This window comes from Chiloscyllium plagiosum, unplaced genomic scaffold (assembly GCF_037043375.1).
Source record: "Chiloscyllium plagiosum isolate Xiang-an unplaced genomic scaffold, Cpla_swu_hap1 HiC_scaffold_1, whole genome shotgun sequence".
Taxonomy (NCBI): Eukaryota; Metazoa; Chordata; class Chondrichthyes; order Orectolobiformes; family Hemiscylliidae; genus Chiloscyllium; species Chiloscyllium plagiosum.
In genome coordinates this window covers 42,618,987-42,763,165 of record NW_028270139.1, presented here as the reverse complement: position 1 = coordinate 42,763,165, position 144,179 = coordinate 42,618,987, and the positions used below count along the sequence as shown (strand labels likewise).

General features: G+C 40.4%; 1 protein-coding gene across 1 annotated transcript; it reads left to right on the top strand.

Moving 5' to 3' along the window:
* Nucleotides 1-30,362: 30,362 nt before the first annotated feature.
* wdr1 (WD repeat domain 1) lies at nucleotides 30,363-83,535 on the top strand. Its single transcript, XM_087986479.1, has 15 exons — nucleotides 30,363-30,576; nucleotides 36,383-36,504; nucleotides 36,589-36,679; nucleotides 40,869-41,016; nucleotides 44,762-44,942; nucleotides 49,980-50,057; nucleotides 52,887-52,967; nucleotides 53,416-53,649; nucleotides 64,812-64,899; nucleotides 66,993-67,149; nucleotides 72,384-72,471; nucleotides 73,161-73,271; nucleotides 74,731-74,907; nucleotides 78,609-78,753; nucleotides 82,885-83,535. Exons 1-15 carry the CDS (start codon nucleotides 30,561-30,563, stop codon nucleotides 82,992-82,994), a joined length of 1,827 nt encoding a protein of 608 aa, XP_087842605.1. The 5' UTR covers nucleotides 30,363-30,560; the 3' UTR covers nucleotides 82,995-83,535.
* The last annotated feature ends 60,644 nt before the right edge of the window (nucleotides 83,536-144,179 follow it).

Here is a 144,179-nt window from a genome sequence, read left to right as displayed (position 1 = left end):
CTAGTGACTAAATTGGGAGGGCTGCCTTACAGCCTAGTCAAGCAACAGCATGACATGGTTATATTAGTGGAATGAGACCTTACAGGCAATGTCTCAGTTGCTACCATTTTCATCCTTGGGTATGTCCTGTCCCACCAACAGAACAGACACAGCAGAGGTGGTGACATGGTTTTATATATTTGGAAGAGAATCCCAATGTGGACTCCATACTCCATGAAATCTCACAACATCAACTCAAACGTGGGCAAGGAAACCACCTGCTGACTACTGAGTACCAGCCCTATTCCCAGGCTGATGAATTAGCACTTCTCCGTATTGGGATACTCTCAAAGGAAGGACTGATGCGGGATGTGTTTTGGGTGAATGACTTCAATGTCCAACACCTCCGGGAACTTCACTACTGATCAAGGAGTTAAGACCTAGAAGGTGGTTTCATTTTTTTGAGACTTTGTAATGATTGGTACAACTGAATGGCTTGCTTGGCCAGTTCAGAGGGCTATTCAGAGTTAACCATGTTGCTGTGGGTCTGGAATCACATGTAGGCCAGATCAGGTGAGGATAGCAGATTTCCTTCTCTGAAGGACATTAGTAAACCAAATGGGTTTTTCTGACAATGGACATCTGTAGATTCTTATTTCCAATTTTTTTTTAATTATTGAATTTAAACTCCACCATTTAACATGGGGGGTTTTGAACCTGGGTCTCCATATTAGTAGAGTATCAGGATTAATAGTCTAGCGATAATATCACTAGGCTATCATTTCCCTTTAAAGGGATTTGGTCTGGTATCAAAGATGATATTTCCATTTGTAAGGGAGAAGCTAGGGGTGAATATAATTTTTTTAAATCAATTATTCCAATAGGGAATTCTAAACACTCCAAAATGTAGCCAGATTGGGAAACTCAGTGTCACAAAAAATAATGCAGATAAATAGTACAGATGTATTTATGCTGAACCTAGGTAAGCACATGAGGGAGAAAGGAATAGAAGAATATGTTGGTAAGGTAAGGTGAAAAAGATGAGGAGAAAGTGAGGACTGCAGATCCTGGTGATCAGAGTGAGAGTGTGGTGCTGGAAAAACACAGCAGGTTAGGCAGCATTGGAGGAGCAGGAGAACCGATGTTTCGGGCATAAACCCTTCATCAGAAATGAGGGCCTTCCTGATGAAGGGCTTATGCCCGAAACGTCAATTCTCCTGCTCCTTGGATGCTGCCTGACCTGCTGTGCTTTTCCAGCACCACTCTGTCAACTAAGATGAAAAAGATGTCGGGGTGTTCATGTGAAGCATAAAAATAATATTTTTAATCAACCAGTGCAGATATGCTATGACACACATTCTTGGCAGGAAAGATTTAAATTCAAATGTTCTACTCTATGAATGGGATTCTTAGCACTGCCCTTACAAGACACCCACATGCAGCTTGACCTCACCATCTTCAACTGCTTCATCAATTACTTTTCCCCCGCTCATAGAATCCCTACAGTGTGGAAACAGGCCCTTCAGCCCAACGTCCACACCGAGCCTCTGAAGAGGAACCCACCTACACCCCTTTCCCGAACCTATCACTCTACATTTACCCCTGACTAATGCACCTGACCTACACATCCCTGAACACTATGCGCAATTAAGCATGGCTAATTCACCTAACCTGCACATCTTTGGACTGTGGGAGGAAACCAGACCACCCGGAGGAAGCCCATGCAGACACGGGCAGAATGTGCAAACTCCACACAGACAGTCGCTCGAGACTAGAATCGAACCCGAGTCCCTCGTGCTGTGAGGCAGCAGTGCTAAACAATGAGCCACTGTCATGGGGTTAGAATTGGGATTTTCACTGATGACTGGGTGGTGTTCAGCATCACTGGCACGTTTGGCTAAAAATACTTGTTCATTTGAACTACTTCAGTTAAGGATGGACTGCTTCATTTTCCTTGATGGAGAATTTAAATATTTTCATTCCAAGTTTATCCCAGAGGAAAACAAAGCTGTCAAATACAAAATAAATTATTCAGTCAGCTGTCAAAATCAGAACACCCTTATGTTTTATCCATTCTGAAAGAACTGTCTGTGTTTTGAGTTTAGCGTTTTTTATGCAAGAGCAGATATGTTCTTCTGTCATTGTTAACAATGTCAGATAACATAAGCTGAGCTGTTGTTTGTATTAATCATCATCATTTATGATAATTTGAGTTTCAGATAAATCATAGTTTGAAAAGCAAAATTGAAATGGAAGTAATGAATATTGGAATCTTACGTAAAAATGACAGCACTAAAATCGATTTGAAATATAGTTCGAATCCGAAAGGTTAACCAAGAGGTTGTCATTGCAAGAATGCCTGTAACCATTATGATGTTTTTGTAATCCACTTCAACAACAATCTTTTATGCATTTATTAAGAAAATCTATTTATTTTCACATACATCCACCTCAAATTAAAGCAATGTCACACATATAGTCTCTCTCGCAGGCACATGCACAAAGACTGAATATGGGTAAAAGTAGTGCACTTTCACAAATTGCAGTTAATTCAGTCTCTAGTTTTAGAATCATAGAATCCATGTAGTTTGGAATCAGGCCTTTTGGCCCATTGACTTTACACCAACCTTCCAAAGGGCACCCCATCCAGACTTACCCCCTATACCCTGCATTTCACATGGCTAATTCACCTAGCCTGCATGTTCCTGGACACCACGGGCAATTTAGAATGGCCAATTCACCCAACGTACACATAGAAATCATAGAAACCCTACAGTGTGGAAACAGGCCCTTCAGCCCAACAAGTCCACACCGACCCTCTGAAGAGTATCCCACCTATCCTATTACTCTACATTTGCCCTGACTAATGCACCTAACCTTCACATCCTGGAACATTATGGGCAATTTAACATGGCCAATTCACCCAACCTGCACTTCTTGATCTTTGGATTGTGGGAGAAACCAGAGCATCTGGAGGAAACCCAAGCAGACATGGGGAGAATGTGCAAACTCCAAACAGACAGTCGCCCGAGGCTGGAATCAAACCTGGGTCTCTGGCACTGTGAGGCAGCAGTGCTAATCACTGAGCCATTGTGCCACCCATTGACATAGAAGATATTCAAAACTAGCAATGCCTTCCAATTAGATTTACAAGTTATATTACAGTGCAGCTATAAAGAAACATAATATGAAACAAAGAACCGCAGAGATTGAAGGTCTGAAACAAAAACAGAAATTGCTGGAGAAACTCAGCAAGTCTGGTAGGACATATGGAAAGAACGTAGAGTTAACATTTCAAGTCTGGTGACTTTCCATCAGAACTGTTAGCAGCAGGGAACAAACATGTATTTATGCTGAAGCTGAAATTGGAGGATGTGTATGTGCGTACATGAGCATCTGTATGCCCAGATAGGTGGAGACAAAATCCAGAGAGAGAAAGATATGAAAGAGATAGGTAAAAAACAATCTTTGGACTGTGGAGGAAACCAGAGCACCTGGAGGAAACTCATGCAGAGCAAACTCCATACAGATAGTCACTCAAGGATGGAATCGTACCTCATTCCCTGGCACTGTGAAGCAGCAGAGCTAACCACTGAGCCACCATTTTCCATATGACAGCTCCATAAAAAGGATTATTAAATGAATTTGATGCTTTGAAATTGAAGTAAGAGTCTTAAAAAGTGAAGGGTTCTCATTGTGTTATGAAGTTTCCTGTAAATCATTATCTAGGAATAAGGAATTTAAAAAATCCGGCATAGTGTTTTTGTGTTGGCTTATCCTTGAGCAATGATATATGAATTCCACACATGGCTGTGAGGTACTCTCAACTATGTCCATGTTTATTTTAGTATTTCCTAGTGACTTGCTGCTGTCTATATTCCAAAAGCAAAAGTCACATTATTTGGGGAAGCCATCTTAACAGCTTGCTCATGCCTAATTTTTAAAAACGGGTGGCTGAGAATTCACAATATACGATGGCAATGACAAAGTGTTATGGTTAAGATTGTAGTTAAATAATATTGTTCTATTTGACCACTATATCTTGATTTTTTGCTATTTTTATGATTTTGAATACATCTTCATTTTGTGTACATTTTGATTGTGCAGATAGAGAGAAATTGTACCCATGGTGGGAGAGTTGAGAATGAGACAACACAGAATTAAACTGATTGGCGGAGGAAAGAAAAGCAACATGAGGAAAACTAACATTTTTATGCAGCAAGTGATTATGATCTGGAATACACTGCCTGAAAGGATGGTGGACACAAATGAAATTTCATAACGAGCTGGACAAACAGCTCAAGGAGAAGGATTTTCAGGGTGACTTATCACTCTGTGCAACTTGAATTCAGTGCTGGGAGAGTGATGAATTGATGGATTTAAGTGAGGAGGAGAAGGACCTTTCTTTTAACTTTTTCATCTTGTAGAAATTGGTTATTACTTTTACCTTTAAGTATTCCATTTATAGGCACAAGAGAGCAAGTTCTCATTGACATTTTCAGGAAAGAAAGAGGTTATTTGACCTATCGTATCTACGCCACCCAACAAAGGTCTGACCACACTATTCCTGTTTCCAGCTCTGGCTGATAGCTCTGGAGGCTGTGGCAATACAAGAGAATACCTAACAGTTGTTTGGATATTATGAGATTTTCTGACACACCCTCTTGTTCAGATAGTGAGTTACAGAATCCCAAAAGGTTTGGAATGTAAAACATTCTCCTCAACCCCCTTCTTAGCCTTATACCTCTTATCCTAAATCTGTCTCTGATAAATCCACATCTTATTAAAAGCTGATATATTCTGCTCTTCAGAATTCTAATAATTTCTTCACCTTGGAGATAAAATTGACTGACCTGTATTTCTAAGTCTATTTTTACCCTTTCTTTTAATAATAAGACAATGTTAGCAGTCCTTCAATCCTTTGACACCTTGTGTATGGCCAGAGAAGATTGCCAAAGTCCCGAATATTGCTTCCTTTGCCTTCCTCAGCAGCCTGGAAAACATTTCATCTGGCTATCGGACATATCCATTTTTAAGGCTAAATCTTCTCATATCTCCTTTCTCTCGATTAATTTCTTATGATATTTCATAATCCTCCGTGTGATGTCTATACCCGAACTTTCAATTATGAAGACCGACACAAAGTATTCAGTGAGGACTCTGGCCACATATTGCGTGTCTACACACAAATTACCTCCAGGGTGAGCAATTCTACTTGCTCATTTTTAATGTCCAGTTAATAATAAATATTTTACAGCTGCACAGGATAGATGAAAGGAGAGTGATAGAATGACAGTGACTTCTTGTGGTCTCGTGGGTATGGCCCTCTTTCTGAGCTAGGAGGCCCAAGTTCATTCTTGATGAAGGGCTCCTGCCCAAAACGTTGATTTTCCTGCTCCTCGGATGCTGCCTGACCTGCTGTGTTTTTCCAGCAGCACGCTAATTTTGGCCCAAGTTCAAGTCCCACTTGTGCCAGAGGTGTGAAATAACATCTCTGAACAGTTCGATCAGAAAAGTATCTGGGAAAAACTGTAGAATTGAGGATTTGCTATTTTATGGAACAATCGGATATTTCTGCGGCCCCACATAGGAACAGGAGTAGACCACTCAGCCTCTCAAGCCTGTTCCACCATTCAATGAGCTTGTGGCCTAACTAATACCTGCCTTTGAGATCCTCAAGTCTCTTTGGACATTTTCTGTGTTTAACTTAATACGTCTAGAAAGTAAACTGATCTAGCCTTTTTCGGTCCAAAATGGATAGCCTCGCACTTGCTTATATTGAACTCCATTTTCTACAGTTTTACCCATTCACTTAATCTATCAAAATCCCTTTTGTGCTATTATCTACAGTGCCATGTAACATTATTGCCAAATATTGCCAAATTTGGACCTATAACTTTTTATGTCACTATCCAATTCAAAAATAAGTGAAAAATTGAGGCCCTAACACAGATTCTTGTGGGACCCCACTGGTCACATCCTGCCAACTTGAGTACCTATCCGTTTTCCCTGCCATTCAACCAGTTTTCCAACCATTTTGATAATTTATCTTCAAATCTGTGGGCTTCTACTTTAGTTAACATTCTCTAATGTGGGACGTTATCAAATGCCTTCTGAAATCCATAAAACAACATCAAGAGACATTCCTCTATCCTGTAACTTATTCACCTCTACAAAAAAATTCCATGAAGTTTGTCAAGCATGACCTACCTGTCATGAATTCATTCTAGATCTTCCTAATTAACTGAAAATTTTCAAAGTGCCCAGTTACCCCATCCTTGATTATAGACTTCAATAATGTCCTCACCATAAACGTTAGGCTAACTGGTCTGTAATTCTCAGGTTTTCCTTTTTCAGCCTTCTTAAAAAAGGCTCGTGACTTGAGCAATTTTCCAAGCCAGAGGAGTGACTCCTGTATCTAAGAAACACTGAAAAATGTGACTCCAGGATTATGTTGTTTCCTTGGCACCAGGGTCAAAGATATCACATCGCTGGAAATTCTTCTGTGAGAGGGTGATCCATTAGAAATGACGGTCTTTGTTGGTATTAATGACCTAAATAGGAAGTGGGGATATGATCCTGCAATCAGAATTTACAGAGAGAGAAAGTTAGCAAACAGCACCTCTAATGTAGTAATCTTAGATTATAACCATTGCCCCCTACACATAATAAAGGAATAGAGGCTAAAACAGATGAACTTGTATCTGGAAAGGTAGAATAGGTGGACGTTGCAATTAGCTCTGTGGTTGATGGCAGTTACACAAGCAGAATGGGTTGCATCTGAACAGAGCCAAGTCTAAGTACCTTGCAGGCAGTTTCCGAATGCAGTTGGAGAGGATATATTCTTAAATTTATAGTGGTGTGAGAGCCAGGAGAGAACATCAGAAAAAAATACCAGAGTGCATAAAATACTGAGAGACACAAATAGCACTAAAATGTAAAAAAGTAACTTAATAAATAGGATTGGAATAAGGAAGTCATTAAAGCAATGTAAACCAGGGTGATAGTGCGTGTATGTGTATGCTTTGAGGCACAGAAGTCCACAGCACAGAAAAAGGCCCTTCAACTCATTGAGTCTGTGCCAATCAAAAACAAGCACTTAACTATTCCAATCGCATTTCTGGCACTTGGCCCTTAGCATTGTAGCCTTTGCATTGCAAGAGCATATCTAAACACTTCTGAAATGTTATGAGAGTTTCTGCCTCAACCACCCTTAGAGGCAAAGAGTTGTGGATTCCACCATTACTCATGCAGTATAGTCAATAACATTGATGACTTACACACATTCACCAGGATAGTGGTGGTGGCATAGCAGTAATATCACTGAATCAGAATCCCAGTCTAAAGTTCTTAGGGCCATGGGTACAAATCCCACTATAACAGATAGTGAAATTTGATTTCAATTTTTAAAAAATGGAATTAAAAGTCAGTCTAATGGTGGGCATGTAATTATTGCTATTTTTAAAAGAAAAGCTATTTACTTCACTAATAACCTACAGGGAGGGAAATATGCCATCTTTTCTTGATTTGATCTCTACATGACTCCAGACACATAGCAATGAGGTTGACTCTTAAATGACTCTGCAAGTCACTCAAATCAGCAACAAATCAGATGGACAACAAACATGGCCCTTGCCAGAGATGCCCACATCATGTTTGAAAATAAAGAAAATTTAAATAAAGGTTATATTCTCTCAAAAGGAACAGGTAGAGCAAACAAATCTAGTGCTTCTTGAATCAAAAAAGAAATAGGAATTAAGACAAAGAAGGAAAAGTGCTCATGAAGTTGTAAAATGGAAAATATCGTTAAGAACCAGGCTGAGCATTGAGAATTGAGAAATGAAGAAACAATTAAGAAGCAAACAATTATGAAAAGAGACTGACACCTAACATAATTGGAAACCCTCAAGTCTCTCTTTGGCTGCATAATTAGTAAGAGACTGATTAAAGCAGATGGCCAGTCACTCAGAATGGTCAGAGGCAGGATCCTCTCCACATTCGGGGTAACTAACTGTGTATCAGGCAGCCAAACGCCTTTCTGAACTCTTTCTGTTCTATTGGCGCTGCTTTCCTTCTGGAATGAATGAAAAGCAAGTATTAATGGAAATGAAAGTGGATGGTACAGCATCTACTTTTGATACAGTTGGAACATGCCCCAGGCAAGTGATTAAGCAGTGCAGAGGACATGCATGATTAGTGATGTTGGAGATTGGGGTGGGTGAGAGCAAGTGAGGGAAGACATTACAGGCAATAGAAATTGGTGGAGCATGAGCCTTGGTTGGAAGTGAGTACAGCATCACAGATAAAGTGAGTGTGAGATCGCACAGTGAAATTTTCAATGCTCTCACTGGTGGAGTGGAGATGGAGACCTCCTTCCTACAGTAATATACTTGCCTCTTGATAGCTGAAACTGTACTGACCCACATGACAACCCTGGGACCAGGCTGACATGTTGTGACCTCCACTATTGGTTTTGGTGAAGAGGGCATTCTGTCTCTCCGCCATCCTACCAGCAGGACTCCAGGTCCCTGAATGCAAAATATCATTTAAATTTCCCCATGTCTGAGACGTATGTCAAGAACTGTGCAGGGCAATTCAGGACTGACAAAACCTGTCTGGGTGCACAACGAGCTTTTAAAGATGGTATGTGCATGTAAGGGATGCCAGTTTTTCAAAGGATATCAAATGAGTGATGTGCTGTTCCAGGAACTGTACATGGTAAGGTGAGGTTAGAATTGGGCATGAGAGATGCCAAAGAGGTGGAGTAGGTAGTTAATGCAGCATGTTTGTTCAGATATGATGGTAAATCCCGTTTGGTCTCAGAGCAAGTATTCTCCAAAAACAATTCAACCTCATATTGCCTCAAAAAAAACATAACATTCAGCCTATAGATACAACAAAAACAGCTTTCACTTAGGCAAATTATTGAGAATGCAAATAACATTCTATAATATGATACTGCAGTTTACAATATTTAATTACTTTGATGTCGTATCAGTGTCATCACACACACCATGTTCTTTCGAGATTTTTTGCTTACAATAACTTTCATTAGAAGACATAAACAAGTGATCAAACACTTATCTCAAAATAAGCCCCAATTTTTCAAGGAATTGGCTTAAAGGTCGGAGACAGAGGGTTGTTTTTCAGACTGGAGGCCTGTGACCAGTTGTGTACCAAGAATGGTGCTGGATCCATTGCCTTTCATCTGTTATACTCGGATTGAACTCGGATTTCACCAGTTTCCTCATTTCCCCTCCCCCCACCTTGTCTCAGTCAAATCCATCGAACTCAGCACCGCCTTCCTAACCTGCAATCTTCTTCCTGACCTCTCCGCCCCCACCCCAGTCTGACCTATCACCCTCACCTTGACCTCTTTCCATCTATCGCATTTCCGACGCCCCTCCCCCAAGTCCCTCCTCCCTACCTTTTATCTTAGCCTGCTGGACAAACTTTCCTCATTCCTGAAGAAGGGCTTATGCCCGAAACGTCGATTCTCCTGTTCCCTGGATGCTGCCTGACCTGCTGCGCTTTTCCAGCAACACATTTTCAGCTTTCATCAGTTATATAAATGATTTGGACAGGAATAAAGGAAATGTGGTTAATAAGTTTGAAGATGACGCCAAGGTTGGTGGTGATATAGTGGACAGTGCAGAAGGATATCTCAGAGTACAACAGGACCTTGATCAAATGGGCTAAGGAGTGGCAGATGGAGTTTCATATACATAAATATGAGGTGTTGCATTTTGGTAAGGCAAACCAGGACAAGACTTGTAATGGTAGTGCTCTGGGGAGTGTTGCTCAACAAAAACACCTTGGGGTGCAGGTTCATAGTTCCTTGAGATTGGAGTTGCAGATAGACACGGTAGTGAAGAAAGTTTTTGGCGCGCTTGCCTTTATTGGTCAGTGCACTGAGTAAAGAGTTAGGACATCATGTTGCAGCTGTTTAGAACATTCATGACACCACTTTCAGAATAGTGCATTCAATTCTGGTCTCCCTGCTATTGAAAGGATGGTAAGATATTTGAAAGAGTTCAGAAAAGATTTACCAGGATGTTGCCAAGATTGGAGGTTTGAGCTATAGGGAGAGGCTGAATAGCTGGAGCTTTTTTCCCCTGGAGTGTCGGAGGCTGAGAGGTGACCTTATAGAGGATTATAAAATCATGTGAGGTCTGGATTGGGTAAAAAGACAAGTTCTTTTTCTTAGGGTGGGAGTTCATAACTAGAGGCTATTGGTTTAAGGTGAAAGGGAAAATATTTAAAAGGGATCTGAGGAGCAACTGTTTCACGCAGAGGGCGGTGTGTGTATGGACTGAGCTGTCAGAGGAAGTGGTGGAGGCTGGTACAATTGCAGCATTTAAAAGGCATCTGGATTGGTACATGATTCGGAAGGGTATAGAGGGATATGGGCCAAATGCTGGCAAATGGGACTCAAGCATGGTCAGTGTGGATGTTTGGACTGGAGGGTCTGTTTCCAGGTTGCATAACGCCATGACTCTATGATGTTGCTGCTACACTAGGTCTACCGCATTTGATGAAGGAACCAACAAAACGGATAAACATACTCGATCTAATTCTCATCAATCTGCTTACCACAGGTGCATCTATCCATAATAGTATATGATGGACTGATCTTTGCACAATCCTTGTGGGAAAGAAGTCTCATCTTCACATAGGATACCCTGCATCATGTTGAGTGGCTCTGCCACCATGCTAAATGGGATAGATTTCTAACAGATCTAGGTACTCAAGTGTTGGCATCTGTGAGGCATTATGGGCCATAAGCAGAAGCAGAATTATAACCAAACACATTCTGCAACTTCATGGCCCAGCACATCCCCCAGTCGACCTTTACTATCAAGCCAGTGTATCAATACTGCTTTCAATAAAAAGAGTGCAAGAGGGCATGCTAGGGGCAGCACCAACCACACCTAAAAAATGAGATGTGAACCCAATGAAGCTAAAACACAGACCTATTTGCATGCCAAATAGCATTAGCAGCAAATGATAGACAAAACAAAGCAATTCCACAATCAACAAATCAGGTCTAAGCTTTGCAGTCCTGTCACATCCAGTCATGAATAATGATGGGCCATTATTGCACGAGGAAGAGGATACACAAATATCATGTCCTCAAATATAGATAAAGTGAAAACATGTGAAACAATTTTCAGCCAGATCAAGATGATAGACAGGTTCAATCTTCACCTCTAATGGAGATCGACAGCATCATGTATGACAGTCTTCAGCAAATTCCACACACTCTACTTGATACCAACAAATATTTAAAGGCATTGGATACTGCAAAAGCTGTGAGCCCTGACAATATTCCAGCAATTGTACTGAAGGCTTGTGCTCCAAAACGTTTTGAACCCCAAACCAAGCTTTTTGGGTATAGCTACAACACTGGCATTTACCAACAATGTGGAAAGTTGCCCAGGTAATACTGAACACAAAAAGCAGAAGAAATACAAGTTGGTCAATCACAATCCCATCAGTCTACTCTTGATGATCATGAAAGTGATGATAGAGGTCATCAACAGTGTTACCATGCAGCACTTGCTTAGCACTAACCTGTTGATACTCAGTTTGGGTTCAAACATGGCTGCAAAGTTCCTGACCACATTACAACTTTACTTCAAACACACACAAAAGAGCTGAACTACAGACGTGATTTGAAAGGCTGTATTTGATCATGGAATAATACAATACAGAAAAAGCTGTTTGGCTCATCGCATTTGTACCACAAAAGCTACCTTAAATCTAATTAATCCCAGTTTTCAGCACTAGGTCCATAGCTTTGAACGTTATGAAATTTCATGTGCTTATCCAAGTACTTTTCAAAGGTTATGAGGTTTCCTACCTCAACTACCCACCCATGCAATACATTCCAGTCCCACACCGCTGTCAAGTGAAAAGATCTTTCTTTTAATCCCATTTAAATGTTTTACCTTAAAATTGTGCCACCTTCTTATTGACCCTTCAACTAAGGTTGACAGGAACCTGAGCAAAAGTAATGTTAATCAAGGGGAAATCTTGTTACTAGTTGGTTACCATAATGGAAGATGGTTGTGGTTGTTGCAGTTCACTCATCTCCACTCCAAGACATTTCTGCAGGGGTTCCTCAGGGTAATGAGTTAGGCCCAACATCTTAGGCTACTTCATAAATAACCTTCCCTCCACCATTACGTCAGAAGTGTGCATTGAACAAAGTACAACATCTTTTGTGATTCCTCATATATTGTAACAGTCCATGTTACAATGTAGCAAGACGTGGTCAATATCCAGGTTTGGACTGACAATTGGTAAGTAGCATTTGTAAGTAGCAATGGGCATCTCTAACAATAGAGGATCTAACCATCACCCCTTGACATTCAATGCCATAGCCAATACTGAATCCGCACTATCAAAAACCTCACGACGCTTGACATCATTTAGGAAGAAGCAACCCACTTCATTGGCAACCAAACTCATCCTCCCAATAAACACTCAGTAGCAACAAGATGCGCTCCAGAAATTCACTAAGGTCTGTAGACAGCACCATCAAAACCCACAACAACCACTGAGCCCTAAAAGGGCAGTGGATAGATAGGAACACCCCTTTCTGCAGGATTCTGTCCAAGACACTCACCATCTTAACTTGAAAGTACGTCACTGTTCCTTCACTTCTCGCAGGGTAAAAATCCTAGAACTTCCTCCCCACTGGCATTTGGTATGAGTGTACCTACACCAAATGGGCTGCAACAATTTAAGAAGACAGCTTGCACTACCTTCTCAAGGGCATTTAGAAGTGGGCAATAAATGATGGCCCAATCATTAAAGCCCATATCCCCTGAATGAATGTAAAAAGACAGTGACTAAGTGTTTATTTTTTGCATTAAATTGGAAAGTAGGGACTTGACAATGGAATAACAATTTGCTCTACTGAACCACCCTTCCTGGTATGTACCACTCATGAGATGAGTTTAATTGTATGACCTTCCCATGACCCATGTGGAACTGATAAAATCAGTAGTTTAGGTTGTTTTATGTGGTGAAATCACAGGCCTGCAGTTTTTCAAGGTTGTACACTGTTGTTTAAAAAGTACAGCTATTAGGTGCTGTGAGCTTTATAAAATAGCTTTCACACTCAAAAGGTTAATTAGTCATGTCAGAGCACTAGCCCTGCAATGGTTAGTGGCATTTTGGCATTTTGACTGAGCTGGACAAACAACAACTTGCATTTATGAAGCACCTTTGATGTAGAGAAGTATCCTGAGGCACTTTACCAGAGCACAGCAAAAAAAAGACACTAAAGCACATAAGCAGATGTAAGGATATGTAGTGAAGAGCACCTTAGACAAAGGAAGAATATTCACCTTAAAGGAAGAGTAAGAAGGGTAAGATTTTAAGAAAGGCAAAATTTGAGAGCTGAGGGCATAGACAACTGAAAGAAATAACCCATGATGGATAAAACTATGGTGCACAGTAGTCCAAAATTAGAGGTCTCATAAACTTTTTTTTAATTTCAAAAATATACTTTATTCATAAAATAATTTGATGGTCTGTACAGTTGTTCATACCATATATACGTAAACATTTGCATACAGAGATCAGATTTTATCATTCATATATACAGGTCTGTGTGTTTATCAATCATATATCCATATATTTAACTGAGGCTTCAGCGGAGCCCAAATGACTACGTGGGCCCCCTGTTCTTCTTAGACAGGCAGATGTTACACGGTGGTCTTTCCCCACCACGCCTTGGCGGCAGCTGCGCCAAGCTTCAGCGCGTCCCTCAACACGTAGTCCTGGACCTTGGAATGTGCCAGTCTACAACACTCAGTTGGGGTCAACTCCTTCAGCTGGAAGATCAACAGGTAGAGGGTCTGATAATTTTTTTTTTATTTCAAAAATATACTTTATTCATAAAATAATTTGATGGTCTGTACAGTTGGTCATGCCATACATATGTAAACATGTACATACAGAGATCAGAATTTATCATTTTTATACAGGTCTGTACATTTTTCAATCATATGCCCATATAATTAGCTGAGGTGCCAGCAGAGCCCAAATGACTGCATGGGCCCCCTGTTCTTCTTTAGGCAGGCAGACTTTACACAGTGGTCTTTCCCCACCGCGCCTTGGCGGCAGCTGCGCCAAGCTTCAGCGCGTCCTTCAACATGTAATCCTGGACCTTGGAATGTGCCAGTCTGCAGCACTCAGTCGGGGTCAACTCCTTCAGCTGGAAGATTCGCAGGTTTTGGAACGCCCAGAGAGCGTCCTTCACCGAGTTGATGATCCTCCAGGCACAGTTGATGTTCGTCTTGGTGTCCGTCCCGGGGAACAGGCCGTAGAGCACGGAGTCCCGCGTCACAGCGCTGCTCGGGACGAACCTCGAAAAACACCACTGCATTCCTCTCCAGACTTCCTCTGCATAGGCACATTCCAGAAGGAGGTGTGTGACAGTCTCGTTCCCCCCCACAGCCACTTCGAGGGCAGCGTGCGGTGCGGCTGAGAGTCCAGGCGTGCATAAAGGATCTCACAGGCAGAGCCCTTCTCACCACCAGCCAAGCCATGTCTTGGTGCTTGTTGGAAAGTTCTGGCAATGAGGCATTCTGCCAAATGGCTTTGACAGTCTGCTCAGGGAACCGCTCGATAGGATCCGCCCTCTCCTTTTCCCGAAGGGTCTCAAGGACACTACGTGCTGACCACTTCCTGATGGACTTGTGGTCAAAGGTGTTTTTCTTCATAAACTTCTCCACAAAGGACAGTTGATACGGAACGGTCCAACTACTCGGAGCGTTCCGCAGCAGCGAGGCCAGGCCCATCCTTCGCAACACCGGGGACAGGTAGAACCTCAGTACGTAGTGACACTTGGTGTTTGCATACCGGGGATCCACGCACAGCTTGATGCAGCCACACACAAAGGTGGCCATCAGGGTGAGGGTGGCATTGGGTGTATTTTTTCCTCCATTGCCCAGATCAGGTAGAGGGTCTCATAAATTCATCTAAGGCATAAAGCACATCCTGCAGAATAGGTAAAGCTTTGTAAATTATTCTTGGCGGGTCATTCGGTTGGAACAACCTCTCAAATGTTGGAATTTCTTGGTATTTATATAGGAAGACAGAACAGCAATTTTGGGAGAATCAATCTGAGAGGAATGGATGATACAACGGAGCTATGCATTTGTCATTAGTGTGTGGGCACCCTAGATTCATCACAAATATGGAATGTTAATCTTTATGAATTTAGTAAAGAAGGACATTATTGGTTGATTCACTTTTTCCTGTTTTGCATTGCCTCCCAACAAGGTAAAGGTGGAAAACTAAAAGCATAATATTCCCATTTACATTATTGATTTTGTTGAATGAGATTCATAATGTCCATTCCAACATGGCTTGGAATGACATTTCTCACACAATCATCTCCTCTCACATAGTTAGAGCTGAAAATGTTTTGCTGGAAAAGCGCAGCAGGTCAGGCAGCATCCAAGGAGCAGGAGAATCGATGTTTCGGGCATGAGCCCTTCCTGAAGAAGGGCTCATTCCCGAAACGTCGATTCTCCTGCTCCTTGGATGCAGCCTGACCTGCTGCGCTTTTCCAGCAACACATTTTCAGCTCTGACTCCAGCATCTGCAGTTTTCACTTTCTCCTTTCACCTAGTTATACAACCTAGTCTTCTGGGGGTCTTTCTTGGAGAATCACACAGTTGGAGAAGTACTCACCACTGCCAGGACCTTCCAGCTTTCACATCTCTGGCGTCATTTTCAAAGCCCAGATGCAGAACCCTTCAGATGCTGTAAACCAAGAACAGGCTCTTGCACTGTGGTACTTGACTATTTTTACTGAACATGTTGCCCAGAGGAAAGTTTACTCCCTACTTTGTGAACAGAGTAATGGAGAGGAGTACTGTTCTTATGGGAGCCAAACCCCTCTGAAAGATATGCTTCCAGGGGCAGCCAGCCTGGACACAGTTTGCCAACCATGTTATTGAGTCCCAGATTAAAAGGAATACCTGCAGTGCCACAAGAACATCAATGATCTTCTGCACTCAGTGTTTTTTTTGCTATCTCACACCAACAGGGCCACCACTCAAATTCTGCCACAGCACACACATCCCATCAATCTCTACAAATCTCACTATTGCATAGATCATGCCCATTCAAAGGCTCTCACCTATTTCATCCTCTCAAACTTCTAAACCTTCCTGTCCTCTGCACTTCCTATCACTCACTGAGGCCACTTCACCACATCTCCTATTCATGCATCACCACTGCTCTTCCGTCCACTTCCATCATACTCAATCCAACCCTTTGTCTTACTGCAAGAAAAATTGGCCCATCCATTAAACTGATGACTCCAATGCACCTCAAATGACTTACCAGTAATCCCTGGAATGGTTCCTCTTCACCTGAAGGAGCAGTATCCAATCTCCAGACTACAAGGACATGCACACCTGGGCTCTAGTAGGATCCTTGGACTAGATTAACATAAGCCCCAGAGCTGTGGCATCACTCTCTGACTGACTTTAGTCCTCCAGTGCCCTACTACGGATTATTCCCCTTTGACTTTCACACATAACCATTTGCTTGAATTTCATGCAGTGTGTATTACTCAAACTGTCAGTACATGTTGCAGGTCTGATGATGTAGCACAGTAACTTACGGCGATATGTCCACTCTCTAACATACTGATATATTGACTATTCAGTGCTTCCCAAGCTGCCTGCCTCTCTCTCTGTGCTCAAATATAATGCAAGTCATAGAAGCTTGCAGCTTATAACTCATCAGGAATGACCTTGCGAGCCAAGAAACCAAAGCGAGCCACGGGGGAAGCCTGTAAATCAATGCTGAAGTCTGTGCCTGTGCACGAAGAAAGCAATTTGAAATGTGGTGTTCACTGCTTACCTCCAGGTAAGTAGTAAGCACAAAGAAGGCCATAAAATAAGAGCCATAAAACACATCTTGTGCAGATGCATGAGGTGCATAGTGCCTCTGTGTGCAAAGCAGCCTAGCAGAAGCAAGTTCTGAATAATTGAAGTAATATTTAAGTTGGTCCAAGAGCAGGAATAATGATGTGGTGAGGCTGGTGGTTTGACAGTGCTGATGTGCATGGAAGAATAGTTTATGAGGATGATGGCCTGGAGCATGCAGGGTAGTTATTTTGAAGAAGCAGTTGTAAAGTGGCCAGGACATGCTTTGATGAGCTGCACACACCCAATACCCATTCTGATCTTCATGCCAGAAATTTGTGCCTTCTCGTTTCTCAGTGAATGCCAAAATTGTAAGTGCCATGTAAATATGAAGAGTTGAGTTTAAATATGATGCAAATGTCCATGGAAATAAAATTGTCGCTATTAAATGGCAAGATTGTTAATTTGTCTTTTATGACTAGAGGGGAAAATCAGGAAAACACTTTGACAATTGGGTGTTTTAGTTTTCCCAAATTTTCCGACCTTTCTCGCAATTACTCCCAACACACCAGCAAGGGAAAGTTCCATCCTAGCGTTAGGATAAATGGAGGTTTTTACTGGTAAAACATATGGTGACTGGTATTCAACTGGTAGTAAGCCTTGACACATTATTATACAAAAAAAAACTTTTAGGCCAGGGGCCTTCTTTGACTACTACTGATCAAAGGCTAGAAATCCCGCAGCAATAACTCATATCTGGCCTCACTAAGTCTGTCCACCAACTACAAAGCACAATTTTGAAGTATGATAGAATTCTTCCCACTTGCCTAGATACTCTAACAACAAACAAAAAGCTTAACACCATCCAGGAAAAAGCAGTCCACTTGATTGTCACCAAAACCACATTCACTCTCTCCACTACCAAAGCTCAATCACAATGGTTACAGCATCTACAAGAAGCACAGCAAAATTCAACCATGGTTCCTTAGACAGCACCTTCCAAACCCATGACCACTACCACTTAGTAAGACCAGGGCAAAATATACATGGGAACTTCATAATGCTCAATTTCCCCGTCAAGCCACTCACTGTGCTTACTTGAAAAAATATTGCTATTCATTGAGTTTGGTAGGAATCTATCCTGGAATTCCCTGCCTAACAGTATTGTTTGTGTACCTACACTAAATGAACTGCAGCAGTTGAAGAAACCACTACCTTCTCAAGTGCAGTTAGGAATGGGCAATAAATGCTGGCCCAACTAAGTGAAGCTCACTGGGGCCATGTGGCCAATGGCCTAAACAACTAGGTCCAATTTCTGTAAGCAAGGCCTGATAGAATACAAAAGGCTAAGATTACCATAGGTCAAAAGCAAACAAGGATCAGCAAGACCTATATTGCACATTGAACTGTAGGAGAGCCATTTGAGCCAAAACTCATTAAGAGTTACTAAGCCAGAAAAATAGGGAGACATTATGGCTTTATATTCCCCAGTTTCAGCCAGACCTTTAGAATAATGGAGTAATTACATCTTGGAAAAGGGATGGCTACACGTAGGATGACCTGGCCTAACCTCATTGGGGGCTGTGACCCCTCGGCTGTGACCCCATTGGTTGAAATCAGAGAATATTCCAGATGGACTCAGATAAGAGGAGAAACCTGGCTGCCATTCCCTGAGTGAAGATTCAGTTGGCGAAGATTATTGAGACCCGCCTTCGTACCAAGAAGACCCTGAGTGCACCCATCTATGGAATTGAAACCAACAGCCCAACACTTGCATTGTGTTACACTTTCAATATCATTAGAAGTATGCCACTTTTCTTCAGAGGGAGGAATCAGCTTAAGGCTTCAAGTGGAAGTTTAAGGGTACTCATTTTTAGTTGACTGATGCATTTGATGAAGACTGGGGCAGGGGGGGACAAAGAGTTATAAAGGAGCTTCAGGGACAACTTTTAAATAGCCAGGATTAGACAACTAAAGAGGCTGCAGCCAAAGCTAGAGATAGTGTATGATCAGCAAACAATGTGCAGTAGGAGAATATCAGAAAAAGCAGCACTGAGTAAACAGTAAAGGAAGTGATAGTTTGCTGGTCTTTTATACAAAAGAAACAATCCTGGGAAGGGACCAAAAGGCAGGGAGAGCTGAGGCCTAGAGGAAACAATTATGTCGGTTCATTGGTGAATTCTACACATTTTTTCTTCACTAATGTAGGGCAGTACTTCAAATGAGAATGGTGAAAATCTAAATATTGTATTAAATTTAATTTTAACTAATTAAAATACACAATATAACGACAAATATGAGTGATGACAGAACAATTGATGTATTGATCGGTGGACTGTGTTCATTCGATACTTGCTCTTTTTGAATATACCATATATCTGATTTTCCACTGTGCTGCAGTGTGTGGTGGCTCGTTGAAATAATGTTCTAATACAGCTTCGTTTGTGAGTGTTGGGATGATTGCTTCCCAAGAAAGACAATAAGCAAAATTAATGTCATTTACAAAATACCTTGCAAGAGTTGTAACAAACAGGACAGGCAGAAAACTAGCCACCAGGATACATGAACATCAACTAGCCACAAAAAGACATGACCAACTCTCACTATTATCCTTACATACAGATGAGGAAGGACACCACTTCAACTGGAACAACTCATCCATCCTAGGTCAAGCCAAACAGAGACACACACGAGAATTGCTAGAAGCATGACATTCCAACCGGAACTCTATCAAAATATAGACTTGGATCCCATTTACTGCCCCCCTCAGAAAAAGAACAGGAAATGGCACCACTGTGGGAAATGGCATCAACACAGGAAATGACATCACCAACCCAAAGGAAACCTAAACAAATACAAATCAGGCCATGCCACCTATACTTCATATGGAGGCTTACTGATTATGTTACCGCGTATGGGGACGAAACATCTGAAAATGAATTTTCCAGTTCAGCGAGCAAACCTATATCAAGAACTTCAACCTGAGCTACAAATCTTCTCAAAACTCGCAATCATTTGTATATTGACAAAAAAAAAAATAGATTCAGCACCAATCCTTACGGCACACTGCTGGTCACAGGCCTCCACTTTGAAAAGCAAGCCTCCACCACCAACCTCTGTCTTCTGCCTTTGGGCCATTTCTGTATTCAAATAACTAGTTCTCTCTGTATTTCATGTGATCTAACCTTGCTAACCAGTCTACCATGAGGAACCTTGTCGAACACCTTACTGAAGTCCATATGGATCATGTCCATTGCTCTGCCCTCATCAATCCTCTTTATTACTTCTTCAAAAAACTCAATCAAGTTCATGAGACACGATTTCCCACGCACAAAGCCCTTTTGACTATCCCTAATCAGTCTCTGCCTTTCTAAATACATTTAAATCCTGTCCCTCAGGATTCCCGTCAACAACTTGCCCACCACCGATATCAGGCTCACCAGTCTATAGTTTCCTGGCTTTCTCTTGCCACCTTTCTTAAACAGTGGCACCACATTAGCCAACCTCCAGTCTGCTGGCACTTCACCTGTGGCTATCAATGATCCAAATATCTCAGCAAGGAACCCAGTAATCACTTCCCTAGCTTCCCAAAGAGTTCTGGGGTACATTGGATCAGGTCCCAGGGACTTAACTCACCTTGATTCATTTTAAGACTTCCTTCTCTGTAACATGGATATTTTTCAAGAGATCAATATTTATTTCCCCACGTTCTATATCGTCCATATCCTTCTCCACAGTAAACACTAATGCAAAAATACTCATTTAGTATCTCCCCATCTCTTGCAGTTCCACACATAGGCAGTTTTGCTGATCTTTAAGGGGCCTAATCTCTCCCTAGTTACCTTTTTGTCCTTCACGTATTTGTAGAATTCCTTTGGATTCTCCTTAACTGGATGTGTCAAAGCTATCTCATGTCCTTTCTTTGCCCTCCTGATTTCCCTCTTAAGTATAAATCTTCGCTGTCACTGCTACAAAGTTACAATGTTTTATCCAAAGTCAGTTAAAATTCCAGTGGCTGGTTAAATTGGTTTCTCCAACCCTGGTGAGTGATCATCAGAATTGCATCTCTTCCTGCTCTTTAGTAAAAATGAGACATTTTTGTTTAAGTTACTAAAATGAAAGAAGGATCAGGGTATCTGTAAAGAATGTGTGATTTTCAGTTTAATGAAGTTGAACCTTGAAATTAAGATACCCAAAGACCAATATTTTCAATTGTTTTGACTGCTATTTTAGCTCAGTCTTTAATGCAATTATTAAAATAACAGAATAGAAAATTGCATGCCAGCTTCTAACAAAGAAATGGTGGAGGAACTGAACAGGTACTTTGCATCAGTCTTCACGGTGGAACACAGTAGCATACCAGAACTTTAAAACAATCAAGAGAAAGAAGTGAGTGTAGTGGTCATTACTAGAGAAGGTGTGAGGGAAGCTGACAGGTCTGAAGATGGATAAATTAACCCAGACCAAATGGACTGCACCCCAAAATTCTGAAGGATATTGCTGAAGAGATTGTGGAGGCATTGCTGATGATCTTTCAGGAATCACTGGAGTCAGAGAGGGACCCAGACGACTGGAAGTTGGCCACTGTAACATCTCTGTTTAAGAGAGGGAGGCAGAAGACAGGAAGTTATAGGCTAGTTTGTCTGACCTCGGCTCTTACGTTACTTAGCAGCCTCCTGTGTGGCACCTTGTCAAAGGCCTTCTAGAAATCTATATAGATCACATCCACTGGCTATCTTCTTTGTCTAACTTACTTATTACCTCCTCAAAGAATTCTAACAGATTTGTCAGGCATGATTTCCCCTTGTCGAAGCCGTACTGACTCGATTCTACTTTACCATGTACTTTCAAGTACTCTGTAATCTCATCCTTAAAAATGGAGTCTCAAACTTTAACAATGACCAAGGAACTTCCTCAGGAAGTTCAGTCCACATGCAAACTACCCTCTATGTAAAAAAATGCCTATGTTTTCTTTAAATCTCTCTCTTCTCACCATAAAAATGCACCCCCAGCCTCCAAATTTCCCATCTTAGGAAAAAGACAACCACCATCAGCTCTTTATATACCCCTCGTTATTTTATAAACTTCTTTCAGGTCACGTCTCAACCTCCTACACTCCTGTGAAAAAAGTCCCAGCCTATCTTTATAACTCAAACCTTCCTTACCCAGCAACGTTCCTGGTAAATCTCTTCTACATCTTCTCCAGCTTGATAATATCCTTCCTATAACTGGGTGATCAGAACTGGACACAGTATTCCAGAAGAGGCCTCACCGATATCTTGTGCAACCTCAACATAATGTCCCAACTCCTATACTTGTGTTCTTATATTACTAGCTAGCCTACCCTCATTATTAATCTTCTCCCCTCCTGTGGCTGTCGTCTGCTGGTTTTTAAAGTCTTCCTACTCCTCTGGCTTCCCACTAATCTTCACCTCATTGTATGCTTTTTCTTTTGCTTTTCTGCTGTCCCTAGTTCCTTTGTCAGCCATTCTGACGATTTCCTCGTCCCTCTCTTAGTATGTTTCTCTTTCCTTGGATGAATTTCTTCTGTGCCTCCCAATTATCCCAGAAACTCCTGCCATTGCTCGGCTCCACTTCCAATCCTCAGGTCTTTTTTGGCTAATTTGTATGCCTCTTCCTTGGATCTAAAACTTTTTAAAATTTCCATTGTTAGTTATGGTCAGGCCACCGTTCCCATTTTATTTTTATGCCAGACAGAAATAAACAATTGATGCAGTTTTTTTACGAACTATTTAACTGTTTGCCACCGTCTGTCCACAGTCATCCCTTTAAATAATCTTCCCAGTTTATCAGAACCAGTTCACACCTCACACCATCATAATTTCTTTTATTTAGATTCAGCATCCTCATTTCAGAATCCAACATAATACTCTCCATCTTAATTCAACATATCATGGCAAAAGTGAGGACTGCAGATGCTGGAAATTAGAGTTGACAGTGTGGTGCTGGAAAAGCACAGCAGTTCAAACAGCATTCAAGGAACAGGAGAATCGACGTTTCAGGCAAAAGCCCTTCATCAGGAGTGAGGCTGTCAGCTGAGGGAATGGTGAGATAATTGGGATGGGGTGGGGCTGTGGGAAGGTAGCTGAAAGTGAAAGAGGTGGATGGAGGTGGGGGGTGATGGTGATAGGTCAGAGGGGAGGGTGGAGTGGATAGGTGGGAAGGAATATGGACAGGTAGGACAGGTCATGAGGATGGTGCCAAGTAGGAAGGTTGGATCTGGGATAAGGTGGGGGGAGGGAGGGAAAATGAGGAAACTGGTGAAATCCACATTGATGCAATGGGGTTAGAGGGTTCCGAGGTGGAAGTTGAGGTGTTCTTCCTCCAGGCGTCGGGTGGTTAGGGAGCGGCGATGGAGGAGACCCAGGACGTGCATGACCTTGGCAGAGTGGGAAGGGGAGTTGAAGTGTTTGGCCACGGAGGCGATGGGGGTGGTTGGTGCGTGTGTCCCGGAGATCTTCTCTGAAACACTCTGCAAGTAGGCGTCCTGTCTCCCCAATGTAGAGGAGACTGCATCGGGAGCAACGGATACAGTAAATGACATGTGCAAGTGCAGGTGAAACTTTGATGGATGTGGAAGGCTCCTTTGGGGCCTTGGACAGAGGTGAGGGGGAAGGTGTGGGTGCAGGTTTTGCAATTTCTGCAGTGGCAGGGGAAGGTGTCAGAGGGGGAAGGTGGGTTGATGGAGGGGGTGTCAACCTGACGAGGGATTCGCGGAGGGAACAGTCTTTAAGGAAAGCGGATAGGGTCGGGAGGGAAATATACCTCTGTGGTGGGGTCCGTTTGTAGGTGGCAGAAATGGCGGATAATGAAGTGATGTATACAGAGGTTCATGGGATGCAAAGTGAGAACTGGGGGGTGGTTCTGTCCTTGTTGCATTTGGAGGAGTGGGGTTCAAGGGCGGAGGTGCGGGAAGTGGATGAGATGCGCTGGAGGGTATCATCAACCACGTGGGAAGGGAAGTTGTGGTCCTTAAAGAAGGAGATCATCTGGTGTGTTCTGTGGTGGAACTGATCCTCCTGAGAGCAGATGTAGCAGAGGTGGAGGAATTGGGAATAAGGGATAGCATTTTTACAGGAGGCAGGGTGGGGGGAGGTGTAGTCCAGGTAACTGTGGGATGTCGATGGTTTGTAGAAGATGTCAATATTGAGTCGGTCACCGTTGATGACTATACCTCCTCCTGCTGATACAAACAGGCTGTTATGATGCTTGCCATGGGTATCATGCTGCTTGTTTTTCAAAGTATGTTTTTCAAAACTTTTTTTGTTAAAATAGCTGTTTCTCATTTCAGTACCCACATTTTAGAAACAAATAGACATAGTCCTTACAACCTGATCTAAAAGCAAATTAGCTTAGGAGAAAGAAGTTCAGAGTTAAATTTGTGGCTTAAAGATTGATGTGAGAGAAATGGGTTTCAATACATGCATCAGACCCAATGGAGTCAGTTTCACCTAAATTGTACTGGGACCAGTTTGTAGGATAAACAAAAACTTAGGGCTGTATAGAGTACTTTAAACTAAATACTGGATTCAGGTGAGGGAAAATTTAGAAAATTAAAGAGAAAGGACAAGACAAGGACAAGCACACTAGGCAATGATCATCAGAATGTGACAGAATACAGACATAGAAGGATACTAGCCAATAGAAGGACAAAACTGGTCCACAGGTTCAAGTTCTAAATTGGGGCAAAGTGAATTTTGATGGAAGTAGAGCTTGCAGAGGTTGATTGGAGTAGCTTGTTTGCAGGCAAAGGGACGTCCAGCAAGTGGGAAGCCTTTAGAAGTGTGATAGCAAGTGTTCAAGGTCTATAAAGACAAGGTTGACAGGAATAGGGAATCCTGGATGACAAGAAATATTGAGGCTGTGACCAGAAAAAAGGAGGCATGACTCAGGTACATGCAGCTAGGATCAAGGGAATCCCTGCAGGTAAATAGGGGAAATAGGAGTTTATTGAAAAAGGAAATCAGGAGGGCAAAAAGGGGCCACAAGATAGCCTTGGCTGAGAAGGTTAGGGTGAATCCAAAGCGGTTACTTATGTAAAGGAAAAAGAATAACCAGAGAGAGAATAGGACCCCTCAAGGACCAAAGTGGACATGTATGGCATAGATCGACAGGAGATAGATGACATCTTCAATGAATACTTCTCCTCTGTGTTTACTTGGAGAAAGACATGAAGGCTTGGGAACTTGGGGGAGTTAGTGATCATATCTTGGGGACAGTCTAAATCAAGGAGGAGCTGTTGGATGTATTAGAATGTATGAAGGTGGACAAATCTCCTGGTCCTGACCAGATATATCCAAGAACACTGCAAGAGGTTAGAGAAGAAATTGCGAGGGCCCTGGCTGACATTTTTACGTCATTGTTAGTCATGGGCGAGGTTCATTCAAGAAGGACTGCAAAGAAAAATCTGGACTATAGACTACTAAGCTCAACATCTGTGATAGTTTCTTGAGAAGATTCTGAGATAAGAAAAACGTGCATTTTGAATTCAGGGCTTGATTAGGAATAGTCAGCATGGCGTTGTGAGTTCAAAATTTGCCTCACAAATTTGTTAGAATTCATTGGTAAAGTGACCAGGAAGGTTGATGAGGGCAGAGCGGTAGACACAGTCTATATGGATTTCAGTAAGGGCTTTGATAAGGTTCCACATGGTAGGCTGCTCTGGAAGTTTGGGGCAGCTGGCAAATTGGATATACAATTGACTTGATGGGAGGGAGCAGAGGGTAATAATGGAAGGGTGCTTGTCAGACTGTAAGCCTGTAACTAGTGGAGTGCCTCAGGGGTCGGTGCTTGGCCCATTGCTGTATGTTATCTGTATCAATGATTTGGATGAGAATGTACAAGATTACAAATTTGCAGATGGCACTAGAATTGATGGTATTATAAATTGAGGAAGATTATCAGAAATTGCAGCAGGACCTTGATCAGCTGCGGAATTGGGCCGAGAAATGACAAATAGAATTAAATATAGGTAAGTGTGAAGTCTTGTATTTTTGAAAGTCAAATCAAGGCGAGAGTTTCATGGTGAACGGTAGGGCTTTAAGGAATGTAGTGGATTAGAGGGACCTTGGAGTTCAGGTGCATGGTTCTTTGAAAGTGGAGTCACAGGTAGACAGGGCATTGAGTATAGAAGTTGTGAAGTTGTGTTGCAGTTGAACAGGACATTGGTGAGGCTGCACATGAAGTATTGTGTTCAATTTTGGTCACCTTGCTATGGGAAGGATGTTATTAAACTAGAAAGAGTGTATATGAAATTTACACGGAAGTTGCCTGACTCAACAGTCTGAGCTATAGGCAGAGGTTGGACAAGCTAGGACTTCTTTTATTTAGCATATCGGAGACTGAGGGGGGAATCTTATAGAAGTATATAAGGTCATGAGCGGCTTGGATAGAGTTGACAAATCGAGGACTAGAGTTTAAGGTTAGAGGAGAAAGAAGAAAAGGAAACCTGAAGGGCAACTGTTTTACACAGAGGGTGGTACGCATGTGGAATGAGCTGCCAACAGAAGTGGTTGAGGCAGGTACATTAACGACATTTAAAGGCATTTGGACAAATAAATGGTTAGGAAAAGTTTAGAAGGATATGGGCCAAGATGAAGGGAAATGGAGTTATCATGGATGGACATTTTGGACAGGTTTGGGCCATAGGGCCTGTCTCTGTGCTGTAGGACTCTGTGACTATTTGACTCTATGAGTCAGAGTATGGAGAAAAACAAAACTATAGGATCTTTATCTGAGCTCAAAGCATATATAACAAGTTAGAAATAAATGGGTATGATATGATTGCCATTAGAAAGACTTGGTTGTCGGCAGACCAAGGTTGCATATTGAATATTCAAAAGTATTTGACATTTCAAAAGGATAGAAACAAAGAAGAAATGTGGGGTAGCTCTGGTAATAATGGATGGGTTCAGCATAGAAGTGAGAAATGATCTTGACTGAAAAAGTTAATATGTAAAATCACTGGATAGAGATAAAAAGTAGCATGGAAAATAAGCTGCTGACAGATTTTGGTTTAATGTAGAACAGATAAAAAATCATGAAATTATGGGACTTTTAATGAAGGCATTGGAACAATATGAGTGATTTTAATCTTAGGTGAATCATATTGGCAAATATAGTTAGGGGTGGCATGGTGGCTCACCAGGATCCCAGGTTCAATTCCAGCCTCAGGAACTGTCTGTGTGGAGTTTGCATATTCTCCCTGTGTCTAAGCAGGTTTCCTCTGGATGCGCTGGCTTCCTTCCACAATCCAAAGATGTGCAGGTTAGGTGAATTGGCCATGCTAAATTGCCCATAGGGTTAGGTGCATTAGTCAGAGGGAAATGGTTTTGGGTGGCTTACTCTTCGGAGAGCTGAAGGCTTGTTTCCATGCTATATGGAATCTAATTTAGTCCTGAATTCACAATGAGTAATCAGATCAGTTTCTTAGAACAATGTGTTCTGAAACCAACCAGGGAAGAGGCTATTTCAGGCCTGATGTGTAATGGAATAGGATTGATCAATTATCTGAACTATACAGGATCCTTCATTCAAGAGTGGCATAATGAGAGATTTTCACATTTATTTTAAAGATGTAAAACTTGGGTGTGCAATTTGTCTCTTAAACTTAGAAGACAAAGTTGACAATATATTGACAACACCACCATTAAGTATCATGTATAGTGTCAATCATCTCATTAAAGGTGTGATATACTTACATGGGAAACAGTTTAGACATATTTCCTTCTATTGATTCCTGGCTGGGATGCTGGTCAAGTGGTCTGCTCTGTCTAGATACTGTGGAATTTCTTGAGAGTTGTTTGAGATACCTTCTTTCTGGATCATCAAGAATATTCTATCATTATTGTACACAATGGATAGATTAATGGCAGATATAAAGTGAGGTATTCACCAGAGAATTCCCAGTTTCTGACCTGCTCTTGTGGCCAAAATATTTATACAACAGATCCAATTCAATTTCCAGTCAATAGCAATCTCAAGAAGTAGGTGTGGGGGTTCCAGCAATAGTGCTGCTGAATGTCAAGGGGTGTTGATTAGATGCTCTTTTGTTGTAGGTGATCATTGAATGGCAGTTGTGAGGCATGAATATTACTTGCTATTTATTATATTTTTGGAGGATAAAAGATGCATGTCTGACCAGGAACTAGGGGCCACAATTTGAGAATAAAGTCTCTTTCATTTAAGACAAAAAAGGAAAAACACCTTCTTTCATATTTCTAAATTCTCTGTGGCAGAGAGCAGTGGAGACTGGATCATTGAAGACTGAGTTGGTCAGATTTTTTTTAAACTATGAGAGTCAAGGGATGTGGAGGCAGGCAAGAATTAAGGCCGCCATCAGATCAACTGTGATCTTATTAAATAGTAAAGCAAAATTGAGGGGCTTATTATTTTCATTCATCCCTAGGATTGGAGGATGGAAACCATTGACAGTTTCAGTCAAAACTACATTAATCTGAAGTTGAGTCTGGTGAGCGCAAGAGGAGAAAAGGTCGGTTTCATAAAACAGGTGAACTTGGAGTCGCATAGGAGATGAAAGATAAGGCACAGTGATGAGGGATAAAAACAGAAAATGCTGGAGATACTCAAGCTTGTCTAGCTGCATCTGTGGAGAGAAACAGAGTTTTAAGTTCAAATATGACTCGTCTTCACAGTGATGAGGGATTGGAGGAGTGTCTTCATAAAAGGAAATGCTGCCAGTTGAATTGAGGTGAAAGGTAAAAGTTGAGGCAGCATGATACCATATAGTGAGGCAAGGAAATCTATAAATGTTGTCCCTGATGTTGGGATAAATAGAGAAGGATTTTGTGAACAGAAGTATTTATTTGTGACAAGGGGAGTATTGTAATACTTGGATATTGACCAACGAAAAGTGGTAGTGAATAACTAGACCAAATGTTTACCAGATCTATACAAGTCTCTGCTCCTGGGAGTTATGTGAGATAGGAGTTGTACTGAGGAACAAAAGGGGTTGAAGACTATTTGGCAAGGTTGATGGCAAAAACAGGACAGCAGGAACTGATGAAAATCACAGGAAATCATAAAGAAATTAGCAATACTTTTGGGGTCAGGAGGTCTATGAATACTTGTCCCATCCTTGCCCACATTCCCAACACACACACTCTGCCTAGTCTCAGTATACCACGTTTGGCTTAAGTCAATGGAGTAGAAGCTGCTACCCAACTGACTGTGAGCTCTTGCCATTGGTCCACTTGCCTCATCTCTCCCTCTCTACCCCAGATCTGAATTGAACCTCAGGAAAAGATAACAACAAAAGAAAATTCTTGGCATCCTGGCACCTTTAATGGTCTGAGACTCTCAAATGCATTCACTCAAATACTCCAGCTCATCCACATCTACTTCCAGTCTGTGGAGCAGGAATTGTAGTCGCTTATCTGCAGCTGAACCCCTGATCCCTATTTTTGTAACCTCCAGATTCAAATGGTTTAATACTTTCCTGTCATATCTTTCCCTTCAAAAACCTCTACTGACTGTATCCTAATTTACACCAAATCCCATTTATTCAACGCCTAAAAATCGCCATGGATTTCAATCCAAAGTGCTGGATTTTCAGCGTTTACGTTAAATCGCTTTTTGAGCTTTACTCCTTCCTCTTCTACAGTCTTCCGCGCCATTAGCCCCCGTGAACGCTTCACTTCGGTGTAAACTCCAACTCTCTTTGCCCCTCCTTGCGCGGCCGTGCCTCCAATGATCACCCCTCAAACTCAGGAACGGGCCACGTCACCCTCAACACCCCTCTCGCCTTTAACACATTATAAAATAACCCTAAAACTCGGAGACTGCTGGAGAAACTCAGCAGCGTCTGCGGAGAGAGAAACTGAGTGAATGTTTCGAGTCCTGTTTGTGGCTCTTATGTTACAGATTTCCAACATCCGCAGTATTTTTTTTTGGGTTTTACATCCGCTCAAAGAAAAACAAACCTAAAACCTTTCACGAAGCAATTCTGGCCCGAGGTGGCCTGGGTGTGGAGGAGTGGCACTAAACTACTCCTCCTGACTCGAGTCCAAGTTCTGAAGGAGGTCCGCACTTTGCAGAGAAATTCTATTCCATAAAAGGCAAATTGAAGAAACTCTCGGGAGCGGGCTTTGGTATCGTGGGTGGAGAGACAGAGAGAGCACGATTCCTTCCGCATTCTCCCTGAGACCTGCTTTGGGGTGGGGAATGCTGCAGAAAGGGCGCTGCACCCTTTGCAAACCCCATACCCCCCACCGTGCCTGGCCGTGCACGAGCTGCCCGCTTCCCCGCACGCCCCCAATCCCCCCCACCCAGGCGCGCGTGCTGCCGCTGCTCCCGGGGGCGTGGGAAAGCGCGGCCGCGGCTGCAGTGCGCGCTGGCGTCAGGCGATGGAGGAGGCGCTGGTTTGTGCTCGGGCTCAGAGCGGCGGCCGCTTGAGCGGCTTTGACTATATTTGGTCAAAGTGAGGGAGGGAGCGAGCGTGCGCCTGTTTCCGGGTTGCTGTGCCTCCACCCTGTCTGTGAATCCTGCAGGCAGGCAAGCTACAGATAGAGCCGGAGCTGTGTCCGGACCAGGTTTATATATCTTTGGGGAGGGGAGTTTGGTTGAGTGCCCCTGTGTACACCAGCGCCAGGTCTGTCTATCTATCCGTCCGTCTGTGTGCGTGCAGCTCAGCGAGCGGAGATGCCTTACGAACTGGGTAAGTGTTTTTGCAGGGCGGGTACGGACCGGCCCCAGGGCTTCCTCTTCCTCCCTGTAACAGTGGCTCTGCTACTCAGAGCCTTGAGGTGGCAGTGAGCGGGGCATTTGGGGCTGACCTCAGCCCGTGTCTCAGGGCTGGGCCTGGGGTTCCCATGGGAGAGAAGTAAACGTGAAGATGGAGCCTCGCTCATTCCCTTTCTCGCCCCACGCCCTCCCTCCCTCTGCCCTTCCTCCCTCCCTCTGCCCTTCCTCTTTTTTTTTGTAGAATTTACCTATCTCCTAGATATGTTCAAACTTGATAGTATGTTTCAGTCGCCTGTAGGGTTTCTGCTAATTCTAGAGGAACTAAACGGAAAGGGCGGATCTTTTCGATTGGTCAGCAAATTCAATAAACTGGGATTAGGGAGTTAACAAGTGTCTTTCTCTCTTCCAATTATACATATGTATTGAATCTGTTTGGCAACCTGAAATATATTCGAAAGGCGCATCTCCCGAGAATAGTTGCGTATTTAAGTGAGATATTCAACAGATAATTTGAGATCGCTTCTCATCTGATCGTTTTGCGGATTAAAGTTCATGCAATGGAGCCTGCTACCTTTTTATTATAGACGTGCCTTGCTGAGAAATGTGTTTTTTTTAGTAGAAGTGCACTTGTCCAGTAAAATGTTTCGTCAATCAAATTCAGAAACCATTCATTTTGAGTAAAACTATCCCAGAAAATGTTTCGAACTGTTGAATCATGTTTCCTTTTGCTTATAGTGTTAATTTGTACTCATTCCTTCTGTTATTTCTATTTGTGTTTACTGTTCGACTACAAATTAGCATTTCGAATCGTATAGATAACTTGTCACATGCACTAACATGCCCTTTTGCAATTTTAGTCAGGAATGGGAATATTACAGACAGGACTTGCCTTAATTAGATGCCTGTCTAGATATTGTAAATACTTGTCTCAAAGTAAAAAGCAATGTAATGCCTACTTTTTTGGCACACATGGCATCAGTAATAATTTTACTTTGATAATTGATCCATTAATTGTAAAGTTACATTAAACTTTAATCACATCAACCAATTTAATCACTTCAACCTATTCCACAATTGAGTGAAATTGTGAACAAAACAGAAACTGCTGGAAAAGCTTATCATGTTTGGCAGCTTTTGTGAGGAGAAATTAGAGTTAATATTTCAGATCTGGTGACCCTTTCTGAGAACCAGCTGAAAAAGGGTCACTGGGCCCAAAACGTTCACTCTGATTTCTCTTCACAGATGCTTCCAGACCTGCTGAGCTTTTCCAGCAGCTTCTGCTTTCGATTTACAGCGTCTGCAGTCCTTTTTGATTTTTGAGTGAAATTGTGATTTGTTTCTTTCCTCACTCTTGAACTTGTAACTTGACATTCCCAATGCCACCATCACAGTCTGTAGATTCAAGAAGGCAGCCACCAACTCTAACTGGAGAAAGGGAAGCATGTGTTGTCTTAAGAGTAATCCACTTGTTTTTTTTTTTAATGTTAATTTAGTTGACAGCAAACTATTTATGTGGATGTTCTACAACTTCAATTCAACTGCATTGCAACTGTAACTGGTTAGGACATGCTTTTTTTTTCTAATCACATCAAAATGGACTGCATTTACTATGTGTTACTGTCTTCCAAACCGGAATGTTTTATTCTCCGGTATACTGTTGAATATTTGTTCTATAAGTAAATTTTATTGTTAATGTTTGTGCACGTTTAAAGTTGTTTGCTTTTAAAAATAAGAAATTTTAATGTGTATCTGTGTTCACCACTAGCCAAAACCTAGCCAATATAAGAAATGTTCTTTCTAATTTTGTATCCTTTAACTATTAGTATATCTGTGTAATTTAGACATTTAATAGTCTCTGATTTTTCAAGTTTAAATCCCTACTGAAATAAGTTTGATCATTCAATTCTCACATTTCCTTATACTTTGCTTTCAAATTCAGTAACTAGTCTACAAGTGTATGAATGGAAACTAATCTGTAATATCCCAACAGGAACACAGTCTCAGCTTAAAGCTCATTGGATGCATAAGATCCTGGAGATTCATTTTTAAAAGATATTTTAAGAACAATTTCTGAAAAGGGGATCTAACTAACAATAATACTGCATTTGTGCTCAAATGCTACAAACCATCCACATTATGTAACTGCTACAGTTACAGTGCTATCCTTGCAGTACACAAATCATATTTGCTCTCAATACTTTACAAATGATTGGAACTGTGGGCTGACAAATCCATGGCTCCAGATGGTTTTTGTTTTGGGTCTTGTAAAAAGTAGCCAGTGAGATAGTTGATTATTGGTATTAATTTTCCAAAATTTCCAAGATTCATTGATGGTTACCTGAAGTTGGAAAGTAGCAAATGTGACACCTTTATTCAAAAAGGAGGGGGACAGAAAGCAGGAATCTACAGGCTGGTTAGTTTAACTTCTGTTATGGTGAATATAAACTCTAATAAAGAGTTTATAGCAGTGCTGTTGGAAAAGTAGGCAGAGTAATAATGTTCAACCAATTCATTGCAGATGTTTGAGGTAACCACTTGTTCTGTGGACAAAACAGAACTACTGGATATGTTGAACGTAGGTTTCCAGAATGATGTGACACCTTGTCAAATGCAAAGGTTCTTGTGGGAAGTAAAAGTTAATGGTATATATGATAGATATGCTGGCAAATGGAAAACAGAAGGCATAATTGGGTCATTTCTAAATAGCAAGATGTAACGATTTCTGTGCTACAGGGATCAGTGATGAGGCTTAAGCTTTTTGTAATTTGTAGAAATGATTTGGATGAAAGGATTGGAGGTATGGTTCCTGAATTTGCTGATGACACAATGTGTTTCAGTAGGAAGAATGAAAAAGAAAAATTATCTAATGGAGAGATTCCAAAGCTCTGATGGAAAATGATCTGGGTGACCTCATGCATGTATTGCAGAGGATTGATATGCTGGTACAGTGAGTAGTTAGGAAAGCTAATAGAATTTTATTGTTGCCATTAGAAATTGATACAGATATATGGAGGCTGTGTTTCAGGTACATGGTAATAGGCCACATCATGAGCATTGTGTACATTATTGATGGAAGTATGTAATTGCATTAGAAACAGTTAAGAGGTACATGGAAAGGTGAGTCAGGCTAGGCTTGTCTCTCCTGGAACTTTAGAGTAAGAGATGACTCAGTTGAAAGGTCTTGAGACTTGTCAGGGTGCATGTGCAAAGGAGCTTTCCCTGTGTGGACGAATCTAGAAAAATCTTTTGAAAAACAAGGGTTGTCTTTTCTCTTGTTAAAACTTTGGAACACTGCTTCCACTGCCTTTTTGAGGGAGAGTCTTTAAATATTTTGAAAGCAGAGGTAGATTTATGATAAGGGGATGAAAATTTATTGGGTGAGTAGGAATCAGATCCACCATGATCTCACTACATGACGTGGGCACAAGAATTGACAGTATGGGTTCAATTTCCACGCTAGCTGAGGTTACCATGAAGCGCTCTCCTTCTCAGCTTCTCCCTTTGCTTGAGTGTTATAACCATCATCAGTTTTCACTGAGAGCAGCCCCAAGAGCTAGTAGGACTATGGCAACTTTATCTTTAGTCATTTTGCATTATTCTGCTTTTAATGGGATAATAACCAAACTTCCATCACGTGTTTTGAAAATTGCAAACTTCCCTTCAACAATAAAGCCAATTTTGGAAGTATGTACACATTTAACCATCAGAGGCCTTTCCACTTTACGTGGATTGATGTTGCAAATATGTTACGTGAATATTTTCGGTTTTACTTCTTAAAAAGACTTGAGTGTATGGTATCCTATATGATTTAAGAATGTCCCAAAGTGCTTTATAACCAATTACATGAATTTGAAGTAAATTCACTAATATAGTAAGTGAGGCCACTAATTTGAACACAGGACCTCAAATATAGTGACAGATACATAGAAAATAGGAGCAAGAGTAGGCCATTTGACCCTTGGAGCCTGCTCTGGTATTCAATATGATTATGGCTGATCATCCAATTCCGTGCACTGTTGCTGCTTTTACCCCATACCATTTGATCCTTATGGTCCTAAGAACTATATCTAGCTCCTTCTTCAAAGGGTGGAAGAAATGATCACATCGTCTGCATTTAGCATGATGCTATGTGATCTTTAACATTCATCTAAAAAGGCAGGTGGCACCTCAGTTCAACATCTCTGAAAGATATTAACTTTGACACTGTAGCATACTCTTCTAGGCTGAAATGTCTGTAGCTTAAATGCTCAGGTTTTTGGAACAGACCCTGATCCCACAAACTTTTCAGTGAAGAAATGCAAGTACTATCACTGAACCACAGCTGATCAGCCACTAGAGGAAAATGAGGTTGCGTAACTTGAACACTCAAGTTCAAAGTGGAATTGGGAGGCATGGCTTGTATATAGATAGTGACTTATATCAGTTACAGTGCTTGGTGCACAATGCATGAATTTTTCATGAAGCCAGAGAGCGGTTATTATCTAGAATTTCTTAAATTGCTGTTAGATTAGTTACCTTTTTTTGTGATGTTGGCTGGAAGGTGAAAATTGCCAGACATCAGGCAAACAGCCACCTTCAAGTAGATTTTTAAGAAGTACATGGGACTTTTTGTCTGGAGGATGCTACCTGTGACCACATACCCATATGGTTATTTAATGTATGGTAATGAGATCAAGCCCAAATGTTTGGAGACTGAGAAGATTGTCATATCAGCCACACTGATGCAGGTCAACAGTTTTTCCAGAAATTAATGCTGTTCTCGTATAATAAGGCTGAACACACAGGATAAAATACTTCCCTGTTTATATAGGTGAATAGGTTGATGACTTATGATTTTTCTTCTCACCCAAACTTAGTCATAAAGATGTACAGCATGGAAACAGATCCTTCAGTCCAACACGTCCGTGCCAACCACATATCCTAAATTAATCATCCCATTTGCCTGCAGTTGGCCCATATCCCTCTTAAACCCTTCCTACTCATGTACCCAAACGATGCCTTTTAAATGTTGTAATTGTACCAGCTCATTCCATACATGCACCACCCTCTGCATGAAAACGTTGCTCCCTAGGTCCCTTTTATATCTTTTCTCCCTCTAGTTCTGGACTTCCCCCAACCCAGAGGAAAAAACCTTGTCTATTTACCCTGTCCATGCCCCTCATGATTTTATAAACCTCTATAAGGTCACCCCTCAGCCTCCCTATAGCTCAAACCTTCCAACTCTGGCAACATCCTTGTAAATCTTTCCCAAACCCTACCAAGTTTTACAATATCCTTTCTATAGGAGGGAAACCAGAATTGCACACAGTATTTCAAAAGCAGCCTAACCAGTATCCTGTACAACAGCAATATGACCTCCCAACTGCGATACTCAATGCTCTGTCCAATTAAGGAAAGTATACTTAACGCCACCTTCACTATCCTAACTACGTGTAACTCTACTTTCAAGGAACTATGAACCTGCATTCCAAGGTCTCTTTGTTCAGCAGCACTCCCCAAGACCTTACCATTAGGTGTATAAGACCTGGCCTGATTTACCTTACCAAAATGCAGCACCTCACGTTTATCTAATTCTAACAAGCATTTTCTTTTTTTCAGTTTGAAGACTGTAACATCTTGGGGAATAAATGGAGAACATTATTTCCCAATATTTCCGTCTGCCAAATGTTTTATATTAAAATTGAGATTCTAATCTTAGCATTTCAGGTACAGTAAAGGACAGTCTTGCATGAATTTTAAAGTATTGCATCTGTCTCAGTCCTTTTCTTCTTTCTCAACAGCCAAAGTGTTTGCTTGTCTTCCTCAAATGGAAAGAGGTGTTTCAAAGGTCCTTGGAGGTGATCCGAAAGGAATCAACTTTCTTTATACCAACAACAAAAGCGTCGTCATAAGGAACATTGATGTAATCGTTTTTTGCTTGTTTAATTTTCAGATATTTGCATATCTTTAAAAATTCAATGTCTTAAATGTTTTTGTCTTGTTTCAGCATCCAGAAATTGCTGATATTTACACTGAGCATGCTCATCAAGTTCAGGTTGCCCAGTATGCACCTAGTGGGTATTACATTGCCTCAGGAGGTATGTCAGTTGGACTACATTCAAAACTGTGATTGCATTAACCATTGTGTGCTGCATGCAAGGATTTCTTTCAGGCATGGTATTTGGAAAGTTTACCATTTCTGTAGACGTTCAGTCCATTTGTAGAAATTATGGCATTTTTAATGTTGAAGCTAGCCACAGTGATTCTTTGAGCAAAAAGAACATTTCATAATTAACCAAAATAATTTTGAGATACAATTAACATCCCATTTTTCCTTGATTCCGCATGATAGATATCTGTTAACCATTGTTTGAAATAGGTTGGTATGTTTGTAGTTACTGTCTCACTCTTTCTTTTGTGTGGAGTAATGTATTGCAGAGAAACAAAGGTCTGACAACATTTATATAATAATTGTATAATTTATTTTTTGAATAAATTGTTGGTAGCATAGAGGTTTTGTTTTCTGAAGTGAATTTTTGTAATTTGGAAATGAAATTGCTATGGTATATGGCAGAGTTCTGTTGTAGCGCTGTAGTACTGAGTCATAGAGTCACACAGCACGGAAACAGACCCTTTGGTCCAACCAGTCCATGCCAAACGTAATCGCAAACTAAACTAGTCCTACCTTCATGCTCCGGGCCCATGTCCCTGTAAACGTTTCCTATTAGTGTATCTATCCAAATGTCTTGCATGTAAGTGTACCCTCATCCACCACTTCCTGAGGAAGTTCATTCCACACATGAACCACCCTCAGTTTTTAAAAAAACTTACCTCCAGTCTTTTTAAATCTCTCCTCTCACCTTAAAAATGTGCCTCTTTAGTTTTGAAATTTTCCCAATGGAGGCAAAAGTAATTACCATTAACTCTATCTATACCTTATTATTTTGTAAACTTCTATCAAGTTGCCTCTCCATCTCCAACACTTCTGGGAAAATGTTCCAGCCTATCCAGCCTTTATAGCTCAAATCTTCCATGCCTGGTAATCCTCATAAATATCTTCTGAACTCTCTTCAGCTTGATCATATCCTTCCTATAACTGGGTGACCAGACTGGACACAGTATTCCAGAAGCGGCCTCAACAATGTCCTGTACAAGCTCAAAGTGACTTCCCAACTTCTATACTCAAAAAGATTGAGCAATGAAGGCAAGCGTGCCAAATGCCTTTTTAACCACCCTCTGTATATATGATGCAAACTTCAAAGATTTATGTACCTGCACCCTAGGTTCCTGTTCTACAACACTGCCCAAGTTTTCTTTATTTTATCCCTCTTTAGTTTCTGTGTGACTCCTCAGTCATCTACGCTTCATGTATCGCATTGATGAGCAATAGTACTGTATTGGGTCAATATTAAAAAATGGCTCTTCAGCTCAGTGGGAATAGTGCAAAATGATCTTGAAATCAACTCTTTTCCCCTCAAGCATTAAAATCCAAGTAAAATCTTGAATTATTTTACGTCTTTATAAAATGCATGTCCATACTTGCTGTGTCAATTTTTTTAAAAAGTCATTAAATCACTAAGTAACTAGCAGAATTGCTGTTGTGCTTTGCTTGTGAATGGTGTGCTAGTCAAGCAGGCTACTTTCTCCCGACTGGGATTTGAGTGAGTTAGAACTGCACTCATCGAGACAAGTGGAGAGAATTCCACCAAACTATTGACTTGTAAGTTGTGGATTAGCTTTGGGGAGATGGGAGGTATGTTACTTGCCACACAATCCCCACACTCCCCCCTGCATCTGTACCTGTCATATTTAAAAGATAATAGTGGATTCAATGATGGTGGTGTCAATGGATACCAGGGGGAGATGGTTTGATGGTCATTACCTGACACTTGCGTGGAGCAAATGTTATTTGCCCTGGGATCTAATGTCACTGTAATAGTAATTCAAAGACTTGTTAATGCTCTGACATGGGTTCAAATCTCACCATGGCAGCTGGTGGAATTTAAATTCAATTAGTAAATCTAGCAATATGAGCTAGTCTCATTAATAATTAATGTGGAAATTACCATTGTTGTAAAAACCAAACTGGTTTATTAATGTTCTTTTCGAGAAAAATCTGCCAGTCTTGTCTGCTCAGACCTATATGTGACTCTAGACCAATATGGTTGACTCTTAGCTACACCCCAGCAAGCTCATTCAGTTTATGGGCCATCGGGAATGAACACCAAATGCCTTTCTGGAAATGCCCACTCCATAATAGGAAAGGATAAAAAAGAACGGTTTTGGGAGCTTGTATGCTTCAGTATCTGAGGACCACCAAATTGTAGTAAACACCGTGCAGTCAACTAATCCCTAATTCTAACCTTTATGGTGCAAAGTTCATTGAAAGAGATGGTTTGGCCTAGGACATTACCCTGAGGAATGCCTGCAGTAATGTCCTAAGACTGAGATTATTGGCCTTTAGTAACCACAGTCATTTTTTGTATCAGAGGCTATGACTTCAATGAATGTACCTTTTTCCTCCATATTCAATTTGGCTAGGACTTCTTAATGTCACATGAAGTGCTGATCAATTACTGGAATGTGGTCAGATCCCATGTCCTTTGCAGTAACAGAGCTTTCAGTTGTTTCCTGATGTTACATAAGAGTGAACTAAATTGGTTGAAGACTGGACATCTCGGGAGGAGGCCAAGATGGATCATCCATTCAGTACTTGTTGAAAATATTTACCAGTGCTTTGGCATTGTTTCTTGCTTACATGTTGGACTTTTTAATCATTGAGGATGAAGAGATTTTTGGAACATGTTAGTTCAATTAGTTTTAATTGTCTACCACTATTCGTGATATTGGGACTGATCAAGTGTCAGATAATGATTCTACTGTTTGGGATTCACTTAATCCTGTGAACTCTCAACACTTTCACCCTTTTTAGGTGATATTGGTGCTGGTCATGGTAATTCAATTAAATTTATTAATCATTCTGCCAGCGACTATGGTGGGATTTGAGCCCTTTGGTTACTTCTCCACACGTTAGCTCTATGTCTCCCCCAAGGTACAGATGACCATGATTTAAAAGAAGAGCAAAGTAAATGCCAGAGACACTATTGGAGCAATAGTTTTGGATGTAAAAGAAATCTTGAATTGGTTTAGCTTAGGAAGGAAATCCATGAGCTCTAGAAGCTCCAAAGATTATGTGACCATAAATAATGAAGGCATGAATCTAACATTGTTTCCCATGAGCATGTGTGGAGAGAAGCAGAGAGCCTTTTCATCAGAATTGATGAAAGAATTTATATTGGGGTCCCAACTATCACTTTTTATTAATGACATAAGAGAGAAAACCACCTATTCAAAATTTGTGAATTACTGCAATGCAAGTGGCTTTGTGACCTCTATTACAAGCCAGTATTAGTAGATTAAATGGGCAAAAGTGTGGCAAATTGATACCATTGTCAATAAATACCTCCTGTTAGATTGAAAATTAATAACGTTGGGTGCTTTCTAAATGTGAAAAAATAAAAATTGTTGCAAGACAATGGATGGCACGGTGGCTCAGTGGTTAGCACTGCTGTCTCACAGCGCCAGGGACCTGGGTTCAATTCCCACCTCTGGCAACTGTTTGTGGAGTTTGTACATTCTCCCCGTGCCTGCGTGGGTTTCCTCCCGGGTGCTCCGGTTTCCTCCCACAGTCTAAAGATGTGCAGGTTAGGTGAATTGGCCATGCTAAATTGCCCATAGTGTTAGGTGCAGGGGTAAATATAGGGGAATGGGTCTGGGTGGTTGCTCTTTGGAGGGTGTTGGTGTGGACTTGTTGGGCTGAAGGGCATGTTTCCACACTGTAGGAAATCTAATAACAATGATTCCCAAACCATTTTCTGATGTGACCGCATTTTCATGCCTCGGATTTTGAGAGATCTGACTAAGAATTTGGTGAGGGATTATTAAAGTTATTGAATGGAGGAAGGGTTTCTCCCTCTCTCTCTTTTTCGTCCACCACCTTCTGATTACTCCTTCCTTTCCTCCACCACCAGCTTCAGAGCTTCTGACCCCAAAAACTCATCATGTGAACCTACTCGCACTTGAAGAGCCTGTCCCTAGGGAATTTTGGGTCTAGATACATCATTAAAGTTATCATGATCAAGTACTGAAAAAGGAATGCTGGTATTTATAGCCATTAGAATAATAAAGCAAACTTATCCTTTAATTTTAAAAAAGTGCCTGGTCGTCTATGCTATGTTTGATTGCTGTATTTACACATCACTTAAAAAATTTTCTGTATTGTGACAGATGCTTCTGGAAAAATTCGAATTTGGGATACGACCCAAAAAGAACATCTACTGAAGTTTGAGTACCAACCCTTTGCAGGAGCAATCAAAGATATTTGTTGGTCAGGGGACAATCAAAAGATTGCTGCTGTTGGAAGAGGAAAGGAAATGTAAGTCCTCAAATTGTAAATGTTAGAACATGGCCTGTTGCATTCTTTAAGAATAGAAGGAAGAATTAGCGGTATCTCAAACATACCTAAAAATTTCCAACAGTGCTAGACTGGGTAATTGATAACCAAGGAGGCTGGAACCTGGAGTCACAGTCTAAGGAAATGTTGGCCATTTAGAACTGAGTTGAAAATAAATTTCTTTACTCAAAATGCTGAACCCATATAATTCTGTGCTACAGAAAGTGGCTGAGGTCAAAATGTTGAATGTTTTCAAGGACCCGTTGATACAGTCATTGTGGCTAAATGCATCAAAGGGTATAGGAAGAAAATGGGCACAAGATACTGAGTTGGGTGGTGAACAGTGATGATATTGAATCGCAGAGCAGATTCATTGGGCTGGCTGACCTATGTTTCTGTGTTACTATGTAGTCAAATGAATCAGTACTTTTGCTTAATATGTTTACTTTGTATGTGATAAATTAGTACTGTTCTTTCGATGGATAACAAATGACTTAACATGTTTTATGTACTTAAATAATCTGTATTTACTTCCTAATACATAAAAAAACCTACATTCCAAAAGAGTGTAATATCAGTTTTTGGAGAGAGAGAGAGACTGAACCGGAAACAAAGTTCTAACACTTCTTTTTAAAAGACAAAACCATTTCTCCAATTTCCAGTGCCTTTGCTCATCACCATACCCTGAATATCAATCTGAATATATTTGCATTTGCTGTCAATATTTCAGGTTTGCAGCATCTGCAATTTTTTTTTCCCCATTTTTAAGAATTCTTCCTATATATGGAAGCACTACATACAAAATTCGATTCGATGCTATCTTCCAGCATTGAAATTACAGTAGGATAGCATATTCCTATTACCAGTAAAACTACAGGTTTCAGTTTGCAGTTTAGGTTAGAGTTGAAGTTATTTATTTGTGATCACAAATTATTCTCAAAAGTTAGCATGGGCAAACATGTTCACATTTTACAGCCTGTACCCTGAAGAGCTACAATTTGTTTTCAAGTAATTAGTGGCTTGAGAATGTTTGAAATTAGCAAGCACATTGTGTTTCTTTGAGATTACTAATCAATATTGTTACTTTGATACTTATCTTAATGAGGTGCCACAGAATTTTACTGCTACCATTTAATTAAACAATGTATCATGGGCAGCAGTTAGCTGTGTAGCTGTAAATGGATCAAAATTTAGGAACATGTGCATATGGGACAAAAAAAGGAAGCGAATTCTGGATAGACCTATTACTTTGTCAAAAACATTGCATCTAAGCAACAAATTTAAACTAAACTCAACCTGATTAAATGGAAATCCTATCGCCCTACAAGAGTTGCATTCTATAATATTGAGTGGAGCTTTTACTATGTACCATAATAGGGCAATAAAGACAGCAGTTGAAACTTTATTGCTGGAACAGCACAGCAGGTCAGGCAGCATCCAGGGAACAGGAGATTCGACGTTTCGGGCACAGGCCCTTCTTCAGGAATCCCTGAAGAAGGGCCTGTGCCCGAAACGTCGAATCTCCTGTTCCCTGGATGCTGCCTGACCTGCTGTGCTGTTCCAGCAATAAAGTTTCAACTTTGATCTCCAGCATCTGCAGACCTCACTTTCTCCTCCAATAAAGACAGCAGAGTGTTTCTGTAAACAATTATGAAATATGGATGAAAATGCGTTCTGAAGTGTAAATTTAGTGGTGTTCTAGGTTTGGAAATGTAGTTCCCCTTTACCTTGGGGAAAAATAGTCACCAATTGATAGTTTTCGTTCTTTATACAGTGGTGCATTAAATAATTTTCTGAACCTGAGGTAATTGTCTTTTGAATGTTAAACTTGATGCAGTAGTTGAGAATAATGGTAATTACAGGGCACCCTAAACTTTGTTCTCAAATGTTTTAATGGGAAGTGCATTTCAGCCTTTCACCCAATTAAAAAGTAACCTTTTGATTTGCCACCACTTTTTCCATTAAATATTTAGATACAAAGATTACCCCCCTGGTTGAAAAATTGAATGTTTTGATGAGAGCTATTAATTTTTCCCCCATGTACGGGTGATTCCATTTTAATTCATGTTTCTTCGACATGAATTGCCTTTAACGTGAATGAAGAATTTAGACCGTTATTTGTAGAATGCAAACTTTCCTTACCTGTCAATGTTAAAGACATTGTATATATTTGTAATATGAGACAAATTAATAGATGTTAAATTTCTATATGATGATATGATTACAAATGACAATGGGATCAAATAATTTAAATGTAGAAATAATGGAAATGAAATAATGGAATTTTCATGCCTTGAAAATAAAGGATTGGATAAAGGCAGTGAGAAAGTATTTTAACTCCTAATCATAATTGGAGCCCAGAAAATTATTGAGTTTTGTTTATAAAGCCATAAAATGGTTACACACAAGCCATTTAGCTCAGCCTGCATTTTAGCTATTTGCAGAAGTAAATCTGCCGATTCCACTTCTCTATCCATGTCGTCCCCACAACCGTGCAGTTTTTTTTTGGTGGGGTGCCTATTCAGTTCTCTGTTGAAAACCATAACTGATACTACCTCCTTGCAGGTAGTATTGTTGAACAAAACATATGTTATGAAAGTAAGTAGGACTTTTATTACATTTAACATGGAGGATTTTAACTTTATAGGTCGGGCAAACAATGTTCAGAATCATGGAAGATACTTTCACAGAACATGTTCTCTCTCCAGTGTAGATTCGTAACTTTGAGGGGACTGTGAATAATATATTCACATTTGCTCATGATATAAAGTTGGCTGGGAAAGTAAATGGTGAAGACGTGACTTCACTTAGGCAGGCAGAGTGAATGGACAATAATGTGACAGATGGAATGCATTGTAACTGAATGTGAAGTTATCTGGATAAAAATGCAGGATATTGAAAGTCAGAAGTTCCTCTTTGTGACCTTGGACCTGAAACAGCAAGTTAATATGCAGGTGCTGTAAGCTATTAGGAAGCTGAATGTTTTATTAACTTTATAACAGAAGATTGAGTGTAGAAGTAAGTCTTTCCATAATCATGCAAAGAATCAGTGTGACAACCCCTGGAGTACAAGGCTGGTTTAATCTGGTCACATAAGGAATAATCTGCTTGCTTCAGAGTACAGTACCTGTTCCCACTGGACTTATTCTTGGGAAGAGGGAATTGTTCTATGGCAACATATTTAAATACACTAACTCTGTATTGCCTGAAGTTTAGAAAATGATAGATGAACTAATTGAAGCATACAATACAAATCCTGAAGGGGCTTGATAAGGTAGGTGCAGAGTTCCCTGCCTGGGAAATCCACAGGTGTGGGTTTACAGATTCAAGGAGCTAACTATTGTGAATTTTTTTTACTGCTCTCCAGAATGATGTGAATATTCAGTTGTTAATTATGTTTAAGATAGAGGTTGATAAATGTAGCTAACTTTGTAAAGTAGTACTTCAGAGATAGCACATTGTTATTGGTATGCAAGTGAAAATTGACTCTCCCATCTATGAATGATGCTATTGACAAGAATGTATGGGTGTCAAGCTGAATAAGAATAGAGTCTCGCAAATGCCAGAAGTGGCATTAGGGCAGAATAGGAGAAACCATTACAGAAGCTGTGCAGACTTTGTAGAAACAAAACGAATGAAAGCTAGCTGTGTCAGCACTATGGCAAAGTATTTCACATGTACTATTTCCACTCATTGTATAAAACTATTTATGTTTGAATCATTACAGATTTGGAGCGGTCTTCCAGTGGGACACAGGAACCTCTGTAGGATCAATTACTGGCCACAGTAAAGTTATAAACAGCATAGCTTTTAAGCCAAATCGACCGTTTCGTGTTGTGACTGGTAGTGATGATTACACCTGCGTGTTCTTTGAAGCACTTCCTGTAAAGTTCAAGTTTACAATAAACGTAAGCAACCTATTAAGCTTTCAGTGCTGTTGAGGAATGCTGTAATAAACAGACCAGTTTTGTGCTATGCAGTCAAGAGATATATTGCAAATAATGACTCTACTATTATATACACTTGCTAAATTTTAACCATTTCTAGTTATTTACTGGAATAATTTATATTCATGTTAATTTTCTTGCACCAAGGATTGGTGCTGGGTCCACTGCTTTTCATCATTTTACATAAATGGTTTGGATGTGAACATAAATATTGTTAGTAAGTTTGAAAAATTTACACCAAAATTGGAGTCGAGAGTGTGGTGCTGGAAAAGCGTAGCAGGTCAGGCAGCATCTGAGGAGCAGGAAAATTGACGTTTTAGGCAAAAGGCCTTCATCAGGAACGAGGCTGGAAGCCTCCGTGGAGAGAGAAATGGGGAGGGGGTGGGGCTGAGGGGAAGGTAAAAGCAAGGACTGCAGATGCTGGAAACCAGATTCTAGATTAGAGTGGTGCTGGAAAAGCACAGCAGTTCAGGCAGCATCCGAGGAGCAGGAAAATCGATGTTTCGGGCAAAAGTCCTTCATCAGGAATAGTGGGGAAGGTAGCTGAGTACGCAATAAGCGGATGGAAGTGGGAGCAAAGGTGAAAGGGGAGATTAGAGTGGAGAGAAGATGGGCGGGTAGGGCTGAGACAGGAAGTTTGGAAGTAGGATAAGGTTGAGGGGAGGGAAAATGAGGAAACTGGTGAAATCCACATTGATGCAGTGGGATTGGAGGGTCCCAAGGCGGAAGATGAGGTGTTCTTCCTCCAGGTGTTGGGTGGTAAAGGAGTGGCAATGGAGGAGGCTCAGAACCTGCATGTCCTCAGCGGAGTAGGAGGGGGAGTTGAAATGTTGGGCACAAGGTGGTGGGGTTGGTTGGCAGTATAGTGGGTAACGAAGAAGGTTACCTCAGCGTACAATGGGATCTTGATCGGATGGGCAAATGAGCTGAGGAACGGCAGATGGAGTTTAATTTAGATAAATGTGAGGTGTTGCCTTTTGGAAACGCAAATCGGGGCAGGACTTATACATTTAATGGTAAGATCCTAGGGAGTGTTGCTGAATAAAGAGACCTTTGAGTGTAGATTCATAGCTCCTTCAAAGTAGATTTGCAGGTAGATAGGATAGTGAAGAAGGCGTTTGGTATGCTTTCCCTTTATTGGTCAGAGTATTGAGTATAGGAGTTGGGAGGTCATGTTGCGGCGGTACAGGAGATTGGTTAGACCGCTTTTGGAAAATTGTGCAATCCTGGTCTCCCTCCTATTGGAATGATGTTGTGAAACTTGCAAGGGTTCAGAAAAGATTTACAACGTTGTTGCCAGGGTTGGAGGGTTTGAGCTATAGAGAGGCTGAACAGGTTGGGGCTGTTCCCCTGGAGCATCGGAGGCTGAAGGGTGACCTTACAGAGGTTTACAAAATCATGAGGGATGTGAATAGGGTAAATAAGTCTTTTCTCTGTGGTGGGAGAGTCCAGAACTAGAGAGAATAGGTTTTGGGTGAGAGGAAATATTAGAGACCTAAGGGGCAATTTTTTTCATGCAAAGGGTGGTATGTGTATGGTTGGAACTGTCAGAGGTGGTGGTGGTGGAGGGTGGTAGAATTACAACATTTAAAAGGCGTCTGGATGATTGAGAGGAATATGGGCTGGGTGCTGGCAAATGGGACTGGATTAATTTTAAATTATATCTGATCAGCATGGACCAGTTGGACCAAAGCATCTGTTTCCATGCTGTACATCTCAATGACCTTGTGTGATGAGTTGTCTAGAAAGTGCTTTGCTTGTTATATCCAGTGGTCATATATATTCAGTGCATCAAGTACATTGGAATCAGAAAAAATAAGATCAGAGAGCCGAGTTCAAAGGTCAATGTGCAAAAAACAGGGCTTCTACTCTTGGGGGACAGGCGTTGGTATTTGGGAATTATGGAGCTGTGATGTTGGGTGGTATTTGACTTGAACTGTCTGGGACAGTGTCTTGGTGAATTGTTTAACTAGGGTTTTAAAGAGGTCTTTGAACTAATAACTTAGTGAGAGGTGACGTCTTCAATGGAGGGGAGGGTTTGAAAGTTATAAGAGTAACAACTGCGCAATGAAAACAAGGAGATGAAGCATGACGGCCACTACTAAATTGGATCAAGGTAGGAGAAATGGTGGCAAGTCGATTAAAAGACTTTCTCAAAATGCATGCATTTTTAAAAAAAAGTTCATCTATTTTTGCAATTAGCCTGTTCAGCAATCTTATTACACGCCCCTCGAGCAGGTGGGAGTTGAACCTGGATTTCTCGGTTCAAGGGTAGGGGCATTTCCTCTGCACCACAAGAGGGCCCTGTAGAGCACTTGTACTGAGATGGATGATTGAACAGCACAAATGGGAATCATTGGGTACAATAGAATTGTTGCTATAAAAAATGGTTACAAAGGTGACTAACATTGGGATCTGCATATTCAAGAGTATTTGATTGAGGATGATCAGCCATGATCGTAATGAATGGTGGTGCAGGCTCGAAGGGAAGAATGGCTGCCTCCAGCACCTATTGTCTATTGAAATTTTAAAGGGATAGGCATAAAGAAAAGGGAGTAGCATTGTTAAAGCATAAGTTCAATACAACAGTGCAAAATCACTTAATTAGATGATGAAGTTGCTGATCAATTTGGGTGGGGGTAAGAAGTCACTGTAGGTAATATATAGGCTTCCAATCAACAGGTTCACATAGGACAGTATCTACATGAAGAAATAATAGTTTGTAAGAAAGGTCCTACAATAACTGTGGTGAATCTACCATCTAGAGTACACCTATCAATTTCTATTGGAAAACTCCAAATTATAATTATCTATTCAAGAAAGGAATAAGGCAAAAAGCAGGAAACTTTAGGCCAAAATTCACTATTGAAGAAATAGCAGCAAGGCATCTGGAAGACCAGATATAATCAAGCAGAGCCAACCTAACTTTATGAAAATTTGACACAACTTTGGAGGAGTTAATAGGCAGAGTGAATTAATGGTAACTTGCAGGTGCAAGTGTATTTGGATTTCCAAATTGGAAATGATAATCTGTTTTCTAATAGGACATTATACCAGACAAAAGTTTATGGTGGTGGGATTAATACATTAGTGTGGACAGAGCATTGGCTGACTATCCAAAATCAGTCAGGATAAGATAGTCCATTTAAGTTTGCTAAATTGTAACTAGTGGAATGCCACATGGATCAGTGCTCGAGCCTCAACTATTTGCAGTTTATTATAGTTGCTTTATAAAGTGACTTCTAATATTACAGCCAAATTTAGTATAAAGGTCAGAAAGCAAGTTGTGAAGAGGGGACCGTGTACAGAGTTAGATTCAGTAGATTTTAATGTGGAAAAATTAGGTCCTGCTTTGGGACAAATAGAAAAGCAGAGGCTTTTTTTAAAAAACGTTGGGAGACCAAGTTATTTGGTACAATGGGATTTATGTACACTGTTCTTGTACACCAGTCTCAAAGTTAAGATGTGTGGAGGCAGTAAGGAATTGGAAGGCAAATGGCATGTTGCCTTTTCTTGCAAGGGAAGTGGTTGAAGTATAAAGTAGGAACGTCTTGCTACCTAATGTTCTGTATACTGTTTGATCTTTTATAATTCACTGTGGGACGTAAGAGTTCCCTGCTGACCAGCCTTTACTATTCATCCCTGGTTGCTCTTAAGGTCATGGTGAGCTGCCTTTTTGAACTGCTGCAGCCCACATGTTGTAGGTTTACTGTCAATGCCCTTGAGGAAATTCCAGAATTTTGACCCAGTGACAAAGAAGGAACGGTAATATTGGGGAAATTGCACATGTTCCTATGTATATGCTGCACTTGTCCTTTGGATCGCAGTGTTCTTGGCCTTGGAAAGTGCTGTCTGAGGAACTTTGGTGAATTTCTGCAGTGTGTCTTATAGATAGTAGCAGGAAGCATGGACTGAGCTTTGGTGGTAGAGGGAGTGGATGCTTGTGGATGTGGTACAGACCAAGTATGCTGTTTGTCCTAAATGGTGACAAGCTGCTTGTTGTTCAAGCTGCACCCATCCAAGCAAGTGGGGAATATTCCATAACACTTTTTTGATTTGTAGCTGGTAGACAGGCTTGAGGGAATCAGGAAGTGAGTTTACTCGCTACAGTATTCCTAGTCTCTAACTGACTCTTGTAGCCACTTTGTGACGAATCTAGTTGTGCTTCTGGTCAGTGGTAACCTGTGGGATGTTGCTAGTGGAAGATTCAATGATGGTAACACCATTGAATGTCAAGGGACAGTGTAAGATTGTCTCTTATTAGAGGTAATCATTGCCTGTCATTTCTTTGTAGATCCATGTGCCACTTATCAGCCAAAGTTTGGATATTGCATTTGAACATGGGCAGCTTCTTATTTGAGGAGTATTGGACATTAGTTAGAGAAGGCTCACTTTTCTGCTACCTGAGATGATGGGATCATCTCATGGGGTAATGTTGTGCAGATTGGGCCTTGGTGGTTAAAGAATGAGCTGATTTTACTGAAACCTGTAAGATTCTGAACTGGTTTGAGAGGTGGATGCTATAAGTGGATTTTTTTTTCTCACTCTATGAAATCCAGAGCTGGAAGACACTGTTTCAATACAAGGGGTCACCGTGTAGTCATGTTTCTGTAATGGCAGTTAGATCACCTATGTTGTTACAAATATTATGTGCATTCAGCAGAGTGCTTTAACTTTGACATCATTCTGCCTTTGAAGCATCTTTGATGCTTGGCTTTGTTTCTCCTGTCTTCTCATCTCTTTAGCATCTTTTCAAGTTCCTGCTAATAAATTTGATACCTTCCAATTTGGATTACCCCTCACATTCACGTAAGGAATATATTGCAAATTTAATTGAGTGGCAAAATCTTGAATTATTTACAAAGTGCCTTGCTATGGTCCATTTTAAAGTTTCGCACCTTTTATGCTTGTATCACTCCTAAAATCTCACCTAGAAAAGAAATATCTTTTATTTGTACATATATATTTGCTAAACGTGTTTCTCTGATTCTCCCTTAGAACCATACAAAGTTTGTTAACTGCTTACGGTATTCGCCTGATGGAAGCAAGTTTGCATCAGCTGGTGCAGATGGGCAGGTAAGATTAGGCATAAATTATTCTGAAGTACAGTGTTTCATTTCTGAGTTTGTATGTGTTAACTGCTTACATTGCTTCAGGGTGGAAACTTCAGCACTATGAGCTCCGTCTCAACATTTGTTGAGGTCACTTCTGCTTTTGCTTTTGAGAATGTGTACGCTGGAAGAAGAGTTTTTATTCTCTATTGACTTATATTTAAAAAAAACAATGAAAACATACAGACCTAGCTAGTACTTGTACAAGGCACAGTGTTTTATCTGTTCACAACCACAATTTGCTTCAGTGGCATTTTCCAAAAGATGACAAGTTGATCTTATTACAGTTCAGTAATTGGATATTGCTCTTTGGTTGAATGAAATCTGGGAAATAGTTGCAATGATTGTTAATTATTTATCCAAGTTTGTGTCTTTAGAGAAATGACTTGTCATTCCTCTGTGTGGTATGACCTAATTAGGACAGTAACATGCATTCAAGTAGGCAGGTTCTGCCACTTAACAAATTTTTGTCTACAAGAGGCATAGTTAAATCACCGGTACTGAGTAAAGTATCTACAAGCATCACCACGCAGATATGAGTACAATGTGGATGTTATAAATCAGTCATTGTTCAGTTCTTCATTGTAATTAACATAATTCCTTTCTTTGCCAATATTATACCTCTGTAGCTTGCTCTTCATGAAGTAGACATATCTTGCTTTGCTATCATTAATTTATGGTTAAGATTGTAATTGAAAATGCTTCCATAATGTACCTTTTGAAAATGCTGCACACTTCAATCTCAAACCTTGCAACATTTGGCAGTATTTTGAACCGCAACAGTTGATCTTGGTGGGCAACAAAATTACATCTTTGACATTTATCATTGTTTAAGATGGTAAGGCAGCAAAATACTGAATCAACTGCAGGGACGACATAAAACATTTAGGCTCCAATTTGAATGCATTTTAATTTTCTAACAATTTTAAACAGTCTGCACTTGCAAAGTGCTGCTCACATCCTGTGGATATGGAAAATGTATTTCCTAGGCCTTATTTAAGGATACAATGGGTAAATGTCAAATTTTGGGCCCAAATAAGTAGTAGTGAGAGTTGTGATTTCAAGAGTTCTTGTTTTCATTTAGCTTTTAAGATGGAACTTTTAAAGCTATTTTAAAAAAGGAAAATCCAGGTATGGACTAACTGGCTTCATCTTTGCAAAAAGATTGTTTTAAAGGAAGGATAATTGAATTATCCTTTAGAAGGATTTGGAAGTTCATTTCCAGATATTTTGTCACCCTACGAGGTAACATCTTCAGTGGGCCTCAGGCGAAGCACTGCTGAAAATTCCTGCTTTCTATTTATATGTATGGGTTTCTTTGGGTTGGTGATGTCATTTCCTGTTCCTTTTCTCAGGGTGTGGTAGATGGGGTCTAACTCGATGTGTTGTTTGATGGAGTTCCAGTTAGAATGCCACGCTTCTAGGAATTCTTGTGCGTGTCTTTGTTTGGCTTGTCCTAGGATGGATGTGTTGTCCCAGTCAAAGTCATGTCCATCCTCATCCATATATGAGGATACTAGTGAGAGAGGATCATGTCTTTTTGTGGCTAGTTGGTGTTCATGAATCCTGGTGGCTAGTTTTCTGCCTGTTTGTCCAATGTAATGTTTGTTACAGTCCTTGCACGGTATTTTGTAAATGACATTAGTTTTGCTTGTTGCCTGTATAGGGTCTTTCAGGTTCGTTAGCTGCTGTTTTACTGTGTTGGTGGGCCTTTGGGCTAGCTACCATGATGCCAAGGGGTCTGAGTAGTCTGGCAGTCATTTCCGAGATATCTTTGATGTAGGGGAGGAGTGGCTGGGGTTTCTGGACGTGTTTTGCCTGCTTGTTCGGGTTTGTTGCTGAGAAATCGACGGATTGTGTTCATTGGATACCCGTTCTTTTTGAATACACTATATAGGTGAGTTTCCTCTGCTCTGCGTAGTTCCTCTGTACAGCAGTGTGTGGTGGCTCATTGAAATAATGTTCTGATGCTGCTTTGTTTGTGGATGTTGGGGTGATTGCTTCTGTAGTTCTCCAATTGGTAAGAGTATTATTGATAGTCTTGAAGGTTACCTCTAATTTGTTTCATTTAATGATGACAAAGATGTCATCCACGTAGCGGACCCTAAAGTTTGGGTTGGATGGTTGGCAGAGCTGGTTGTTCAAGTCTGTTCATTACTGCCTCTGCTAAGAACCTTGATTTCAGAGATCCCATGGGTGTTCTATTTGTTTGTCTGTAGGTTTTGTTGTTGAAGAAGTGTGTGTGGTAAGGCATAGGTCCACTAGCTTGATTGATGTAAACAGGGCTGTTACATCAAAAGAGACCATTATTTCATCCTCTTCTTAGTGTCTTTGATCTTCTGGAATTCTTGGATGGAGTGGCGTGAGTTGTCTTCTAAGTGTCTTTGGTGTAGTTCCTTGGCCAATCTGTAAGTGGATGTTCCAGCTAGTGAGACTGGGGGGAGGGGGGGGCTCCTGGTTTGTGAATTTTGAGTAAACTATGGAAGAGTGGTGTGTTGGATCTGTCTGGTTTCTCTTATTTCTCCAGATTTCTGAAGCTTTTTGAGTAGGGCTGTGATTCCTCAACCTGAGCTACAAATCTTCTCAAAACTCACTAGGATTTGGAAGGCATTTTAAAAAAAACATTGTTTCCTACGTTATTGTAATTAGTGGTATTTAGTTTGCACATTTTTAAAGATATTTCAGCATACAAATATATTCTGTAGTTTCTTGCAAAGTTGAATACTTAATTTTAACTTTTTCTTAATTATTTTGGTGTCCCATTTGAAGTAATGTGTATACTTTTTCATAATAGATTTTTATCTATAATGGGAAGGATGGAAATCAGATATGTGCTCTTGGAGGCTCCAGTGCCCATAATGGAGGTGTATATGCCGTAAGTTTGTTTTAGGGTCCATCAGTTATGATAAGTTTGCTTGTCGTGTTTGATTAATTGATCATAATTGAGTTTGCAGCTATTCTCCTTCATTTGTTAAACTAATGTTTGTTGTTTTGTATAGCTTTTAACTATATCTTAACATTTAAACAGACATCAAATGTGAAGTGAAAGCTTCAGATTTGTATTATATTTCCCTAATTCCGTGGCTAATGCATTTAAAATTTTTAAAAATTTCTTGCATTTTTTCCAACTTTGTTTTGTTTTGAAAAATTAGCATGTTGAAGCCAGTGATACTGTGACAAAGTTCAATTCAGTATGCAGTTTGAAACTCTTGTGCATGTTGACTTGTTTGTAATTTTAGCAACTCTTAAAAGATGGCAGTAACTTAAACTTTTTAATTGTTTTGAACTACCATATTTTAACTTTTGTCACTTACCTTTGACAGGTTAGTTGGAATGCTGATAGTACGCACCTAATTTCTGCTTCTGGAGATAAGACTGTTAAACTATGGGATGTTGAAGCCAACAGTGCAGTGACAACGTTTACTATGGGAAGTGATGTAATGGATCAACAATTGGGCTGCTTGTGGCAGAATAATCATCTGCTGAGCGTTTCACTTTCTGGCTACATTAACTATCTGGATAAAGCAAATCCCAGCAAGCCGCTACGTATCATCAAGGTATTGAACTTGCTAGTCATAGGTTGGCTCCCAGTTCTGTTTCTAAAGTACTGAGTGAATTCTGACATGATAATGTCTTAGATCAGGGATGTTCACTTTTAATGGTAATCCTTCATTGTGACCATTCACTTGGTGGAATCATTCATAAATGATAGAGTATCTGTTAATTTCATGTCAAAAAGCCCTATAGCATGAAAAGCTGTTCTATTACATAGTCATACAGCATGGAAACAGACTCTTCGGTCCACCAGTCCATGTTGAATATAATCCCAAACTAAGTTAGCCCCAGCTGCTTGCTCCTGCCTATATCCCTCCAAACCTTTCATGTGCTTACGGAAGTATCTTTTAAGCACTGTAACTGTGCCCATATCCACCACTTCCACAGGGAATTCATTCCACAGATGAATCCCCCTTGGTGTAAAAAAAAAAATTGCCCCTTATGTCTTTATTAAATCTCTCATTTGCATTTATCTATAACTGCAGGTGAGGTGCCTGACAACTGGAGGGTGGCTAATGTTATGCCTTTGTTTAAGAAATGGTTGTAAGTAGAAACCGGGGAATTATAGATCTGAGAGTCTGACTTCGGTTGTGGGTAAGTTGTTAGAGATAGCTTAAAAAAGTAGAATTTATAAATATTTAGAGGCACAAATTGAGAGGGAAAGTCAGTGTGGTTTTGTTCGAGGTGTCTCAAACTTGATTTTTTTTGAGGAAGTTACCAAAAAGACTGAGGGCAGAGCAGTAGGCATTGTTTACATGGACTTTAGTAAAGCTTTTGACAAGGTTCTGTGTTTTAGAATAATTAATAAAGTTAGAACACATGGGATTCAAGATGAGCTTGCCAACTGGGTGAAAAATTGCCTTAATGGCAGGAGACAGAGTGGTGGGAGAAGGTTGCTTTTCAGACTGGAGGCCCATCATCAGAGGTGTTCCACAGAATCAGTTCTGGGTCCTCTTGTTTGTCATTTGGAGGGGAGGCAGAGGAGATTCACTAGGTTGATTCCAGAGTTCAGAGGATTGACTTTTGAGGAGAGACTGAGTAGACTGGGATTACAGCATTATCCAGCATTCGATTATCCGGCAAGATCACAAAGTCCCGATGCTCGGCTGAACTGTTATCCGGCATTCAATAATCCAACATTTGATTAACCGAACAAAATACTCCCCACCCGTGTCCTTTGGATAATCGAGGTTCCTCTATATGTTCATTGAAATTTAGAAGAATGAGGGGGAAATCCTATAGAAACATATAAAGTTAGGAAGGGAATAGATAAGAGAGAAGCTGGGAGGTTGTTTCCACTGGCGGGTGAAACTAGAACAAGAGGGCATAACCTCAAAATTAGAGGGAGCAGATTTAGGACGGTATTGAGGAGGAATTTCTTCAACCAAAGGTTTCGAAATCTATGAAATTTCCTTCCCAGTAAAGTATTTGAGGCTACCTCGTTGAATGTTTTTAAAGCTCAGATAATGTTTTGAATAGTAGAGCTCTTGGGAGAGGGTGAGTAAGTGGAGCTGAGGCCTGGAAAACTTTTACCATGATTTTATTGAAGGCAGAGTGGGCTTGAAGGGCCAGATGGCTTGCTCCTGCTCCTGGTTGTAATGTTCTTATTGTTATAAATAATTTGGATGAGAACAGAGAGACATGGTTAGTAAGTCTGCGGATGACAGTAAAGGCAAAGTAGAATGAGGAAGGTTTTCTAAGATTACAGAAGGATCATAAACAATTAATGGTAGGACTTGGGATAGTGTTGCAGAATTGAGGGACCTAGGGGTTCAGATACATACTTTTTGTGTCACATATGGACAGGGTGATTCACAAGGCATTTAGTATGCTTGCCTTCATTGCTCATTCCTTGGGAATTCATGTTGAGGTTGTATAGGACATTGAGGCCACTTCTGGAGTGTCCAGTTCTGGTTGCCCTATTAGAGGAAGGATGTTATTAATCTGGAGAGGGTAGACAGGAGATTTATCGGGATGATACCAGGTATATAAACAAAGGCTTGATAGGCTGGGATGTTTTTCACTGGAGCGTAGGAGGTTGAGGGGTGACCTTTTATAGATGTTGATAAAATCATGAGGGCTATAGATGGGGTTAATGGTAGATGTATTTTCCCTGGGATGGGAGGTTTCAAGATGAGCATATTTTGAGGTGAATGAAAAGAGAACGTGTTAAGTAATTATTTTTGGTATCATAAGTGAAACTTTTCTGTTTGATACCAATGTTTTGCTTTATTCTGGATTAAAATTGCATACGTTTTAATGGTATAGTCACCCAGAACTAGACAGGAAGAAAGTAATTCTACCGTGAGTCTTGATTAAACATGCTATGTGGAGTTTGCACATTCTCCCTGTGTCTGCATGGGTTTCCTCTGGGTGCTCCGGTTTCCTCCCACAGTCCAAAGATGTGTTGGTTAGGTGAATTGGCCATGCTAAATTGCCCATAGTGTTAAGGGATGTGTGGGTTAGATGCATCAGTCAGGGGTAAATGTAGACGAATGGGTTTGGTGTGGACTTGTTGGGCCGAAGGACCTGATTCCACACTAGGGATTCTAATCGTTCTAATCAGTGTTGTTTCAGATTACATCATGCTCCACTCGGTGCCCATGTGGGCACGAAATCTACTGTTATAACACTGAAATACAATAATACTTAAAAAATTAAAGTGCCACCAAAAGCAAAGTAATTGAATTATTAGTCCTATGCCAGAGCATTATATTAGTTGCAACACTTGTCACAGCATGTTGTAAGTCATTGTTACACTGACTCTCTAGCAACAATCCAAACTCCTTAAGATATCACTGAACTGAGAGGTAATTTATTTAACCAATCTTTCACAGATAACTTATCTTCTGCGTGTAGGAAAGGTTAGGTTAATGTCCATTGATTTTTCCTTTGCGGATTCCCAAAAAACACATCCCACAGTACTTCTATTAGTTTCTACATTTCCACTGGTCAGCAATAATTAGCTGATTTCAGGTCTCTTTTGCCTATAGGAAACTTGAGAAACCTTGAAAAGGTTCAGAAAAGATTCAAAAGGGTTGAAGGGTTTGAGCTATAGAGAGAGGTTGAATAAATTTGGGCTGTTTTCCTGGAGCGACAGAGGCTGTGAGCGGTGACCTTTATGGAAGTTTATAAAATCTTAAGGGGCGTGGGATAAAGTAAATAGGCAAGGTATTTTCCCTGAGTTGGGGGAGTTCCGAACTTGAGGGCGGGGAAAGATTTAAAAGGGACCTCATGGGCAACCTATTCATGCAGAGGATTGTGCATGTTTGAAATGAGCTGCCAGAGGAAGTGGTGTAGGCTAGTATAATTACAACACTTAAGGCAATTGGATGGGTATAAGAATCGGAAGGATTTTGAGGGATATGGGCTGAGTGTTGGCAAATGGGACTAGGTCAGAGGTGGGGAACCTTTTCATGTTGGAAGGCCGCATTATGTTAGTTGTAATCTAATAAGGCCGCATCCAAGAAACTTCAATTATATGCTCTTCAGTCTGTGAGGATTATTTTGTTGAATTTTCTTTTACTCTCTGATATTTTAAATACATTCATTTTTAAGATTAAAATAAAAATAATAAAGGATGGAAAAAACATTAATAAAAAATAAAAGATTTGTTCTGCAAAATTTGGATTCATTCAAAAGGCCGTATACAATGGCCTAGAAGGCCACATGCGTGAAGTGAATGAGTTGGACCAAACAGTCTGTTTCCAGGCTGTCCATCTATGATTCTGAGCAGCATACCAATTATTTTTATTATGTAGACTATTTTAGTTTTTTATATTGGACATGCCTTTGTTTGCCGTTTCCATTCTGCTGAGTTACTTATTAGACAATGGTAAAGAGCTCGCCAAGAACTTGCCAAGATCTCTTTGGCTGAACTTCCTAAATCCACAAGCCTTTCCACCTTCAACAAAGTCAACAGTTTCCAAAACAGCCTAATGGTTTTACACATAGCAGAAGAATTAGAGGATATAAGCTGTGCCCCCTGCTGCCACCCCCACTTTACTAAACTGAATGGTCCAGGCTTTTGTTTAATGTCTGATCTGATTGTGGCTTTAACTTTACTCTCTTTCTTGTCAATAAGAAATCTATTGTGGCCTTGAATAAATGTCGACACTCGATCTCCATTTTTATGGGGAAGAGAATTACACAACCTAATAGAACATAGAACATAGAACAATACAGCACAGAACAGGCCCTTCGGCCCACGATGTTGTGCCGAACTTCTGACCTAGATTAAGTACCCATCCATGTACCTATCCAAATGCCGCTTAAAGGTCGCCAATGATTCCGACTCTACCACTCCCACGGGCAGCGCATTCCATGCCCCCACCACTCTCTGGGTAAAGAACCCACCCCTGACATCTCCCCTATACCTTCCACCCTTCACCTTAAATTTATGTCCCCTTGTAACACTCTGTTGTACCCAGGGAAAAAGTTTCTGACTGTCTACTCTATCTATTCCTCTGATCATCTTATAAACCTCTATCAAGTCACCCCTCATCCTTCGCCGTTCCAATGAGAAAAGGCCGAGAACTCTCAACCTATCCTCGTACGACTTCCTCTCCATTCCAGGCAACATCCTGGTAAATCTTCTCTGCACCCTCTCCAAAGCTTCCACATCTTTCCTAAAGTGAGGCGACCAGAACTGCACACAGTACTCCAACTGTGGCCTAACCAAAGTCCTGTACAGCTGCAACATCACTTCACGACTCTTGAATTCAATCCCTCTGCTAATGAACGATAATACTCCATAGGCCTTCTTACAAACTCTATCCACCTGAGTGGCAACCTTCAAAGATCTATGTACATAGACCCCAAGATCCCTCTGTTCCTCCACCTGACTAAGAACCCTACCATTAACCCTGTATTCCGCATTCTTATTTGTTCTTCCAAAATGGACAACCTCACACTTGGCAGGGTTGAACTCCATCTGCCACTCCTCAGCCCAGCTCTGCATCATATCTAAGTCCCTCTGCAGCCGACAACAGCCCTCCTCACTGTCCACAACTCCACCTATCTTCGTATCATCTGCAAATTTACTGACCCACCCTTTGACTCCCTCATCTAAGTCATTAATAAAAATTACAAACAGCAGAGGACCCAGAACTGATGCCTGCGGAACTCCACTTGTAACTGGGCTCCAGGCTGAATATTTACCATCTACCACCACTCTCTGCCTTTGACCAGTTAGCCAGTTTTCTATCCAATTGGCCAAATTTCCCTCTATCCCATGCCTCCTGACTTTCCGCATAAGCCTACCATGGGGAACCTTATCAAATGCCTTACTAAAATCCATGTACACTACATCCACTGCTCTATCCTCATCCACATGCTTGGTCACCTCCTCGAAGAATTCAATAAGACTTGTAAGGCAAGACCTACCCTTCACAAATCCGTGCTGGCTGTCCCTAATCAAGCAGTGTCTTTCCAGATACTCATAAATCCTATCCCTCAGTACCCTTTCCATTACTTTGCCTACCACAGAAGTAAGACTAACAGGCCTGTAATTCCCGGGGTTATCCCTATTCCCTTTTTGAACAGGGGCACAACATTCGCTACTCTCCAGTCCCCTGGTACCACCCCCGTTGCCAGTGAAGACGAGAAGATCATTGCCAACGGTACTGCAATTTCCTCTCTTGCTTCCCACATAATCCTAGGATATATCCCGTCAGGCCCGGGGGACTTGTCTATCCTCAAGTTGTTCAAAATGTCCAACACATCTTCCTTCCTAACAGGTATCTCTTCTAGCTTACCAGTCCATTTCACACTCTGCTCTTCTACAATACGGTCCCTCTCGTTCGTAAATACTGAAGAGAAGTACTTGTTCACGACCTCTCCTATCTCTTCCGACTCAATACACAGTCTCCCACTACTGTCCTTGATCGGACCTACCCTCGTTCTCGTCATTCTCAGGTTTCTCACATACGCATAAAATGCCTTGGGGTTATCCTTGATCCTATCCGCCAACGATTTTTCATGCCCTCTCTTAGCTCTCCTAATCCCTTTCTTCAGGTCCCTTCTGGCTATCCTGTATCCCTCCACTGCTCTGTCTGAATCCTGTTTCCTCAACCTTATGTAAGCCTCCTTCTTCCTCTTTACCAGACATTCAACCTCTCTCGTCAACCAGACACACTCCTCCCCTTGGAAAGGGAGGAAAGAAATTTCAGACTCTGATTTTAATACTCTACCTTCTGATTATAGGTTTTTGCAGAAGGAACGTACATCCTGTCAGCACCTACTCTAAAATCCCTGTACATTCAACAAAGTCAACACTTATTCTTCCAAACTAATGGGTATAGAGCCATCTTGCTCAACCTTTTCCTTGTCAGATATTCTCCACAGGAAATATCTGAATGACCTTTTGTCTGAACGCACTATATCCTTCTGTAAGGAAACCACAACATTACAGTGTACTTGGGTGCTGTCAAAAGCAGCTGTTGCAATACTTCCACAATCCTATTTCCTCTTGTATTAAATTCCACCATTCTATTTAACTTCCAAGTCAATTCCTGGAACTCTTGGCAGATGGTGATGTAATGATAATGTGACTGGACTAGTAACCAGAACTCAAGAATAATGTTCTGGGGGCATGAATTTGAATCCCACCATGGCAGAAGGTGAAACTTGAATTCACTAAAATCTAGCATATTGACAGCCATGTCCTTCCTTGGTCTGGTCTGCGACTGACTCCAGGTCCACGGCAATGTAGTTAACTCATAGCTCTCTGAAATTGCCAGCAAGCCACTCAATTCAAGGGCACTTAGGGATTAGCAATAAACGTTGGCCTTACCAGCAGTGCCCAGATCCTATGAATAAATTTAAAGAAAACCAAATTCTAACTCTATGATTCATGTAGGATACCCAATCTATCTACTGTATCTTCCCATTCAAAAAATATATTGCTTTATGCTCTGCCTGCCAAAGTGGTCAAGCTTACATTAGTCCATATGTGTTACTTCAACTGTGCTTACTCACTCAATATATATAAAACCTTTTTGAAGACTTTTTTTCTGCACACCATAATTTGCTTTCATACCCATCTTTGTCATCAGAAATTTAGTGAAGACTTTCAGTACCCCCCCCTCCTAAATCATTTGCATAAATTGTAAATAGAAGAGGCACTGCTGCTGGCCTTACTAAGCTGGAAACTACCCAATTATTGTACGCTCTGCTTTTAAGTATGGATAAAGATTTAGTTAGTTAAATGTTGCCCCTTACACCATAAGCTCTTGTGTATTGGGCTAATCGATGTTTACTGGAAATTGTGACATTTCCAGGTTTTCCGTTTTCCTTCTTCCACCTTGTTAATTCCTCAAGGGCACTTATTAACTAAAAACTCATGTTTCCAAAGGCATGTTGTCACTCACTGATCACATTGATTTCCTACATATCTTCCACACCCCTTTACTCAACTATAGATTTTAACATTTTCCCTATGGCAGATATTAGGTTATCTGACTCACTTAATTGAAAAGCACAGGTGTAACAATGCTATTCCATCTGCTGAGACCTTTCCAGATTTTGGCAGGTTATGGAAGATTCCAACCAATTGAGGTACCAACTTTGTCGCCATTTCTTTTAAAACCCTAGGATGCAATCAATCAGGTCCATAGGACCTATCAGCATTTTGTTCTAAAAATTTTTCTAGTACCTTTTTTCTCTGATTTATATTAAGCTCCTCTATCCCTTTAATCTTTTTGATTTTCAGCTGATATTGGCATGTCTTTTTGTGTATTATGCAGTGAGGACAGACACAATGGCTGTTGAACAGTTCTGCGTTTTCCTTGTTTCCCATTATTAATTCCTCCCAGCTCCCCCTCTCCAGGAACAATGCTCAATTTAATTGCTCTCTTCCTTTTCAAATAGCAGAAACTCATTCCTTTTCTTATATTTCTAGGTAAATGTTTTGTACTATTTTTCTCATTTTTTTTAAGCTATTCTTTGCTAATTTCTAAATTGACTTAACTGTAAATTGTAAAAATAACACTCATTAGTCTTTGCATTATATGCTTTTTATGATTTAATATATCTTCAACTTGACCATTAAACTTGCTATTTTTCTCCATTTTACTAAATGGAATATTCTTTGAAAACTAAGAAATAGCTCATTAAATGTCTTCTACTGCTTCTCTATTGTCCTACATTTTAAAGATATTTTCTCGGTTCAGTTAAGCCAGGTCTGTCTTCATGCCCTTGTAATTGGACTTAAGTTTAAATGATAGTCTTACATTCTCATCTCACCATCCAACTGGATGTGAAATTCATAATTTTATGATGCCCATTGCCTAGACGTGTTTTCATGCAGGGGTCACTTAGTCCTGCTTCATTGCAAATGGCCATGTTTTTCATAACTTGCTGACTGGTTGACAGAAAAATACACTCCTTTAAGATATTTTCCTACATTTAATCGGTGAACCCACATACTTTGACTCCCAATCTGATTTGTGTAGTATGAAGATCAAAATCATCTATGGTTATTGCAGTATTTTTCTTGGAAGCTCGCATGTTCCTTCCTGTTCACTCTGTCTAGAGTGCAGTGTGTTTATAAACTATTCCCACAAGTCAGTTCCCATCTTTTTTTTCAGTATTTTTTTTCAGTACCCAAATTAAGTCTAAAATCATCTCCCATTCTTGAATTAGAGTTATCTCAGTATCTAGCTTGCTGTCCTTCTGAAATGCCAAATACTTATGAACATTTAGGTCTAGCCTTGATCAACTTGCAAACTTGAGTCACAAATATTTCCGTTTTGTTTTGTATTCTGCTCACATTGAGATACTGAACTCCTAATTTAATTTGTTTTAACCATTGTTGCATCTCTAGCCATAACAGCTAGAGCAGGTTTTGTTGTGTCCTCTTGATTTAAAGTTTGATTTTCGTTATCCATATTGTTAATCTGCTCTGTTGCTTTTTTTTTGTCCACACCTGTAACTGGCTAGTTTTTTGACTTAAAAAATTGAGTTATAAATGAATCTGTAGAGCTGTACTTTGAAAGCTGATTATGGGAATAACCTTTAGTCTGCCAGAGCAAACAGAGTGTATGAAATGGTTGAAAGGAAGTTTGAGGAATGGAAAAATATTAATAAAATTAACTGAACTGCTCAGTTCCAAAGAGGACTGATATCAAACTTGAAATGTTAACTGTTTTTCTCTGCATGGATGCTGGCAAACTTGAGTTTCTCCAGAAACTTGATTTTGTTTCAAATCTCCAGCATCCACAGCAATTTTGCTTTCAATTTAACTGCTCTTGTTTATTACAGGATTATGTTTTGCTGATGCAATCTGTTTTGAAAGATAACAGCATTTCTCTCAAAGCTTCAGCAACTTATATGCTCAACCCTTTTTGTATGCATGTGTATCTATCTTAAAAATAAAATTCAAAACTAAAACTAAAAAGCTTTGGAGACAGAAGTATTGCAAGATGCAGTTTTATGAAGTGACTATGCTACTGTAAATCAAGGTCTTAATTTGAGATTTTTCCTTTTACATTCCTATAATTCAGATTAACTTTTACGAAGAACCAAATTCTCTTGGGTTCCTGTAACTATTTTTACAAAGAGATTAACATGATTAGAATGCTCTTGAGCTATGAAGCTATGAATATTAAAAAAAGGTGTCCTTCACAGAGGACATTGCAGATTAAAATGCCATAATTTGTGCTGTGATCTGGTTTGTTGGCACTTTGTGTTCAAAAAGTTATTAGCAAAATACTGCCCTGATTTTCTGAAAATTGGTGTTTCTTTTCAATATATTTTGTATTATATTTGTCGTTGTAAAACTTTTTACAATGTAAACTTGTGAAATTTTTAGTTTGTTGGCGTTGCCTTTCAGGTACCATTCATCTTGTCAGAAATCCAATCGTGGCTGTCAGAGAGGGGCTATTATATGCAGATTGAGATACTGTTAGTTCCTGACAGAAAATAATCTGAAATTATCTTAATCCTGAGAGAGATGCTTATTTGTGTAACCTCTTGGACCCAGTAAGGTTAGTTATGAGTGCCGAATAAAAATTAGTCTTCATTTAACTCTAAGCCCAGAGGGAACTCTTTTCTTACATGATTACCAGTATGAACTTCGCTATGTTGGACTATAAATACCTCTTTGAATCTGAAGAGACCAGCTAATGGAAGGAAAGTAGCACATTTCATCTGTAGAATAATAGGATGTATATGACCTGCTCAAGAAGAGACATTTTTGAACTGAGCTGCCTGCACTTCTTTGTAACTGTCAGTTTATAAGCTCTTGTACACTTAATAGTTACAAGTGCCGAATATTGTGCTGAAAATCTGAAATAAAGTTTTGTAAATCCTTTCAGTAAAGTAGCATTTTGGAGAGAGAACTAAAGTTAATTTGTATTGATCATTTTTGTTAGGAACAGAAGTTGAAACTTTGTATGGGATTGTTAGTGGATATTTAAGTTAGTGCTTGTGGCTGCAATTTAAAGATTGTGACCAGAGTGGCACCATAGTCATTGCATTTGAAAGAAAATTATTGGTTTGAGTACTAAAGTGACTATTTCAGATGTATGAGTAGAATGGGTAATTTAGTTTGTTGGCTTGCCAGCATGTCAAAAAAAGGTTGTTTTTTTTTCTGAGCCTGTTTATGCTAATTGATAATGCTGTGAAGATGCTTGTGCAGAGTCAGAAATGCTGTTTCCACCAATAAAGAAATACTTGGAATCCCAAGAAGGCAGATTTTGGTGTATGTAATTTGCATCAACCATTTAATCTTTAAAGCCCGTTGCTCCTTTGAGTTATGAAAGGATTGCTTTATTTATTTAATCAGAATGCATTCTTAAAATTAAACAAATTTAGTGTGTGACCATATCACTGCAAATCTATTATTGCCATTCTACTTATTTCAACCTTCCAAAACAGTTATTTTGTCCCCTTGTGTAGATTTTTAAAAACACAATGTATATTTGAAATTTTACTGAATGCTGCAGAGAGATGTCATGTCCACCTGAATCCAGAGACTTCATACATCGGGTCTCAAGAGATTGCTAAATTGAAGTAGTAGATACATTCGTGTCAACATTGAACTTTATTGACTCAATTATATAGTTGGTTTTAGTCATGGAGGCAACTAATATGAGTTTTGTTAGATTAATGGATTTGTATTAAATAAATCCAAAAGTATTTTGATCACTGTTTTATTTTATAGGGGCACAGCAAGTCGATTCAGGCCTTGACTGTTCACACCAGTGATGAGAGGCGCTCTATCTACTCAGGCAGCCATGATGGCCATATCAATATCCTTTTTAACACGCTTAACGATGTTTGTCAGCTTGGTCAATGCTTTAGTTAGAGTTTGGTACTTCGGATAACTTAGAAGATATTAGACAAAATGATTCAGCTGCTTTATTTCTTCAGATTCTTCCATCTTTATATTTTTAAGAAACCTAATCTATGTTTATTGGTTAAGAGTTTGTATCTCAGTAATTGGGACAGCCTTGGGCTGGGACCTTGTCAAACTGTAGCATTTACCAGACCAGGGAGTTCACCTGTCAGGGTCCACACAGGAGTTTTAACCAAGTTTTAAATAGTACACCCACAACGTAAAATGAGATGAAAAGCAGACATTTTAATGAATATGGATTATCTCTTTACCTCTCATTACAACTCCAGGTATCCAAAAGTCTTTGGAAAATCAGAAGTATTGCTGTTCAAAACATGCTAGAGTGCCAGCTTTGTCACTGTTGTACTTTGATGCAAAAGCAAAGTACTACAGGTGTTGGAAATATTCTAATGTAGCAGCATACAAGTTAATGTTACAAAGGTTGGTGACCTTTAGTTGGAATTGTTGTTCATCAACCTTTCAGTTTCTTACTTCAGTCATTGCCTGGTTAGTGAAGTATTTCTCGTATTTTTTTTAATTAACACAATTTTTCTTGCCTTTAACACTAAAATATAGCAGTTTGTGGGCCATTAGACATTGGAACTATTTGAAGAAACTGAGGTTTTTGAAAGGAGCCAGATTTAAGAAGGAAAATGCCTCTTTGCCTGCTGTCATCCCATTTAGTCTTTAATTTCTGATTTGGTATCTTATTATATTTTGACAATCTAGTAACACTTATTTTTGTTCCCTTCTATGCCAAAGCACAAAGTTTATGGCCCCACATAAGTGTAATTAAAATACTAGCCTTCCTAAAGTTATAGACATGGTAATATGAATTTAATTGATTTTATGCATACTTTTTTTTGGGAAAGATTTGATTTATTTTTATTTCATCAGTCTCCGAATCGAGTTAGCTTTAGCTCAATGTGCCATTTTAAAATTTATTACAATCTTCAAAAAATGATCCTCATTGCTTTATCTTTTGGTTGTCTTTAATTGTTACTGTTTTCATGAGTAGCTTTTCAATTTTCTGTAAGGTAACACAATTTATTATAAAGATATTATTTTAATGGTTTCAAGTGTTCATTATTCTGTCATGCATACCCATGCTGGTCATTCTTTCAATATATAATTATACAAGACGCGAACCAACAATCTTAACAATAGGACTCTGTCATCTGAAAAGTTGAACGATGCAGATACTAGAAATTTTAAACCAAAACACCCAGTGCTGGAATTACTTAATGTCAGTGACTTCATGTTAACTTTTTCTCTTTCTTTCTCTTGCTCTATCTTTCTTTTCAAAGATACTGACTGAACTGAGTAATTTTAGCTTTTTTTGCTCTTTTATCCTTGTAGTCAGGACTGAACATATTTCACAAGTTTTCTTTTTCCTTTCTGAAGGGAGATTTTAAAAATGTTCTTGAACTAGTGACACGCCATGTTGTTAAAAACAATGCTTTGCCCTGACTAAGGTCTAGAAAAGACAAGGCTTTAGTGGCTAAGGGCTTGATAAGCAAGTTCCCCTTCACTGCCAGACCTTATTCATAGGCATTGGTTAGGTGACTATATTTTTATTCTTTTCTGCATGACTAGACAGTAGGATGTCTGTACTTCGGATTCCTTCACTGATAAGTGCTTTGTTAGTTGGCCAATCAATAATGGCATCTATTTCTTCCATCCTCATCCCATCTGAATCTTGAATATGTTTTCAAGGCCTGCAACATATGGCTTTTTATCAAACACTTTTAAAATGCAGCACTTGAATACTGCTTATGACCAAATCCCTTTACTTGTTAAAGATAATCAAATGTAAAGTAGTTGTTTGTGTTCCATTGAATACATATTGTTTGTAAAAACAAAAATTCATACATTCAGCAATACTTGGACCCAATCCAGAGACACTACGCTTAAATAGTACCGCTCCATTCAGTTGTGTCACATGCAAGTTTTGAATGTATTTGGCAAAATTTCTGTTTTGCATTTCCTTGACTAATAAGATTTCACCTGTTTGGAATGCTACAGCTGGAGAGAATGATACTTTCGCAGGGACAGGACATACAAACCAAGTGTCATGTATAGTGGCCAATGACTCAAATGAGATTGTCACTTGTAGTATGGATGATACTGTGCGCTTCACATGTTTGTGCTCAAAAGAATACAAGTAAGACTCTGTTTGCATTGCACATGTTTTAATGTTGTCTTCTATATTTCCTTAAATTTTAATGGGTGATCTCCTTTTATAACTCAAGAACGCCCATTAACAATGCTTGCAGTTGGTTAACACCCCTAACATAGACTTTGGGATTGGCAAATCATCTTTCAGTCAAATAAGCTGTCATATCGTATGAACAGTCTGATGCAGGTAAGGGAGGAGAATGGAGTTGTACCAAAGGAGTGGGAGATTGTGATTGGAGCCAATATAATAACTTTAACCTTTCTCATACTTAGTAAAAGGAGGCTTGGGATTTAGCTAACACAGTAGATTGAATCAAGCAGTCAGACCTCCCTGCCAGTGCAGGAGTCAGCGTGGTAAATGTAGAAACTGGCCTCATTGGTATGCATAATGTCATGAATAGCACGTAAAAGGGAGGCAGTTATGGGTGAATATTTTGGATCTAGGGTCAACAGGTCACAGATGAGGGGAGGCCACAGGTGGAAATTTCTAAAAGGGTTCACTAAGCTGGATAAAAGATGAGCTCTTGGAGGTGAGTAACGTAGGTCACTATTTCAAAGTCTACAGAGGACTTCAGGAATGATAATGCACCTTTAGTTACTCAAAGTATGTGTTACTTAACATTTTCCTGTTAAGTGTGAGAGCAACTCATAGTATTTGAACCTGTTTTTTAAAACCCATACAACTGCCCTTGGAATCCCAAAACAGCATTCCTAACCAGAGATAAGGCAAATTACGTGAGGCAAATCAAGCCAAATGTTGTGTGGTGAGATTGTTAGTAAAATGCTTTTAATACATCTGCTTGGACATGTTTTGGTGATGCTTTATTACATAATGATATTATTGAAGCAGGTGGGACATGGGTCTTCCAGCACAAAAGTAAATGAGCTTATTTATATGCCTGAAGAATGCCACATAGTGAAGTATTAAATCAATCAACAATCAACATAAATTTGACACAAATGTGCAATTTTGGAATATATTGGAAAGCTAGTCGAAAGTGAGGACTGCAGATGCTGGAGGTCAGAGTCTAGATTAGAGTGGTGCTAGAAAAGCACAACAGGTCAGGCAGCATCCGAGGAGTAGGAAAATCGACATTTCAGGCAAAAGCCCTTCATCAGGAATTGGAAAGCTGCTGGCTTCCAGTTGTATCACCGTTCTGGGCGTAACTCTACTATGGCCAGTCTGGGCTGCCTTGTCACCTGCAAAGATTAGTGTCAGAGCAAAAGGTGATGCCATCATCTTGAGTGGACAGCAATTTCTTGCATGTTGCTGCCATCACACTCTGGAGTATACCTCTGTGATTGAAATAGTGAAAGAAGAAGGAAGAATGGAAATTGGAGAGCTCCTTTCAATCAGGGATTTAAGTAACTCCACTAAATGCAATATCACAATTCCCTATTAGTCTTCACTATCATCTTGATTTTGCTCCTCTGATCAACCAGGTTGTACTGTTTGGCTATTTGAAAGACAAAAGGGTAGGGTTGTGGTCTGGACGTGATAAGTGCTTTGACCATGACGAGCTTGTAAATCAGAAGCATACATTGGATAGTGGTGAAGTATGGATAGAGAGAGAGGATAAAGTATGATGATGCCGTTATGTTTCGCTTTAACCACTTTGCTGGTCAAGGCCTCACTAAATAATTTTTCTGACATTATCTGCTATTGCTGTCTTCATGGGAGTTACAATGTTAATTTGTTAACATCTACCTCCAATTCTGTGGCACCTATTCCTCAAAGAGGAAAATGTTATTTTGTTCTGTTAAATTATTTTTAATAATGTCTATTGCTATAATAATTCCACTCCCTCAATCATTATTTCTTTAGATGTTCTTTTGCTTGTTTGTTGCACTGGGGAATTCAAGGCCTTATTCCTGATGAAGGACTTTTGCCTGAAACGTCAATTTTCCTTCTCCTTAGATGCTGTCTGACCTGCGCTTTTCCAGCATCACTATAACCTTAACTCTAATCTCCAGCCATCTGCAGTGCCCACTTCTGCCTAATTCAAGGAGAAGTACAACACAGGAACAAACTTCTGTTCCCTCCCTATTCATGTAACCATCCAGATGCCTGTTAAATGTCATCAGCATGTCTACTTCCACCAACTCTTCTAGCAGTGTGTTCCTGGCTCCTGTCGCTCTCTGCTTGAAAATCTTCCCTCGCACATCTCCCTTAAACTTTCCCCCTTGTAATCTCTCCTCAAGTGCCACAATGCATCCTCCAAGGATGTTAGAACCTAAGCTCTTCTAGGGGAAATCAATCACAGTTACTTAAATATAAGTGGAGACTTGTGTGCCAGTCCGTAAGACATAGCTTATCAAATTGTGGCCTGTATGCCACTTTTGCTTGTACTTCATAATTGTTGGCTTTCTTGTTGTTCCAAAATCAGTAACCGAATACCTCCCCTTTTTCCCTTCATCTATCACGTTGACTGAGGCCTTAAATTCTCCTTTCAGATGCAATAGCAATTTACTTGCATGCTTTTCGATTTAACATACTGCAATCACTGCTCTGTGTGGTCTGTTACATTGGAGAGACCAAAAACAAACAGGCTGGGTGACTCTGAGAATGCTACTATTTGACCATATGATTCCATAATGCAGTCAGCTATAATTTTAGTTCTCTGCCATTCTCCTTCTCTGACATTTGTCTTTCCAATGAAACTCAATTCATGATTCAGGAACAACACTTTTCCACTGCGCAGTTTGCAGTCTTCTGAATTGACCATGGAGACTATCTTGGTAATTTCACTTTTTTTCTTTTTTCCTTTCGCACAGCTATCCTGACATTTTTGCATCCACCGGGCACTTTTTTAAAAAGTCCCTTCGTTTGTCTAATATCACTCTTTTTAGCCCATTTTTGCATAAAAATCTTATTTCTATTTCATCTCTACTACTCCATGTCCTAGCACAGATTTTGTTTTGTTCGTTTCACACACGTGCACCCCTTTTTACTTACTGAAATTGATTACATTTCTTAGATTTTCCAGATCTGATGAAATGTCATCGACCTAAAACTTGAATTCTTCCTTTGTCCATAAATGTTGCCAGTTTTGCTGAGCATTTGTTTGTATTTTGGCTTTATATTATGCTAACCATTCAGGACTTATAGCTGATGCGTCTAGGAAATCAGTAGCATAGTCAGTATTGAATGAATACTGAAATTGTTGAAAAGGAGCACAAAGCATAAAGCGAAATGCTGACTGCATTACAATCAATGGGCATTGTTCATTGCTTATCATGATCCTTGTGCTAATGTTTTTCCTGTTTTTTTGTTTGGAGAAGTTATTGAATTTTGTCCCCAAGGATTTAACTTGTGGCATTATTCCCAAGCTTACAGGGATCAGAATATAGGAGCGAATTGGTTATGTCAAACTTAAATAGATTAGATTACATTACAGTGTGGAAACAGGCTCTTCGGCCCAACAAGTCCACACCGCCCCGCCGAAGCGCAACCCACCCATACCCCTACATTTACCCCTTACCTAATATTAAGGGCAATTTAGCATGGCCAATTCACCTAACCTGCACATCTTTGGACTGAGAGGGGAAACCGGAGCACCCGGAGGAAGCACACGCAGACACTGGGAGAATGTGCAAACTCCACACAGTCAGTCACCTGAGGCGGGAATTGAACCCGGGTCTCTGGCACTGTGAGGCAGCAGTGCTAATCACTGTGCCACCGTGCCGCCCATAAAACACTAGTTTGGCCTCAATTTGTATTTTCCATTTATCATGGAGTAAAGAAATGAAGACATTATGAAGAGAATGAGAATGATCCCAATGATGAGATTTTTCAGTCACATAGATAAGAGAAGTAGAGATTTTCTCTTGTTGCAGAGAAGCTTGAGAGGAGATTTGATTGATGTTTCAAAATGATGAATATTCTGGACACAGAAAATTGGGGAAAAAGCTTTTCTCATTAGTAGAAGGATAGAATACCAGGAAACAGATTTTCAGATGATTGGAAAAAGGAACAGTGGAGATATAGATGAAACCGCAGCAGGCCCTAAAATCTGGAATGTGTCACCTGATATTGTGATGGTGGAAGAATCAAGGCATTCAAGAAAAAAATGAATTACCTCAAAGAATACTCTAGTTTTGGGATAGAGTGGGAATGGTACTTGAGTAGGTGATAGTATAATTGTTGGGCTGTTAAACCAGATACCTAGGTAAAGTTCTGGGAACCTAGGTTCAAATCCTGCCATGGCAAATGGAAGAATTTGAATTCAACACAAATCTGGAATTACCAGTCTGATGGTGACCATGAATCCATTACTAATTGCTAGAAAAGCCCATTTGATTTATTAATTTCCTTTTAGGGAAGGAAACCGCCATTTTTATCTCATCTGGACTACTTGTGACTCCAGACCTATAGTAATGTGGTTGAATCTTAACTACCCACTGAATAGACAATAAATGCTAGCCCAACCAGTGATGCTGTCATCATGTGAATTACTCATTGAGAGCTGAACAGTTGCAATAGTCCAAATTGTCGCCTCCCTGCGCTGTAATGGTTCTGTGATTTTTATGTCTAATGTTAAGTTTTATGGACTAGGCCAGACCACTGGAAACACTCTTGAGCAAGCAGCCCAGACCATAACTTTGCAGTTTATCTCAGTAAATGTACAGTGAAAATTACCCGGAGTAAATTAGCGAGGCTGACTACTGGGTTTTAAAACAGACAAAAATGTATTCACAAAATTACACAAAGAACAGAATAAAGAACCCTTACAGAACTCAGTCTATCCAAACTTGACTTAATTATGCTGTTCTGAATATATACAACAATCCCAATAAGCAAACCCCCTTAAAACATAGTTTAAAAGAAAGGAACAGATGCTTACAGGTTGAAGTTAGAAGGGCAGAAAGAGTTTAGCAAACTGTTTCCCCACAGCTCACTGTTGAACTCCTAAGTAGTTCTGGACTGAACTGAACTGCCAGGGAGCTGACCACTCCCCTTTCATTGTACAGGTCACTTCTACAACATGACCACTTTGGCCTGAAATCTCATAGTTTACATATAAACAAAAAGGCCTCTCAAAAATCCTTTTCATCTGTGTACCAAACTAGTCTAATCAGAGCCCGACCCTTCATTAAAAAATCAAAGACACATATCCTTGAGAAAAGGAACAACTTTTAGAAAAAACCTTTGTGACAACAGTATTTTTCTATATGTTCTAGAAACATAATATTCGTACTGAATATCTTTTGTTTTTGTAGACCTGAAAATGCAGTGAAGATGGATAATCAACCTAAGAATGTAGCAGTTGGTCCTGGTGGCTACGTGGTGGTTATTTGCATTGAGCAGGTAATTTTTTTTTTTTAAATTACCTACAATGGATATTATGTGACTTCACACCTGATATGTGTAATGGCATATTTTTTAAAGATTGATCAGATTTGCTTTAAGTGCTTGGAATGTATAGCATCTCATTGTGCTTAAGTGGGAACTTTCATTTTTATTTCTAAGTATAAGACTGAAATTTTCAGCTTTTTTTTTTAAAGCTAAGTACACAATTATAATAGCATAAAACAGTAGGTGGAATGCAACTATGTTTTTGGCTACTGCACGATAAGATATAAAAAGTTGCACTAGTCCTCCCGGACCATAGGTCTGTGCTCTCATTAAACAGATATCTGGTGATTTAACCTGAGGGTCACAATCACCTCCAGTGATTGGAGAGATTGAGAAAGAGGGACATTCATGGTAACCTCAGCATGTAGGAATTGAACAAACCCTTTTGGCCTCACTCTGCATAATAAACCAGCCATCAAAGTTTACCAACTGTCCCAGACCCACCCCACCCCAATCAGATAAAATATGCAATGTATCAAACTTTATTCTGTCTCCAGTTCAATGAGAAAAAGTGTATTTACCAGCTAATAGTTTCTATCATATTAAATTATGTTCAAACAGTTACTTTCTGATTCTGATAATTGTCCAGCTGTGAGCAACAGCTTCTACAAGAAGGTTACTAACTATGCTCTTGCATACAGATTGTACTGCTAAAGGACAAGAAGAAGGTTTTTACGATTGAGAACCTTGATTACGAACCAGAATGTGTAGCAATTCATCCTGGAGGAGTTACTGTGGCAGTGGGAGGAAATGTAAGATGTCTTTTTATTTTTAAAATGTTTAAGTGTACCATATTCAGAAAATATTTAATTTAGAATTGGAGTGATATACGTTTAGTACTGTTATTGATCAATCCAAACTCCCACAGAACATGTTAAGAAGATGGCCTAGAACCTTTTTAAGTTATCTTATAGGTAAACGTAAGGCATTCCAGATTCAATTTGGTCAAATCGCTCATCTTTAAGCAAAACGCTTTGTTTGTACACTACAGTTAGGATACAGATAAAAAGAAAATAAGTGGCTTAACTGTAACTATCAAAATAATGTACAACTAAGTTTAGTTAGTACGACTAACTAAACAAACTAAGTTAAAAATCACACAACACCAGGTTATAGTCCAACAGGTTTAATTGGAAGCACACTAGCTTTCGGAGCGACGCTCCTTCATCAGGTAATAGTGGGCTCAATCATAACACAGAATTTATAGCAAAAATTTACAGAGTGTTGTAACATCACACTGTAATTTACATCGCACTGTAAATTTTTGCTATAAATTCTGTTACGATCAAGCCCTCCACTATCACCTGATGAAGGAGCGTCACTCTGAAAGCTAGTGTGCTTCCAATTAAACCTGTTGGACTACAACCTGGTGTTGTGACTTTTAACTTTGTACACCCCAGTCCAACACCGGCATCTCCAAATCATGACTACCAACTAACATTTCTAATATAATAATATCCCATAAACACACCCTTGGCAAAGGCAAATTCAGCAAAATGGGTTGTCTCTCATGCAATTCTAGCAGCAGGCACAGGATGCCAGCTTTTAGCTGTAACAGAAGGAATAAGAGCTTCCACACCTAACTTCAAGACCCCAGCTACTGTGACAAGCTAAAACTAAAAATTCTGGCTCTGAGAGCTTGATCGCACCCATTCAGGCTGCTTCAATTGTTCCAACATTTAAAAAGTAAAAGGTCTCACTGGCTGTTTATTGGCTTTAGATAGACCGCCCTACATCTCTCTCTCTCTCAACCTTTCTCTGTTTAAAAAAAACTGGCAAAATACACATTTTAAAGGCATAGTATCATCGCAGTACAGGTTCACCAGTTGCATCACCTGATGAAATTTAATATTGAAGTTTGCATTTTAATTTTCTGGGAAAGTTAACGTTTATTAAAATATTAAGCTTATGGTTGTGAAGTAATTTAATTTGCTGCAATTTGCTTGCATGATCGAATTGATCTTTCAAAACTATCAGCAAAATTGAAGCTAATCCTTAACTTGAAATTTAATTGAACAGCCACACATAAAATGATTTTCACTTATTTGTAAGTGTGCATCTGTTTCTGAAAGTACATTATACAAAATGTAGTGAAATTTTCACAAGGTACAGGTTTGACATTTGGAAGTGCTACATGGTATTATTGCTGCTAAATATCAAAGTTTGTTTTTCTCAATTTTAACTTTGATTCATGTTTACCTTTATCATTAGGATTCCAAAGTGCATCTGTATTCTATTCAAGGTGCCACACTGCAAAAACACTCTGTTTTGTCTCCAAACCATTTGGGACCTGTGTCTGTTCTGTCTTATTCACCTGATGGTGGGAACCTTGCTGTTTCGTCTACAAATAAAGTCACAACAATATTTACAGTTGCAGATGACTACAAGGTAATCTTATTTCCTGTAATATGGTTAAAGGAGACTCTTCCCTTTTCAGTTATAATGTGTGAACAGGATTTTGCTTAACCCTTAGACTCAATTAAGTTCTGAATCTGATTGACTAGTTTTCTATGTGCAATCCAAAATTAGTTTAACATTTTTTCCTAGCTCCAGAATGGTCTACCTTAACCTTTTTTTAGTATTTTTAAGATTACATTTTAAATGCTCATCCTCAACCAGACTGTTTGAGAAACCTTCGTACCCTGTTTGACCTCCAACTGAATTCCAAACTTTCTGTTTAACTCCAGGCCTGACACATTACTCACCTCTTTGCATAATGTAACAGCACTACCACTGAAATTCCATTCTCTCATTGGTGACTTGTTGATTTTTCCATTTTTCTCATTTTTGCAAAATATTCAATCTGCAAACTCAATTGTGCATTTCTCACTGTCTGTCTTCTATCTGTTCCATATTCTCATAACAGCATTCCTACATCTCTCCCCCTTCTTCCCATTGTCCACCCCCACCCCCAAACCCGATACATCCAGTTCTGTGAAGACATCTCTTTATGATGTTTTTAATTGTGTAGTGAAATAGAAAAAGATTAAAAACAAGGATTGTGGAAGGTTTGCTGCACTTTGGAGAAAGTGAGGTATTGAAACCCATTGTAAGTTGTATTGTTTTGTTCAAGCAGTAGGGGAAGCTGTTTGTAGATGGGCCATCACCAGTGAATGTATGCAAAATGAGGTTTAGTTGGCAACAAGTAGCTGATTTGGTTTGGGCTATTGTGACTGATTTGATTGTGAATGCCAAAGGTCTTCAGTCTGATGCATATTTTTGATTTCTGAATGACTTGTGCAGATGAACAATAGTGAGATTCACTCAGACCTTTGGAATGGGATGTGGAGCCTCGTTTGCCCACCCCACCTCCCTTTCTCTCTGTGCCGCATCCCCACCCCTCACCCCGTGAAGATGTGACACAATCGGAGGCCAAAGATCACAAACTTGAACTTGGGGAAATGAACATATCGTTGAGTCTTGAGGACTGGTGGTATTAAACTGTTACTGGAGTGTGTTTTTACTCATCCATGCTGTTTTATGGTTTTTCAGAGGGGAATTAGATTTTTAACTAATTAAGTTTTATATTGACAGTTCATAGTTGTTATCTGTAATTAAATCTCTTTCTAATGAATACTGCTTTTGTTAAGTATAAAAGTTTGATCTGTGTTTCCAGTTAACATGGATCTACCCAACAGATAAATTGGGGACTTTACATTTTGGTGACATCTTTAAGATTAGTGGAACTTGATTTCCAGCCTACTAGCCCATTTATACCTCACTTTAAAATCATTTGTCGTTTAGCCCTAACTCTCTTTCCACCTTCAGCCTTAAATCCACACTTGTTCATTTTCTGACTCAGAGTCATAGAGATGTACAGCACGAAAACAGACCCTTTGGTCCAACTTGTCCATGACAACCAGATATCCCAACCTTATTTAGTCCCACCTGTCAGCGCCCAGCCCATATCCCTCCAAACCCTTCCTATTCATATACCCATCCAGATGATTTTTTAAATGTTGCAACTGTACCAGCTTCCACCACTTTCTCTGGCAGCTCATTCCATACAAGTGCCACCCTTTGCATGAAAATGTTGCCCCTTGGGTCCCTTATCTTTCCCCTCTCACTCTAAACCTAGTTCTGGACTCCACCCTCCCCAGGGAAGAGACTTTGTCTATTTATCCTATGTATGTCCCTCATGATTTTATAAACCTCTAAGATCATCCCTCATCCTCCAATGCCCCAGAGAAAACAGCCCTAGCCTATTCAGCCTCTCCCTATAGCTCAAATCCTCCAACCCTGGCAACATTCTTGTAAATCTTTTCTGAACCCTTTCAAGTTTCACAACCTCTTTCTAATAGGAAGGAGACTAGAATTGCACGCAATATTCCAAAAGTGGCCTCAACAATGCAACATGACCTCCCAATTCCTGTACTCTGACCAATAAAGGCAAGCATACCAAACACCGTCTTCACTATCCTATCTACCTGCAACTCCACTTTCAAGGAGCTATGAAACCTGCACTTTGTTCAGCAACACTCCCTAGGACCTTACTAATAAGTGTATAAGTCCTGTTAAGATTTGCTTTCCCAAAATGCAGCACCTCGCATTTATCTGAATTAAACTCCATCTGCCACTTCTCAGCCCATTGGGCCATCTGATCAAGATCCTGTTGTAATCGGAGGTAACCTCCTTCACTGTCCACTACACCTCCAGTTTTGGTGTCATCTGCAAACTTACTAACTATACCTTTTATGCTCACATCCAATCTTCCACATATTCTTTCATTCCTTTTTTTTTCCTGCCAGAGGTATTGGCTCCTTCATCCTTGCAATTTAGAATTTTCATCCTTCTTTCCACATGTTTAAAATCTTTCCAAAGCCAGTTATTTGATCACATGTTACTCATCTTAACACTCTCGCTTTGGCTTAATGTCCATTCCATTATCCATTTTTAACTTCTTTTTCTATCCTTCCTTTTTTTGTTCAGAACAGACCTTGCGACATAATTTCGACCTGTATTTTTAATATTGAAGAAATCTTGATGAAGTAATTCCCAAAGAATCTAAATTGTACTTTGTGGGCTTTCAGTAATATTCAATATGATTGTTCACATTTTTGATCAACTCATCTCATGATTTAAAGTAATGGAGGTTTTTTTTTCTCCCCAGCTGAAGTAAATCTTAAACCATAATTATTTAAGACCTTTGTAGCTCAACAGTACTTTATTATTTATTGTATGTCATGCTGTGGAATGTAGTGTTTGCTGAAATCCAGATTGGGCTTATTTTTAGAAAGAAAGATATTTCTAAGAATAAACAGATGGTCGCCAAGGGAATCTGTTTCTGCCATATCTATAACCTTAGGTTTCATCCATGTTGTTTTACCACAAGTTGTTCAATGCAGATGTAAAATTTTGTAAAATAATGCTAAAAAGAGAGGTGGGGGGAGGTAGTGAAGTCTGCTCAGCGGCCCCATTCCTTAAAAGCAGTTTTTCTGAAATGTGTGGTCTAGGTTAGGCTTAGTTGATACCTGCTGGGTAGCCTTGGCGAAGAAGAGTCAAATGAATAATTTGAGGGTCGATAGCAATGGCACAACCATATTGTGATGACCGTTTGCAAGACTAGGTTGAGGAATGAACGTGGAGCAAAACACTTTTCCCAAATTTGGTTTCTGTTTAAAATCTTGTAGGAATGTCTGATAATGGAGATCTTAAGTAACGAATGCAGTGACTGATGTAACACTGTATTGCTGAGATCAAAGCAAATTAGATCTGCTTTGAATTCTCGAAGTCTTTTAAAAATTACTTCCTGCAATTATGGGATTAGGTCAAAGGGACTTGGCTGTTCCCAAATTGAGACTATGCTGTAGGTTCAGACATTGTATTGGTTGATATTTTGCATCTCCAGTAGATAAATCTTTCTTCATAAAATACAAAATAGACCATTCACCCATCGAGTCTGCTGCAAGTCGAACTGATCATCTTCTTCATGCCATTTTCTTGTACTGCCTCTATATCCTTTCTATCTAGTAATCTATTAGAAAGAGTTTTTGTTGTTTTTAGTCATGTAAAAATATTCAAGATTTGTGTAGATGGGACTGTGTTGGAAGGAGATGAACTGTGTTTTAACAAAATTTGTGTTTTAATAGGAGACAGAGAGCTACTATGGGCATCACGCTAAAGTTCTCTGTTTAGCATGGTCTCCAGACAATCAACATTTTGCAACTGGTGGGATGGATGGATTAGTCTTCATCTGGACCCTGAAGGATATTCATAAAGTATTCAAACTACAAGGTATTTACAATTTGCTTTTAAGTGTGCCTTTTTAATGTCCATTCCATTATCCATTTTTAACTTCTTTTTCTATCCTTCCTTTGAATTGAGTTTCACTAGAGCATAATGGATTTTAGTGTCTTAGGTTGACCTGATAGAAGTTGAGGTACGGACAGATTGATAGTTGTCTTTTTCATGGAATGGGGGATTTCAAGACTGGCGACACTTTTTTTTTATGGTGAGAGATTTAAAAAAAAAGGCATGAGGCAAATGTTTTTAAGAATGTTCACATGTGAATTGAACGTCCTGAGGAAGTGGTGGATCTCGGTACAATTACAATGTTTAAAAGACATTTGGATAAGTACATGAATAGGAAAGGTTAGGAGAGCTATGGGTCAGGAGCAGGAAAGTAAAACTAGTTTAGTTTGGGATTATGCTCTGCATGGAGTAGTTGGACTGAAGGGTCTGTTTCCGTGCTGTCTGAGTCTAAGTGTTAATGCTTTTTGCATTTTTCCCACCTATTGCCTCTCATTGATCATACTAAGAAAGGATGTAACATTGGCTGCATTTGTAACAATGATTTTAGCTCCAACTTGAAGAAAGCCTTTGATACAATCCTCAGTGTTTGTTTCTGCTTCTCTCACCAACCATGATTCTGGCCTCTGAGCAAATGCATATTGATACTATAAGTGATCGTAGTGATGAACTGGGATGAGACTTCCAGAACTTACCATCCAAGATATTACGATGATCAACTAAGCAACAGCTGATCAGTCTTAGCTGTTCTCAAATGATTGTATTACCCTGATGACAAAGGAACTTATTTATGTAAAATATTTGAAATGGTTAACTGTTGACTAACTAAGCATTTAAGCTTAAGGTTGTTCTTTTTTAAGTAAAGTAGATATTCTGTGCTGTGCAGGATCAAATGTATTTTCCCACCACAAAGAACACCTGTAAAATATGAATTTTCACAGGAACTCTAGTTCATTGGCAGAAAAACAAGATTTTGAAGGAAATGTATATCCTCAATTTTTACAAAACAAGACTTTGCATTGTTGTGTACTTAGACTAACATTGGCAGATGCTGTAATACCCAAGGCTGGTGACAAACACTTCTGCTACTTCTACAGGTCACAACACCAACTAAAGCTTTCCCCAGTTAGTGACAGGCAATTTAAATGACTTAACTATATCAATGTTTAAATTTAAAAATATCCATTGACGACTTCAATAAACATAACAATTGGTTTATTATCAAAACAAAGTTTCACAAAAGATGCAATAATTGATTAACTTATATAGGTGGTAATATGGAAGCCTTAACATTATTTCTTCCTAAATAAGGAGAAAGTGAAGACTACAGATGCTGGAAATCAGAGTCAAAAGTGTGGTGCTGGAAAAGCCAGAAGTTCAGGCAGCATCCAAGGAGCAGAAGAGTTGACATTTCAAGCATAAGCTCTTCATCAACAATGTCTTCATTCCTGATGAAGTGCTTATACTCGAAACATCGACTCTCCTGCTTCTCGGATGCTGCCTGACCTGTGCTTTTCCAGCACCACACTTGTAACCCAGTGCATGCACACCCTTCAGGAAAAGAGAAAAAAATTGCTGGATGTAGGTTTGCTCGCTGAGCTGGAAGGTTCATTTCCAGACGTTTCGTCACCCTACTAAGTAACCTCTTCAGTGGGCCTCCGGGCTTTGCCAGGTGGTCCACTGAAGATGTTACCTTGTATGGTGTCAAAACGTCTGAAAATGAACCTTCCAGCTCAGAAAGCAAACCTACAGCCAGAACCTCAATCTGAGCTACAAATCTTCTCAAACCTCGCTTAAAAAAATTTTCTCCAGAGGTTCACGTTATTAAAAGTAAAAATTGGCCATTGTGCTTATTCTTGCTTTGTCCTAGCACAAGTTGGTAACTATGCACTGTTGTCTGAAGTCTTTGCAGACCCAGCTTGCTTAGGAAGTACAACATTGAAAAGTTATTTCAATGTACAGATTAATAGGAATAAATAAGTTTCACCCTGAACTCGACGAGAGTTCTCTCCAGAAAGATCATAGATTATCTGGGCTCCCTTTCCTAACCAACTGCTTGCTTCTCCCCAACAAATACAGATGTAAAAGTACTGCATTGTTCAAACAGACATCCTTCTGTGATCTACAACAGGCCAAATGGATGTTAGTAATTGCATTATTTCTAAAAAGCTTTGTTTATATTAAAATAAAAAAAGCAATGCCTTTCATCGACCACTTTTAAAAGAACTGTTCCTAGTATTCCCATAAAACGAGAAAGAAATCTATTTTTCCAAGCTCTACTTTTCTTCAGACCTCTAAGAAAAATTAAACATGAAGCATTTTTGTAACAGTGTTCATATGAAAAAGTTTGTTAAACTCAGAATAGTGGAGATTAAAAGAAAATCTTGATTAGAACTTACCATTTTAACTGAAAGCTAGACAGCAGGGCCCTAATTCAATTCCTGTCATGGCAGACAGTAGAATTTGAATTCAGTAAATATCTAGAGTCTAATGATGACCATGAAATATAGTCAATTGTTACAGAAACTCTTCTGGGTCGCTAATGGCCTTTTAACTGCCATCCTTACCTGGTCTGGTCTACATGTGACTCCAGACCCACAGCAATGTGGTTGATATTTGACTGCCCTCTGGGTAGGAATGGGCAATAAATGTTGACTTAGCTAGTGACACCAATATCACATCCATGAAGTTAGAATAAAACAATTAGTCCTTACCTCTAGTGTAACTTATTTTTAGCAACCATTCATTATCTATGAAGTTTTGTAGTCTGATCACTTGTATTTGAGTTAATGATTCGGGTTTAGAAAAGAAAAAACATATCTGTATTGAAAATTATGCTAAAATAGGACCAAGACCTGTGAATGTAACGTTTTTATTCAAGACGCTGAGAAGGTTAAACCTTATCACATCAGTGGAAAGTGAAGACTGCAGATGCTGGATGCTGCCTGACCTGCTGCGCTTTTCCAACAACACATTTTCAGCGCTTATCACATCAGTGCCAATCATGTGGAATTAACCAGACTAGTAAAAAGGATCAGAGAACTTAAATGAATTATGCTCAAACCATTTGCTTGAGTTGTGCAGACGTCCATGTTGCTTCACCTTTTTCTTGAATTGGACTCTGCTTATGCAACTGCCTAAGCTTTCGCTCTAATTTTGAAACATTCTTCAAACTTGATTCATATTTGTAGGGCTATATGTAGACTTTAAAAGATTTGCATTTGGAAGTTATTTTAATATGTCAAAATTCTGCACCAATAAAACTATTAAATGATTCAATATTTTTATTCACTTGCAGTAACTTTAAATCAGGTCATGCTTATGTGGGGAAGTTGTTGGGGGTGATGAGAGTTGCAGTAAAATTTAGAGATCACCCTTCTAAGACAAAGATACAGAGAAATTGTTTTTGAAGCTGATGAGAACTTTAGAACTATGCCTCAGAAGGCATGGAAATAGAGAGTCATTCAATATTTTTAAGATGAAAGTAGGTAGATTTATTTTTTGTTAGGCAAGAGATTCAAAGATTATTGGTCGATAGGAATTTAGAACACAAACCGATCAGCCATGATCATATTAAAGGGCAGAGCAGGCTTGAGGGACCAAATGGTCGTCATTATGCTGCTAATTATATTCTTGGCTCTAACTGGATGCCCTTTTATTAAAAGTTTTCATTTTTTGATAAACTGATTTGAATATAGTCAAATATTTTAGATAATAAAGGACTGCTATTTTGTCTGTTCCTTGATATTACGTTTGTAACTGTAGATATTTTTGCAGAAGCTTGAATTACAAACAAACAGTTCATTCATTTCAAGTGCATTTTGAGTGGAAACAATCCTTTATCTAATGGTACCTGGTGATACCCTCAGACAGTTAATAGCATTATGCCAACATGTACATTTTGAACATTTGTCAGATCAGTGACCTTTTCTAAATTTGGCTCCATCATGGAGTTATACTAGTAATGTTAATTAATAAAGCAATTGTTAAATTCACACATACTGAAGTAGGACTAGAAATTTCTGGATAATAATGAGGACTATGGTGCATAATTCATGCTTTCTTACAAGGCTGTCTAATATTGTGGAAACTTAAGTATAACCTTTTTTCCTTTAGAATGTCATCGGTTGTATCACATAAGCGGTATCGCTTGGCTGGATGAACATACCCTGGTGACAACATCCCATGATGCCAGTGTGAAGCAGTGGACCATCACTTACAACTGAACAAGAATTGCTGTTTTTGGGGAGGGCATGTAGGATTTCAGGGACTAGGGTGCTGCTGTAGAAAATTAGCATTGAGCAGAAAATTTCTTTATTGCCCATTGGGCCCCATATCACAATCCTAGTTCACCTTGAGTGTTCATATCGAAGATACTGTGTTTGGAAAGCTTTAGCAGAAAATAAATTGCACGTGAAAAGCACTTGTTAACCTAATCTCTGGAGCTTTACCCTTGTTTGTTCAACATTCCAGAGGCAACAGCCTTATTTCTATTCATATAAAGCCCCATATGCAGTTTTTTTTTTGTTTAAGTCCAGATATATGAAGTTGTGTTGAGTTGACTCAAGAGACACTCAACTACAGCTACAGAATATTTCTGTACAGTAACAAAAATTCTTAATTGTGATCTGAATTGATGTAAGTGCAGCTACTGTATATTGTACATGTTATTACTTTGCTTTAGAAATCTGTACTGCACAATTCTTGCCTCCAGTTTTCTCCAGATGATCAAAAAAAACCTAATAAATTTTTAATGCTATAAACGTTCAGCTATGCGTAATCAATTTGTAAGTGTAGTCTACAGTTTTTATTCCGTAGGTCCAATTGATAAACGGTGAAGCAAGTGAGTGCAAGATGAGACTGTTCAGGTCGGATCAATTTTGTTGTCCCCTGAGGGCGGCTTGTGAGATTTTCTTGAAGGCTATTTTTTGATTCTTGCTGGCTTTATTAAATGGTGCATCGTGCTGTAACATTGCTATCCAGCATTTATGTTGAATTTTTTTTTCCAGGTTTTCTCCTTCAGAAAGAGAGCGCAATTGCCAAACATTGTATACACAAAAATGTATTAAATCTTTTAACTTGAAAGCCATAAATAAGATGTTTTGTTAATCTTATTTTAAATAAATCTGTCACACACTGACACATGTTGATCTCTACCCAATTCCCTTTCTCCTTCCCTTTCGGTTGGCATGGAATTCATTGTCACAACATTCCATCCACCTCCACTCTGAACCTAAGGCCCAGCGCAGTATTAGGTGGCATGTCAAAAAAAATCAGGTATCTTTCATACTTGATGGACAAATTAATGTTGGTCATGTACAAGTTTCAATTTAGAGCAAAGCATTATTTGAGTGTTCAGGCTTAAGATCGTATTTAAAGCTGCAGTCCAAAAGGGTCACGAAAGCAGAGTTGTTGTCATCTCATGGATGAAACTAAATATAGTTCAATTATAGCAAAGTCTTGCATATTTAATACATATTCTTTTAAGGTGACTCATGCTAATGTGTCAAAAGTAGGAAACAAATCAGTGCAATCATATCCTTCAGGTCTTGAGAATAAAATCAAAGCAGCATTAGTTCAAAAGGTGGTAAGACAGCCTGCAGCACCACAGGTCAATTTCCCCCAACACCAACCTGATGGGCTGAAACACAAGCTCAATTTACACAAACTCCTTTTCTAACACAGCAGAAACTCTAAGCCTAGCACAAACTATACCTCTCCACCCAGATGAAGCTCGGTGTCCATTCCTAATGGATACTCACTGTGCTCAAGCTTGCTTTATCACAGCTTCCCTTGGAGTCTGCTCAATCCTTATTTAAACACTGCTTCGTGCTGAAGCATTGGCTAAAATAACTTCTCCAGTCATCTGTTCCCTTCCTCCTACCTTTGTTGTTCTTCTAATCATAGATTTTCTCTTCTGCTCTTGTAATCACAAATTCCTTTTGCCCTGCTCATGCTGTTGAAGATCCAGTCTATAATTGGAGAAGAAGCTCCTCTCCTGTGCCGAGATGTTGGTCTTTACTAATTGGCCACTCCGGTGATGGAATTTTCCCAAGTGTTTTGGGGATTTGGAGGCAAATTAGTTTGCTGTCTCTGTTTTGAGTGTTGATAGTTTTTGAACGCAATACTTGTGTGGAACAAAAGGTTCAGTTCATCTTGATTTCTGGCAGCAAAAAAATTATTAATACTCTCAGTAGTGAATAAGTAGCCACACACACACACAATAAGGGAAGAAACGGGTGGCTTTTTAAACTTGAGCCTGGAAAAATTGCCATTGAGAGCATCCTTTTGGACATAAAGGGAGAGATGATGGCCTACTGTTATTCCAGAGTAATGTTCTGGGGACCTTGGTTCAAATCCTGTCATAGCAGATGGTGGAATTCAATTTTTTTTAAATCTGGGATTAAGAATATAATTATTACCAAAAAAATCCATTGTATTTCTGTCAGAAAAACCAATCTGGTCCTTTAGGCAAGGAAATCTGCCATCCTTACCTGGTCTGGCCGACATGTGACACCAAATCCACAGCAATGTGGTTGACTCTTAATTGTCCTCATCCTGTGAATGAATTTTAATTAATTATTTGTATGTGTTTTTTTAAAAACATTTCTTGCAATTTATATATATGTAAATATGCAATGATAGGTAAATATTAGAATTAATTGATTGTATCTTCCGCTAAACTGGTTATGGCTGAGCGGAGAAAATTATACTTGTGGGCCTATTGTGAGGGCTTGAGCCAAATGGGGGCTGAACAGAGGTTAATGCCAATTCAACATTATTATAATAAGCATTGCATAGAAGGAAACATGATCAAAATCTTATCAGATCTTGTGGCCTGATATCATTACATATTTCCTTAAGATGATGCTCAGATATTGTTAGATTTATAATTATTGGATGTCTCTCTCACACGATGAATGTTTTCCATGAATATGAAGATAGCTGATGAGGCTAATTCAGAATCTCTGGGCACTATAGCGCATATTACATTTGTTGTGGAATATTTACTTGCATATTATAATCAGGATTTAGCTTGTTCTTTTCATTCTTTCATTTTAACACTATAAGATGTCGGAACAGAAGTGTTATTCAGCTCCATCGAGTCAGCTCTGACACTCGATGATATCACGGTTGACCTGATAGTCCTCAACTCCACTTACCTACCTTACCCTCAGAGTCCTTGACTCCCTCACTAAAAACCTGTTTCTCTCCTTGAATATATTTTGATTGAGCTTTGATGGCTTTCTATAGTAAATCATTCCACAGATCATAATCCCAAGAAAAATAAGTTCCTCTTGTGTGTCTATCTAAAATGGGTGACCGCTTGCTCTAAGATTATGGCTGCTGGTCTTAGGTTCTCCCACAAGGGGAAAGAAGCTTTCCAAACTACCCTGTCAAGTCCTGTAAGAATCTCGTATGTTTCAATATGGTCACCTCTTATTCGTCTAATAAGTACAAGCTCAACCTCAAAGGAAATTCTTTCTCCCCCCACCCCCTTTCTCTTCTCTTACTCGTTTTCCCCCTTCTCTCTCACCCCTTTCTTCCCCCCCCACCAAATACCTGGGATCAGCCACATGAACCTTCTCTGGTACCAGTATATATTTCCTTAGATAAGAGAACCAAAACTTACTGTGTTCCAGTTGTCTGATTTGTGCCTTGTATATTTTGCCATATACTGAGTTCTATAAAGGTTAGTCGTCGTTAGGAAGCCAGAGGAAACACCACAAGCTTTTCTAAATGAATGCAATATCTCCACCATCAGGGGGCATATTGCTTGTCCTAGAGTGTGCAAACTAGCTAAGCAGCATCTGTGAACATATAAAACACCTTGAGCATCACCAAGTAGAACACAAGTAGCAGGAAGAGTGTGCAGAATCCAGAGCATCACAGTGACCTGCCTCATCAAACACCATGTGCCCCACTTGGGACAAAATCTGTGGCTCCAGAATTGGATTCTTCAACACAATGGATCACCACTCATGCCCCCCCCTACGACAGAGTGGAAGCAAATCATCCTTGACTCTCCGGAACTGCTAATGAAGAAGTATCCTTTTTAGCAAGACTTCCCCACTTATAGCTTTCATTCCCTTTGAAATAAAGGAAACCATTCCATTTATCTTACCTTTTACTTATTAAACTTGGATGTTAGTTTTTTCCGTGTTTCTTGCATGAGGCCTGCCAAATCCCTTTGTGTGATTGCTTTCTGCAGTGTTTCCCCATTTAAAAAATATTCAACTTTCATTCCTCCTGTCAATGTGCATAACCATACATGCATCTGACATGTATGCATCCTATATCCCTGCAGTTTTACATTTCCTAACTAATTTCCAAAACACGTCAATTCTATGCTCTTCCATTTTCGGTAAGAAAATAACCAGTGCATTTCAAGAATTGGCTGCATAATTTTGACTGAAGGCAGAACATAACTTTCTGATGTAACAACTCTGGGTTTTGCAGAAATTATTTGCATATCTGAATACAACAAAAAAAATTGCTTTGTGCCAGAACATGTGTGATCCAAGCGATACGTTCTGGTGGGATGAAATAATGGAAGTGTTCTAATTAGACATATCGATTAAACCTGGAGACAACGAATCATCTTGAAATTTTGTGAAAATGAGACATCATCAATCCTTGATATTCTTCAAACAATTTCATTGCTAGTATTGTGTTAGCTATTCCGATCAGATATGGGGCAGGTATCACCAATTGTTTATGATTCCTGATGTGATGCTCCAAACTGTAAAGCTCCCAGGTGAGGTGAGAGGTACTTCTTTATTCACCCAGCACATTGGTTGATTGCAACAAGGTTTTCTTGTGGATTAATCATACAGCACATCTGCAGATGGATTACTAATGATAAGAGACCAAAAGGATGAAAGTTATAATTTTAAAAAAAACTCACATACAAATCAATTGAATTACACAGAAGGTGACCAATGTTTTGATGCAGTTTCATCAAAAGTTAATCAAGACAGATGAGAAAAGGATGATATCGGTAGCATGCCAACAGGTTAACATCTTCCTGGATCTAAGTGTTCAGGAAGTTTCCGTACGACAATCACATTGCAAAGCCAACTGATAAGTAGTTAAATAAGTCTTCAACATACAAGAAATCAGACTGGACTTTGCCTGATGTCTTTCTTGATGTACGAATACCACAACACCCAGCCACAGGTTCACTAATGTTAACGATACCTTCTGTCAGAGAGTCATAGAGATGTACAGCACAGAAACAGATCCTTTGATCCAACCCGTCCATGCCGACCAGATATCCCAACCCAATCTAGTCCCACCTGCCAGCACCCGGCCCATATCCCTCCAAACCCTTCCTATTCATATACCCATCCAAATGCCTCTTAAATGTTGCAATTGTACCAGCCTCCACCATTTCCTCTGGCAGCTCATTCTATACACATACCCTCTGTGAAAAAGTTGCCCCTTAGGTCTCTTTTATATCTTTTTCCCCCCTCACCCTAAACCTTGGCCCACTAGTTCTGCACTCACCAACTCCAGGGAAAAGACTTTGACTATTTATCCTATCCATGGCCCTCATGATTTTGTAAACCTCTATGAGATCACCCCTCAACCTCAGATGCTCCAGGGATAACAGTCCCAGCCTGTACAGCCTCTCCCTATAGCTCAAATTCTCCAACTCTGGCAACAACCTTGTAAATCTTTTCTGAACCATTTCAAGTTTCACAACATCTTACCAATAGGAAAGAGACCAGAATTGCACGCAATATTCCAACAGTGGCCTAACCAATGTCCTGTACAGCTGCAACATGACCTCCCAACTCCTGTGCTAAATACTCTGACCAATAGAAGAAAGCATACCAAACACCTTCTTCACTATCCTGACTACCTGTGACTCCACTTTCAAGGAGCTATGAACCTGCACTCCAAATTCTCTTTGTTCAGCAACACTCCCTAGGACCTTACCATTAACTGTATAAGTCCTGCTAAGATTTGCTTTCCCAAAATGCAGCACCTCGCATTTATCTGAATTAAACTCCATCTGCCACTTCTCAGCCCATTGGCCCATCTGGTCAAGATGCTGTTGTAATCTGGGGTAACCTTCTTCACTGTCCACTACACCTCCAATTTTGGTGTCATCTGCAAACTTACTAACTGTACCTCTTATGCTCGCATCCAAATCATTTAAGTAAATAACAAAAAATAGAGGGCCCAGCACCGATCCTTGTGGCACTCCACTGGTCACAGGCGTCCAGTCTGAAAAACAACCCTCCACCACCATCCTCTATCTTCTACCTTTGACCCAGTTCTGTATCCAAATAGCTAGTTCTCTCTGTATTCCATGAGATCTAACCTTGCTAACTAGTCACCCAGGGGGAGCCTTGTCAAATGCCTTACTGAAGTCCATATAGATCACATCTACCGCTCTGCCCTCATCTTCTTTGTTACTTCTTCAAAAAACTCAATCAAGTTTGCGAGACCATGATTTCCCACGCACAAAGCCATGTTGACTATCCCGAATCAGTCCTTGCCTTTCCAAATACATGTACATCCTGTTCCTCAGGACTCCCTCCAACAACTTGCCCACCACCGAGGTCAGGCTCACTGATCTGTAGTTCCCTGGCTTGTCCTTACCACCCTTCTTAAACAGTGGCACCACGTTTGCCAACCTCCAGTCTTCCACACCTCACCTGTGACTATTGATGATACAAATATCTCAGCAAGAGGCCCAGCAATCACCTCTCTAGCTTCCCACAGAGTTCTCGGGTACACCTGATCAGGTCCTGGGGATATATCCACCTTTGTGCATTTCAAGACATCCAGCACTTCCTCCTCTGTAATATGGACATTTTGCAAGGTGTCACTATCTTTTCCCTACATTCTATATCTTCCATATCCTTTTCCACAATAAATACTGATGCAAAATACTTGTTTAGTATCTCTCCCATTTTCTGCAGCTCCACACAAAGGCCACCTTACTGATCTTTAAGGGGCCTTATTCTCTCCCTAGTTACCCTTTTGTCCTTAATGTTTTTGTAAAAACACTTTGGATTCTCCTTAATTCTATTTGCCAAAGCTATCTCATGTCCCCGTTTTGCCCTCCTGATTTCCCTCTTAAGTATACTCCTCCGGTCTTTATACTCTTCTAAGGATTCACTCGATCTATCCTGTCTATACCTGACATACGCTTCCTTCTTTCTCTTAACCAAAACCTCAATTTCTTTAGTCATCCAGCATTCACTATACCTACCAGCCTTCCCTTTTACCCTAACAGGAATATACCTTCTCTGGATTCTCCTTATCTCATTCCTGAAGGCTTCCCATTTTCAGCCGTACTTTTACCTGCGAACATCTGCCTCCAATCAGCTTTTGAAAGTTCTTGCCTAATACCGTCAAAATTAGCCAAAAATGTGAATCCTTCTCCCATGCACCAGCTCCTCAGCCATGCATTCTTCTGCTCTATCCTCCTATTCCTGCCCTCACTAGCTCGTAACACTGGGAGTAATCCAGATGTTACTACTTTTGAGGCCCTCCTTTTTAAATTCCTGCCTAACTCTCTGTAATCTCCCTTCAGAATCTCAACCTTTTCCCTTCCTATATCGTTGGTTCTAATGTGGACAATGACCTCTTGCTGGCCCCTCTCCCCCTTGAGAACATTCTGCACACTCTCTGAGACATCCTTGATCCTGGCATCAGGGAAGCAACACACTATTCTGATTTTTCGTTGCTGGCCACAGAAAAGTCTGTCTACCTCAGAATAGACTATCCCCTAACACAATTGATCTCTTGGAACCCGACGTATCCTTCATTGCATTAGAGTCAGTCTCAATACCAGAATCTTGGCTGTTCATGCTACGTTCCCCTGAGAATCCATCACCCCCTATATTTTTGAAAACAGCATATGTGTTTGAAATGAGTATAGCCACAGAACACACCAGCATTAGGTACCTACCTCTCTTACCTTTCCTGGAGTTAACCCATTTATGTGACTGTGTCTGAGACTTTCCCCCCTTCCTTTATCTGTCATCCATCATATACTGTTGCTGTTGCAAGTTCCTCATTGCTTCTAACTGTCTGTCCAACCGATCCATTCAATCTGATAAGATTCGCAACCAACAGCATTTATTGCAGATATAATCCACAGTAACCCATAAAATCTCTTTAATCTCCCACATCTGATAAGAAGCACATATAAGAGTATTACGTACAGGAGTTGGGAGGTCATGTTGCGGCTGCACAGGACATTGGTTGGACTACTATTGGAATATTGCGTGCAATTCTGCTCTCCTTCCTATCGGAAAGATTATGAAACTTGCAAGGGTTCAGAAAACATTTACAAGGATGTTGCCAGGGTTGGAAGAGTTGAGGTATAGGGAGAGGCTGAACAGGCTGGGGCTGTTTTCCCTGGACCGTCAGAGGCTGAGGGGTGACCTTATAGAGGTTTACAAAATCATGAGGGCCATGAATAGGATAAATAGACAAAGTCTTTTCCCTGGGGTCGGGGAGTCCAGAACTAGAGGGCATAGTTTTAGGGTGATAGGGGAAAGATATAAAAGAGACCTAAGGGGCAACGTTTTCACGGAGGGTGGTACATGTATGGAATGAGCTGCCAGAGGAAGTGGTGGAGGCTGGTACAATTGCAAAATTTAAAAGGCATTTGGATAGGTATATGAATAGGAAGGGTTTGGAGGGATATGGGCTGGGTGCTGACAGGTGGGACTAGATTGGGTTGGGATATCTGGTCGGCATGGACGGGTTGGACCGCAGGGTCTGTTTCCATGCTATACATCTCTGTGACTCTATGACTCTACTAAAGGCCATTTTTGATCCTTCACAATCTGCAGACCCAGAAAATAACACAGTCTTATTCCTCTACAAACACTTCCCCAGGTTAGATTAATAGTTACGGCTTATATTTTAAGTTTAATCAAGAGACATATCTCAAAAGACATATAATCAAGAATGAACCCACTCTACTCACTACTGTAGACTTTCTGTGGGCCACTTAAAACAACTAACTTATCTGATTCTGTGCTTTGAACTTCACCCAAACAGTTCCTCTAAGACCAGTTGTGAATTTCACTGTTGGTTAATTTTCCCAGATTCACTCTGATGTCCAGCAATACATGAATTCAAACAGCAAAGGCAGTGCTGTGCAAGTTCACTCTGGTATCAGTTTCTTTCTCTCCCTCTCTCCTGCACTGACCTCACCATGTGCTTCCTTTGACTGTTCTTCTCCCTTTTAAAACTGCTGTTGGTTTGACTTTTTTTTTTCCCAAAGTTCCAAAACAATGCAACAGCATATAAAACAGTAAGTGCTGTTCCTGGAATTCAAGGAAATCACCTCCAGCCCCTAAAAAACCTCAAAAAAAGAGCAACTCTTACAGCCCGAAGTTTTTCCTGTCCTCCATCTTAGATTACCCAGAATCCTCTATTTCCTTTATGCTCATGTCAGACTTCAACTAATTGACTAAAGTTCTGACTTGAATATCATAATTCCAAACAAACTCACCTCTAAACTCCAAGATCCGGACCCTGCTCCCCCCTTTGTAACTCCATCCTTGACTTCCTGACCCACAGTCTACAATCAGTACAAACAGGTCACAACATCTTTTCCATTATAATCTTCATCGCCATGCTCCACAAGACTGCCTACTCAGAACTCTAATATACTCTTATACACTCATGACTGTGTGACCAAATTCAGCCTCAATTCCATTTGCAACCTTGATGATGTCACCACTACTGTATGGATGATTGCAAACAATGATGAGACAAAATACAGGACAGAGATCGAGTGCTTCCTGGCATCATGTAAAGATAACAATCCCCACATCAACATCAGCAAAAAGAAGCTGGTCATAGACCACAGGAAGCAGAAGAGAGGGCATGCTCCTGTCTGCAGCAACGGTGCTGAGGTGGAGGGAGCATCATAGAGTCATAGAGCTGTACAACATGGAAACGGTCCCTTTGGTCCAACTCGTCCCTGTCAATCTGAAGTACTGAATTTATCCAGTCCCATTTGCAAGCATCTGGCCCATATCCTTCTAAAACAAAAACGGTAAAGCTCAATATGTCCAGCAGCTTCTCTGAAGAGGAATCAGAGTGAATGTTTTGGGTCTGGTGACCCTTGCTTAGGCCATTTTAGTATTAGCATGATTTGAGTGTATTCTGCATCACTGAGACAGTCATGGCATCCATTGAATCCATGAAGTAGTCAGAATAAAAGGCATCATAGTCACCTTTTGAAAGGAAAGTGGTGATGTGTGAATTGCTGAATTCTAATGTTGAGACCTGAGAAATATTAAGTACAGCTCTACATGCACAAAATAACCAACACAGCTGAGTTGAAATAGAGACTGGACTGAGCTGCAAAGAAGGAAAAGCATCGGAGGTCTGATCTTAAAAGTATGGGACCTTAACTTGGAGCAATGTTTGATTTTGCTGTGTTTAACTCAGTTGAATAGATATAGATGCTGACCAATTTTCAAACACTTCTCCTTCAAATGGATCGTGCCTGTCTTATCTTGCCATTTTGCGTTACAGACAACTGTGTCCTAAACACTAGCGTTTGTGTTCTCTTTGCTTTCCTAATGCTACACTGGAACATGGATATTTCAGAATTTGCTTGCCATCTTGTGAGTAGTTTGGAACGCTAGGCATCTAATCTCTAAACATTGGTTAACACAAATTAGCTGACCTTTCTCCCTCATGTTATCTCTCTCTCTGAGATAATTGACTCTTAAGAAGTGATTCTTGGGGATTCAAGATGGCAGCGACCCAGTAGTCTGCCCTGCTGAACTCCGCACCAGAACCCAGACAAAGTGGTGCACTCACCCTTCCTTTATTACCCAGTGTGGTAGAAATTGTTATTTTCTCCACCCCAGAATTGTTCAGTGTCAGTTTAAAATAGTTAGAGAATGACCAAAAGGGAGGGACCGTGAGGATCGCAACAAGCAGGGCACTTCCCTGTAATAATGGACATGCCTGCGGCATCAGCCTCCATGAACGCCCCAGGGTCTTACCTCTATGTAGCATGCCTACAGTGTGGAAACAGGCTATTTGGCCCAACAAGTCCATACCAACCCTCCAAAGTTTAACTCAACCAGACCCATTCCCGTACTATCCTATATTTACCCCTGACTAATGCACCCAACCTCCACATTCCTGAGCACTATGGGCAATTTAGCATGTCCAATCCACCTAACCTGCACATCTTTGGATTGTGGGAGGAAACCAGAGCACCCAGAGGAAACCCACGCAGATACGGGCAGAATATGTAAACTCCACACACAGACAGTCGCCTCAGGCTAGAATTGAACTGGGTCCCTGGTGCAGTGCTAATCACTGAGCCACCATGCCACCCCACATGGAGCAGAGCCTGATCTCGGAGTTTGTGAAATTCCAAGAGAAGATCGATTCAGTGATGGAGAAGACTCAGGCCAGGCTGTAACCGATCTTGGTCATGCTGCAGAAGCATGACCAGGAGATCTGGCATCTCAGGCATGCATTGTGGAGATGGAGCAGTGGACCTCGGCCTCTGAAACCACAGCAGAATCCTCGGCGTGTTGGGTCCCGTATCTGAAACGGCAGGTACAAGCCTTGGAGGAGCAGGTTGACAACCTTGAAAATCGAGGTAATCGGAAGAACATCAGTCTGGTGGGGCTGCCGGAATGGGAGGAAGAAGGCCAGCTCATCAGCTTCTTGGAGCAATGGCTCCCTCAGTTTTTGAGGCTGGAAGTTGAAGCAGGCCAGGTGCGAATCGAGCAGGCCCACCAGGTCGCAGTGCACAGGCCCAGATCAGACCAGCGCGTCCACCTGGTCCTAGTGCGACTCCAGTACTACAGAGATAAACAAATGGTGTTGGAAGCCTCTAGAACACTGGGGAAGGATCCACACGCTCTGATATACAAAGGATCATGAATTATGCTTTTCAAAGACTTTTCAGTGGTCATGATTCACAAGAGGAAGTCCTTTGATGAGGTAAAAAGATGGCTGAGGGACTTGAATATCCAGTATTCTGTAAGATATCTGGAAATATTACGCTGCAGCCACAGAGGGTCCGTGTTTAATTTTGATGTTTTAAAATAGACTGGTTGGCTCAAATAATATGAACAAAAATTATTTACTCTGTTTTTCTCTGTAACTTGTCTGGTTTACCTGGTTTTCAGGGTTTTTTTTAATATATGTGGGGGTCATAATTGGTTTCTTTATCTTTTTCTCTCTCTTCTACCTTCTCCCCTCCAGTTACTCTTTTATCTCATTATTTCCTTTTGTTTTTCTCTCTTGGTGTGGGATTGGGGGGTATGGCTGGGGGAGGCGGGAGGGGCTTATATATTTCTGTTCCACCACGAGTGCCTAGGGTTACAGTATGGATGGGAAGGGTTGAGTGCCCAGTTTTAACTTTCTTGTTATAAGATAGGTGTAACTTTTTCTTACTTTGTGTTGTCTGGTGCTGGGGTATGATTTCAGCTAGAAAGAGCCATGGAGGGGTTAGTGGGTAGTATGAGCGCCCCCTGTGGGCAAAGGGGAAAGTTTACTTTCATTTGTGTTATATGTTGGTCTGTTGTAGAAGTAGTTGTTAGAAGTTTTGATTTGGTAGTTTTGGTAGTTGTATATTTAAATTTATATGAACTGTTTGGTGTTTTCACTTGGCGCACTATGATTGGGGTTCTTCCTCCCAGGGGGTCACAGACTGTCTCAGACAGCAATGGCTGGCCATTCATTTAAATGGTGCACCTGAAATGTTAAGGGGCGTCATTCACTAATTAAGAGAAAAAAGATACTTTCAAGCCTTAGAAAAGAGAGGATCGATGTAGCCTTGCTGCAAGCAACACATTTAACCGATAAGGAGCACTTGAAGTTACTGCAGGGAGCGTTCAGACAGGTGTTTTTCTCATCCTTTAATTCGAAAAGTAAAGGAGTTGCTGTACTCATCCAAAAGAATCTCCCATTTCAACTGTTAGACCAAATTAAGGATGAATATGAGCGGTTTATGATTCTTGAAGCTTTAATACTGGTAGGGGAGTATGGGATTTTGAAGGTATACTGCCCCCTGGTGCACCCCCTTAAATTTTTAACGGATGCGGTTTCTGGGTTGATGCCCTTGCGGCGTGTCATACAATTATGGGGGAGGCTTTAACTGACTTACTGACCCCAAAGTGGACAGGATGCCTCGGGGTCTCGCGAGTATGTCCCCACAATCCAGGCACTTGGTGGACCTGAACAGGGAGCTGGGGTTGGTGGATGTGTGGAGATGTCTTCACCCTGAAGGTAAGGATTTCAACTTCTTCTCTAATCCAGATAAGTGCTATACTAGGATTGACATGTTTTTTGCCCCATCGAGTGTTTTGAATTCGGTGCTGTCTTGCAGCAAAGGGAACGTAGCCATTTCTGACCCGGCGACCCAGAAACAACAGAGGGGAGAATAGCAGTGTTTGCTCGAGGCTTGCCTGAAGGCAGCTGAGACAGCATACTTTGACAGACCATTTGTAACAAAATTGCAGTGGACTACAGCCTCAGGGCTACTTTAAATGCTACGCTCACCCAGACAGCAAAGAGGGAAATCTCCTTTGCGAAACAGAGGTTATTTGAGTCTGGTGATAAACCAGGTAGATATCTAGCGGACCTGGCCAGAAAGAAGAATGCCCCCCAGTCTATCACATCCATCAGAGAGAGTGTTGGCACTCTTACTTGCGATATCAAAGAGATTAATTCAACATTTAGGAAATTCTACTTTGAGCTGTACCAGTTGGAGGGCTGTGAGGACAGATTGGCGAAGACGGCATCCTTTTTAAGACCCTGGACCTTCCAGGTGTAACTTCAGAGCAGGCGTCCTTTCTGAATGCCCCCTCTGACAATCCAAGAAATACAGGAGGCGGTGAGGCAGCTCCAGAGTGGTAAAGCACCCGGCCCCGAAAGATTTCAGAGTGAGTTTTATAAGGAGTGTATAGACATGCTGGCCGAGCCACTGTTGGATATGTACAACTACTCATACAGTCAGGACTGCCTCCCATCCTCTCTGAGAGAAGCAAATATATCTCTTATTCTCAAGCAAGGGAAAGCTCCAGAGGATTGCACTTCATACAGGCCCATACCGTCACTGAACGTGGATTTTAAAATTCTGGTGAAAATGCTGACATTGAGGTTGGAGAGGGTTTTGCCCTTCATTGTAAAGGAGGACCAAACAGGTTTTATTAAGGGTCATAGGTCTACCAATAATATTAGAAGAGTATTAAACATGGTCCAGGTATGCCAACAAGATTTGATTCCAGGCTTCGTAGTCTCCTTAGATGCAGAGAAAGCTTTTAACCGGGTGGAGTGGCTGGACCTCTTTTAGGGAACAATCTGGTCTTGGAGGGGTTTTTGCCAGGTGGTTGGCAATGTTATATAGTGACCCAAAAGCAGTGGTTCTCACTAATGGTTTGCAGTCAGATAATTTTAGTATCGGCAGAGGCAGCCGACAAGGGTGCCCTCGCTCACCGTTATTATTTACATCGGTGATTGAGCCATTGGCAGAGGCTATCCGGAGGGTTCCCTACATAATTACCCTGGAGGTAGAGTCAGGCAGGCATAAGATCAACTTTTACGTGGATGATGTTGTCTTTTTAACTGATCTGATGACACCTGTACCCTGTTTAATACAAGTGAGTAATCTATTTGGTTGGTTTTCAGGGTATAAAATTAATTTTATGAAGTCGGAGGCCATGCTATGGGGGGGCCTCACGAGAATATCCGATCTTGGGGATGGAACCCGTTTCCCTTTCAGATAGTCACAGGGAGGTTTCCTGTATGTAGGCATTTTTATCACTCCGGCCTTTGATCAATTGTATAAAGCTAATTTTGTGTACTTTCTAGAAAAGATAACACAGGACCTTCGGTGCTGGGAGGATCTTCCGATATCCTGGTTGGGTAGAATAGCTCTGGTCAAAATGAATGTTCTTCCTCGTTTATTATATCCCATGGGAATGCTCCCTTTGATGCGGCCTAGGCAAACATTACGGAGGCTTTACAGTGGGTTTGGATCTTTCATCTGGCATCATAGGCAGCCTCTTGTTAAGGTGGATAAATTGCAGCTTCTGAAGGGGATGGGAGGTTTGGATTTAGAGTCATAGAAAGTCATAGAGATGTACAGCATGGAAACAGATCCTTCAGTCCAACCCATCCATGCCGACCAAATATCCCAACCCAATCTAGTCCCACCTGCCAGCACCCGGCCCATATCCCTCCAAACCCTTCCTATTCGTATACCCATCCAAATGCCTCTTAAATGTTGCAATTGTACCAGCCTCCACCACTTGGTCTAGCAGTTAATTCCATACACGTACCACTCTCTGCGTGAAAAAGTTGCCCCTTAGGTCTCTTTTATATCTTTCCCCTATCACCCTAAAACTATGCCCTCTAGTTCTGGACTCCCCGACCCCAGGGAAAAGACTTTGTCTATTTATCCTATCCATGGCCCTCATAATTTTGTAAACCTCTATAAGGTCACCCCTCAGCCTCCGATGCTCCAGGCAAAACAGCCCCAGCCTGGTCAGCCTCTCCCTTGGAAGTCAGATCCTCCAACCTTAGCAATATCCTTGTAAATCTTTTCTGAACCCTTTCAAGCTTCACAACATCTTTCCGATAGGACGGAGACCAGAATTGCACGCAATATTCCAACAGTGGCCTAACCAATGTCCTGTACAGCCGCAACATGACCTCCCAACTCCTGTACTCAATACTCTGACCAATAAAAGAAAGCATACCAAACGCCTTCTTCACTATCCTATCTACCTGCAAATCCACTTTCAAGGAGCTATGAACCTGCACTCCAAGGTCTCTTTGTTCAGCAACACTCCCTAGAACTTTACCATTAAGTGTATAAGTCCTGCTAAGATTTGCTTTCCCAAAATGCAGCACCTCGCATTTATCTGAATTAAACTCCATCTGCCACTTCTCAGCCCATTGGCCCATCTGGTCCAGATCCTGTTGTAATCTGAGGTAACCCTCTTCGCTGTCCACTACACCTCCAATTTTGGTGTCATCTGCAATCTTACTAACTGTACCTCTTATGCTCGCATCCAAATCATTTATGTAAATAACAAAAAGTAGAGGGCCCAGCACTGATCCTTGTGGCACTCCACTGGTCACAGGCCTCCAGTCTGAAAAACAACCCTCTACCACCATCCTCTGTCTTCTATCTTTGAGCCAGTTCTGTATCCAAATGGCTAGTTCTCCCTGTATTCCATGAGATCCAACCTTGCTAACCAGTCTCCCATGGGGAACTTTGTCAAACACCTTACTGAAGTCCATGTCGATCACATCTACTACTCTGCCCTCATCAATCTTCTTTGTTACTTCTTCAAAAATCTCAATCAAGTTTGCGAGACATGATTTCCCACACACAAAGCCATGTTGACTATCCCGAATCAGTCCTTGCCTTTCCAAATACATGTACATCCTGTTCCTCAGGATTCCCTCCAACAACTTGCCCACCACCGAGGTCAGGCTCACTGGTCCATAGTTCCCGGCTTGTCCTTACCACCCTTCTTAAACAGTGGCACCACGTTAGCCAACCTCCAGTCTTCTGGCACCTCACCTATGACTATTGATGATACAAATATCTCAGCAAGAGGCCAGCAATCACTTCTCTAGCTTCCCACAGAGTTCTCGGGTACACCTGATCAGGTCCTGGGGATTTATCCACCTTTGTGCATTTCAAACATCCAGCACTTCCTCCTCTGTAATATGGACATTTTGCAAGATGTCACCATCTATTTCCCTATATTCTATATCTTCCATATCATTTTCTACAGTAAATACTGATGCAAAATATTCATTTCGTATCTCCCCCATTTTCTGTGGCTCCACACAAAGGCCACCTTGCTGATCTTTGAGGGGCCCAATTCTCTCCCTAGTTACCCTTTTGTCCTTAATATATTTGTAAAAACCTTTTGGATTCCTTAATTCTATTTGCCAAAGCTACCTCATGTCCCCGTTTTGCCCTCCTGATTTCCCTCTTAAGTATACTCCTACTTCCTTTATACTCTTCTAAGGAGTCACTCGATCTATCCTGTCTATACCTGACATATACTTCCTTCTTTTTCTTAACCAAATCCTCAATTTCTTTAGTCATCCAGCATTCCCTATACCTACCAGCCTTCCCTTTCACCCTGACAGGAATATACTTTCTCTGGATTCTTGTTATCTCATTCCTGAAGGCTTCCCATTTTCCAGCCATCCCTTTACCTGCGAACATCTGCCTCCAATCAGCTTCCGAAAGTTCTTGCCTAATACCATCAAAACTAGCCTTTCTCCAATTTAACACTTCAACTTTTAGATCTGGTCTATCCTTTTTCTTCACTATTTTAAAACGATTAGAATTATGGTAGCTGGCCCCAAAGTGCTCCCCCACTGACACGTCAGTCACCTGACCAGCCTTATTTCCCAAGAGTAGGTCTAGTTTTGCACCTTTTCTAGTAGGTACATCCACATACTGAATCAGAAAGTTGTCTTGTACACACTTAAGAAATTCCTCTCCATCTAAACCTTTAACACTATGGCAGTCCCAGTCGATGTTTGGAAAGTTGAAATCCCCTACCATAACTACCTTATTATTCTTACAGATAGCTGAGATCTCCTTACAAGTTTGTTTCTCAATTTCCCTCTGACTATTGGGGGGTCTATAATACAATCCCAATAAGGTGATCATCCCTATCTTATTTCTCAGTTCCACCCAAATAACGTCCCTGGATGTATTTCTGGGAATATCCTCCCTCAGCACAGCTGTATTGCTATCCCTTATCAAAAATGCCACTACCCCTCCTCTCTTGCCTCCCTTTCTATCCTTCCTGTAGCATTTGTATCCTGGAACATTAAGCTACCAGTCCTGCCCATCCCTGAGCCATGTTTCCGTAATCGCTGTTTTATCCCAGTCCCATGTCTCTAACCATGCCCTGAGTTCATCTGCCTTCCCCGTTAGGCCCCTTGCATTGAAATAAATGCAGTTTAATTTATTAGTCTTACCTTGTCCCTGCCTGCCCTGACTGTTTGACTCACTTCTGTTCTCAGCTGTACCCATCTCAGATCGATCTCTTTCCTCACTATCTCCCTGGGTCCCACCCCCCCACCTTACTAGTTTAAATCCTCCCAAGCAGTTCTAGCAACATTTCCCTACCAGTATATTAGTCCCCTTCCAATTTAGTTGCAATCTGTCCTTCTTGTACAGGTCACTCCGACCCCAAAAGACATTCCAATGATCCAAAAATGTGAATCCTTCTCCCATACACCAGCTGCTCAGCATGCATTCCTCTGCTCTATCCTCCTATTCCTGCCCATCACTAGCTCGTAGCATCGGGAGTAATCCAGATAAAACTATTCTTGAGGACCTCCTTTTTAAATTTCTGCCTAACTCTGTAATCTCCCTTCAAAGTCTCAACCTTTTCCCTTCCAATGTTGTTGGTTCCAATGTGGACAATGACCTCTTGTTGGCCCCTCTCCTCCGTGAGAACATTCTGCACCCTCTCTGAGACATCCTTGATCCTGGCACCAGGGAAACAACACACCATTTTGCTTTTTCTCTGCTGGCCACTGAAACGTCTGTCTGTACCTCGGACTACAGATTCCCCTAACACAATTAATCTCTTGGAACCTGACGTACCTCTCATTGCATTGGAGCCAGTCTCAATACCAGAAACTTGGCTGTTCGTGCTACGTTCCCCTGAGAATCCATCACCCCCAACATTTTCGAAAACAGCACACCTGTTTTAAATGTGTATATCCACAAAAGAGTCCTGCCCTAGGTGCCGACCTCTCTCACCCTTCCTGGAGTTAACCCATCTATGTGACTGTATCTGAGACTTTCCCCCCTTCCTATAACTACCATCCATCACATTCCGTTGCTGTTGCAAATTCCTCATCGCTTCTATCTGTCTCTTCAACCAATCCATTCGATCTGATAAGATTCGCATCCAACAGCATTTATTTAGTTAAAAATCACACAACACCAGGTTATAGTCCAACAGGTTTAATTGGAAGCACACTAGCTTTCGGAGCGACGCTCCTTCATCAGGTGATAGTGGAGGGCTCGATCGTAACACAGAATTTATAGCAAAAATTTGCAGTGTGATGTAACTGAAATTATACATTGAAAAATTGATTGTCTGTTAAGCCTTTCATCTGTTAGAATACAGTGATAGTTTCACTTCTTTCATGTGTAAATCACAAAACCTTTTTTTTAAAGTTGCATTCTCAGGTTAGCTGTTAACAATGGTGATAGCTAGACAATATGTTGAAGCTGTTAGCCCCCTGTGTTCTATGTCAATGACCTGATGTTTAGATTGATTCTAATCTAAAAAGTGAGATAACAGAGTTTTACATAAATTCTTGCAGTTTTTGAGCTCAGAGTTCTACATGAATGTATGTGGTTTTTGAGCAAAGTGCAATGTAACTCTGCAAGTACAAATTCACCCCACAAAATATATGTGTGCATGTGGGTCTTTGTCTGTGTGTGTGTGTCTGTCTGGGGTGGGGGTTGTGAGTGTGAGAAAGTGTGTGTGTGTGTGTGTGTAGTGAGTGCAGAGTGTCTTAAGTCTGTGAGGGGGTGCATGTGTGTGTGTGGGAGTGTATGTGTCTATAAGGGTGTGTGTGGGTGTCTGTGTGTGCATCTGTGTGTACCTGTGTACGTGTGTATGTTGAGAGTGTGTGTGTGTAGGAATATCTGTGTGTGTGTAGTGCAATGGTGATCACCTGTAATGTGACATGAACCCAAGGTCCCGATTGAGGCCCTCCCTATGGGTACCGAACTTAGCTATCAGCCTCTGCTCGGCCACTTTCCTCTGCTGCCTGTCCCGAAGTCCACCTTGGAGGATGGTCACCCAAAGGTCCGAGGCTGAATGTCCTGGACCACGGAAGTGTTCCCCAACTGGGAGGGAACCCTCCTGTCTGTTGATTGTTGTGTGGGAGGTGGGAGGTGTTCCCACTCTTAATAGTGGTATCTATGTCCACAATCTGACACGTTTTGCAGCGTCCACCATGACAGGGTTGTATGGAGTTGTCCTGAGAGCCAGGCAGTTTGCTACAAACAATGATCTGTTTGAGGTTTGGCGGTTGTTTAAAGGCAAGTAGTGGAGATGTGGGGAAGGTCTTGGTGAGGTGCTCATCCTCATAGATAATGTGTTGCAGGTCACAAAGAACATGGCGTGATATGGCATTAATGGCAGATATAATCCGCAGTTACCCTTAAATTCTCTTTAAACTCTACATCTGACAAGAAGTACATATCACTGCAAAGGCCATTTTTGCTCCTTCACAATCTACAGACCCAGAAAATAATACCGTCTTATTCCTCTACAAACATTGCCCCAGATTAACTTAATAGCTATGGTTTATATTTTAAGTTTAATCAAGAGACTTATCTCCAAAAACATATAATCAAGAAAGAATTCACTATACTCACTACTGAGGCCTTTCTCTTGGACAGACTTAAAACAACAAATAACTTATCTGATTCTGTGTTGTGAACTTTGCCCAACAGTTCCTCCAAGATTAGTTGTGAATTTCACTGTTTGTTAACTTTCCCAGATGCACTCCGATGTCCAGCGATACACGAATATTAATTGAGTCCCTTACTATCCTATGTGGCTGACTTGGCCTGCCAGGACTCGCAGTCAATCTGGCTGGACATCATGGCCTTCTAGACAAAATACCCCCTCATCAATTTGTTCTTTATGGACAAGGTGAGGACTCTTATGGAGCATTGCAGAAACCCAATTGCCCTTAACACAGTTAAAGCATGGGGAATGATGTGACAAGGTGAGGGCAACTTACAAAAAACTTCCCCTTTCACTCCCATAGTAGGAATGTTAGGATTCTGGCCGGGGCCGTTGGACTCTGGCTTTAAGCTCTGGGAGTCTAGAGGAGTCTCCTGTTTGGGAAATTTATTTGACGGGGAGATCATGACGTCTTTCGTGCAGCTGAGTCAGAAATATGAGCTATCTCGGAGGGACCTCTTTTATTACTTTCAGGTTAAGGACTTTATACAGAAAAAGACTACATTGATGGTTAGTCCCTATAAGTCGGATATGGAGAGGAGAGTGCTTCAGTCTCTAGATTCTCTCTCAGTCAACACCCTCTATCACTTGTTAGGAAGTAATGTTTCGAAGGATATTGAGCAGCTATGTGGAACGTGGACTCAAGAATTGGGGGTGGAAATCTTTTCAGAGGTGTAGAGGAATATTTGGGAGAATGTAAGGAAGATTTCAATTTGTAACAGGATGCAGTCTATACAACTGAAGGTACTCCACAAGGCTCATTTGGCACCGGAGCGGCTGGCGAAATTTAAGACAGGAGCATCCCCAGTGTGCCCCAAATGTTGGCACTCTTACTCATTGCTTGTGGCCATGTCACAAGCTTCATAGGTATTGGGGTGCCATTGTGAGTGTTTTGGAAGGGGTCTTAGGAACTGAGGTGAAGGTGGATCTGGTGTCCCTCCTCTTGGGTTTGCCAAATCTCCCTTCTTTGGATGTGGATGGGAAGGAATTGTTTAATATTCTTTCATTCTGTATGAGGAAGAGCATTCTAATGAGCTGAGTGTTGGAGAATCCCCCGGGACTCTCCAGCTGGTGTAGATCAATCATGGAGTACACCCCCCAGGACTTCCCTACTAGTATTGTACACCAGAAAGTGGAGCTGTTTTATAGAATGTGGCGGCCCTTTCTGAATTATTTAGACGCAGACTTGTTGGCTATATTGGTCAGGGCCTTTGTGTAGACATGAGGGCTATGTCTGATGGCCCAGCGGCCCCTGGGAGGAAGAATCCTGAACAAATACAGATTTGCCAACTGATGCTCCCGGTGGTAGGGAGCTCTGGTGGGATTGCGCTGAGTGCAGTAACAACTGAATTTGATTTAATTTACCTTAGTTTAATTTAGTTAGTTTTAGTGATTTATTGAATTATAGCTTTTGTAGATTTTTTTTCTCCCCTCAGTGGTTTGTGGAGTAGAGTAGCAGTTTGTTTACTATTATTGTCATTACATTATAAGGTTGTTATACTATTTTTTAGATTTTGTAATTTTGTAACAAATTTACAAGATTTTTTCTCAATAAAAATATTTCCTAAAGCCTGTTCATTCTAATACCATGCAAACTGAGCAATTCAATGACACCACAACACGAGTACCAACACAACATTGCCTTCAAAATCCTGTAAGTGCTACGTGTTGTGGTGACTTTTGGCTGCAAACACCAAGATGAGCCTTGAGAGCTTGACCTGACCAGGTAAAAGATCCGAGCTTGCTTTTCTAAAGAGATCCTGCACCTCTCCAGATTTTGTTTTATACGTTATGAGAAGCAGCAAATGCTAAGCACGTAGATGGAAGCAAGAAGAGCCTGATGGCGTGCTTAGTCTTGTCTCTATCCATTCAATTCTCAAGCCATTCCCTCAATCATTCCTGATTCCACAATATTCAATCATACTTTTTCTCAAGGTTTGGTAAAATGACAAACATTTGAGATTGATATTAATGGCCTTATCTGATCGGTGCCAGGACTGTCTGCTCACATGGTTTTCATGTTATCTTGTCAGTCTGCTTTTCTCCCAATCAAGCCTTTGTCTTTGTCACTGATGCACTTGTGAAGTCACTTTCTTTGAAGGTATACTTTGTAACAGCCTTCAAGCTGTGCAGTCTAAAGACACCACAATATGACTGCCAACAGCTCCTTGCCATCAACATCGTGTAAGTCCTACATTTGTGATGACTTTTTCCTTTACTTACTAAGATGTGCCTTGAGAACTTGATGACATCTGAGACAGTTCACGAGAGTGTATTCCCCTGCTTTTGCAAAGCAGTCCTACAGCTCAGGATCTTTAGTTCAGGATGTTTGTCTGACATGACATTGCATTGTATTGAAATGTTTCAAGAAGTGAAAAGAGTATTGACTTGGTCATCATTTTTTGTTCAACATCCTACCAAGCAATGCTCAGGAGATGTGTTCCATCTATCATTAATTGAGGTCTTTTGTTGATCAGAATGAATTTTTCTCACATATTCTTGTCAGGATTGAATTGATTACATCTAGCTTTACACTTTGTGTCCTTTACACTTTTCCTAATATTTCTTTTCCTTCAACTTGTACAGGAAGTTTCCAAATGACAAGTTTCATTGCAAAGTCAACTGAAAAATGGTTAAATAAGCTTTCTATGTAGAAGGAATCTAACCGGACTTTGCCTGATGTTTTCCTTGATGCAAGAATATCATTGCATCCAGCCATTGGTTCTCTGCTATGTTAACTATTCCTCACATTTTAAAATTTTTCCTTAAGGGTGTATGCCCACATGTTGATGTATTTCAAATTCAGCCTCAAGGGACCTTGATTCAACTCGCTTTACCAAAAACGGGTTGAGCAACCAACTACGAACAGACCCTTTTAATAGTACCCAGAATTTAGTTCATTCCGCATCACTGAGACAGTCATGGCATACACCCGCAGAGTAATAGGAATAAAAGCAAACATTGTCACCAATTGAAAGGAAAGTGATGATGTGCAAATTGCCAAATTCTAATGTTAAGACGTGAGAAATACAAAGGCCAGCACTGCATGCACAAAATAACCAACATTCCTGATTGACATAGAGGTTGGAATCAATTTCACCCCATAGACTTATATGTGTTTGTCAGTGTGTTTGCATTTGCAGAATTGCATTTTCAGATGCATTTTGTTTTGCTCAAAAAGCACACAATCTGCAAGCAGGCATTCAACTCATACAACAGTATATAAATTTCTACTTTGGAAATACATTCAGTCTGACTAAAGATTAGGATACAGACAGACTTTAACCTCTTATCTTTAATATAATGTCTGAGCTGAGATGTCAATTGTTTTATAAAACCTTAAGTTTTCTCAAGGATGTATCTTAAAAGAAGTTCTGAGATGTATATATTAATGAACCGAAACCTGCAACCCATCGGAAGAGATGAAAGACTTAACAGTAATCCAGGTATGTTCAATATATCATTTCAGGTGCATGACACTGTAATCGTTTGCTAGAAGTTATGATCCTCCTCCACAGCTACATGATGAAGGAGCGTCGCTCCGAAAGCTAGTGCTTCCAAATAAACCTGTTGGACTATAACCTGGTGTTGCGTGATTTCTAACTATGAATGGTGTGCATAGCCAGTTTTACTTTGCAGATATGTCCTTGACATGTTTCCCAATATTTCTTTTACTTCAACATATACAGGAAGTTTCCTTTTGTCAACTCACATTGCAACGTCAACAGCAAAATGATTGAATATGCTGGCTGGAGACAAGAAATCTGATCAGAATTTGCCTGTTGTCTTCGTTGATGTACTAATATCACAACATCCAGTGAAAGTTCCCTCTGAAGTTAACAAAACCTTATTTCTCAATATTTCTTTGTGGTTACAGACCCTAATATCTTCATGTTGATGGATTTCCAGTTCAGTGTCAAGGGACAATGATTCAATTTCTCTTTTCCAAAAAACCTTTTAAGCCACTATTTACTGACAGGCCATTTCAATAGTAGCCTCAATCTAGTTTGTTCTGAGACAGTCATGGAATCCATTGAATCCACAGGTTAGTCGGAATAAAAGCCACAGTTGTCATCTTTTGCAGGGAAAGTGATGATGTGTGTTGAGACTTGAGAAATAAAATGACCAGCACTACATGCACACAGTAACCAACACTGTGCTCCTGTTGCTTTTCCAAAGAGGTTCTGCAACTCTCCCAGTTTTGCTTTGTATGTTATGCCAAGCAACAACTCCTCAAAACTGACATGCATGGTGTGCTTAGTCTTGTCTCAATTCTCAAGCCCTTTTCTCAATCATTCCTGATTCCACAGTCACTACATCTAAATTCACACTTTTGCCAGTGCCTCTTTCACTTCAAATTGCACAAGAAGTTTCCTTCTGACAACTCACATTGCAAAGATAACTGACAAGTGATTGAATATGCTTGCTCGCTAAAAGAAATCTAACCGGACTTTGACAGTTGTGCTCTTTGATGCACTAATATTACAACATCCAGCCACTGGATCTCTGTTCTATCAACCATACCTCATATTTTTAAATATTTCTACGAGCGTGTATGCCCACGTGTCTTAATGTTGGTTTATTTCAAATTCAGCCTCAAGGGACATTGAACCAAAATAATTCCAATCTTTTCCAAAATAATTTTGAGTCACCATGTGCTGACTGAACGTTTTTCCAGGAGGGAGCATTTAGTGCATTCTGAACCATTGAGACAGTCTTGCCATCCATTAAATCCAGAGTAGTAGGATCAAAAGCCATCGTTATCACCTTTTTGAAGTGATGCGATGATGTGCTAATTGCTGTATTCTAATGTAGACACTTTTACTCTAGAAAGACCAGCTCTGAGTACACAAAATAACCAACACTTCTGAATTGAGAAGCTGACGGAAGTGAGCTGCAAAGAAGGAAATGCATAGCCGGTCTTACTTTGGAGGTATGTGATCTTCACATTGAGCAATGTTGGATTTTTCTGTGTTCAATTCAGTTTGATGGAATTAGATGCAGACCAATTTTGATCCACTTTCTTATCTTGACATTCTGCTTTGCAGACAACTGTGTCCAAAACATAGCATTTGTGTTCTCTTTGCTTTGCTAAGTGCTATACTGTTTGGGTCGTAGATATCTGAGTTTTCACGTGCCACCTTCTGTACAGTTTGGAACACTTGGCATCTCATCTCGAAACGTTGGTTAGCAGAAGTAAGCTCACATGTCGCTCTTGTGTTATCCCTCTCTCTGCCATCTGTATAACTCTTCAGATGAGATTCATTCCTCCAAGCTGTTCATTCCGACACCCTGCAAATGGAGCAATCTAAAGACACCACAACACGAGTACCAACAGCACATTGCTCTCAAAATCCTGTAAGTGCGAAATGTTGTGGTGACTTTTGGTTGCAAGTACCGAGATGTGCCTTGGGTACTTCACGTGACCTGGTAAAACATCTGAGATCGTGGTCCTGTTGTTCTTCCAAAGAGATTCTGCACCTCTTCAGATTTTGCTTTGTATGTTATGCATCGCTGCCCGGTCTGTCTGATTCACAGGTGAACCTGCTCAGCTTGTTTGAATGTTGCAACGCAGGTCCCTTTTCTCTCATTCATGCCCATTGCTTTATAAACATGTAAATTCTACGTCATTCGAGGGATACTTTAAAACAGCCTTCAAGTTTTGCAGTCGAAAGTCAACTCATAACGAGTGCCATCAACTCGCCGCCATCAAAATCATGTAACTGGTATTATTGTGATGACTTTTGACTTTAGTTATCAAGATGTGCCTTGACAACACTAAAACATTTGAGACAGGTCACTGGAGTGTTTTTGCCATGGTGTCCTAAAGTTCAGGATCTTTCGCTCAGGATTGTATGTCACGTTACGTCCAATGAAACTGCTTCACTAAGTGAAAAGAGTATTGACTTGATCATCATTTTCAGTTCAACATCCTTCCAGGAAATGCTCAGGAGATGTCTTCCACACTATCATTAAGTGGCGTCAATTGTCGATAAGAATGAATTTTTCTCAGACTGCCCTTCTCAGGATTATAGCCATTCCATCTAGCGTTATGCTTTGCGTCTTTTACACGGTTCCCAATATTTCTTTTACTTCAACCTGTGCAGGAAGTTTCCTTTTGACAACTCACATTGTAACATCAACTGCAAAATGATTGAATATGCTTGCTGGAGACAAGAAATCTGATCAGACTTTGCCTGTTGTCTTCTTTGATGTAATAATATCCCAAAATCCAGCAAAAGTTCTCTCTGATGTTAACGAAACATTCTTTCTCAATACTTCTTTGTGGTTATAGACACTAATATCTTCATGTTGATGTATTTCCAGTTCAGTGTCAAGGGACATTGTTTCAATTTCTCTTTTCCAAAAACATTTTGAGCCACCATTTACTGACAGACCATTTGAATAGTAGCCTGAATCTAGTTTGTTCTGAGACAGTCATGGCATCCATTGAATCCACAGGTTGGTAGGAATAAAAGCCACAGTTGTCATCTTTTGCAGGGAAAGTGATGATGTGTGTTGAGACTTGAGAAATACAATGACCAGCACTACAACACACCTGAATTGAAATGGAGACTGAACTGAGCTGCAAAAGGGAAAAGCATAGGAAGTCTGACTTTCCAAGTATGTGATCTTGACTTTGAGCCATGCTTGATTTTGCTGTGTTTAACTCAGTTTGATAGATTTAGATGCTGAACAATTGTGAACCGCTTTCCCTTGACATGAACTGTGCCTGTCTTACCTTCCCATTCCGCTTTACAGACAACTGTGTCCTAAACAGTAGCGTTTGCATTGTCTTTGCTTTGCTCAGTGCTACACTGTTTGGGTCATTGATATCTGAGTTTTCACATGGCACCATGTGAGCAGCCTGGAACAGGAGGCATCTGATCTCTAAACTTTGGCTAGCAGAAATAAGCTCACATTTCTATCTCCTATTATCTCTATCTCTGCTGTATGAATGATGCTTAACATGAGATTCTTTCCTCCAAGCTGTTCATTGCCACACTCTTCAAATGGAGCAATCACAAGACACCACAACACGAGTACCATCAGCACATTGCCATCCAAATCCTGTAAGTGCTACGTGTTGTGGTGACTTTTGGCTGCAAACACCAAGATGAGCCTTGAGAGCTTGATGTGACCAGGTAAAAGATCCGAGCAGGTGCTCCTGTTGCTTTTCCAAAGAGGTTCTGCAACTCTCCCAGTTTTGCTTTGTACGTTATGCCAAGCAACAACTCCTCAAAACTGACATGCATGATGTGCTTAGTCTTGTCTCAATTCTCAAGCCCGTTTCTCAATCATTCCTGATTCCACAGTCACTACATCTAAATTCACACTTTTGCCAGTGCCTCTTTCACTTCAAATTGCAAAGGAAGTTTCCTTCTGACAACTCACATTACAAAGATTACTGACAAGTGATTGAATATGCTTGCTCGCTAAAAGAAATCTAACCGGACTTTGACAGTTGTGCTCTTTGATGCACTAATATTACAACATCCAGGCACTGGTTCTCTCTTCTATCAACCATACCTCATATTTTTAAATATTTCTACGAGTGTGTATGCCCACGTGTCTTAATGTTGGTTTATTTCAAATTCAGCCTCAAGGGACATTGAACCAATCCCTCTTTTCCAAAATAATTTTGAGTCACCATGTACTGACTGAACGTTTTTACAGGAGGGAGCATTTAGTGCATTCTGAACTATTGAGACAGTCTTGCCATCCATTAAATCCAGAGTAGTAGGATCAAAAGCCATCGTTATCACCTTTTTGAAGTGATGCGATGATGTGCTAATTGCTGTATTCTAATGTTGAGACTTTTACTCTATAAAGACCAGCTCTGGGTGCACAAAATAACCAACACTTCTGAATTGAGAAGCTGACTGGAGTGAGCTGCAAAGAAGGAAATGCATAGCCGGTCTTACTTTGGAGGTATGTGATCTTCACATTGAGCAATGTTTGATTTTTCTGTGTTCAATTCAGTTTGATGGAATTAGATGCAGACCAATTTTGATCCACTTTCTCTTGACATGTTTTATCTTGACATTCTGCTTTGCAGACAACTGTGTCCTAAACAGTAGCATTTGTGTTCCCTTTGCTTTGCTAAGTGCTATACTGTTTGGGTCGTAGATATCTGAGTTGTCACGTGCCACCTTCTGTATGGTCTGGAACACTTGGCATTCATCTCGAATCGTTGGTTAGCAGAAATAAGCTCACATGTCGCTCTTGTGTTATCCCTCTCTCTGCCATCTGTATAACTCTTCAGATGAGATTCTTTTCTCCAAGCTGTTCATTCCGACACCCTGCAAATGGAGCAATCTAAAGACACCACAACACGAGTACCAACAGCACATTGCTCTCAAAATCCTGTAAGTGCGAAATGTTGTGGTGACTTTTGGTTGCAAGTACCGTGATGTGCCTTGGGTACTTCACGTGACCTGGTAAAACATCTGAGATCGTGATCCTGTTGTTTTTCCAAAGAGATTCTGCACCTCTTCAGATTTTGCTTTGTACGTTATGCATCGCTGCCCGGTCTCACAAGCCTGCTCAGCTTGTTTGAATGTTGCAACGCAGGTCCCTTTTCTCTCATTCATGCCCATTGCTTGATACACTTGTAAATTCTATGTCAGTCGAGGGATACTTTAAAACAGCCTTCAGGTTTTGCAGTTGGAATAAAAGTCAACTCATAACGAGTGCCATCAGATCGCCGCCATCAAAATCATATAACTGGTATTATTTTGACTTTAGTTATCAAGATGTGCCTTGACAACACTAAAACATTTGATACAGGTCACTGGAGTGTTTTTGCCATGTTGTCCTAAAGTTCAGGATCATTCGCTCAGGATGGTTGGTCACGTTACGTCCAATGAAACTGCTTCACTAAGTGAAAAGAGTATTGACTTGATCATCATTTTCAGTTCAACATCCTTCCAGGAAATGCTCAGGAGATGTCTTCCACACTATCATTAAGTGGCGTCAATTGTCGATAAGAATGAATTTTTCTCAGACTGCCCTTCTCAGGATTATAGCCATTCCATCTAGCGTTATGCTTTGCGTCTTTTACACGGTTCCCAATATTTATTTTACCTCAACCAGTGCAGGAAGTTTCCTTTTGACAACTCACATTGTAACATCAACTGCAAAATGATTGAATATGCTTGCTGGAGACAAGAAATCTGATCAGACTTTGCCTGTTGTCTTCTTTGATGTAATAATATCCCAAAATCCAGCAAAAGTTCTCTCTGATGTTAACAAAACATTCTTTCTCAATACTTCTTTGTGGTTATAGACCCTAATATCTTCATGTTGATGTATTTCCAGTTCAGTGTCAAGGGACATTGTTTCAATTTCTCTTTTCCAAAAACATTTTGAGCCACCATTTACTGACAGACCATTTGAATAGTAGCCTGAATCTAGTTTGTTCTGAGACAGTCATGGCATCCATTGAATCCACAGGTTGGTAGGAATAAAAGCCACAGTTGTCATCTTTTGCAGGGAAAGTGATGATGTGTGTTGAGACTTGAGAAATACAATGACCAGCACTACAACACACCTGAATTGAAATGGAGACTGAACTGAGCTGCAAAAGGGAAAAGCATAGGAAGTCTGACTTTCCAAGTATGTGATCTTGACTTTGAGCCATGCTTGATTTTGCTGTGTTTAACTCAGTTTGATAGATTTAGATGCTGAACAATTGTGAACCGCTTTCCCTTGACATGAACTGTGCCTGTCTTACCTTCCCATTCCGCTTTACAGACAACTGTGTCCTAAACAGTAGCGTTTGCGTTGTCTTTGCTTTGCTCAGTGCTACACTGTTTGGGTCATTGATATCTGAGTTTTCACATGGCACCATGTGAGCAGCCTGGAACAGGAGGCATCTGATCTCTAAACTTTGGCTAGCAGAAATAAGCTCACATTTCTATCTCCTATTATCTCTCTCTGCTGTATGAATGACGCTTAAGATGAGATTCTTTCCTCCAAGCTGTTCATTGCCACACTCTTCAAATGGAGCAATCACAAGACACCACAACACGAGTACCAACAGCACATTGCCATCCAAATCCTGTAAGTGCTACGTGTTGTGGTGACTTTTGGCTGCAAACACCAAGATGAGCCTTGAGAGCTTGATGTGACCAGGTAAAAGATCCGAGCAGGTGCTCCTGTTGCTTTTCCAAAGAGGTTCTGCAACTCTCCCAGTTTTGCTTTGTACGTTATGCCAAGCAACAATTCCTCAAAACAGACATGCATGGTGTGCTTAGTCTTGTCTCAATTCTCAAGCCCGTTTCTCAATCATTCCTGATTCCACAGTCACTACATCTAAATTCACACTTTTGCCAGTGCCTCTTTCACTTCAAATTGCAAAGGAAGTTTCCTTCTGACAACTCACATTACAAAGATAACTGACAAGTGATTGAATATGCTTGCTCGCTAAAAGAAATCTAACCGGACTTTGACAGTTGTGCTCTTTGATGCACTAATATTACAACATCCAGGCACTGGTTCTCTCTTCTATCAACCATACCTCATATTTTTAAATATTTCTACGAGTGTGTATGCCCACGTGTCTTAATGTTGGTTTATTTCAAATTCAGCCTCAAGGGACATTGAACCAATCCCTCTTTTCCAAAATAATTTTGAGTCACCATGTACTGACTGAACGTTTTTACAGGAGGGAGCATTTAGTGCATTCTGAACTATTGAGACAGTCTTGCCATCCATTAAATCCAGAGTAGTAGGATCAAAAGCCATCGTTATCACCTTTTTGAAGTGATGCGATGATGTGCTAATTGCTGTATTCTAATGTTGAGACTTTTACTCTATAAAGACCAGCTCTGGGTGCACAAAATAACCAACACTTCTGAATTGAGAAGCTGACTGGAGTGAGCTGCAAAGAAGGAAATGCATAGCCGGTCTTACTTTGGAGGTTTGTGATCTTCACATTGAGCAATGTTTGATTTTTCTGTGTTCAATTCAGTTTGATGGAATTAGATGCAGACCAATTTTGATCCACTTTCTCTTGACATGTTTTATCTTGACATTCTGCTTTGCAGACAACTGTGTCCTAAACAGTAGCACTTGTGTTCCCTTTGCTTTGCTAAGTGCTATACTGTTTGGGTCGTAGATATCTGAGTTCTCACGTGCCACCTTCTGTATAGTCTGGAACACTTGGCATCTCATCTCGAAACGTTGGTTAGCAGAAATAAGCTCACATGTCGCTCTTGTGTTATCCCTCTCTCTGCCATCTGTATAACTCTTCAGATGAGATTCTTTTCTCCAAGCTGTTCGTTCCGACACTCTGCAAATGGAGCAATCTAAAGACACCACAACACGAGTACCAACAGCACATTGCTCTCCAAATCCTGTAAGTGCGAAATGTTATGGTGACTTTTGGTTGCAAGTACCGAGATGTGCCTTGGGTACTTCACGTGACCAGGTAAAACATCTGAGATCGTGATCCTGTTGTTTTTCCAAAGAGATTCTGCACCTCTTCAGATTTTGCTTTGTACGTTATGCATCGCTGCCCGGTCTGTCTGATTCACAGCTGAGCCTGCTCAGCTTGTTTGAATGTTGCCTCGCATGTCCCTTTTCTCTCATTCATGCCCATTGCTTTATAAACTTGTAAATTCTGTGTCATTCGAGGGATACTTTAAAACAGCCTTCAAGTTTTGCAGTCGAAAGTCAACTCATAACGAGTGCCATCAGCTCGCCGCCATCAAAATCATGTAACTGGTATTATTGTGATGACTTTTGACTTTAGTTATCAAGATGTGCCTTGACAACACTAAAACATTTGAGACAGGTCACTGGAGTGTTTTTGCCATGTTGTCCTAAAGTTCAGGATCTTTCGCTCAGGATTGTATGTCACGTTACGTCCAATGAAACTGCTTCACTAAGTGAAAAGAGTATTGACTTGATCATCATTTTCAGTTCAACATCCTTCCAGGAAATGCTCAGGAGATGTCTTCCACACTATCATTAAGTGGCGTCAATTATCGATAAGAATGAATTTTTCTCAGACTGCCCTTCTCAGGATTATAGCCATTCCATCTAGCGTTATGCTTTGTGTCTTTTACACGGTTGCCAATATTTCTTTTACTTCAACCTGTGCAGGAAGTTTCCTTTTGACAACTCACATTGTAACATCAACTGCAAAATGATTGAATATGCTTGCTGGAGACAAGAAATCTGATCAGACTTTGCCTGTTGTCTTCTTTGATGTAATAATATCCCAAAATCCAGCAAAAGTTCTCTCTGATGTTAACGAAACATTCTTTCTCAATACTTCTTTGTGGTTATAGACCCTAATATCTTCACGTTGATGTATTTCCAGTTCAGTGTCAAGGGACATTGTTTCAATTTCTCTTTTCCAAAAACATTTTGAGCCACCATTTACTGACAGACCATTTCAATAGTAGCCTGAATCTAGTTTGTTCTGAGACAGTCATGGCATCCATTGAATCCACAGGTTGGTAGGAATAAAAGCCACAGTTGTCATCTTTTGCAGGGAAAGTGATGATGTGTGTTGAGACTTGAGAAATACAATGACCAGCACTACAACACACCTGAATTGAAATGGAGACTGAACTGAGCTGCAAAAGAGAAAAGCATAGGAAGTCTGACTTTCCAAGTATGTGATCTTGACTTTGAGCCATGCTTGATTTTGCTGTGTTTAACTCAGTTTGATAGATTTAGATGCTGAACAATTGTGAACCGCTTTCCCTTGACATGAACTGTGCCTGTCTTACCTTCCCATTCCGCTTTACAGACAACTGTGTCCTAAACAGTAGCGTTTGCGTTGTCTTTGCTTTGCTCAGTGCTACACTGTTTGGGTCATTGATATCTGAGTTTTCACATGGCACCATGTGAGTAGCCTGGAACAGGAGGCATCTGATCTCTAAACTTTGGCTAGCAGAAATAAGCTCCCATTTCTATCTCCTATTATCTCTCTCTCTGCTGTATGAATGATGCTTACGATGAGATTCTTTCCTCCAAGCTGTTCATTGCCACACTCTTCAAATGGAGCAATCACAAGACACCACAACACGAGTACCAACAGCACATTGCCATCCAAATCCTGTAAGTGCTACGTGTTGTGGTGACTTTTGGCTGCAAACACCAAGATGAGCCTTGAGAACTTGATGTGACCAGGTAAAAGATCCGAGCAGGTGCTCCTTTTGCTTTTCCAAAGAGGTTCTGCAAACCTCTCAGTTTTGCTTTGTATGTTTTGCCAAGCAACAACTCCTCAAAACTGACATGCATGATGTGCTTAGTCTTGTCTCAATTCTCAAGCCCGTTTCTCAATCATTTCTGATTCCACAGTCACTACATCTAAATTCACACTTTTGCCAGTGCCTCTTTCACTTCAAATTGCACAGGAAGTTTCCTTCTGACAACTCACATTGCAAAGATAACTGACAAGTGATTGAATATGCTTGCTCGCTAAAAGAAATCTAACCGGAATTTGACAGTTGTGCTCTTTGATGCACTAATATTACAACATACAGCCACTGGTTCTCTCTTCTATCAACCATACCTCATAATTTTTAAATATTTCTACGAGCGTGTATGCCCACGTGTCTTAATGTTGGTTTATTTCAAATTCAGCCTCAAGGGACATTGAACCAATCCCTCTTTTCCAAAATAATTTTGAGTCACCATGTACTGACTGAACGTTTTTACAGGAGGGAGCATTTAGTGCATTCTGAACTATTGAGACAGTCTTGCCATCCATTAAATCCAGAGTAGTAGGATCAAAAGCCATCGTTATCACCTTTTTGAAGTGATGCGATGATGTGCTAATTGCTGTATTCTAATGTTGAGACTTTTACTCTATAAAGACCAGCTCTGGGTGCACAAAATAACCAACACTTCTGAATTGAGAAGCTGACTGGAGTGAGCTGCAAAGAAGGAAATGCATAGCTGGTCTTACTTTGGAGGTTTGTGATCTTCACATTGAGCAATGTTTGATTTTTCTGTGTTCAATTCAGTTTGATGGAATTAGATGCAGACCAATTTTGATCCACTTTCTCTTGACATGTTTTATCTTGACATTCTGCTTTGCAGACAACTGTGTCCTAAACAGTAGCACTTGTGTTCCCTTTGCTTTGCTAAGTGCTATACTGTTTGGGTCGTAGATATCTGAGTTCTCACGTGCCACCTTCTGTATAGTCTGGAACACTTGGCATCTCATCTCGAAACGTTGGTTAGCAGAAATAAGCTCACATGTCGCTCTTGTGTTATCCCTCTCTCTGCCATCTGTATAACTCTTCAGATGAGATTCTTTTCTCCAAGCTGTTCGTTCCGACACTCTGCAAATGGAGCAATCTAAAGACACCACAACACGAGTACCAACAGCACATTGCTCTCAAAATCCTGTAAGTGCGAAATGTTGTGGTGACTTTTGGTTGCAAGTACCGTGATGTGCCTTGGGTACTTCACGTGACCAGGTAAAACATCTGAGATCGTGATCCTGTTGTTTTTCCAAAGAGATTCTGCACCTCTTCAGATTTTGCTTTGTACGTTATGCATCGCTGCCCGGTCTGTCTGATTCACAGCTGAGCCTGCTCAGCTTGTTTGAATGTTGCCTCGCATGTCCCTTTTCTCTCATTCATGCCCATTGCTTTATAAACTTGTAAATTCTGTGTCATTCGAGGGATACTTTAAAACAGCCTTCAAGTTTTGCAGTCGAAAGTCAACTCATAACGAGTGCCATCAGCTCGCCGCCATCAAAATCATGTAACTGGTATTATTGTGATGACTTTTGACTTTAGTTATCAAGATGTGCCTTGACAACACTAAAACATTTGAGACAGGTCACTGGAGTGTTTTTGCCATGTTGTCCTAAAGTTCAGGATCTTTCGCTCAGGATTGTATGTCACGTTACGTCCAATGAAACTGCTTCACTAAGTGAAAAGAGTATTGACTTGATCATCATTTTCAGTTCAACATCCTTCCAGGAAATGCTCAGGAGATGTCTTCCACACTATCATTAAGTGGCGTCAATTATCGATAAGAATGAATTTTTCTCAGACTGCCCTTCTCAGGATTATAGCCATTCCATCTAGCGTTATGCTTTGTGTCTTTTACACGGTTGCCAATATTTCTTTTACTTCAACCTGTGCAGGAAGTTTCCTTTTGACAACTCACATTGGAACATCAACTGCAAAATGATTGAATATGCTTGCTGGAGACAAGAAATCTGATCAGACTTTGCCTGTTGTCTTCTTTGATGTAATAATATCCCAAAATCCAGCAAAAGTTCTCTCTGATGTTAACGAAACATTCTTTCTCAATACTTCTTTGTGGTTATAGACCCTAATATCTTCATGTTGATGTATTTCCAGTTCAGTGTCAAGGGACATTGTTTCAATTTCTCTTTTCCAAAAACATTTTGAGCCACCATTTACTGACAGACCATTTCAATAGTAGCCTGAATCTAGTTTGTTCTGAGACAGTCATGGCATCCATTGAATCCACAGGTTGGTAGGAATAAAAGCCACAGTTGTCATCTTTTGCAGGGAAAGTGATGATGTGTTTTGAGACTTGAGAAATACAATGACCAGCACTACAGCACACCTGAATTGAAATGGAGACTGAACTGAGCTGCAAAAGAGAAAAGCATAGGAAGTCTGACTTTCCAAGTATGTGATCTTGACTTTGAGTCATGCTTGATTTTGCTGTGTTTAACTCAGTTTGATAGATTTAGATGCTGAACAATTGTGAACCGCTTTCCCTTGACATGAACTGTGCCTGTCTTACCTTGCCATTCCGCTTTGCAGACAACTGTGTCCTAAACAGTAGCGTTTGGGTTGTCTTTGCTTTGCTCAGTGCTACACTGTTTGGGTCATTGATATCTGAGTTTTCACATGGCACCATGTGAGTAGCCTGGAACAGGAGGCATCTGATCTCTAAACTTTGGCTAGCAGAAATAAGCTCACATTTCTATCTCCTATTATCTCTCTCTCTGCTGTATGAATGATGCTTAAGATGAGATTCTTTCCTCCAAGCTGTTCCTTGCCACACTCTTCAAATGGAGCAATCACAAGACACCACAACACGAGTACCAACAGCACATTGCCATCCAAATCCTGTAAGTGCTACGTGTTGTGGTGACTTTTGGCTGCAAACACCAAGATGAGCCTTGAGAGCTTGATGTGACCAGGTAAAAGATCCGAGCAGGTGCTCCTGTTGCTTTTCCAAAGAGGTTCTGCAACTCTCCCAGTTTTGCTTTGTACGTTATGCCAAGCAACAACTCCTCAAAACTGACATGCATGATGTGCTTAGTCTTGTCTCAATTCTCAAGCCCGTTTCTCAATCATTCCTGATTCCACAGTCACTACATCTAAATTCACACTTTTGCCAGTGCCTCTTTCACTTCAAATTGCAAAGGAAGTTTCCTTCTGACAACTCACATTACAAAGATTACTGACAAGTGATTGAATATGCTTGCTCGCTAAAAGAAATCTAACCGGACTTTGACAGTTGTGCTCTTTGATGCACTAATATTACAACATCCAGGCACTGGTTCTCTCTTCTATCAACCATACCTCATATTTTTAAATATTTCTACGAGTGTGTATGCCCACGTGTCTTAATGTTGGTTTATTTCAAATTCAGCCTCAAGGGACATTGAACCAATCCCTCTTTTCCAAAATAATTTTGAGTCACCATGTACTGACTGAACGTTTTTACAGGAGGGAGCATTTAGTGCATTCTGAACTATTGAGACAGTCTTGCCATCCATTAAATCCAGAGTAGTAGGATCAAAAGCCATCGTTATCACCTTTTTGAAGTGATGCGATGATGTGCTAATTGCTGTATTCTAATGTTGAGACTTTTACTCTATAAAGACCAGCTCTGGGTGCACAAAATAACCAACACTTCTGAATTGAGAAGCTGACTGGAGTGAGCTGCAAAGAAGGAAATGCATAGCCGGTCTTACTTTGGAGGTATGTAATCTTCACATTGAGCAATGTTTGATTTTTCTGTGTTCAATTCAGTTTGATGGAATTAGATGCAGACCAATTTTGATCCACTTTCTCTTGACATGTTTTATCTTGACATTCTGCTTTGCAGACAACTGTGTCCTAAACAGTAGCACTTGTGTTCCCTTTGCTTTGCTAAGTGCTATACTGTTTGGGTCGTAGATATCTGAGTTCTCACGTGCCACCTTCTGTATAGTCTGGAACACTTGGCATCTCATCTCGAAACGTTGGTTAGCAGAAATAAGCTCACATGTCGCTCTTGTGTTATCCCTCTCTCTGCCATCTGTATAACTCTTCAGATGAGATTCTTTTCTCCAAGCTGTTCGTTCCGACACTCTGCAAATGGAGCAATCTAAAGACACCACAACACGAGTACCAACAGCACATTGCTCTCAAAATCCTGTAAGTGCGAAATGTTGTGGTGACTTTTGGTTGCAAGTACCGTGATGTGCCTTGGGTACTTCACGTGACCAGGTAAAACATCTGAGATCGTGATCCTGTTGTTTTTCCAAAGAGATTCTGCACCTCTTCAGATTTTGCTTTGTACGTTATGCATCGCTGCCCGGTCTGTCTGATTCACAGCTGAGCCTGCTCAGCTTGTTTGAATGTTGCCTCGCATGTCCCTTTTCTCTCATTCATGCCCATTGCTTTATAAACTTGTAAATTCTGTGTCATTCGAGGGATACTTTAAAACAGCCTTCAAGTTTTGCAGTCGAAAGTCAACTCATAACGAGTGCCATCAGCTCGCCGCCATCAAAATCATGTAACTGGTATTATTGTGATGACTTTTGACTTTAGTTATCAAGATGTGCCTTGACAACACTAAAACATTTGAGACAGGTCACTGGAGTGTTTTTGCCATGTTGTCCTAAAGTTCAGGATCTTTCGCTCAGGATTGTATGTCACGTTACGTCCAATGAAACTGCTTCACTAAGTGAAAAGAGTATTGACTTGATCATCATTTTCAGTTCAACATCCTTCCAGGAAATGCTCAGGAGATGTCTTCCACACTATCATTAAGTGGCGTCAATTATCGATAAGAATGAATTTTTCTCAGACTGCCCTTCTCAGGATTATAGCCATTCCATCTAGCGTTATGCTTTGTGTCTTTTACACGGTTGCCAATATTTCTTTTACTTCAACCTGTGCAGGAAGTTTCCTTTTGACAACTCACATTGGAACATCAACTGCAAAATGATTGAATATGCTTGCTGGAGACAAGAAATCTGATCAGACTTTGCCTGTTGTCTTCTTTGATGTAATAATATCCCAAAATCCAGCAAAAGTTCTCTCTGATGTTAACGAAACATTCTTTCTCAATACTTCTTTGTGGTTATAGACCCTAATATCTTCATGTTGATGTATTTCCAGTTCAGTGTCAAGGGACATTGTTTCAATTTCTCTTTTCCAAAAACATTTTGAGCCACCATTTACTGACAGACCATTTCAATAGTAGCCTGAATCTAGTTTGTTCTGAGACAGTCATGGCATCCATTGAATCCACAGGTTGGTAGGAATAAAAGCCACAGTTGTCATCTTTTGCAGGGAAAGTGATGATGTGTGTTGAGACTTGAGAAATACAATGACCAGCACTACAGCACACCTGAATTGAAATGGAGACTGAACTGAGCTGCAAAAGAGAAAAGCATAGGAAGTCTGACTTTCCAAGTATGTGATCTTGACTTTGAGCAATGCTTGATTTTGCTGTGTTTAACTCAGTTTGATAGATTTAGATGCTGAACAATTGTGAACCGCTTTCCCTTGACATGAACTGTGCCTGTCTTACCTTCCCATTCCGCTTTACAGACAACTGTGTCCTAAACAGTAGCGTTTGCGTTGTCTTTGCTTTGCTCAGTGCTACACTGTTTGGGTCATTGATATCTGAGTTTTCACATGGCACCATGTGAGCAGCCTGGAACAGGAGGCATCTGATCTCTAAACTTTGGCTAGCAGAAATAAGCTCACATTTCTATCTCCTATTATCTCTATCTCTGCTGTATGAATGATGCTTAAGATGAGATTCTTTCCTCCAAGCTGTTCCTTGCCACACTCTTCAAATGGAGCAATCACAAGACACCACAACACGAGTACCAACAGCACATTGCCATCCAAATCCTGTAAGTGCTACGTGTTGTGGTGACTTTTGGCTGCAAACACCAAGATGAGCCTTGAGAGCTTGATGTGACCAGGTAAAAGATCCGAGCGGGTGCTCCTTTTGCTTTTCCAAAGAGGTTCTGCAAACCTCCCAGTTTTGCTTTGTATGTTATGCCAAGCAACAACTCCTCAAAACTGACATGCATGATGTGCTTCGTCTTGTCTCAATTCTCAAGCCCGTTTCTCAATCATTCCTGATTCCACTGTCACTACATCTAAATTCACACTTTTGCCAGTGCCTCTTTCACTTCAAATTGCAAAGGAAGTTTCCTTCTGACAACTCACATTGCAAAGATAACTGACAAGTGATTGAATATGCTTGCTCGCTAAAAGAAATCTAACCGGACTTTGACAGTTGTGCTCTTTGATGCACTAATATTACAACATACAGCCACTGGTTCTCTCTTCTATCAACCATACCTCATATTTTTAAATATTTCTACGAGTGTGTATGCCCACGTGTCTTAATGTTGGTTTATTTCAAATTCAGCCTCAAGGGACATTGAACCAATCCCTCTTTTCCAAAATAATTTTGAGTCACCATGTACTGACTGAACGTTTTTACAGGAGGGAGCATTTAGTGCATTCTGAACTATTGAGACAGTCTTGCCATCCATTAAATCCAGAGTAGTAGGATCAAAAGCCATCGTTATCACCTTTTTGAAGTGATGCGATGATGTGCTAATTGCTGTATTCTAATGTTGAGACTTTTACTCTATAAAGACCAGCTCTGGGTGCACAAAATAACCAACACTTCTGAATTGAGAAGCTGACTGGAGTGAGCTGCAAAGAAGGAAATGCATAGCCGGTCTTACTTTGGAGGTTTGTGATCTTCACATTGAGCAATGTTTGATTTTTCTGTGTTCAATTCAGTTTGATGGAATTAGATGCAGACCAATTTTGATCCACTTTCTCTTGACATGTTTTATCTTGACATTCTGCTTTGCAGACAACTGTGTCCTAAACAGTAGCACTTGTGTTCCCTTTGCTTTGCTAAGTGCTATACTGTTTGGGTCGTAGATATCTGAGTTCTCACGTGCCACCTTCTGTATAGTCTGGAACACTTGGCATCTCATCTCGAAACGTTGGTTAGCAGAAATAAGCTCACATGTCGCTCTTGTGTTATCCCTCTCTCTGCCATCTGTATAACTCTTCAGATGAGATTCTTTTCTCCAAGCTGTTCATTCCGACACTCTGCAAATGGAGCAATCTAAAGACACCACAACACGAGTACCAACAACACATTGCTCTCAAAATCCTGTAAGTGCGAAATGTTGTGGTGACTTTTGGTTGCAAGTACCGTGATGTGCCTTGGGTACTTCACGTGACCAGGTAAAACATCTGAGATCGTGATCCTGTTGTTTTTCCAAAGAGATTCTGCACCTCTTCATATTTTGCTTTGTACGTTATGCATCGCTGCCCGGTCTGTCTGATTCACAGCTGAGCCTGCTCAGCTTGTTTGAATGTTGCCTCGCATGTCCCTTTTCTCTCATTCATGCCCATTGCTTTATAAACTTGTAAATTCTGTGTCATTCGAGGGATACTTTAAAACAGCCTTCAAGTTTTGCAGTCGAAAGTCAACTCATAACGAGTGCCATCAGCTCGCCGCCATCAAAATCATGTAACTGGTATTATTGTGATGACTTTTGACTTTAGTTATCAAGATGTGCCTTGACAACACTAAAACATTTGAGACAGGTCACTGGAGTGTTTTTGCCATGTTGTCCTAAAGTTCAGGATCTTTCGCTCAGGATTGTATGTCACGTTACGTCCAATGAAACTGCTTCACTAAGTGAAAAGAGTATTGACTTGATCATCATTTTCAGTTCAACATCCTTCCAGGAAATGCTCAGGAGATGTCTTCCACACTATCATTAAGTGGCGTCAATTATCGATAAGAATGAATTTTTCTCAGACTGCCCTTCTCAGGATTATAGCCATTCCATCTAGCGTTATGCTTTGTGTCTTTTACACGGTTGCCAATATTTCTTTTACTTCAACCTGTGCAGGAAGTTTCCTTTTGACAACTCACATTGGAACATCAACTGCAAAATGATTGAATATGCTTGCTGGAGACAAGAAATCTGATCAGACTTTGCCTGTTGTCTTCTTTGATGTAATAATATCCCAAAATCCAGCAAAAGTTCTCTCTGATGTTAACGAAACATTCTTTCTCAATACTTCTTTGTGGTTATAGCCCCTAATATCTTCATGTTGATGTATTTCCAGTTCAGTGTCAAGGGACATTGTTTCAATTTCTCTTTTCCAAAAACATTTTGAGCCACCATTTACTGACAGACCATTTCAATAGTAGCCTGAATCTAGTTTGTTCTGAGACAGTCATGGCATCCATTGAATCCACAGGTTGGTAGGAATAAAAGCCACAGTTGTCATCTTTTGCAGGGAAAGTGATGATGTGTGTTGAGACTTGAGAAATACAATGACCAGCACTACAGCACACCTGAATTGAAATGAAGACTGAACTGAGCTGCAAAAGGGAAAAGCATAGGAAGTCTGACTTTCCAAGTATGTGATCTTGACTTTGAGCAATGCTTGATTTTGCTGTGTTTAACTCAGTTTGATAGATTTAGATGCTGAACAATTGTGAACCGCTTTCCCTTGACATGAACTGTGCCTGTCTTACCTTCCCATTCCGCTTTACAGACAACTGTGTCCTAAACAGTAGCGTTTGCGTTGTCTTTGCTTTGCTCAGTGCTACACTGTTTGGGTCATTGATATCTGAGTTTTCACATGGCACCATGTGAGTAGCCTGGAACAGGAGGCATCTGATCTCTAAACTTTGGCTAGCAGAAATAAGCTCCCATTTCTATCTCCTATTATCTCTCTCTCTGCTGTATGAATGATGCATAAGAAGAGATTCTTTCCTCCAGGCTGTTCCTTGCCACACTCTTCAAATGGAGCAATCACAAGACACCACAACACGAGTACCAACAGCACATTGCCATCCAAATCCTGTAAGTGCTACGTGTTGTGGTGACTTTTGGCTGCAAACACCAAGATGAGCCTTGAGAGCTTGATGTGACCAGGTAAAAGATGCGAGCGGGTGCTCCTTTTGCTTTTCCAAAGAGGTTCTGCAAACCTCCCAGTTTTGCTTTGTATGTTATGCCAAGCAACAACTCCTCAAAACTGACATGCATGATGTGCTTAGTCTTGTCTCAATTCTCAAGCCCGTTTCTCAATCATTCCTGATTCCACAGTCACTACATCTAAATTCACACTTTTGCCAGTGCCTCTTTCACTTCAAATTGCAAAGGAAGTTTCCTTCTGACAACTCACATTACAAAGATTACTGACAAGTGATTGAATATGCTTGCTCGCTAAAAGAAATCTAACCGGACTTTGACAGTTGTGCTCTTTGATGCACTAATGTTACAACATACAGCCACTGGTTCTCTCTTCTATCAACCATACCTCATAATTTTTAAATATTTCTACGAGCGTGTATGCCCACGTGTCTTAATGTTGGTTTATTTCAAATTCAGCCTCAAGGGACATTGAACCAATCCCTCTTTTCCAAAATAATTTTGAGTCACCATGTACTGACTGAACGTTTTTACAGGAGGGAGCATTTAGTGCATTCTGAACTATTGAGACAGTCTTGCCATCCATTAAATCCAGAGTAGTAGGATCAAAAGCCATCGTTATCACCTTTTTGAAGTGATGCGATGATGTGCTAATTGCTGTATTCTAATGTTGAGACTTTTACTCTATAAAGACCAGTTCTGGGTGCACAAAATAACCAACACTTCTGAATTGAGAAGCTGACTGGAGTGAGCTGCAAAGAAGGAAATGCATAGCCGGTCTTACTTTGGAGGTATGTGATCTTCACATTGAGCAATGTTTGATTTTTCTGTGTTCAATTCAGTTTGATGGAATTAGATGCAGACCAATTTTGATCCACTTTCTCTTGACATGTTTTATCTTGAAATTCTGCTTTGCAGACAACTGTGTCCTAAACAGTAGCACTTGTGTTCCCTTTGCTTTGCTAAGTGCTATACTGTTTGGGTCGTAGATATCTGAGTTCTCACGTGCCACCTTCTGTATAGTCTGGAACACTTGGCATCTCATCTCGAAACGTTGGTTAGCAGAAATAAGCTCACATGTCGCTCTTGTGTTATCCCTCTCTCTGCCATCTGTATAACTCTTCAGATGAGATTCTTTTCTCCAAGCTGTTCATTCCGACACTCTGCAAATGGAGCAATCTAAAGACACCACAACACGAGTACCAACAGCACATTGCTCTCAAAATCCTGTAAGTGCGAAATGTTGTGGTGACCTTTGGTTGCAAGTACCGAGATGTGCCTTGGGTACTTCACGTGACCAGGTAAAACATCTGAGATCGTGATCCTGTTGTTTTTCCAAAGAGATTCTGCACCTCTTCAGATTTTGCTTTGTACGTTATGCATCGCTGCCCGGTCTGTCTGATTCACAGCTGAGCCTGCTCAGCTTGTTTGAATGTTGCCTCGCAGGTCCCTTTTCTCTCATTCATGCCCATTGCTTTATAAACTTGTAAATTCTGTGTCATTCGAGGGATACTTTAAAACAGCCTTCAAGTTTTGCAGTCGAAAGTCAACTCATAACGAGTGCCATCAGCTCGCCGCCATCAAAATCATGTAACTGGTATTATTGTGATGACTTTTGACTTTAGTTATCAAGATGTGCCTTGACAACACTAAAACATTTGAGACAGGTCACTGGAGTGTTTTTGCCATGTTGTCCTAAAGTTCAGGATCTTTCGCTCAGGATTGTATGTCACGTTACGTCCAATGAAACTGCTTCACTAAGTGAAAAGAGTATTGACTTGATCATCATTTTCAGTTCAACATCCTTCCAGGAAATGCTCAGGAGATGTCTTCCACACTATCATTAAGTGGCGTCAATTATCGATAAGAATGAATTTTTCTCAGACTGCCCTTCTCAGGATTATAGCCATTCCATCTAGCGTTATGCTTTGTGTCTTTTACACGGTTGCCAATATTTCTTTTACTTCAACCTGTGCAGGAAGTTTCCTTTTGACAACTCACATTGGAACATCAACTGCAAAATGATTGAATATGCTTGCTGGAGACAAGAAATCTGATCAGACTTTGCCTGTTGTCTTCTTTGATGTAATAATATCCCAAAATCCAGCAAAAGTTCTCTCTGATGTTAACGAAACATTCTTTCTCAATACTTCTTTGTGGTTATAGCCCCTAATATCTTCATGTTGATGTATTTCCAGTTCAGTGTCAAGGGACATTGTTTCAATTTCTCTTTTCCAAAAACATTTTGAGCCACCATTTACTGACAGACCATTTCAATAGTAGCCTGAATCTAGTTTGTTCTGAGACAGTCATGGCATCCATTGAATCCACAGGTTGGTAGGAATAAAAGCCACAGTTGTCATCTTTTGCAGGGAAAGTGATGATGTGTGTTGAGACTTGAGAAATACAATGACCAGCACTACAGCACACCTGAATTGAAATGAAGACTGAACTGAGCTGCAAAAGGGAAAAGCATAGGAAGTCTGACTTTCCAAGTATGTGATCTTGACTTTGAGCAATGCTTGATTTTGCTGTGTTTAACTCAGTTTGATAGATTTAGATGCTGAACAATTGTGAACCGCTTTCCCTTGACATGAACTGTGCCTGTCTTACCTTCCCATTCCGCTTTACAGACAACTGTGTCCTAAACAGTAGCGTTTGCGTTGTCTTTGCTTTGCTCAGTGCTACACTGTTTGGGTCATTGATATCTGAGTTTTCACATGGCACCATGTGAGTAGCCTGGAACAGGAGGCATCTGATCTCTAAACTTTGGCTAGCAGAAATAAGCTCCCATTTCTATCTCCTATTATCTCTCTCTCTGCTGTATCAATGATGCATAAGATGAGATTCTTTCCTCCAGGCTGTTCCTTGCCACACTCTTCAAATGGAGCAATCACAAGACACCACAACACGAGTACCAACAGCACATTGCCATCCAAATCCTGTAAGTGCTACGTGTTGTGGTGACTTTTGGCTGCAAACACCAAGATGAGCCTTGAGAGCTTGATGTGACCAGGTAAAAGATGCGAGCGGGTGCTCCTTTTGCTTTTCCAAAGAGGTTCTGCAAACCTCCCAGTTTTGCTTTGTATGTTATGCCAAGCAACAACTCCTCAAAACTGACATGCATGATGTGCTTAGTCTTGTCTCAATTCTCAAGCCCGTTTCTCAATCATTCCTGATTCCACAGTCACTACATCTAAATTCACACTTTTGCCAGTGCCTCTTTCACTTCAAATTGCAAAGGAAGTTTCCTTCTGACAACTCACATTACAAAGATTACTGACAAGTGATTGAATATGCTTGCTCGCTAAAAGAAATCTAACCGGACTTTGACAGTTGTGCTCTTTGATGCACTAATGTTACAACATACAGCCACTGGTTCTCTCTTCTATCAACCATACCTCATAATTTTTAAATATTTCTACGAGCGTGTATGCCCACGTGTCTTAATGTTGGTTTATTTCAAATTCAGCCTCAAGGGACATTGAACCAATCCCTCTTTTCCAAAATAATTTTGAGTCACCATGTACTGACTGAACGTTTTTACAGGAGGGAGCATTTAGTGCATTCTGAACTATTGAGACAGTCTTGCCATCCATTAAATCCAGAGTAGTAGGATCAAAAGCCATCGTTATCACCTTTTTGAAGTGATGCGATGATGTGCTAATTGCTGTATTCTAATGTTGAGACTTTTACTCTATAAAGACCAGTTCTGGGTGCACAAAATAACCAACACTTCTGAATTGAGAAGCTGACTGGAGTGAGCTGCAAAGAAGGAAATGCATAGCCGGTCTTACTTTGGAGGTATGTGATCTTCACATTGAGCAATGTTTGATTTTTCTGTGTTCAATTCAGTTTGATGGAATTAGATGCAGACCAATTTTGATCCACTTTCTCTTGACATGTTTTATCTTGAAATTCTGCTTTGCAGACAACTGTGTCCTAAACAGTAGCACTTGTGTTCCCTTTGCTTTGCTAAGTGCTATACTGTTTGGGTCGTAGATATCTGAGTTCTCACGTGCCACCTTCTGTATAGTCTGGAACACTTGGCATCTCATCTCGAAACGTTGGTTAGCAGAAATAAGCTCACATGTCGCTCTTGTGTTATCCCTCTCTCTGCCATCTGTATAACTCTTCAGATGAGATTCTTTTCTCCAAGCTGTTCATTCCGACACTCTGCAAATGGAGCAATCTAAAGACACCACAACACGAGTACCAACAGCACATTGCTCTCAAAATCCTGTAAGTGCGAAATGTTGTGGTGACCTTTGGTTGCAAGTACCGAGATGTGCCTTGGGTACTTCACGTGACCAGGTAAAACATCTGAGATCGTGATCCTGTTGTTTTTCCAAAGAGATTCTGCACCTCTTCAGATTTTGCTTTGTACGTTATGCATCGCTGCCCGGTCTGTCTGATTCACAGCTGAGCCTGCTCAGCTTGTTTGAATGTTGCCTCGCAGGTCCCTTTTCTCTCATTCATGCCCATTGCTTTATAAACTTGTAAATTCTGTGTCATTCGAGGGATACTTTAAAACAGCCTTCAAGTTTTGCAGTCGAAAGTCAACTCATAACGAGTGCCATCAGCTCGCCGCCATCAAAATCATGTAACTGGTATTATTGTGATGACTTTTGACTTTAGTTATCAAGATGTGCCTTGACAACACTAAAACATTTGAGACAGGTCACTGGAGTGTTTTTGCCATGTTGTCCTAAAGTTCAGGATCTTTCGCTCAGGATTGTATGTCACGTTACGTCCAATGAAACTGCTTCACTAAGTGAAAAGAGTATTGACTTGATCATCATTTTCAGTTCAACATCCTTCCAGGAAATGCTCAGGAGATGTCTTCCACACTATCATTAAGTGGCGTCAATTATCGATAAGAATGAATTTTTCTCAGACTGCCCTTCTCAGGATTATAGCCATTCCATCTAGCGTTATGCTTTGTGTCTTTTACACGGTTGCCAATATTTCTTTTACTTCAACCTGTGCAGGAAGTTTCCTTATGACAACTCACATTGGAACATCAACTGCAAAATGATTGAATATGCTTGCTGGAGACAAGAAATCTGATCAGACTTTGCCTGTTGTCTTCTTTGATGTAATAATATCCCAAAATCCAGCAAAAGTTCTCTCTGATGTTAACGAAACATTCTTTCTCAATACTTCTTTGTGGTTATAGCCCCTAATATCTTCATGTTGATGTATTTCCAGTTCAGTGTCAAGGGACATTGTTTCAATTTCTCTTTTCCAAAAACATTTTGAGCCACCATTTACTGACAGACCATTTCAATAGTAGCCTGAATCTAGTTTGTTCTGAGACAGTCATGGCATCCATTGAATCCACAGGTTGGTAGGAATAAAAGCCACAGTTGTCATCTTTTGCAGGGAAAGTGATGATGTGTGTTGAGACTTGAGAAATACAATGACCAGCACTACAGCACACCTGAATTGAAATGAAGACTGAACTGAGCTGCAAAAGGGAAAAGCATAGGAAGTCTGACTTTCCAAGTATGTGATCTTGACTTTGAGCAATGCTTGATTTTGCTGTGTTTAACTCAGTTTGATAGATTTAGATGCTGAACAATTGTGAACCGCTTTCCCTTGACATGAACTGTGCCTGTCTTACCTTCCCATTCCGCTTTACAGACAACTGTGTCCTAAACAGTAGCGTTTGCGTTGTCTTTGCTTTGCTCAGTGCTACACTGTTTGGGTCATTGATATCTGAGTTTTCACATGGCACCATGTGAGTAGCCTGGAACAGGAGGCATCTGATCTCTAAACTTTGGCTAGCAGAAATAAGCTCCCATTTCTATCTCCTATTATCTCTCTCTCTGCTGTATCAATGATGCATAAGATGAGATTCTTTCCTCCAGGCTGTTCCTTGCCACACTCTTCAAATGGAGCAATCACAAGACACCACAACACGAGTACCAACAGCACATTGCCATCCAAATCCTGTAAGTGCTACGTGTTGTGGTGACTTTTGGCTGCAAACACCAAGATGAGCCTTGAGAGCTTGATGTGACCAGGTAAAAGATGCGAGCGGGTGCTCCTTTTGCTTTTCCAAAGAGGTTCTGCAAACCTCCCAGTTTTGCTTTGTATGTTATGCCAAGCAACAACTCCTCAAAACTGACATGCATGATGTGCTTAGTCTTGTCTCAATTCTCAAGCCCGTTTCTCAATCATTCCTGATTCCACAGTCACTACATCTAAATTCACACTTTTGCCAGTGCCTCTTTCACTTCAAATTGCAAAGGAAGTTTCCTTCTGACAACTCACATTACAAAGATTACTGACAAGTGATTGAATATGCTTGCTCGCTAAAAGAAATCTAACCGGACTTTGACAGTTGTGCTCTTTGATGCACTAATATTACAACATACAGCCACTGGTTCTCTCTTCTATCAACCATACCTCATAATTTTTAAATATTTCTACGAGCGTGTATGCCCACGTGTCTTAATGTTGGTTTATTTCAAATTCAGCCTCAAGGGACATTGAACCAATCCCTCTTTTCCAAAATAATTTTGAGTCACCATGTACTGACTGAACGTTTTTACAGGAGGGAGCATTTAGTGCATTCTGAACTATTGAGACAGTCTTGCCATCCATTAAATCCAGAGTAGTAGGATCAAAAGCCATCGTTATCACCTTTTTGAAGTGATGCGATGATGTGCTAATTGCTGTATTCTAATGTTGAGACTTTTACTCTATAAAGACCAGTTCTGGGTGCACAAAATAACCAACACTTCTGAATTGAGAAGCTGACTGGAGTGAGCTGCAAAGAAGGAAATGCATAGCCGGTCTTACTTTGGAGGTATGTGATCTTCACATTGAGCAATGTTTGATTTTTCTGTGTTCAATTCAGTTTGATGGAATTAGATGCAGACCAATTTTGATCCACTTTCTCTTGACATGTTTTATCTTGAAATTCTGCTTTGCAGACAACTGTGTCCTAAACAGTAGCACTTGTGTTCCCTTTGCTTTGCTAAGTGCTATACTGTTTGGGTCGTAGATATCTGAGTTCTCACGTGCCACCTTCTGTATAGTCTGGAACACTTGGCATCTCATCCCGAAACGTTGGTTAGCAGAAATAAGCTCACATGTCGCTCTTGTGTTATCCCTCTCTCTGCCATCTGTATAACTCTTCAGATGAGATTCTTTTCTCCAAGCTGTTCATTCCGACACTCTGCAAATGGAGCAATCTAAAGACACCACAACACGAGTACCAACAGCACATTGCTCTCAAAATCCTGTAAGTGCGAAATGTTGTGGTGACCTTTGGTTGCAAGTACCGTGATGTGCCTTGGGTACTTCACGTGACCAGGTAAAACATCTGAGATCGTGATCCTGTTGTTTTTCCAAAGAGATTCTGCACCTCTTCAGATTTTGCTTTGTACGTTATGCATCGCTGCCCGGTCTGTCTGATTCACAGCTGAGCCTGCTCAGCTTGTTTGAATGTTGCCTCGCATGTCCCTTTTCTCTCATTCATGCCCATTGCTTGTAAATTCTATGTCATTCGAGGGATACTTTAAAACAGCCTTCAAGTTTTGCAGTCGAAAGTCAACTCATAACGAGTGCCATCAGCTCGCCGCCATCAAAATCATGTAACTGGTATTATTGTGATGACTTTTGACTTTAGTTATCAAGATGTGCCTTGACAACACTAAAACATTTGAGACAGGTCACTGGAATTTTTTTGACATGTTGTCCTAAAGTTCAGGAACTTTCGCTCAGGACTGTATGTCACGTTACGTCCAATGAAACTGCTTCACTAAGTGAAAAGAGTATTGACTTGATCATCATTTTCAGTTCAACATCCTTCCAGGAAATGCTCAGGAGATGTCTTCCACACTATCATTAAGTGGCGTCAATTATCGATAAGAATGAATTTTTCTCAGACTGCCCTTCTCAGGATTATAGCCATTCCATCTAGCGTTATGCTTTGTGTCTTTTACACGGTTCCCAATATTTCTTTTACTTCAACCTGTGCAGGAAGTTTCCTTTTGACAACTCACATTGTAACATCAACTGCAAAATGATTGAATATGCTTGCTGGTGACAAGAAATCTGATCAAACTTTGCCTGTTGTCTTCTTTGATGCCATGTTGTCCTAAAGTTCAGGATCATTCGCTCAGGATGGTTGGTCACGTTACGTCCAATGAAACTGCTTCACTAAGTGAAAAGAGTATTGACTTGATCATCATTTTCAGTTCAACATCCTTCCAGGAAATGCTCAGGAGATGCCTTCCACACTATCATTAAGTGGCGTCAATTATCGATAAGAATGAATTTTTCTCAGACTGCCCTTCTCAGGATTATAGCCATTCCATCTAGCGTTATGCTTTGCGTCTTTTACACGGTTCCCAATATTTCTTTTACTTCAACCTGTGCAGGAAGTTTCCTTTTGACAACTCACATTGTAACATCAACTGCAAAATGATTGAATATGCTTGCTGGAGACAAGAAATCTGATCAAACTTTGCCTGTCATCTTCTTTGATGTACTAATATCCCAAAATCCAGCAAAGTTTCTCTCTGATGTTAACGAAACATTCTTTCTCAATACTTCTTTGTGGTTATAGACCCTAATATCTTCATGTTGATGTATTTCCAGTTCAGTGTCAAGGGACATTGTTTCAATTTCTCTTTTCCAAAAACATTTTGAGCCACCATTTACTGACAGACCATTTCAATAGTAGCCTGAATCTAGTTTGTTCTGAGACAGTCATGGCATCCATTGAATCCACAGGTTGGTAGGAATAAAAGCCACAGTTGTCATCTTTTGCAGGGAAAGTGATGATGTGTGTTGAGACTTGAGAAATACAATGACCAGCACTACAGCACACCTGAATTGAAATGGAGACTGAACTGAGCTGCAAAAGAGAAAAGCATAGGAAGTCTGACTTTCCAAGTATGTGATCTTGACTTTGAGCCATGCTTGATTTTGCTGTGTTTAACTCAGTTTGATAGATTTAGATGCTGAACAATTGTGAACCGCTTTCCCTTGACATGAACTGTGCCTGTCTTACCTTCCCATTCCGCTTTACAGACAACTGTGTCCTAAACAGTAGCGTTTGCGTTGTCTTTGCTTTGCTCAGTGCGACACTGTTTGGGTCATTGATATCTGAGTTTTCACATGGCACCATGTGAGCAGCCTGGAACAGGAGGCATCTGATCTCTAAACTTTGGCTAGCAGAAATAAGCTCACATTTCTATCTCCTATTATCTCTATCTCTGCTGTATGAATGATGCTTAAGATGAGATTCTTTCCTCCAAGCTGTTCATTGCCACACTCTTCAAATGGAGCAATCACAAGACACCACAACACGAGTACCAACAGCACATTGCCATCCAAATCCTGTAAGTGCTACGTGTTGTGGTGACTTTTGGCTGCAAACACCAAGATGAGCCTTGAGAGCTTGATGTGACCAGGTAAAAGATCCGAGCAGGTGCTCCTTTTGCTTTTCCAAAGAGGTTCTGCAAACCTCCCAGTTTTGCTTTGTATGTTATGCCAAGCAACAACTCCTCAAAACTGACATGCATGATGTGCTTAGTCTTGTCTCAATTCTCAAGCCCGTTTCTCAATCATTCCTGATTCCACAGTCACTACATTTAAATTCACACTTTTGCCAGTGCCTCTTTCACTTCAAATTGCACAGGAAGTTTCCTTCTGACAACTCACATTGCAAAGATAACTGACAAGTGATTGAATATGCTTGCTCGCTAAAAGAAATCTAACCGGAATTTGACAGTTGTGCTCTTTGATGCACTAATATTACAACATACAGCCACTGGTTCTCTCTTCTATCAACCATACCTCATAATTTTTAAATATTTCTACGAGCGTGTATGCCCACGTGTCTTAATGTTGGTTTATTTCAAATTCAGCCTCAAGGGACATTGAACCAATCCCTCTTTTCCAAAATAATTTTGAGTCACCATGTACTGACTGAACGTTTTTACAGGAGGGAGCATTTAGTGCATTCTGAACTATTGAGACAGTCTTGCCATCCATTAAATCCAGAGTAGTAGGATCAAAAGCCATCGTTATCACCTTTTTGAAGTGATGCGATGATGTGCTAATTGCTGTATTCTAATGTTGAGACTTTTACTCTATAAAGACCAGCTCTGGGTGCACAAAATAACCAACACTTCTGAATTGAGAAGCTGACTGGAGTGAGCTGCAAAGAAGGAAATGCATAGCCGGTCTTACTTTGGAGGTTTGTGATCTTCACATTGAGCAATGTTTGATTTTTCTGTGTTCAATTCAGTTTGATGGAATTAGATGCAGACCAATTTTGATCCACTTTCTCTTGACATGTTTTATCTTGACATTCTGCTTTGCAGACAACTGTGTCCTAAACAGTAGCACTTGTGTTCCCTTTGCTTTGCTAAGTGCTATACTGTTTGGGTCGTAGATATCTGAGTTCTCACGTGCCACCTTCTGTATAGTCTGGAACACTTGGCATCTCATCTCGAAACGTTGGTTAGCAGAAATAAGCTCACATGTCACTCTTGTGTTATCCCTCTCTCTGCCATCTGTATAACTCTTCAGATGAGATTCTTTTCTCCAAGCTGTTCGTTCCGACACTCTGCAAATGGAGCAATCTAAAGACACCACAACACGAGTACCAACAGCACATTGCTCTCAAAATCCTGTAAGTGCGAAATGTTGTGGTGACTTTTGGTTGCAAGTACCGTGATGTGCCTTGGGTACTTCACGTGACCAGGTTAAACATCTGAGATCGTGATCCTGTTGTTTTTCCAAAGAGATTCTGCACCTCTTCAGATTTTGCTTTGTACGTTATGCATCGCTGCCCGGTCTGTCTGATTCACAGCTGAGCCTGCTCAGCTTGTTTGAATGTTGCCTCGCATGTCCCTTTTCTCTCATTCATGCCCATTGCTTTATAAACTTGTAAATTCTGTGTCATTCGAGGGATACTTTAAAACAGCCTTCAAGTTTTGCAGTCGAAAGTCAACTCATAACGAGTGCCATCAGCTCGCCGCCATCAAAATCATGTAACTGGTATTATTGTGATGACTTTTGACTTTAGTTATCAAGATGTGCCTTGACAACACTAAAACATTTGAGACAGGTCACTGGAGTGTTTTTGCCATGTTGTCCTAAAGTTCAGGATCTTTCGCTCAGGATTGTATGTCACGTTACGTCCAATGAAACTGCTTCACTAAGTGAAAAGAGTATTGACTTGATCATCATTTTCAGTTCAACATCCTTCCAGGAAATGCTCAGGAGATGTCTTCCACACTATCATTAAGTGGCGTCAATTATCGATAAGAATGAATTTTTCTCAGACTGCCCTTCTCAGGATTATAGCCATTCCATCTAGCGTTATGCTTTGTGTCTTTTACACGGTTCCCAATATTTCTTTTACTTCAACCTGTGCAGGAAGTTTCCTTTTGACAACTCACATTGGAACATCAACTGCAAAATGATTGAATATGCTTGCTGGAGACAAGAAATCTGATCAGACTTTGCCTGTTGTCTTCTTTGATGTAATAATATCCCAAAATCCAGCAAACGTTCTCTCTGATGTTAACGAAACATTCTTTCTCAATACTTCTTTGTGGTTATAGACCCTAATATCTTCATGTTGATGTATTTCCAGTTCAGTGTCAAGGGACATTGTTTGAATTTCTCTTTTCCAAAAACATTTTGAGCCACCATTTACTGACAGACCATTTCAATAGTAGCCTGAATCTAGTTTGTTCTGAGACAGTCATGGCATCCATTGAATCCACAGGTTGGTAGGAATAAAAGCCACAGTTGTCATCTTTTGCAGGGTAAGTGATGATGTGTGTTGAGACTTGAGAAATACAATGACCAGCACTACAACACACCTGAATTGAAATGGAGACTGAACTGAGCTGCAAAAGGGAAAAGCGTAGGAAGTCTGACTTTCCAAGTATGTGATCTTGACTTTGAGGAATGCTTGATTTTGCTGTGTTTAACTCAGTTTGATAGAATTAGATGCTGAACAATTGTGAACCGTTTTTCCTTGACATGAACTGTGCCTGTCTTACCTTGCCATTCTGCTTTACAGACAACTGTGTCCTAAACAGTAGCGTTTGTGTTCTCTTTGCTTTGATCAGTGCTACACTGTTTGGGTCATTGATATCTGAGTTTTCACATGGCACCATGTGAGTAGCCTGGAACAGGAGGCACCTGATCTCTAAACTTTGGCTAGCAGAAATAAGCTCACATGTCGCTCTTGTGTTATCCCTCTCTCTGCCATCTGTATAACTCTTCAGATGAGATTCTTTTCTCCAAGCTGTTCATTCCGACACTCTGCAAATGGAGCAATCTAAAGACACCACAACACGAGTACCAACAGCACATTGCTCTCAAAATCCTGTAAGTGCGAAATGTTGTGGTGACCTTTGGTTGCAAGTACCGAGATGTGCCTTGGGTACTTCACGTGACCAGGTAAAACATCTGAGATCGTGATCCTGTTGTTTTTCCAAAGAGATTCTGCACCTCTTCAGATTTTGCTTTGTACGTTATGCATCGCTGCCCGGTCTGTCTGATTCACAGCTGAGCCTGCTCAGCTTGTTTGAATGTTGCCTCGCATGTCCCTTTTCTCTCATTCATGCCCATTGCTTGTAAATTCTATGTCATTCGAGGGATACTTTAAAACAGCCTTCAAGTTTTGCAGTCGAAAGTCAACTCATAACGAGTGCCATCAGCTCGCCGCCATCAAAATCATGTAACTGGTATTATTGTGATGACTTTTGACTTTAGTTATCAAGATGTGCCTTGACAACACTAAAACATTTGAGACAGGTCACTGGAATTTATTTGACATGTTGTCCTAAAGTTCAGGAACTTTCGCTCAGGACTGTATGTCACGTTACGTCCAATGAAACTGCTTCACTAAGTGAAAAGAGTATTGACTTGATCATCATTTTCAGTTCAACATCCTTCCAGGAAATGCTCAGGAGATGTCTTCCACACTATCATTAAGTGGCGTCAATTATCGATAAGAATGAATTTTTCTCAGACTGCCCTTCTCAGGATTATAGCCATTCCATCTAGCGTTATGCTTTGTGTCTTTTACACGGTTCCCAATATTTCTTTTACTTCAACCTGTGCAGGAAGTTTCCTTTTGACAACTCACATTGTAACATCAACTGCAAAATGATTGAATATGCTTGCTGGAGACAAGAAATCTGATCAAACTTTGCCTGTTGTCTTCTTTGATGCCATGTTGTCCTAAAGTTCAGGATCATTCGCTCAGGATGGTTGGTCACGTTACGTCCAATGAAACTGCTTCACTAAGTGAAAAGAGTATTGACTTGATCATCATTTTCAGTTCAACATCCTTCCAGGAAATGCTCAGGAGATGTCTTCCACACTATCATTAAGTGGCGTCAATTATCGATAAGAATGAATTTTTCTCAGACTGCCCTTCTCAGGATTATAGCCATTCCATCTAGCGTTATGCTTTGTGTCTTTTACACGGTTCCCAATATTTCTTTTACTTCAACCTGTGCAGGAAGTTTCCTTTTGACAACTCACATTGTAACATCAACTGCAAAATGATTGAATATGCTTGCTGGAGACAAGAAAACTGATCAAACTTTGCCTGTCATCTTCTTTGATGTACTAATATCCCAAAATCCAGCAAAGTTTCTCTCTGATGTTAACGAAACATTCTTTCTCAATACTTCTTTGTGGTTATAGACCCTAATATCTTCATGTTGATGTATTTCCAGTTCAGTGTCAAGGGACATTGTTTCAATTTCTCTTTTCCAAAAACATTTTGAGCCACCATTTACTGACAGACCATTTCAATAGTAGCCTGAATCTAGTTTGTTCTGAGACAGTCATGGCATCCATTGAATCCACAGGTTGGTAGGAATAAAAGCCACAGTTGTCATCTTTTGCAGGGAAAGTGATGATGTGTGTTGAGACTTGAGAAATACAATGACCAGCACTACAGCACACCTGAATTGAAATGGAGACTGAACTGAGCTGCAAAAGAGAAAAGCATAGGAAGTCTGACTTTCCAAGTATGTGATCTTGACTTTGAGCCATGCTTGATTTTGCTGTGTTTAACTCAGTTTGATAGATTTAGATGCTGAACAATTGTGAACCGCTTTCCCTTGACATGAACTGTGCCTGTCTTACCTTCCCATTCCGCTTTACAGACAACTGTGTCCTAAACAGTAGCGTTTGCGTTGTCTTTGCTTTGCTCAGTGCTACACTGTTTGGGTCATTGATATCTGAGTTTTCACATGGCACCATGTGAGTAGCCTGGAACAGGAGGCATCTGATCTCTAAACTTTGGCTAGCAGAAATAAGCTCACATTTCTATCTCCTATTATCTCTCTCTCTGCTGTATGAATGATGCTTAAGATGAGATTCTTTCCTCCAAGCTGTTCATTGCCACACTCTTCAAATGGAGCAATCACAAGACACCACAACACGAGTACCAACAGCACATTGCCATCCAAATCCTGTAAGTGCTACGTGTTGTGGTGACTTTTGGCTGCAAACACCAAGATGAGCCTTGAGAGCTTGATGTGACCAGGTAAAAGATCCGAGCAGGTGCTCCTTTTGCTTTTCCAAAGAGGTTCTGCAAACCTCCCAGTTTTGCTTTGTATGTTATGCCAAGCAACAACTCCTCAAAACTGACATGCATGATGTGCTTAGTCTTGTCTCAATTCTCAAGCCCGTTTCTCAATCATTCCTGATTCCACAGTCACTACATTTAAATTCACACTTTTGCCAGTGCCTCTTTCACTTCAAATTGCACAGGAAGTTTCCTTCTGACAACTCACATTGCAAAGATAACTGACAAGTGATTGAATATGCTTGCTCGCTAAAAGAAATCTAACCGGACTTTGACAGTTGTGCTCTTTGATGCACTAATATTACAACATACAGCCACTGGTTCTCTCTTCTATCAACCATACCTCATAATTTTTAAATATTTCTACGAGCGTGTATGCCCACGTGTCTTAATGTTGGTTTATTTCAAATTCAGCCTCAAGGGACATTGAACCAATCCCTCTTTTCCAAAATAATTTTGAGTCACCATGTACTGACTGAACGTTTTTACAGGAGGGAGCATTTAGTGCATTCTGAACTATTGAGACAGTCTTGCCATCCATTAAATCCAGAGTAGTAGGATCAAAAGCCATCGTTATCACCTTTTTGAAGTGATGCGATGATGTGCTAATTGCTGTATTCTAATGTTGAGACTTTTACTCTATAAAGACCAGCTCTGGGTGCACAAAATAACCAACACTTCTGAATTGAGAAGCTGACTGGAGTGAGCTGCAAAGAAGGAAATGCATAGCCGGTCTTACTTTGGAGGTTTGTGATCTTCACATTGAGCAATGTTTGATTTTTCTGTGTTCAATTCAGTTTGATGGAATTAGATGCAGACCAATTTTGATCCACTTTCTCTTGACATGTTTTATCTTGACATTCTGCTTTGCAGACAACTGTGTCCTAAACAGTAGCACTTGTGTTCCCTTTGCTTTGCTAAGTGCTATACTGTTTGGGTCGTAGATATCTGAGTTCTCACGTGCCACCTTCTGTATAGTCTGGAACACTTGGCATCTCATCTCGAAACGTTGGTTAGCAGAAATAAGCTCACATGTCACTCTTGTGTTATCCCTCTCTCTGCCATCTGTATAACTCTTCAGATGAGATTCTTTTCTCCAAGCTGTTCGTTCCGACACTCTGCAAATGGAGCAATCTAAAGACACCACAACACGAGTACCAACAGCACATTGCTCTCAAAATCCTGTAAGTGCGAAATGTTGTGGTGACTTTTGGTTGCAAGTACCGTGATGTGCCTTGGGTACTTCACGTGACCAGGTTAAACATCTGAGATCGTGATCCTGTTGTTTTTCCAAAGAGATTCTGCACCTCTTCAGATTTTGCTTTGTACGTTATGCATCGCTGCCCGGTCTGTCTGATTCACAGCTGAGCCTGCTCAGCTTGTTTGAATGTTGCCTCGCATGTCCCTTTTCTCTCATTCATGCCCATTGCTTTATAAACTTGTAAATTCTGTGTCATTCGAGGGATACTTTAAAACAGCCTTCAAGTTTTGCAGTCGAAAGTCAACTCATAACGAGTGCCATCAGCTCGCCGCCATCAAAATCATGTAACTGGTATTATTGTGATGACTTTTGACTTTAGTTATCAAGATGTGCCTTGACAGCACTAAAACATTTGAGACAGGTCACTGGAGTGTTTTTGCCATGTTGTCCTAAAGTTCAGGATCTTTCGCTCAGGATTGTATGTCACGTTACGTCCAATGAAACTGCTTCACTAAGTGAAAAGAGTATTGACTTGATCATCATTTTCAGTTCAACATCCTTCCAGGAAATGCTCAGGAGATGTCTTCCACACTATCATTAAGTGGCGTCAATTATCGATAAGAATGAATTTTTCTCAGACTGCCCTTCTCAGGATTATAGCCATTCCATCTAGCGTTATGCTTTGTGTCTTTTACACGGTTGCCAATATTTCTTTTACTTCAACCTGTGCAGGAAGTTTCCTTTTGACAACTCACATTGGAACATCAACTGCAAAATGATTGAATATGCTTGCTGGAGACAAGAAATCTGATCAGACTTTGCCTGTTGTCTTCTTTGATGTAATAATATCCCAAAATCCAGCAAAAGTTCTCTCTGATGTTAACGAAACATTCTTTCTCAATACTTCTTTGTGGTTATAGACCCTAATATCTTCATGTTGATGTATTTCCAGTTCAGTGTCAAGGGACATTGTTTCAATTTCTCTTTTCCAAAAACATTTTGAGCCACCATTTACTGACAGACCATTTCAATAGTAGCCTGAATCTAGTTTGTTCTGAGACAGTCATGGCATCCATTGAATCCACAGGTTGGTAGGAATAAAAGCCACAGTTGTCATCTTTTGCAGGGAAAGTGATGATGTGTGTTGAGACTTGAGAAATACAATGACCAGCACTACAGCACACCTGAATTGAAATGGAGACTGAACTGAGCTGCAAAAGAGAAAAGCATAGGAAGTCTGACTTTCCAAGTATGTGATCTTGACTTTGAGCCATGCTTGATTTTGCTGTGTTTAACTCAGTTTGATAGATTTAGATGCTGAACAATTGTGAACCGCTTTCCCTTGACATGAACTGTGCCTGTCTTACCTTCCCATTCCGCTTTACAGACAACTGTGTCCTAAACAGTACCGTTTGCGTTGTCATTGCTTTGCTCAGTGCTACACTGTTTGGGTCATTGATATCTGAGTTTTCACATGGCACCATGTGAGTAGCCTGGAACAGGAGGCATCTGATCTCTAAACTTTGGCTAGCAGAAATAAGCTCACATTTCTATCTCCTATTATCTCTCTCTCTGCTGTATGAATGATGCTTAAGATGAGATTCTTTCCTCCAAGCTGTTCCTTGCCACACTCTTCAAATGGAGCAATCACAAGACACCACAACACGAGTACCAACAGCACATTGCCATCCAAATCCTGTAAGTGCTACGTGTTGTGGTGACTTTTGGCTGCAAACACCAAGATGAGCCTTGAGAGCTTGATGTGACCAGGTAAAAGATCCGAGCAGGTGCTCCTGTTGCTTTTCCAAAGAGGTTCTGCAACTCTCCCAGTTTTGCTTTGTACGTTATGCCAAGCAACAACTCCTCAAAACTGACATGCATGATGTGCTTAGTCTTGTCTCAATTCTCAAGCCCGTTTCTCAATCATTCCTGATTCCACAGTCACTACATCTAAATTCACACTTTTGCCAGTGCCTCTTTCACTTCAAATTGCAAAGGAAGTTTCCTTCTGACAACTCACATTACAAAGATTACTGACAAGTGATTGAATATGCTTGCTCGCTAAAAGAAATCTAACCGGACTTTGACAGTTGTGCTCTTTGATGCACTAATATTACAACATACAGCCACTGGTTCTCTCTTCTATCAACCATACCTCATATTTTTAAATATTTCTACGAGTGTGTATGCCCACGTGTCTTAATGTTGGTTTATTTCAAATTCAGCCTCAAGGGACATTGAACCAATCCCTCTTTTCCAAAATAATTTTGAGTCACCATGTACTGACTGAACGTTTTTACAGGAGGGAGCATTTAGTGCATTCTGAACTATTGAGACAGTCTTGCCATCCATTAAATCCAGAGTAGTAGGATCAAAAGCCATCGTTATCACCTTTTTGAAGTGATGCGATGATGTGCTAATTGCTGTATTCTAATGTTGAGACTTTTACTCTATAAAGACCAGCTCTGGGTGCACAAAATAACCAACACTTCTGAATTGAGAAGCTGACTGGAGTGAGCTGCAAAGAAGGAAATGCATAGCCGGTCTTACTTTGGAGGTTTGTGATCTTCACATTGAGCAATGTTTGATTTTTCTGTGTTCAATTCAGTTTGATGGAATTAGATGCAGACCAATTTTGATCCACTTTCTCTTGACATGTTTTATCTTGACATTCTGCTTTGCAGACAACTGTGTCCTAAACAGTAGCACTTGTGTTCCCTTTGCTTTGCTAAGTGCTATACTGTTTGGGTCGTAGATATCTGAGTTCTCACGTGCCACCTTCTGTATAGTCTGGAACACTTGGCATCTCATCTCGAAACGTTGGTTAGCAGAAATAAGCTCACATGTCGCTCTTGTGTTATCCCTCTCTCTGCCATCTGTATAACTCTTCAGATGAGATTCTTTTCTCCAAGCTGTTCA

What these genes read in the sequence shown, in the direction of transcription:
- wdr1 (XM_087986479.1), top strand. An exon ending in TCGTCATAAGGAACATTGAT is followed by an intron (nt 36,505 to 36,588) that starts GTAATCGTTTTT and finishes GTCTTGTTTCAG; the next exon opens with CATCCAGAAATTGCTGATAT. An exon ending in GTATTACATTGCCTCAGGAG is followed by an intron (nt 36,680 to 40,868) that starts GTATGTCAGTTG and finishes GTATTGTGACAG; the next exon opens with ATGCTTCTGGAAAAATTCGA.